General features: G+C 40.0%; 1 protein-coding gene across 3 annotated transcripts; it reads right to left on the reverse strand.

Moving 5' to 3' along the window:
• Positions 1-1,664: 1,664 nt before the first annotated feature.
• Positions 1,665-78,439, reverse strand: MYLK4 (myosin light chain kinase family member 4). 3 transcript variants are annotated; one of them, XM_088024379.1, is made up of 15 exons: positions 78,423-78,439; positions 76,546-76,816; positions 20,369-20,447; positions 19,574-20,024; positions 18,096-18,394; positions 16,848-16,953; positions 14,516-14,609; positions 14,330-14,439; positions 13,225-13,366; positions 10,341-10,411; positions 9,400-9,528; positions 8,640-8,792; positions 5,504-5,582; positions 1,863-1,865; positions 1,665-1,709 (listed from the first exon to the last, which is right to left on the reverse strand). In XM_088024379.1, the coding sequence occupies exons 1-15, from the start codon at positions 78,437-78,439 to the stop codon at positions 1,665-1,667; spliced, it is 2,049 nt and encodes a 682-aa protein (XP_087880505.1). The 3 variants fall into 3 exon arrangements, with proteins under 3 accessions (XP_087880505.1, XP_087880506.1, XP_087880507.1); XM_088024380.1 differs by lacking the exons at positions 1,863-1,865; positions 18,096-18,394; positions 19,574-20,024 and adding an exon at positions 72,703-72,990; XM_088024381.1 differs by lacking the exons at positions 1,863-1,865; positions 18,096-18,394; positions 19,574-20,024; positions 78,423-78,439 and having other exon boundaries at positions 76,546-76,704.
• Positions 78,440-108,365: the final 29,926 nt, after the last annotated feature.

Here is a 108,365-nt window from a genome sequence, read left to right on the forward strand (position 1 = left end):
GCTCAGAGAAAGGTCGCATTAAGTAATTCCAACCAAGACGGTATCCAACAGCGCCAGTGCGACCGGCTCGCATGTCTCTGTCCTCTGCGTAACTGTCACTGCTTGGGCTGCCGCCATCCTCCATCGTGTTCGGTTCAAAGCGCCAACATGACATGGAAGGACTCTACCCCCTCCCACTGTCATTCCCTCTTCATCCTTTCCCTGCCAGACCCTGGCCACAGGTTGCAATGCGACCTCCTGTCCCCCAGTGCCTTCATCCCTACCAGGCCTCAAAAGTGACTTCAGTGCTCATGTGGGAATGCAGTTTGTGGCGAACCCTTGAGGTCTGTGGTCACTGTGGATGAAACTGGCAGGGAGAGCCGCCTGCAGACTCTGGTGCCCACCACTCAGAGGGAAGGCTGGGCTGCACCTCAGCGAGCCCAACAATCCAGGCCTGGGAGCACGGAGAGCCCTTTCCTTCTCTGCATTGTCACAAGACGTAAAGCTATCTTCTACTTTCCCCAAAACTTTACTTTGACACATGAGAATGGTCATTGTAAGTAGGAAGCCAAAGGCTTTCTGTTGATGTTTCATAGATTTCCAGATAAATGATAGACTTCTAAGTAAGTGACCCATGCACCAAAGGCTGAATGTTTTCCTAACTCTGGTCTGTGACTTTGGTTCTGATTTACTGATTTATTTTTGCCTGATCTTATCCTATGAAAGATTCAAGGCAGCTTACAAGACAGACAAAGAAAAACTTCAGGACCAGAATAAATACCAGTCAGAATAAAAAAGACCAGTGGGCAGCAAGAATACAGATTCATAAGTCTTACACATTTGTTAAAATTGAGTTGCAACAGTGGCCATGGACTTATCACCCCAAATTAGAGAACTGACTTGCTGGAGGGTAAATGGGCCCCCAACAAGGACACAAATATTGGGATTTCTAAAAGTCCTCTGTAACAAGGGCACTGCTTTAGGCTTCTCCTTTAGAACATAAAGTAAGCTAGCTTATTGATATAATCAAAGGTATTCATGTGTAAAACTATATCTTAAGAATTCTGACAAAATTCTAAGCAGGGTAGAGGCTTTGTATGAAGTGGTGGTTTCTCCAGGTCCAAGAGTAGGCAGTTCAGGGAAGAGAACTAAGCATGAGCTTTAAATTCAGAGACACCTGAGATGTCACATTCTACCATTTACTAGCAACACAGCTTTGGGGGAGTTATTTAGTCTTGGAGTCTCTGAGATCAGTTTCCCCAACAATACAAAAAAACACAAATACTTCCTCTGATCCCACACAACTGTGAGGACTACTGGAGACTGTCCTGTTCAGTTATTGGTACCTCCTGAGCTAATTATCGAGCACCTTCTAAGTGCCAGGCCCTGGTCTCCAGGCTTTGCTTGGATTATCTCGTTGGAGCCACTCAACGAGCATAGGAAGTAAGACTATTCCCAACCCACAAATCAGGCAACAGGTCTTTCTGCTAGAAAATGGCAGATCCAGGCTGCACACACAGCAGTCTAAAATCAGGGCCCTCCCTCTCAGCAGAAACACCACCCTGCTTCCCACATAGTGCAACACATATTTGACTTATTTCTTGCTTTTCTCTCTGAAGGCTTGCAAAAACAACTCTTTAGGAAAAGACCCAAGACCAACCTTTCAAATGGGTGCCTTCCATGGACTATTTGGTCACAAGGTTCTTTGCGTTAGAGCAACAATTCTTCTTCTAGGGAAACCAGAAGACATTTGGAGAAGGATTAGAACTTTTTTTTTATCATTTCATTCCTAACTTCTGATATGAGAACACCTAAAGAGTCAATAACTTGCTACTGAGTAGAAAATGCTCTTAGATATTCTAGAAGCCTACATTGTTCAAGACCCTCTAACAGATACACTGACCCACCTTCAGGGTCCAATTCGAGCATGTTCCCACTTTCCCTTGTCATCACTACCTTTCCTCTCAGGTCAGAAACAGAGAGCTTGGCATCTGATGACACTTCATTTTTACACGTGTGTGTTTTGTCAAAACTCATTTCCACAAACATTCATGTTGACAAAGCATGAGAGTCAAGACTGAGACAAAGATGTCGCTTCTTCCAAAAGTTTCCAAGAGTACGTAAGTGCCACAAGGGAAGTCCAAGAAGATGGAGAAAGCACCTCCAGTTCGGGGATTGAGAAGGGCCATCTTAGAGGAGGTGACATTTAAAATAGGTCTCAGGCACTTGCTAGGATTTGGGCTGATCTAGAAGCAGTAGCAGAGACAGGACCAGACACCTGAGACCAGGGCATGTCAGAGCAGGCCTGGACTGCTGGGTGGGTTTGTTTGGTGTGCACAATGGGGAATGCTTGAAGAATTTTTGGTGAAGGAGTAAGATGATCAGAGTTAACATTAATGAAGTAATGATTTGGTGAATTAGAGAACAGACGGACAGAGGTGGAATATCATGTTCTAAGGTATTTTATTAGTTCAGTAAATTGGAAAAAGGGCATGATCTAAGGTCATAAAACTGGGAACGGGAAGGAAAGGTAGAGGCTTATTAGTTCTGGCAGAAAAGAAACAGTGTCATAGTTGTTCAGTTTTCCTTCGTCCAGGCCCAAAGCATTTATTAAGTCTGCAGTAAGTGCTTGATGAGTTCTAACAGATTTGTAATTTTGGAATGCTTTGTTCCACTCCAGCTGAGAGCTGTTTCTGATGGAAGATGGGTTATATATGGATGGTTAGAAATGTAAGAGCATAATACAGAAGGCAGAGAGCTACAGGCTTTAATTCCTGGGGGAAAAAAATCCTTAAATTTACTGACTGGTTATAGGCAGGCTTAGTGGTTAAGAAATGGTAAGTACTTTTAAGCATGAAACAATTAAAAGAGATAAATAAAAGTTCAGAAAAGACTTTTAAAATAGAAATTCGATTTAAATAGTAAATAGTTTTGGATAAGACTTAAATTCTCAACATAAAGTTAAATTCTGATTTTATAGAACATATTGGAACAAAGATCATACCAAAAATGAATCTTCTGGAAGAATCCAGTCTTAATATTTCATTGAAAAATAAAATACATTAAGCTTGAATACTGGCTTTCAGTAACACCAAAAAAGTTACAGTACATAAAGAGTTCTGGAAATATCATCAGGCCCCCTTTGTCCATTATCCAGCAGGATAGCAGAGTGATGAAACTCCACCCAGACTCCAGAGCCTGCCTGTCCACACTGAGATGCTACCTCCATAATTTTTGCCTGGCGGGATCCTGTACAAGTACTTAACCCCTATCCTCTGTTTCCTCATCTATATGAAGAGAATAACAGTATCTGTTTCAGAGAATTGGTATGTGGATTAAATGAATTAATTTTTATAAAGCAGTTGGAACAGTTCCTGGCACAGTGTCATATAATTATAACTTTAATGATAACTAACTAGATTTCTACAATGCAATTTGTTTTTTTTCATTCATAGATATTTGTGAAATATCTATTCACCTAGCTACCAACAGTTGGATAGAATAACAAAAAGGTGATTTTTGTTGTTGTTATGTGGTTTTAAAAATATTTTAAGCACTTTTTAAAGAGTATAATGTCATTATTTATCTGCCATGGTTTCCATATTGTCCTACCACATCAAAGTGTATTTGGACACCAATAAGTTTGGATAAAAATACACTGGCGGAAAATTGGCCCAAAATATGTTGGTAACCCTAATAAGCAGTTTATGTAGTCTGGGTGAGGTACCAACTAGGTAAAAAGTCTATTTTTACTTGACATCAGTACCAATTATCAAGGAAAGGTATATTCAGACACAAATAAAACTTAGTACTGATGCTGAATTTAGAAGTAAAGCTAATTTCAATAAAAACTGGATGTGGAAAAAATGAGTACCTGAAGCATAGTCATTCCAAGGTTTGTTGGTCAGTGAAAAAGCTCCATTCCAAAACCCTGGGGAGGAGGGAGGATGGAGAGCAGAGATGGAGGAAATGAAAGTGTATCAAACGCATACGACTCCTGGGCATGACAGCCGCCATCTTAATGGATGCTCATGTCAGACCTTCCCCAACGAGGCCTGAAGGCAGAGATTGCTTATTGCCTCTCTATATATCTTGGCCAGTTAAACATCCTAAATGTTTAGTTGAGTGACTTAAATGTTACACTTTTGATTCTGTGTTATCTGTATAATCCATAGGGATGTGGGTGGAGAAAGTCTGGAGGAGGCTGTTATAGTAATTCAGATGAGGGGTGTCATGCGTCAGGATAACCAAGGGGTTGGAGAAGGTTAGACAGATTCTAGAAATAATTAGGGAAAATAATGTACAGAACTTGGAGATAAATTAAATATGAGATGGGAGGATGGAGGGGAGGAAGGAAACAGCAAAGACCGGAGGTCTGTTTGAGGCCACTCAGTGGGGGCTGTTCTGGGAGGATGGTGGAGGACGAGGGTTGGTGGGGAAGATGAGTTCAGTTTAGGACTGAGAAGATCCAAATGGAAATGTCAAGTACACAGGGGGATATATGGATCTGAAGCTTAGGAAAGGAATCTGTGCCGAAGGGACAGACGGCTGTCAGAACATAAATGGCAAGTAAGGCAATAGAGTAGATTAGGGATTTTATTGTACGAAGTTAACGCAGAGTGTGGGCTCAATTATTGTCAACAAGTACTCAGGAAAAAAGGAAAAGAGAGAGAGAGGCAAGCCAGGAAACAGACTCTTGATGATAGAGAACAAACTGAGCATTGACGGAGGGAGGTGGGCAGGCGGATAGGCTAGATGGGGGATGGGGATTAAGGAGGGCACTCGTTGTGATGAGCACTGGGTATCGAATATAAGTGATGAATCACTAAATTCTGCACCTGAAATTAATATTACACCATATGTTAACTAACTTGAATTCAAATAGAAACTTGAAAAAAAAAGATTAAAAAAGCCACAAGTATTTAGGTCATCTTCATTCTGTCTTTGGTAAGAGTCTCCTTCACATATATTTATAATACTATCTGGATCAACCTTAGTATTACAGTTTTTTGGTGCCAGAGCAGACTGAACCAGGTAAGCATAAATGTTAAAATTCCAAGTTCTGTTTTCTTTAAATTTTTTTCTTATTGTTATGTTAATCACCATACATTACATCCCAAGTTCTGTTTTAAGGAGACATATTTATCCTGAATGTACACTAACCTATATTCTCCAAAATGTTGTATATTTATATATCCTAGACTATATATGTGTGTAAGTGTGTGCACAGAGTACAGTGATGTAATTTATTTTATAATGAGTACAATGATTGAATAATAAACATAATAAATAGTTATGCTGAAAATAATATCTCCTAAACAACATAAGAAGCATTTATTAAAAAAAAAAAACCTACAAACTGCTCAATAAAAGCATTTTAAGCAATTCAACACTAGCACAAGATTGCAAGGCTGTGAGAGATGGAATTAGAACCCCATATGAGGCTAAAATGCTTCTAGCCTCTGATCATCAAAAGACAAAGTTTGGCTAGAAAAGGAGAGGAAAAGCAACAAGCTTCAGTTACCTGTGTGGTGAGTCTGGAGTGGAGCTTGTGGTCTGACAGCCAAGGGTGCTTAAGAGCTTCACTTGCACTTATTCTCCAACTAAAGGGAAATTTGGAAGGCTGTTAGCAGAGACACACCAAGGAGGCCTGAATCTGTCATTCACCTGAGCTCTGGCCATTGCCTTTGGGAGACCAGATGGCCAAATGTCAAATTCACAGGCAATTCTATCTTCTCTGGAACTATCATTGATGATTATAGGTTACCAGCAAATCCAGTCAGCGTAACAACAGCAGTAAGACAAGTGAGGCAAATAATTCAAAATTCTTGTTCATAATTGAACATCTACTTTCCAATACAAGTAACCATTTTTCATGCAATGTTTGAGCTTCATGAATTGAACTTCTATTAGTCAGTGGAGAAATAAATGCACACTTAACTATTGCAAGAGCCAAATGCTAAATGATTCTTGATAATTGCAAAAGTGATTTATATATTAAAACTCTTGAATAATATGTATCACTAACTTTTGAATTAAGAAATTTTGGGGGCTCCTGGGTGGCACAGTCAGTTAAGCAACCAACTCTTGGTCATGATCTCAGGGTCGTGAGATTGAGCCCCACATCAGGCTCCACCACCCTCTGCGCAGAGTCTGCTTGGGATTCTCTTCCCCTCTCCCTTTCCCCCTCCCGCTTGTTCTCTTTCTCAAATTAAATAAATAAATCTAAAAAAAAAAAGGTTTTGAAGACTTAACTAGATGAAAAGTTAATATAAGTACTGAGAGAGAGTTCATTAGATACCTTTACAAAGAAACTATATCCTTTTGAGCTAGCAAACATTTATACAATTTTAAAAAATAACATGGGAAAGAATTATAAAGATTTTATTATATTCTAATTCCAAGTTTTATAAATTTGTCTTGTGTTCTAACATTTATCACATTAAACCAAATAACCTTTCAAAATAAAAACTATAAGTGAGTGCAACAATCTGGAGTCTACTTCTGAAACAGTATCAAGAAAGTAGTTTCCAACGGTTATGGAGCTTCAGTCTGTAGACGGAGTCAGTAAAATTGTTTCATCAGATATAAACATTTAAGTATAAGATTTGAAGAGATGATAACCCTTTACTTTAATCCATGTAGGAAAGTCTAGTAACTTGGTGACAACATCACCATTAGTAGGACCTTAAACAGGCAGATATAATTTTTTTAAAACTCTTGACCTCCACCAACTTCAGATGGAAGTGCTGTTTTGTTGAATATCATGAATTTTCAGTACTGGATTCCCAGAAGCATTCCAAAAGCTGACCGTGCCAAAAAATTATTTCTTCACTGTAATGCAAACTTCTGAAAGCTGACTATTAAAAAGTTAACAATAACATAGTACTAATAATTAATTTTTAATGGAATTTCGAGTTTATTTTTGTACCCAGAAATTTACTCCATGATCATATTAGTGAAGCCCTCAGACCAAAGGAGTGGGCAGGGCATGGCGCTGGAGGCTACCAAGCATGGCTAGGACTCTGCCCCATGCTAACCACATGACTGCTTGACTGCTCTCAGCCTCTGTTTCTTCATTTAATCCAGAGTATTAAATCAGATAACACATAAAAGTGTATCTGTCGAATAGATTCTCAGTAAATGTAGATCTCACCCACCAAAGATGTGATAGAGTTGACATTTTCCATCTGGTGTTCAGTGGTGTACAAATAATAATAATAATAATAATAATAATAATAATAATAGTAACATCAGCTGTTGTGCCTTTCCATTAAAGATAAAACCCATGTCTGGGCAGTGCCCTCTCCTCACACTGACACCCCCTGCCTGGCTAAGTCCTCCTTACCCTCTAGGATGCAGTCCTGACTGACCCTTTTCAATAAACTCTATCTTTGCATTAACTGCATTGTATTCTATCTTTTTAAAAAATACCTACCTCTTCTCTTAGATCATGGGTTACCTAAAGGCAGGGTCTGGACTTTACACATGTGTTCTCAATGCCCCAGACACATTTCCTGGCAGACTGTCGATAAAGCACCTCCTTGGTGTCAGGTACTGCTCCAGACCCATGTTGCTTCTTTAATCCCCTCCCCCTAAATACACCCTCCCATCTGTTCACGGTCACGTTTATTAATAACTTAAAAGCCATAAAGATAATACAACAATGAAGCAAGGCTCAGTATGGTTGGCCTTGAAAATCTTAAACACCATTTACCATTTTACATTTTAGGTATAAAACCATCTGAAACGGTTTTTGACTAAATCACAATGTCCTTCCCCGGCCTGTAATTCTAAAATGCAAGCCCTTATGTTTCAAGGTCACTCTTTTTCATCTGCTGAATTTTTTTAGAGATTTTATGTATTTATTTGAGAGAGAGACTGAGTATAAGCAGGGTGATCAGCAGAGGGAGAGGGGCAGAGGGAGCGGGCAGGGAGCCCAACGTGAGGCTCAATCCCAGAATCCTGGAATCACGACCTGAGCCGAAGGCAGACTTTTAACAGCCTGAGCCATGCAGGCGCCTCCATCTGCTGAATTTTGAACTAACGTGGTTTTAGCATGACAGAAAATAGAAGGCCGTGTAATATGTAACAGTTAAGTGGGCAGCCTTAGGGGGAGGTTGACGTGTTTGACGCTCAGTTCCACTGACTGGCCATATGATCTTGGGAAAACTATTTAGACTCTCATCCATAAAATAGTAATGATAATTCCCACCTCTTGGAGATGGATGGGGGCTAAAAGATAGGTCTATAAAGCACTTGGCACTGTCTGGTCCACAGTAGGCTCTCAAAAGAAATGATAGTTAAGTGTTCAGCTGCACAGAACCGGATATGTGCTTTGTAGATGTGAAAGGGGTTATGGAAATAACTTATCCCAAACCCTTCATTTTGAGGCCCAGCAAGAGCCCCTAATTTCTAGAGCCTTATTACAAAAGGCAGAAACAGGGAAGTTTTTGTAGCCCCTTTCAAGCCTCTTGACCAAACCAGTCCACGATCTTAGTAAACAAGGTCAAGAGCATCACACTCCTTCCATTTACAAATTTGCATGGGCATTGGAGATATCAAAAAGAGAATTCGGGAATTATTTCCATGAATTGTGGTTAGCCTATGCTTCCCTATTATCCCTCCTTCTTCCAGAGCCCGTAACCAACTTGGGTCACCTCTTCTCCTTAATCAGAAGCTTGGAGATAAACTCCCTGGCCTCCTCCGAGATGTCCTGAAATTCTTCATCCTCCAAGTCCCACCTACAGGTCAGGATGTTGTTCAGGGTCTCAGCGTCATTGTCACCCAGGAAGGGAGACAAACCACTCAGTCTGTAAGACACAGGAGCCAGAGTGAGTCTCATTTAAATAGCTTCAAACCCTTTACAGAGAGGTTGCTTTTTCTCGGTTCTGTCATTTAAAACTGAGAGAAGTCAAATAACCTGATAATTAAACGTAATTTTATAATATATTTTTGCAATCAGGAAAATTCTTTGCTCCCCCACCCCGGCCCCTAATGAAACACCTGCCGCCATGGAGTCAGCAGCCCCCCTAAAATATGAAATCTCTAAGGAGAGCACAACTTCCTTTTTAAAGCGTTTATAGCTGCTAAAGTCTGCCACACACTCAGATGGCCAACACCAAAGGGTCACCCTGAGGAGTAAGGCTAGCCTTCGTCTTTTAGGAGATCAGGACACAAGTTGCTTTTTAATTACTCTTAGGGCATTCGGTGGTGTCCTAACAGTTAAAGCGATTACAAGTAGTCATACATTTACTTTTTCAGGTGATGCACAGGAAAAGAATTTACTCCTTTCACCCACAGGATTCACAGAGCCTAGAAAGTGACTCAACATGGCACGGTGTTATTTATTTGTTAAAAGACCTAAATTGGGCTATTATGCCTGTGTGTAAGTGTCAGAGAGACTGGAGATCTGCTTACAGCATATAGGCAATGACGCCCACACTCCACATGTCAGTGGGAAAGGAAACAAAATCATAGTTCACAACTTCAGGGGCAAGAAATTCCGGAGTTCCAAAGTTCACCTTCAGCTTCTCTCTGGGTTTGTATCTGGAATTCAGGAGACAAAGTGGAGGGATGGAGAGGGTCAATCAAACATCAACAATCGTAGAAACTGAAAAGATGCAGTCTATAAGACAAAATAACTTCAGCCACACAGCAAATTTTGAATACACAGGCTTTAAAGGAAATTGTGTATTTAGGAAATAGTGTTAAAAACTTGTAAAAAAAAAAAAACTTCCAGGCATTTAAGAGCCATAATTCATACTATAAAACCTTAATAATCTGAAACAGTGGTGGGGAAAGCCGGTGAGAATAATTAGAACACGTGAATTCTAGAACACAACGAAAAGAAAACTGATACAATCCTTGACATGCCAATGGCTTGAGTAAGCCCATATTAATGAATAAATGAAATGCAATTATTTGTATCCCTTTTATATTCACCATTAATGTACTGAAGTCCACATATAAACTCTTTGTTCACTTAAGAAGCTTATATGTACCAGAGCCCTTTGCAATTTCATTTACACTACTCAATTTTTAAAGTAAACCTTCTCTTTACAGATAGAACACATATAAAAGACTAAGACAAACTTATAAATTCTAAATTAATGTCTTCAAATTTAATAACTTCACTGTATGAGATTTTTAAGTTTTCTTATTTTTTTCTTGGATACACTGTAGAAACCTCTAAACATTCCAATTCCAAAGTCAGCAAGGTAAGGCTGGGATATAATTTTTGTCAAGTTAATTCTAAAAGAGAGTCTAAAACCAAGAGGTATATCAGATTTATCTTTGCAAAGAAAAGCACCATCATGCTCACTACCTCCGTTCATATACCTATGCCCAAATACACATACCTTCTGGCCAATCCAAAATCAATAATTTTTATTTGTTTAGCATCCCGATTCACACACAGGATATTCTCAGGCTGCCAGGAGAAAGAGACACATTAGCAATGAAAACAACCATCATTCACTCAAATTGTCCTCGAACCACAACTAAAAATACAACGATGCTCAGGAAAAACATATCAGGCCTTTCACTTTGGGTCTGGCTTGTCTGTGTGGGTATTTTCTCCTTTAATTTTGTGGTGGATGAGGTTGTGGGTACCCTGCCAACCTTGCATTACCCTGCCTGTCCCTCTCCCTGGTTCTGCAGTTTACCATAATGTGTGAGTTCAGGCAGGGGCCTCTTTGAGGGAAGACAAGGAGCCTGCTTCAGTACCTTCCAAACGGACTGGTGGAGGCTGTCTCAGACTTGACATCTGCCCCTCTAAAATTATTAAGTATGAATTTCCCCTTCTTGGAGGAATATCTTTCCCAAAGATTTATGAGTTCCAGGAGAAATGGCCTGATTCCTTTAAACAGTCACACCAAGTATGCAATATAACATGAACGCTCCTGACCTCCAGATTTTCCCTTTGCACTTAACCTATGAGAAAGTCATGTGTAAAAGGAAGACTTCCCTCTCGTTCATTCTTCATTCTCAGTAATTCCAAAGTTTTACTGAGTTTGTTCTCAGTGCCCAAACCCTTGACTAAGTGTTCCCTTGGAGTTTGACTCTGGTTAAGACTTTGCTCTCTGTCAAGGTGACAGACTTGGGGGGAGTGTAGAGGGAGAAAACGTGGATAGTAGCATTGCAACTCAGTGTTTATGGAATGTCTTACAAGTGCCTGTATTTGTTAGTCAGAAAAACTGAGGTCTGAGAAAAATAGGAAATTTGATTTAAAGTCTAGGTCATCCATAAAAGAGAAATAAAGTTTTCAAAGAATTGCTTGGAACTCTCAAGCTCTTGTCCCAAATCATCCCTCAGAGCTGGGGTGCATTTAGCCGAGTTGCTGAATCCTCAGGATCTCATGTCCCATCATTTATGTGGGATCACAGCTGTCCCTCCCCTGCCTGCGGGTGGAGAGGAGGTTCAAATGAGATCAGAAACTAAGAAATAATGGATGAAATGATGTAGAGTCTCCTTACCAACATTCAATGGACCATTTGGTTGGCATAAGGTCTTTGGAAGCCCTTTTCTAAAATATCTCTAAAATTGGTGTCTATGAGTAAAAGCTATTGATAAAGTGGATGTTCTATAAGAATATGTGGTTTCATGCTTAAATAACTGATCGATATGAATAAAGCTGTCTGATTCTCAAAGACTACTATGACATAAAAATGTGTTTACAGCTTTGAGGGCACTTTAAAAAGTTAATTTTTTTCTAACTATGAAATGAAAGCATATTCTTCAATAAGATTTTCAAAACACAGAAAAATATAAAGAAGACCATTTTTCATTTTTAAGTCACCTATAATCTCCCCTCCATGGTGACAAGCACTCTTAATATTTTTGGCCCTTTTCCTTCCAAGGAGCTTTCTGCAAGGGATGAGTGGTCCTTAATGACCCATCCAGCTGCCACAATTACTATTATCTTTACCTACAAACCATAACTAAAATTGCCCATTGCAAGTCCTCAGTCAATGTTATGAGGCCACATACAGAGCTGTTTTACTTACGATAGGTCAGGTCCTAGTTTTAGTTGCCAGTCAAATCCCTTTAGGGATATCTGCAGAATATCTACGCTCAAGGAAAATGCTCCATGGAAATACACATTATCAAACTCAGTTCCGAAGCCAAGGGCTTTGCTAATGATTTTCAACTTCTGACTTTGTCTTTTATATACCACTTCCTCCTGCCCCATGAATGGGAGAGGTAGCACACATAAATCAAGGCAGTGAGGGAAGCTAAGTTACAAGAAGAGAGGACCATGGAAACCAATTTAAGGAAGTTAAATTTATTTAGCTCTATAATCCCTGATGACTTACAATAGATGGTATGTTATAGAGAATATATATTTTATCTCACGGTCATGCTGTGCAAACAGGGAAATGAGAAAATGATTGTGCCACACAAGAAGAGGCAATTTATGATACTTAGTCCTGATATTAGAGCTGAATCAGACTTATTGAGCTTGGGTCTGTCACTGGTTCTAACTAGGTATAGTCCAATTCTAGGCACTTCATAATGGGAGAGAGATCAAAAGGGAAGGGTCATTAAATAGGAGGAGAAAGGCAGGTGGCTTGGCTCCCCACTGCTCACATAGGTTCTCCACCAAGCCCAGAGTGGTGCCAGCCCCACCCCCACCACCCGTCTCAGCTCCTAAGCATTTTAGCACCGACCTTCTGGCTGCCCTGTATCCCATTCTGCCATAGGTTTCTACTCAGTGTTCTAACATGCCCACAGAAAAACAAATCCCTAAAGTCCAGCACCTCCTAAAAGAGTTTGAGACTGCTAGGGATGCCTGGAGAGCTGGAAAACTTGGCTACCACGAGCGAATTCTGAGTTAGCTAAAATCCTCCCTAAGGTGGGGGAGGATTTTATGAGAGGGACACAGCAAGGATACCATGGTGGTGGTAGTGGTGGTGGTGGTGGTGGTGGTGGTGGTGGTGGTGGTGGTGGTGGTTTTAATTCTAAACTTTTAGAGAAAGCATCTCCCATGTGGATCCCTTTCACACAGGCAAGTTACAAGAATCTGAATAGTAGTCTCTGAAGGTGGAGCTATGCAAATATTAGGGGGTGGCGGAAGCCAGGAATGGGGAGATGACGCTAAGAATCCAGGTTTTCATTAATTCCCGAATATGTACCTCATAACAGCATAAATTCCCCAAGCTGGCATATAGTATCTGATGGGGCCCACTGATCCACAGGAGGGGAGGGTGGAAGGGGTTTCATACCAAACAGAACACGCTGTACCTTCAGATCCAAATGGAGAATATACATCTGATGCATGTGTCTTATGCCCTCACATATCTGCTTGATGAACAGGATGGTGTCAAACTCGGTCAGATTGTAGTTGTCATCGATGATGCGATCAAACAGCTCCCCTCCGTCCACGCTGCAGAGAGAAGAGGCGTCAAGTCCTGAGTATGACTCCTTCGTGAACACGGCTACTTCCTGGAGTAGCAGCCACGTGTTTAAGCTCCTCTAACTCTTCCAGCAGGTGTGTGTGCCCAGTGACTTCTCCACCTCCGTCGCTATCTCAGCTATATGATGCTTAGGTTGAAGGCCCTTCTTTTAACTACCATCAGTTTCACAACCGGAACGCCTCAAGGTCCCAGTCATCTCATGGCTGCAGTTCTGGAATGAGTCCACATCTGCCATTTCCTAACATATATGGAAGATAAAGAGGATCCTACAAAGGCAGGGAGAGGAATCCCAAATACCAAGCGATGGTCAAACGGGGTCTTCTCAGACTACTTTCAGTGTGAAAGTGCTCCTATGTGCTTCTGATACTAGGCTTTTTATTATCCCAAATTCCTATTGCACGATGATAAACAAAACCCCAAGCAGGGGAAAGAATGAACCGAATCACAATACTGATTCAGCGTTATTGAGAACTACTCACTTTCTCACTACTTATTAATTTTTTATAAAAGTGAATTTAAATGGAAGTTTCTTAGCCCCAGTTATTAAGAGTTTGAAGCGAACTGTGTATTAATGATTAGGTTGAAAAAAAATGTGGTTCAAAAATCACTTTCCTTCAGGTTAACCGGAATAATCTTTAGGCTGGCTATTTGACACAATAGCTTAGATATAAAGCTATGCCTAGGGTGTCATTCTACTTCTTCTCAGTAAAATCACACATGAAGATGTGTATTCCTAGGTAATTTTCCTTCTGAAACTGATGCGATTGTCTGATACATGCCGGTCAGAATCAGAAGTGCACCAAGCACGGATCTACCAGCTTCTGAAGCAGGACAGAGCGTAATCATGCTTGCGTGCAGCTGTGCAGGGGAGGGGTGGAGTACGGGGTGGGGGAGGGGTGGAGTACGGGGTGGGGGAGGGGGAGAACACGTACTACTCCATGACCAGGACAATGTCATTCTTAGACTCAAAGGCGTCGTAGAGCTGAATGAGGTTCACGTGATCCAGCTGGTTCATGATGTTGATCTCGTTCTTCACTTCATCCTGAGAAGAAGGAAAGATGCTTTAGCGAAGTGAAGATGCTGATGGCAAGGACAGATCCACGTTGCACGGACTCTACCTTATCCTTGGTGCCTCTGGTCTTGATGATCTTGGCCGCCAGCTTCAGACCTGTTGCTTTCTCTTCGCACCTGTGAACCTGGCCAAAACGCCCCCTGCCGAAGAAGAGGACATGGTGCAGCGTGAGGTGGGGCCAAGTGGAAGACGCCCCTGTCACAGGCATTTCTCTTTTGGGGTTTGAATGAGTAAATCTGTTAGTGTATCTACTGTAGCCAATAAACTTCTAAAATAATGTTAGAGTGTGGTGCCTCCGTCACGGGCTGAGGGGTTTCCCGGCCCTACCCCAGACCTACTGAGGCAAGAATCTAAGGTGAAGCCCCAGAATCTCCATTTCCACAGAGTTCCTTGGATGATTCATATGCATCTTAAAATTTGAGAACTTCTGTTATAGAAAAAAATAGAATCTTTCTGAATCCATGTGAATGGAATAAGTTAGGTTTTGTAAGCGTATGAACAATACAGTCTGTTGATCAGGCATGTAAAATTATTTTTGGAAACTGCATATAAATAAAGTAATAACAATATCACATACAGATACATAAAATAAAAAATACATATTACATAATCACCTATGAGATTTTTGACGGTTTAGCTTGGATATAAATTTTTATACACTTTAAAGGACAGCTTCTTACACATGTAATCACATGTCAAAATGCACACTCGTGAACAATTTTAAAATGTGACTTCTTGCTTTGATTCCTGATTTAGTAAAGTAGAACACAGGTGCTTGCTTATGCGATGTGGCTATCATGGCAGGGGGCTAAGGGGAAGCTTCTTGAACAACACTGTGACCCTAAGGCCCCCCCACATTCCTGGAGGACTGCAGAGGTGAGGATGGTGGCCACAACTGACAGAGGCAGGGTGGTGACCGACTGAGTTGAGGTCCCACTCAACTCAGCCACATCTGTGCACAAACAGATTGGTCTCAGAGAATGACATTTCCATAAACATAAGCCAAGGGAGGACCTTAATTCCAACCACCATGTCCAGCCCGTGAACACAGCCCCAGGCACCTCACATGTGGCTACTGATGAAGAAAATGCCCTGGGGTTGCCTGGGTGGCTCAGTGGGTGAGCGTCCCACTCTCGATTTCGGCTCCGTTCACGATCTCAGGGTCCTGAGATGGAGCCCCGCATCAGGTTCCCTGCTCAGCAGGGAGTCTGCTTCTCCCTCTCCCTCTGCCCCTCCCCCTGCTTGTGCTCTCTTTCTCTAAAGTAAATAAATCTTTTAAAAAAATGAAAAGAAAAAAGAAAATGCCCTGGGAATTGTCTCAAAGTGTCTTCTGCAAATAACTATTCTCCTTCCGAGAAACAGTTGCTGGCTTGCCACTGAAGTCCCTGACGACCCAAATGAGCTACTACGTGCAGTAATACTAAAGACTCCCAGGGCACCTATTCATGTTTCACGGTTTTCATTTTTCAGGTTTTCATTTCATGCCCTTTCTCACAGTCTCAAAGGGAGCTCTCTATAATCAGCAGGCTGAGGAGGAAAGCATGCAGGGGGTTCCCCGAGGTGCAGGCAAAAGAAATATGGGGCAGGAAGAGGAAGAAGGGACTTCACAAATAGCGACCACACCCCCAATGACCAAATGCAGAAACATGCACTATAGTCGCTATGCATATTTTCCATGTGTTGGTAAGTAGCTTTTGTGTATAGCAGTATAAATGTTCTGCTTCCTTTTGCTATTTCACATAGATATGCTGACAGTAGTAAACTTTATAATTTAGACTTTAAATCACAAGATATCAAAGGGGGATTGTGTCTGTCATAGAAAAGGAAGGAATATCCCCCAGTAATAAACTCGGTCCCTGATGGGCTGTACTCTTCCTTCTTCAGGGAGAGAGTGTGCATTTAGACGTCCTTCAAAAAAATTCTTCAGGGATGGAAGCAATCACTCAAAATGGATAATAGTAATTAATACAGTAACAACATAAATGGAAAACCAACAACAATGATAAAAAAAGATTTAACACATGCCACAAGAAATAACTCGGTGTTGTTCACTCATTCCTACATTTTGTGTCTCCATTTTCAAGTTCTGGACAGCTTCTAAACCTTCTGATGACTCACTGGGGCTTCTCCCACTTTCAGACATTACAACATGGGAAGCAAAGCCGATAATAAACGTGGACTTCAGTCACTGTCACCACATCAACCTTTCTGACATCAGTAGCGATTTTCAGAAATGCTTAAAATCTCTTAAAATGTTTGTTTATGATGTTTCTGGTTCTCGGGTCAAGACTGGCAAACATTTATGCAATCCTCAGGATCTGCCTCTTTGAAAATGCTCTTCTTTTGTGGAAAGCGTGTTAAAATTGAGCATTACTTACCCTCCTAAAATTTCCGTTCTGCTCACGGTATAAAAGCTGTTGATGGCTGTTTGTTTGGCTGTCACGATACGGTGATTAAACGGGGCAGGAGGAGCCGAGACATCATCTAGATGGTGAGAGGAAGCAGTCAGACCTCTTTCTGGCACCAGACTGGGCCTCAGAATAAAACAAAATGGGCCATCTATTTTATTCCTAGTGATCCAGGGAATATATGTTTCTATTTCGTATTATGGTCTGTAATTCATGAAGATGACACCTGACATCTTTCAGAAAGAATGTCAGGACCATGTAACTGTGGTTTATACCATATTCAGGACAACTTTTAGAAATGTCACAATAGTTGAAAATCTCCAACCCCCAAACAGTCCATACAGATAATTCTCCCAAGCCCGAAACGATTTAAGTTCTAAGATAAGAAAGTGTTTGATCCATTAAAAAAAAAAAAGCACCACTGGTAAGGTCCATTATTTTAATTAAAGCAAAGAAAGATGAAGAGTTACTTCATGTCATTGAAATGTTTGCTATTATTCTATATTACTTTGCAAAATATTTTAGCCTTTATTTAAGACACTTTTAAGGCAGAAAGATGAATTTTTCCTGGCTGGAAATAAAACAACCAGTAAAACTGGCTAAGGACATATTCTACAGCTCTCAAATTTCTCCCACTTCCCACCCTCCGGTCTAAGTGTTTTAACTCTAGTCCACCTCATGATTGGTTCTAAAACCCAAACTCAGTAATATTCTTCCAGCATTCTTTTTATTTTTCCATGGTTTGCTTTCCATGAGCCTATTCATTTCCCCATTTATTCCATATTTAAGCATCTATTGCATGCAGCTTCTTACATGCATACAAGGATACAAGGGGAGGTGAGTAGATAATAACTTTGCTTTCAGAACTTTAAATGTATTCAACATGTAATTCTGGAGCACTTATCTTGTGCTAGGCACTCTGCCAAATGTTAATATTTTTAGATAATAGAAGTCTCCGGGAATCTGATTTGATATAGACATTCATCTCTCACACCATAAATATGTTGAAAACGAAAGAAGTCATGAAAGAATTCTCTTGGTGGCATTCATCTCTTCAGACCAAAAAAAAAAAAAAAAGTGATTGAATTACATACACAAATGGCATCAGTATGGCATTCTGTCTCCTTCAGGCTGTTAGGCTAAGTGAAATTTAGTCGGAAATGCTTGCTGGAAAAGGTTAAGAAGCTTTAAAAGGCTGAAACAAAAACCATTTCCTACCCAATGGGGCCACCAGATCTTGCTGTCTGGAGGTCTTAGTTCCAGCAGACGCCAAGGGTTTGCCTTGTAAGCCCCCCTGGGCTTGTCTGGTTTCCTGTGTTCTAAATGTGTGTTCTTCACCTGGACTCGCTACATCTATTCTGCTCTTTTTGCTGTCCTCTTTGGTGAAGCACTCCTCCGTCACCCTCCGCTTGCTGCTGCCAGTGTGTTCTGCTTGCTCAGCATTCTGGAAAGTGGGCACTAGCGCTGGGTTTTCCAGGATTCGGGTTGTGGAAATGGCCTTTACATTGCTGAGACACCTGGAAAAAAAAATCCACCTGCAGGTCTCAACATTTCAAGGAGATAACTTTGGGATGATCAAAAGTCTTAGCACTAACGCTTCCTGAACATGGTGCTTTGGTGAAGCTTCATGATGGAGTTGGCTGTTTCAGCATTTGGGATGAAATGGAGCAGTATGCTTCCCCATCAAATGAAGCAGCACAAGAACAGGTGTAGATAACAGGATCCCAGGGACTCTCCCTGATGACCTCATTGTGACCCCAAGTTATTCCACTGACCCTTTACAAAAGCAGTCATCTTATGATACCTAGCTAATTTGATCTTCAGTTTTTCACTTCCTTTTCTTATAGAAGAGAGAGATTACTAAATTAAAGTATACTAAAGGAAGCAACCATCTCTCTGAATATTAACAGCAGGGAGAGTAAACCTTTATCGGTCAAAGACTTGAACTAATTTCAGTTTTTTAACAGCTCCTTACCTTACTAAGCAGATCTTTGCAATGATGGACTTTCTTAATAAACATTAGCCTTTATGTTTAATTCTTTAAAAATTAGACTTCTCCATGATTGGGTTTCAAATACATTATTAATAAATGAAATAAAAATTATATCTTAATTCCGTAAAAAACACACAGATATTTGGATACTCTGTTCCAGATAGAGTCTGTGGCCCATCACAACACAGAGTAATTGATTGTGGTTGGCTACATCATTACCTGAATTTATATGTGAAACTTTGCGGTTGAGGAAGAGTCCTTCAATAATCTACTTCTTACTCAATCCTCATAATACCTTAGGAAAATAGCCAATTTATCATGCATAATTTAAGAATTTGTTTCTTAACTTACAGATAAATCTGATCTCATTATTCAGTTCTTGATCTTAGGAAGCATGTGCTTTATTTTGCTAAAAACAAGAACTTCATACTTAATCTTTTAAAATTACTGATTGATAATAATCATTATCTTTATCAGTTGACAGAAGAAAACAGTAAAAATGCCTGAAAATGTCACAGGCAAGAAGAAAAAGTAATGGCAAGAGAACAGGGCCAAGAAAAACCCACACCAGCTGGGAAACTGGTTTCTAAACCGTTGCTTTAAAAACTCACTTCACTTCTCCTTTTGGTATGGCCTTAAATCGCAATGGCTCATAGGTCTACCAAAAACATCAATTGTAGGCGTGCAAGGCTTTAAAGCCTACCTTTCACAGAATGGATCACCATTTGTCTTATCAACACACTGCTTTTTATTTGAACACTTGTCCAACACTGTTTCATTTGCAATTGCTGGTCCTCCTTTTGTCTCAAGTTCACTTTCACTAGTATCTTCTTTAGAACGAAGCCCATTTTTCTCTCCTTCGAACACTGGACATCCATTTTTATCCGCAGTGGCTTGCTTATCATCTCCAGAACTATTACTTTCTTGTCTGTTCAGTCTCTGTGTACTCAAAATGTCTCTTGTGTGTATATTTTCTCTTGGCTCTATGGAAGTTCTTAGAGCAAAATCTTCTACTTCGTCTTGTGGTCTTTCTGTATGAAATGTGGCAAAACTTCTCTGAACTAGAGAGGCATTGGTCTTCTCAGAATTTTTCTCATTGAGTTTATTAACCTTTTTTTTCTCAGAAGAGGGCGGGTTCTTCTGGGAAGATCTCTCTAAAAGCCACAAAATATTTTAATGGAGGACGCATGTGATCAGTATAATTTCGGCTTCACATAATGGCATTTCTATTCAGGTTTCTCTTTATCAGAAGATACAAGATTTTGAAAAGCAAAGTAGACGTGAACATGACCAACTGACTGACATTTGGGCTCCCAAAGAGTTTCTAGTTTGTAACTAGTAGGACCCAAAGCCAATCAAATAAAGATATTCAAACAGCACTTCTCCCAACACAGCGCTTTATGAACATGTAACTCCTTCTGAATAAGAACAATGGCAACAGGACTTTTACATCACAGCTTTCTTTATGCATAAATATCTAGTCTTCTAAAGATGCTACCTGTGAGGGCCGGTGTCCTTTTGCCTTTGACAGGCGCTGTTTCCTTCAGACCAGGGTGTGACCATGACTTCTCCTCAGCCTGTGGATACACAATTGAATAACTGAAGTTACTTATTAATTACATCAGGGTTTCTCAACCTCAGGACTACTGACGCATGGGGTGGATAATTCTTTGTTGTGGAAAATGTCATGAGCATTCTAGAATTTTTGCAACATCTTTGTCCTCTACCCACAAGAAGACGATGATAGCTTCCCTCCCAGTGGTAACATCCAAAATGTCTCCAGAAATTGTTAAGTGTCCCCCAGGGGGCAAAATCATCCCAGATTGAAAACTACTGTATTACATGATTCAAAAATGAAAAAAAAAAAAAACCACTAAAATTAATAGCAAGTGAGAGGGCAGGACAGTCTGAATTAATGAAACTGTATAGACTACAACATTTGAAAACAAATGAACTCACTACTCTAAAGGAAATTCTGTTAAACTCTGGCATTATTTGTAAAAGAAGGCCCATCTTCATGAATAGATTAAAAGATATTGATAATGTATATGTCACCTCTGACCTCTGTTCATATTGTCTTGATATGGTTCACATATTAATCAGATGAAAATGAGAGGATCTATATGAATAGGTTTTGTAAACCAGAAAGCAGGAGACTAAAGTAAGCTTTTCTGAATGAGTTTTCACATGGCTTAAAGCAGATGACCATTTTCCTAGGCAGATAAACATCCTTCTCACAATTTGGCTTCTCTGAATTTGCTTAGCCAACTTTTCTTAAATACCACATAAAAAGTAAACATTAGCCCAATCCACCCAAGTTATCACAAATTCTGAAGTTGTGCATTATAAATTAATGAAATTGTATGGATGTCCAAAGAGTCAGTTTCTTTCCTTTGGAAAGAGAGCGAAATTTGCCTTAGGGTGATTTGCAAGCATGAAACGCCACATAAGTGCAGCTCAGGGGCATCAAGACAGAATGCTAATGTACTTTTAAATAATCCAAGGGGCAGTCTCATAGGTTCAGAGCATTTCCATTTTTCAGATAGAGACATTGAAACACAAAGTTATGTTTAGTAAATCTGTGGAAAACCAAAATTAGACATCATAGCCTCAGAGTTTGTAAATTCCTCTTCTAGGTGAAAGAGCAATACAAATGTTCTTCAACTTCCTCAGGCAAATTCAGCTGCTCTCTCCTCTGCCCACAGCATGTGCACCCACCCCAGCATCACTGACAACACTCTTAAACGTTTTTTCCTGTTAATTTCCCACTAGCCTTGGGCAGAAAGACTGATTCATCTTTGAATCTCTGGCACTTAGCCCAGTGACTAGGATATAGTGATGATGGTGGTGATGAATGTGATGATGATGGTGGTGGTGGTGATGGTAATGGTGATGATGATGGTGGTGGTGATGATGATGATGATGATGAGGGTGATGGTGGTGGTGGTGGTGGTGATGATGATGAGGGTGATGGTGGTGGTGGTGGTGGTGATGATGATGAGGGTGATGGTGGTGGTGGGGATGATGTCAATGATGATGATGGCTAATATACACTAAGCACTGTCTACATACCAGGCACATTTCTAAGCATGTTATTAACTCAGTTGATCCTCATAGCAACCTTTGGGATAGATACTGTTAGCCACACTTTATAATGAAATCAGGTAATTTCCAAGCATTATACAGTTGAGAAATGGTTGAGCCAGGATTCTTAGTTAGCTGTCTCCTTCATTCTGTGCTCTTAACTACTACATCGTACTGTCACTTAGAGAAAAAATAGAAGATTACAGGCAAGGTATGTTGTTAGTATTTATTGAATATCTATGGCACAGTCAGTACCACGGGAGATAAGAAGGAAGATTAAGAGAGAAGGGTATAAAATGGAAACGCATTAGTAGAGTGAAGAAATAAATATTTACCAAACAACTAGAATTAACATGGAAGAAAGGCAAGAGAGAGAGAATTTAAGTCCAATTTTGAAAATAAGTCAAATTAGCCAGATAAGATAGTTTAACAAATTGTGTTTAAGATATTGTATAATTTTGTCTTTCAGTGTTTCTCTTTTGAAATGAAAACTCCTGGTGGACAGACAGTGTGCTTCTGGATTTATTCTGGATAACGTATACATTGGTGGACTTGATAATGAAAACTGTTATGTTTTAATCAATTTCAGTTCATCAAACTAGGTAAAATTGAGAATTTGGTGGTAAGACTCCATAGAGTGCCAAATTGATGAGCATTTGCCTCTAAGGTCATCCAGGTGTTGGTGGCAAAGGTCCAGGAGTTGTGCTAACATTCTTTGGGTAGAGCAGCTGGAGTTGACCAACAGGAGAAGCTGTTGATTCTGAGGAATATAAGAAACCAGCTTCCAAATGAGGCTGGTTTTTTTCTTTGTCAATTATATATCACATATGTTTTACCACTTAAATAATGTAAGGAGGTCTTTATTCATTGCCACAGGCTATTGTATTTTCATTTCTCTATGTAATACTGACATCTAGAGGAACTTTGAACTGAGTTTCCAAAAAACAGAAGCTGTATCTCTCCTTTCCTGTTTCTGGACAGCAACTTCAGTATGAAGAGCTTTTACTTTGTGTTTCCATGTTATCTGTACAAGTTCCTAAAATAATAAGCACAAGTCTGTAGATATATCTTGTCCAAAACTGAACATATTTTCTACCTATGAGAGAGGACATGACCGGACTGTTAAGCATGATGTTCCTATAAGGATTACTATCACCCTCTGTTAATAGATACAAATCATGTCAGAGACTATGTTCCTTTGCTAAATTCACACTGATGACCGAGTTGAACATGAGGGTTTCATTTCATTCAAATTCATTCATTATTCCTTCACTTAATAAATATTTCTGTATTTGCCTATGGATTCCTTCTGTGACCAATTACTCATTGCTTTTATAATAATCCATCGATGCATTTAGAATGACATACAGAAGAAAGGAGACCCAAATGCCCAAGTATTTAAAACAAGTTCTGTTCTCTCTACTCTGTACAGTTTTCTAGACTGGTGTCCCAAGTGGGGAGTATGTGCCCTGAGTGTATCTAAAGTAGTCTTCAGGTTGTGTAAAGGAAATGTTAGAACTCATTTCTATCTGTTTTCCATTCTTTTAAAATTTATATTTTATATATGTTTAAAACATGTATGAATAAAATTGGACAGATATATAATTTATAAGTATCTGTAATATACTAAATTTATTTATAAAAATAAATTTTTTATAAAAAATATTTATAAAAATATTTTTTATAAAAAATGTATTGTTTATCAATGTGCATAATTTCTGAATAAACATATTGGGATTTACTTAAATGCATTTTACTGATCGCAGTGCAAAATCAAAATAATTTGGAGACCGTTCCTCCAAATAACACCATTTCTTACATTCTGATTTTCTGAATTATGTGCTTTGGAGAAGAAACATTCTAATCAGCAGGTTCAAGGACAAGCACATAATTTGAACAATCAGCTCATGTCTTGCAAACTGCTTTTAAGAGGTCAAGATTCATTGCTTAATGACTATTTTGACAATTTAGACCATTTGTATGTACTTTATGCTCTGGTCTCCATGCAGTTTCACTGACTGCCATAGAAACAAGAGCTGAGCAGAAAGACAACATCCATCCAGAAGCGTGTGCCCACCTACCTGGTGCGGAGCTCACTCCCACCGCGAACCACAAGCCTGTCCCAGTACTACACTACAACTCTACTTCTCCTCAACATGGTAGAGCAACCAAAAGGCAAATTAGTTCCATTGAACGACTTTGCCTCATCCCTCTTCATTTCCATGCAATAAAAAATCAACTTTAAAAACCCATCCTAAAGTGCATTTAAACTTCTAAAGAACAGAAAGGCAAAATAGCTACTGCTTCCTCTGGGCGCCCACAACGCAGTGATCGTCTTCTGGGTATTGTATGGTCACCTGACATGCCTGTCCCCACACCGGGATAAGGACCCTTCTCTTCATCTATGGTTCCCCAGCACCACATGCTCAATATGCTCGGTGAACCCCTGTGCAGTAAAGAAAAGAAGTGCCTGCAGGACTGGTGCCCTCATTCTGACAATAGTCCTTTTCATTTTTTAGAATATATATATATATATATATAATTTATTTATTTTTACTTTTTTATGTTCAATTATCCAGCATATAGTAAGTACATCATTAGTTTTTGATGTGGTGTTCAACGATTCATTAGTTGCGTATAACACCCAGTGCACATCACCACAAGCACCCTCCTTAATACTCTTCACCCAGTTACCCCATCCCTCCACCCCCTCCCTGCTGTAGCCCTCAGTTTGGTTCCCAACATCCAGAGTTTCTCATGGTTTGTCTCCCTCTCTTATTTCTTCCCATTCATTTTTCCCTCCCTTCCCCCGTGGCCCTCTGCATTATTCCTCTTTGTTCCACATATGAGTGAAACCATACGATAATTGACAATATTCTTTAATCAGGCTGTGTCACTGAAAAGCCCGACTCCCCCAGCACCATCCGAAATGCATCCCTGTCGCTGATGCTCATATCCTTTGCATCACTTAACTGATGGTGAGTGATATCTACAGCCCTGCATTCGGGGATTATGGTTGCTACAGAAAACTGTTTTCTTACCATCACGATGGAACATGACTATACTAACTGCATCCCCTGAGCTGAGGGCTTGTCATATCACTGCTGCGGAGACACCAAGAGGAACACTGTTTGGCAAGTTTAACCTAATGCCTAGAAATACAAAAACAAAATGATAACAATTTATAATGATCTTGTTAAACTTTGATTGGGCTCATCAGGAGGGAGAGAGAAAAAAACAGAGCCTAAAAGAAATACAAAAAGAGAAATTTTCAGAATATCCCAACTACATTTCCTTGCTTGAGTGTAGAAGATAATTTGAGAAATCATTTGTAAAGTAAATCTATTTCTTTTCATCTTCAGGGCACACTCAAATTCTTGCTTTAAATAAGAAGACTCCCGAAAGTCCCCGGCTGATAAAAAGAATGTTCACAAAGCATAACCTGTTTCATGGTCCACGGGGACTGGCAAGGAATAAGGCAGGACAGGATCTGACTGACCGAATCCAGGAAGGGAGAGTGTTCACCGTGGCCTCAGGACTCAGTAAGCAGACCCTCCCGTGCCGCTGAGAAGAACGTCAAGGATAATCAAACAGTCACCTGAGAAAATAACCCTGCCAGGAGACTTAAAGCCTTTTGATGCATCCTTTGTTACATGGACAGTGCTTCATTCAGAAAGCAAGTGAGAATTCCTCAAGGATATATATATATATATATTAAAAAGGCCTGAAATTAAAGGCTGGTCCAAGAAAGTCTAATTGGACCATCTGTCAAGTAAAGATACATGATAATTTTACTTTTATTCGATTTTAAGATGTATTGAGCAGAACTATTTTAAAAAAAAAAAAGAGTGTGCTATCACATTTAACTGTCTCTTCTAGCAGGAAAAGACTAAATAAGGAACAGCACTGGTCAAATGCACTATATCAGGTTATTCCTTATTGACTACAGACTTTTCTTATTTTATCTTATTTTACTTTCTTACAGACTTTTCTTACTTTATTTTTTTTTATTTTAAGATTTTTATTTATTCATTTGCGGGAGAGACAGAGAGAGAAGAAGCAGGGGGACAGGCAGAGGGAGAGGGAGAAGCAGACTCCCTGCTTAACAAGGAGCCCGATGCGGGACTCGATCCCAGGACCCTGGGATCATGACCTGAGCCGAAGGCAGACGCTTAACCATCTGAGCCACCCAGGCGCCCAGACTTTTCTTACTTTAAATACACTTTCAGGTTTTCTTATTCTAATAACCTCCTTGCTATGGCCAGGCCCACGCAGGCCATGTGTTTAGTTCTGAGGTAGTGGATGAAGACCAACGGGTCAGGGGATGGCAGACCCCTAATACCTGCCCCGCCAGCCCAAGGGCCAGGCCAGGCTGTGGATGAGAGCTACAGGTCATTAAAAACATTGGCTCGCTTCCATTCTTCTATCCAGGCTGCCTTTGTTGATTTTAGAAGAAGCAGTTAGGACAAGTTAAGAATCTTCACCTAAATATTTAGTCACATCTGGCACTTTGATCATATAGATTGTGTTTTTTCCGCATCTTATGTCCAACGGATAAGCTTCCCCCAGATATCTTCTATGGATTCATATTTTTGTATTTCCTTCTCATCATCACCTCTCTGTCCTCCCCACACAGAAAACGCTGAGCCCTCTGACGAGTAACTACTCATTTTTCCCACTCAAACTACCCCTGTGACTTTGGTTGGCCACACATGCTATCCCCCACCTTCCAGGCCCACCCTCCTTTGTTCTAACAAGGTCAAAACCAGGGGTGGGGGGCAGGATGTTTGAAAATATTTGATGCATGGGTTCCACCCCTAAAGGGGGTGGTCTGCACACTATTGTTTTTTCTAATATCCTCCCCTCCCCCCACCCCACAACCATACACACACACACACACACACACACCAATAACTCCAAGGTACTGCAAGGGTTGGGAGCCACTGTCTGTCTGCTCAGCTCCCCTCACTCTGGGTTGTTTTGTTGTTGTGTGTTTTTTTTCCTTGAGTCCTTCTTACCACCCAGGCTGCTGTGCCACAGTTTTGAATGATAGTAATAACACTGAAGGTGTGGTGTTTCTCCTAATGCCCAGTTCCTCTCACCCACCAGCAAGGGTCTTTGATCCTCTCCAGGATGGATTATCCAGCACACCCCTGCCTCTTCCTTGCCGGCCACCCAGGGACACGTGTGTGCAAATGAGCCTCAGGTAGACTTCCCCGGAGACCACAAAACCTCCCCTCCAAAAATGATCTCAGGGGCATCAATAAAAAAGCCAGCATTTCCAATCACACCTGAAATCCTCTGCCTTGCTTCCTGGTCAAAGCTTAGTTAACTGAAAGTGATTCAGTTCCTCCACCAAAATGGAGGTGAGCAGAAGAGGGGAAGACTCAGGTTGAGTGAAGAAACACCACTTCATAGGGTGTAGAATTATTTATAGCCCTTTACACAAAAGCATATCTGAAAACCATAAATGGTGGCATGCTCTGCCTTCTTGGGATTCTGCCACCAGAAAAGCAAGCACCTGAGCACTTCAAAAACTGTGCAGCAAGATTACTAAGAAAGTACAACAGTGTGTATGTATGTGAGAGAGAGAGACAGAGACAGAGAGAGGAGAGAATAACCAATTTCAAATGCAGGTACAAATGGGATTATAGCTCCTTGATGTTCATTTGGTTAAACTGAGTCTTACTTAGTAAGATTCTTCTGTTATACTACACAAGACCCAAACTTGGAATGTTTTCACATGAAGTATACAGTGTTTTTTCATCACCTAATAAAACTCTTCTGTTTCTTCCTGCCGCAGACAGTTTTACAAGCATTCATTTCACAGAGTGTTCTCAGTGTGCTTTTTAATTTTTTATTTTCAGTTCACTTTTATCACTCCATCTCCCGTCTCCTGCTCTGAGAAGCAGTCCGCGTTGTGTCCCAGCCTCTTCCCACAGGCTGGCTCGTGGAAGTGGAGTCTGTTTTTCCTCAGTGTTTCCTCAGGTGAGGTGAGGTGTGGTCCCACGGAGCATCAGGGAGAGTCAGAGATCTGAACTTACAATCCCTGAGCAAAATATCTAACCTCCTCATGCTTGGCCTTTCCGTATCTTACCCTGCACAGCAAACTTTGCAAGCACACTACAAAGTAGCTTTAAAAAGCTATCTCTGAAAATCATTGAGAAGCTGCAAAGCTCTTAAAAAGTCTCTGAGTTTGGAATATGTAATCCAAACTCAGTAAGTAGAAATAATCAGTCATGACGATCCCCAAACCTTTCATCTTCTAGTCCCTTCTACTCAGAGTAGGTCCGTGGACAACAGCAACCCAAGAGCTTGTTGGAAGTGGAGACTGTCAGCCCCTCCCTCTGCTTATCCAATCGGAATCTGCGCTTTAACCATTCCCCAGGTGATTTCCATGCACATTACAATGTGGGAAGCATTGACCCAGATAATATCCATAATGACTTGGTGCGAAGAAATATTTCACAAAATATCTGTCATGGCTGCTTGTATTTATTTGAATCTGGCCTCCATCCACAAAGAGCCATTGTCACACTTGGTTAAGCTTAGAGGGAGGACTGTGGAGAAAGCTGGAAGGAGCCAACAAATGCTCCACTGGTCTGGATGTCGGCTGCCCTCGAGGGCAGTGGCCGGGGGAAGTCCAGAACTGTGTGGAAGATCAGTGAGCTTTGAAGAATGTCCAGAATTTTGACACTGACCCAAGGAGTCCTAGCAAGGACTCAGAAGGGTACGCAAGACCTGATGTCATGTACCTAGAATTTTCCACTAATCTCTGGGGTCTCTACCAAACAGGTCTCAGAGAAAAGCAACATTAAGGTGTAAAATTTCTGCTATGCGCTGAATGTTTGTGTGCCGCCAAAATTCATATACTGAAGCCCTAACCCCCAATATTAGAAGGTGGGGCCTTGAAGTGATAATTAGGTATAGATGATGTCATGAGGGTAGAGTCTCTATGGTGAAATTAGCGTCTTTAGGTATAAGACCTGAGACCAGGGCCTTCCTCTATCTCTCTGTCACGGGAGGATACAGAGATAATGCAACTGTCTGCAAGACAAGAAAAGCGTTCTCATCAGAACCAGACCAAGCTGGCACCCTGATCTCAGCCTTCCAGCCTCCAGAATTGTGAGAAAGGAATTGCTGTGTAAGCCACCCAGTCTATGGTATTTTGTTACAACAACCTGAAGTAAGACAGGTACAGGGAAACTGTGCCAATGGTAAACTCTAGAGAATCAGGAATATATTCTGATCAGTTCCAAAATGCAAATAAAGTTAGGATTATTAATTTAAGTGCTATAACTTGGTTGCTGTAAAGGTGATTATCAACCCCTTAAAAGGAACAAAAGTAATTTTATTTAGCCCAGTTCTTACGAAACAAAAATTTTGAAGTACACAGACAGTACATAAACTCTGATACCATTTAGTTGTCTGTGCTTTCACTCCTAAGATGTACTTAAAGTCTCAATTTATGGAGAACATTCGGAATACCTTACTGAACTCTTCGTGTTCTTATCTCATTTTTTTGTTTTATTAGGTAAATACAGGAAAATATGCAGTTGGTACCCTGGTATTGTACCAGTTATTAAAATAGGGAAGTGCTTCTATTCTGGTTGGTAAATAGCGGATGTCCTGAGACCTCCCACCCAGCTCCTGACCTAATCACCTTCCGAACCCTCATAAGACCCAATAACTTGAGGGTCAATATCTGGCATGGCTGGGACCTCTAGGTCCCCATCCAGTGCAGTCTGTTCTGAAAGGTAAGTGACTGTGGACTCCCGCCTATGATATTCAGTTCTGCATCAGCGAACATGAGTATTAGTGCACCTGGCCACAAGAGTAGGCTCATGGCCGTGCAATCTTTAATATTGGAATAAAAGCTTTTAATAGTATCTGTGCTGTTCCTGAAAGTTAATTATTAGTAGGAATTGGAAAGTGTGCTTTGACACTCAAGGAGAAAGCAGTGACTGATGAGTAAAGAGGAGGTAGGAGAGTTTCTATCAGCAATACCTTTGCCCACCTTAGACCTTGGAACAGTGGTCCAAAGTTTATAAATCTCCTGCCCCAGAGATTCTTAATCAGTAGGTCTGGGCTGGAGCTCAAGAACATTTTTCATAAGCTTTGGAAGTGGTTCTGTTTTAAGTGCTCCAGGGATCATACTTCCAGATAATGTATGAAATTCTTATTCATTATTTAAGACCCTACCTCAAGAAGTTTCCTTTTGTTAATTCTTCCTTGAAACACTCTAGTCCCACATCCTTCTACCAAAAGAGGAGTCAGTCTTTCTTCCACCTTTATTGACAATACATCCATCATGTACTTATCATACTATGTTGGCATTATTTGTTTGCATGCCTGGCTCTGCCTGGACATCTTGGTATCTCTAGCATCTCACTCGGTATATGGCAGATAACACTGATTGATTAGAAAGTAGCAGTGGGGGCTGATGCTGGGCAATATTTACTGAGATGAGCATCTCAACCAACTGTATAAAATTTCCAGAAGAGGTGCTATAGCATGCCCTTTATTATATCCTCCCCAGTATCAGGCTTTGCTGTCTCGCCCTTAGGCTCCCGTGGCACCTAGAAGTTCCCACTTTCATGTAGAGAAATTTGTTGGCCTGAACCTCTAGGAGAAAGCTCGTAGCCTTCTCAGACCTTTGCAAGAATTTAAAGGCTTGTGTCACCAATTCACATCTGAGACTCCATCTTCAGTGTGGGTTATTGACCTAATTTATCATTTGACCACCTTCTTAACAAATGTCTTATACTTAATAAAAATCAGAACATGTGCTACAAACATTCATTTGCTTAATGCATGTATTTAAGATATATTATTCATGTAACTACATCAACCATAACTTTTTTTAATGTGTTATAACACATTAGCACAGAGAGACACTTAATGGATATATTTTTTAAAGATTTTATTATTTTTAAGTCATCTCTACACCCAACTTGGGGCTCAAACTCACAACCCCGAGATCAAGAGTCGTATGCTCCACTGACTGAGCCAACCAGTGCCCCAAGAGATGCTTAATGGATACTTTCGATGATAGAAATGAAAAGAGAATAGATATTGTTATTGCCACATTTCACCTTGTTATCATTGTGGAACTTAATTTTGCCAGAAGACAAGAGCAAACAGTACCTATTTCCTCTGAAATGTTGGATTACACTTCTTTGGATAGCACCTAACTCACCATTAAAATAGGTGCTGAATAAATGGCTCTGCATTTTCCTGCCGGAGCCCTCTACCATATTTCTAATGGTGATTAAATCAGACATCATACCCATTACTCCAGCGTCCCTTTAGCGCTTGAGTTCTGTGATGCCACAGGATGAGAATAAAGCTTGGCACGTTTACAGAGCACACTCTGAAGCTTTCCACGCCAGCAAGAAATTGCTGCTCGGTGCTTTTCCAAGGATCTTGCCTGTTGACATCTCTTTGTGGGGATGATTTACCTAAGTGAGGCCTAAGTAAAAGTGTCTTTATGCCAGATCATAGAAAAAAGTCGTGCTTGTTTGGTTTGTGCTATTTATTTAGGTCTCCATTTCTCAGCAGGTGAGGACTTTGCTTCAACCACATTAGGCCCTGTCAACAGGGAAGGAGTTCTCTTGGAGATTTTATCAACAATGTTTCTGATTTGCCCCTTGCTGCAAGGAGAAGATGGGAGTAGTCCCTGAGTTCTTCAGAATTCTTATACTGTGTCTTCTAAAGCACTGCTCAGAGGTAGTAACCAGTGAGGTGGGGCTGGGTTTATAAAACATGCCACTCAGGTTCCTTTCCAAATTCATGGACTTAGGCAGCTGTGGCAGTGAACCTGCTTCTCATTTGCTGATTCAGAGAGGAACAACGTTCTTATTCTCAAAGGCTAGAGATTGTTATTTCAATAGACAAAGGCAAAACAAAGCAAAAGGTAGCCTTTTTTGTTGTTGTTGTGGAAACCAGCTATTTATTTTCCATGTTGGTTTATGGCAGAACAGGAAGGAATCTGAAAAATCCCCTTAGATTTAACATCACAAATTTAAATGAGGTTTTAGAAAGAAATTAAGAAAATAGGAGGAGTTTGCCTCACAATCCAGTGGGTTAGATGCTCAACTTTTGTGTTCTCAACCACACAATGTACTCCCAAAAGCCCACAATATTGTAAGGGTTCAAAACAAGACAAAGAATGAGAAAACTTACTAAATTATAAAACCCATTTTGAATCTGGAGAGATCTTAAAAAGCATTGTGAAATAGGTTAAGGAAAACTAACTCAAAATTGGAGGCTGGAAGCCAAGCCAGGAGGGCGGTCACACACATACCACTCATTGAAGCTTGCTTAGTCCAGCAGGAAGAAGGAAGATTTCCTCTCACCCTGGCAACTGCCCTCACCTGAAGCCAATAAGAGGGCCCTCTACTTCCATTACCTACAGCCAATGAGAAGCCACCACCACTATGAACTCTCATTTCCTGCCAATGAAATTCTGTTCAAAACAACCCCTTCCCACTTCCTCCTCTCCTCTGTAAAAAGACACTTTCCTCCTTTGTTCTCTGTACTTGGAATGCACTTGAAGAAACCACTGTCCAACTGGAAATGAATCTCTCTGTGTCCTGATTGACACTGGAGGAACACTCTAGTGCTCAACACCACTTCCAATAAACAGCCCCTGCCTCAGAGTCCTAAACAGTTGAAAGAGTGAAGGTCTCTAATTAAGCTCAACAGGTTCCTATGCCTAATGATACCCTTCTGCTTAGGCCCTCTAAGAGATACCCACACTTTTCTCCTTAGTTCCTCTACCCCTATTGATTTATTGGGCCAAGATTTCCTAGAAAAATATCATGCTGGAAGTTCTTTCTCCTGAAAAGGGGAAATAATTCTAGAATTTCACAACAGCAACCAAAATAGCCAAGTAGGTAAATCTCATGACCCTCAACATCTTTTATTTGCTATGTTTCTGATGGCCCCTAGAGCTAACTCCAAGGACACTAATCATTTGTCCCTGTTGGATCACCCTCTTGGGTAAATTCTAAACTGATATTGGCAGAATCCACAGTGCACCTCCTATTAAGATCCAAATAGATCCCCCAAAACCTCTGCCTATAATTAATCAATACCTGTAAATAAAGAGGCCCTTCAAGGCATTAAGCCAATAATAAAACAGTAAGGGCCAGGGCGCCCTCATCCCTTGTATCAGTCCTGCGACATTCCTATTTTACCTGTGAAGAAACCAAATGGCTTGTCCAGGACTTCCAAGCCATAAACAATATTGTCATCCCCCACCATTCTATTATTCCCAACCTCCACTTTATTTACCTCCAATACTACTGAGAGCAAATTTTTTTCATGATCGATTTATATAGTGTTTTCTTTAGTATCCCAGTAGATAGAGGTAGTCAATATCTTCTTGCTTTTACTTGGGAAGGACAGCAAAGCTACAGGAGAGTAATGCCAGGGTTTCACAGAAAGCTCACAAACATTAAAGGCTGGCCCAGATGATATCAACTTCTCTGGAGGCTCCACAATAATACAATATATGGATGACTTACTTCTTTGCTTCCCTTTCCAAGCCTCCTCACAAGAAGATAGCATCCATGTGCTAAAACTCCTAGCCAAAAAAAGGTATAACATCTCTAAGGAAATATTACAATTTGTTCAAACTCAAGTTCAATATTTAGGACTTCTAATCTCAGAACAAGGACTGCATTGGGATCGAGACAGTTTTCATGGCATCCTGAAATTCCCAAAGCCCCAAACCAAATGTCAACTGTGAGGTTTTCTTGAATTGGCAGACTATTATTACAACTGTATCCTAAAATTCTCCTTATGACCCCACCTTTATATATCTTGTTAAAAACTATTAAACCTGACCCTATCATCTAGGAAGATCCAGATGACATGACTTTTCAATGTCATGGTTTAATAAGGCCCCTTGCCTTTGAACATCCGAATTATCAGCTCCCTTTCTTCCTTTTTGCATACAAAAAGGAAGGGAATGCCCTTGGGATACTCAAACAAAATCTTGGGGATTACCACCCACCAATAGGATCCTGCAACAACTAGATCCCACAGCCTGGGGATACCCTCTACCCCCATGCCTCAGAGCTCTACCTCCTACTTACTGCTTTTTTTGTAAAGGCCACTGAGGAAATAGTCTTGGGATCCCCTTGAACCCCTTCTGTGCTGCCAAAGCTCCTCTTAGCTCTCATCACACTCAGCATCTTTCAATAATCCATCTCACTTCCTATGAAATTCTACTGTGAACTGCCCCTTACACTACTTTTGCTTGCTATAACAACCTTAACCCTGCTACTCGTCTCCCCTCCTCTACCAATGAAACCACTCACAACTTCTTAATACTAACAGATCCCCTTCTGATCCCTGTGATGACTTAAAGGAAACTCCTTTGGATAATAGTAAGTTTTCATTGTTCACTGAGGTTTGATATTGTGGTGGATATTCAATATTAACTCCTTTTGAAGCAAGCAAGGTAGCACCCTTGCCTTTGGCTTCTTCAGCCTAACAAGGAGCTATAAGCACACATGGGCCCATATTCTAGCCAAAGGTGAAACTGCCAACATTTACACCCAGGATATATGACTTTGGAGTGGCTTGCAATTTTGGAATGTTAGGGAAACAATGTGGTTTCCTTACTTCCAGTGGAGATAAAATTAAAAGCAGCCCTTACTTTCAGGAATTACTGGATGCCATACTCTTATCTGCTCTTATTAAAATCCTGGGACATTATAAGCTTGACTTTCTGGAAGCCAAAGGAAATCATCTTACTGACATTTCCATTTAAAAATGCTGCCCTCAAAGGGTCTAGAAGTCAAATCTCTGTCATGGTCCAAAGGAACTCGCTTCCAGATGATAATTTGGAGAAATTAACTACAGACACCAAACAATAAAACAATATTGGCAATCAAATGGTTGTTAGTATGATAAGAAGAGAAAACTCTGGTTTGGACCAAGCATAAACCTAGTCCTACCAGAAATTCTAAAGTTCCCACTATTGACCACTGTACATGCATTATACCATTGGTCTATAGATAAAATGATGTTTATAAATCAATACTGGAGGAGAAATATCAACAAGATTGCAAAAAGTACCTACCTTGCTTTCCCTACCTGCCTAAAATACAATCCAAGGAAACGTGTCCACACTGTTCCTGGGCACTTTAAATTGCCTAATGGGCCATTCAAATTTTGGCAAATGGACCTTATCAGCTACCCCCACGTCATGGAATCAAATATGTCCTGGTAATGATTTGTATGTTTTCCCACTGGGCCAAAGCCTTTCCATGTAGACAAGCTACTATCCTTCAGTAGGTAAAATCCTATTGGAATAAAACCATGCCTACCTGGAGAACTCCTCTTGAGCTCCATGACAACTGAAGAACCCATTCTATTGGTCAAATATTATGGCATGTCTGTGCCATTTGGTCAGCTGGGTAGCATTTCACTGTGTTTATCATCCTCAGTCTTCAAGGATAGTCAAAGGAACTGAACTCAATTGGAAAAATTTATGGAAACCTTCCAAATCCCTTGACCAGAAGTATTGCCATTGGCCCTTCTAAATCTCAGATCCATCCCCTTAGAACTCTTAAACCCTCATCCTTTGAGAAAATTACTGGGGTCTCACACATCTAACTTCTCCGTCTCCTGACCCACACATTATAAAGGAGATACACATTACTGTTACAAAGGTCTAATTACAGCCCTTGAAAATAATCATACTCTAGTAGAGCAACCTTTTCATAGCACACTTCTGGGAGACAAAGACATCAAAGACCACACTCTGTAACCTAGGAATTTTGCTAATTGGAAAGGATATCTCCAAAAAGATGCTTTTCAACCCTGCTGGAAAGGCCCTTATCAAGTGTTACTAACCAATCCTTGTGTCACCACACTGTAAGGAGTTCAATGTGTCTCATCTAAAGAAAGCCCCAAGCCCTGACTGGACCTGGACACCAACTGGTGACCTCAAATTAAAGATTTTTAGGAACTGAAGCAGACAGCTTTCCCAAGATGACAGGATCAGGCCTGTATATTCTCTCCTTTCTGCTTTTTCTCACTTTGTTTCTCCTTCTCTGTCCTGGAGAGAGAATACTCTTGCTTACATTTCCCAATCCATTGCAAAAGGAAGAAGCCTTTCTGATTGTTGGCCCTGTCATCAGAAACCTCGATCTAGCTGTGACGGACATGACCCTTTAGCCTTCCCAATAGCAAATTTTCCCTTCATCTCCAATGTGACCCCTAATTATACTTGCACCCCTCCAGATATTTCTCACTGAGTCAAACCTCAACAACCAGGTTTTCCTGTACCTTGCTTTGACTTCTCCCCATCATAAATCCCAATGCAACAAATTGTGTCTATTCACAAGGATAAATTCCTCCAGAGGAGTAAAAACCCAATTACATAGTATTTGGGGAACAAACACATTGGCCAGAAAAAGTTCCGCCTGATGATCTATGGTCCTTTGATCTCTAGCTGGTTTGGGCTCCTGGTTTAGCACTATAATACAAGCTGGGGTCATTATTCTGCTCCTCATCTTATTTTGTGTAAACATTTTTAAATCTTTGTGCCTGTTGCCTGTTGAACCTTTATAAAAACAACATACCCAATAGGGTGATGCTGACTCAATGCTTCAAGATGATCTTCAACACTTACAACCTTGATAAGATATAGACCAGGTGGGAAATGCCTGGAAGCTCTCCCTCCCCACCCTTGCTTGTTATCCAGATGTGGCCTCAGTGTTTTCCAATCTGTGTACTTTCCCTCCGGCATGGGACATGACACCCAGAAAAGGTCCTTCCTGGCACCCAAGGACAAAAACGATTCTAATAAGGAATAAATGATCCAATTCTCGATCAGCAATGTTTTTGAAGAAAGATCTCTATCAAAAGGGGGAAATGTGAAAATGTGTTAAGGAAACCTAACACAAAATTGGAGCCAGGAGACCATGAAGGGGGCAGTTCTCATGCTCATGGCACCTGTCACAGCTTGCAAAATCCAGCAAGAGAAAGGAAGAATTCCTCTCCCCTGCTGACGGGAAGCTGCATTACCTGCAGCCAATGAACGGCCACCACCACTTCCAATGCCTGCAACCAATGAGAATCTACCACCACTTCAAATTCCTTTTTCTCCAATGAACTTTTATCCAAAACAACCCCTCCGAATTCTTCCTTTTCTCTATAAACAGACACTTTCCTCCTTTGTTCTCTGGACTTGCCTATGGTTTGCCATAGTTTGCCTGTCCTGAATTGCAATTCCTCTGCTATTCCCAAATAAACTAGATTTTGCTGGCTGAATCACTTACCTTTCTCTTTGAAAAGATTCACAGCATGTAGCCCAATCAGCAACTGGAGATGAGAAATGAGATTCTACCCAATTTCACCTAATTATAGGAGATTTTAATAATGCTTAAAATGTTCCTGCTAAGAGGAAGGCTGTTGATATTACTGGTGATTTTTCCCACAGCACCTTTATCCTTAAAAACATAATAAGACATTGTGGCATACAGTCTCGATCTTTATTTCCTCTCATTAAAAATCCACCCACCACAATACAGTTTTTGATTGTACACATAGTTCTCGGCATTTTATTTGTTATTATATATCAGTTTTCTATGATGTTTAAAAGAAGTAGGGAGCTATAGATTATGTTAGGTATTGGCATAAGCCTAAGCCTTAAAATATGTTTTGGTTATGGGGTACTATTGTGGGAAGTACATAGTTAGGTCAAGTAAGCTTTAAAGTGCCTATTTTTGTTTGGAGGAAAAACAGATCCTTCTCAAATAAGACATAATGATGGATAGGATTAAGAAAACTCATTTAGCACATGCAGTAACTATCTGAAGAGAATCTTTAGTCTTAGGTTAGACATCCCCTGAGAATGGGGAGCGGCTGGCTTACTTTCCTTGGCTTGTGAAGAGCCCCACTTGGAACTCTGTGAGGTAAGAGAAGAGCACTACCATGCATGCCGTGTGTTTCCATTGGAAGCAAAAAACAATTGCAGACTTGGGCTTCTACCCTCCTGGAGACTATGCTAGACTACACCCAGATAGCAAGACATAAATACACGCCTATGATGAGGTGACATCTGGTCTCTGCAGCAGAAATGCACAATCACTGATGGAAAGTTCAATTGTGGGTATTCCAGGAACAGGATTAAAGTCTGTTTTCATTTAGGAACCTCAGTAAAAGTGTGCTCCATCTGTGTTTACTACATGCAGCTGCGCCTCTCAGAGTGCTTAATGAACTTTCTCTTCTTTGTGAACACTGACTTACACTCAAAGCTAACAGCCTTAAGTAACTATCATGAGCAAAATACTTGTAGAAGACAGCATAGGCCAATATATGTGTGTTCTTCCTCCATTTACTGAAAGGGACTACATACTTCATACTCGCATGCCAAGCTATCTCACCAAATTCCAGAAAATAAATCTAAACTGTGAAACGAGAAACTGCTAAAAGAAAAAATATATAAGTAACTTTTTCCAACTATTCTGGTCATATCTCATTATGTTCATGTATTAAAATTTAGGCCATAGTCTAAATATACTTGAATTTCACATTTAATGAGATCAGTTCAATTTGGCATTTAACAATCACTGTAAAATGTTTCATTTTGATTTAATTCAGTTATAAGCAATATATTTTTCAAACTGACCTCATTACTGGTGGAATACACTTACACAATTATATAACTTACTAGCAATATCGGTCAACTCAGAACATGAAAAGCTCTTCACATGCTATTACTTTGCTGTTGTTCATTTTCTCTTCACTCCCACAAAATTACTCATATTGGCACCAACTTTTCCTATCTAATAGAGTAGTGTTATTTAAAAATAAGTAAGTTCCAGGTAGATGTTATAATAGTGTTAAGTATATTTTATGGATTCTACTTATAATTAGAATCACTGCAACATTTTCTCTACTAAAAGTTGTTACAATAAATGTCAAAGTCAAATGCAGTTTTTCTTTAGAATTTTAAAGAAAATTAACCAGATGAGAATTACAACTCCTATGAAAATCCACATTCAATAAAATGGAGACTCCAGCTGCAAAAAATCCTCAAATCAAAATCCTAAAATCTGTATTTTTTTCAAGTGATTAAATAACTAAGGCTAGCTTATTTATACAATGTGGATATATATTTTAATGAAATAGCATACCATTCATATACATTTCATGATCATCCATATTTTTATTAAATATTGCCTCCATTGATACTGATTTAACCAAATTAATGTCTGCAGACTGTACATAACCTTTCCCCCAGGTGATCTAATATCATTATTAAAATTTAAAAATAAGAATTTTGATAGAATTAACCCCAACGTAATATCTAAATAATGTTTCATTTTAATAACTAATAATGTTAAAATAAGTTCCCTTTCTAAGTTCAAGTTCTAATCAAAGAACGCTAGCTCCAAACTAGAACCTGAAAAAGTTGACAGTGAGTATATAAATATACTTGCATAGTTGTGCTGAGAAATAATAGAAGTGTGTGCTTACGATTTATATTCTTTGATGAAAACTCCATTTTTAAAAAATTTGCCTTTAAGCATTATATTTTGGTACATTCTCCTTCAATGGTTTTGTGGATCATTTTTCAGAGGATATGAAAGAGTTGACCTCTACTTAACAAAGTTCTACTTCACAAACTTGCCATACAATGTAGATTTCATTGTCATAAATTTTGGCTGTGGGAAAAAAAATCATGGCTCACCTTTCCATGTCCTCTGCTAACAAAACAGAAGGAATTCTCCAATCTCAAAAAATATATTTGCTTTGATTTAAGCCATTAGTCTCATTAGCCTTAGGGAATCCACGAGTAAATTGGCTACTCCTAACACACTTAGGGATTCTGGCAGCTCTCAGCTTCTCACCAGGGTTGTTGTTTTGTTTATACCCAGGACTATATGTTCCAGTCCACTTAATCTTTTGGCTTGTGACTTTGTACTCCAACTCACACCTACAAGTTCTTGTTTCCTCCTTACATGGTTCCCTCAGTGCTGAAGTCTTTATATTATAGGAAGGCCTGGGTTCACCTTCTGGCTTCAACACCTCAGTATATTTTCCAACCTAGCACATAACCCTGAAAACACTATCTGGTTTCTTTCTAAATGAGCAACTCTCATATGGCACTTTTAAAAATATCTTAAAACTTTAACATCTCTTGGTAAGCCATGTACCTATCAGATTTCTGATGGTTACTGTTCTCTTAGAAGATCTCTTGGTTTCTTCCACTTAGAACTTATCCCATTAGTGGTACTCATTACTCATGCATAATCAGAAACTGATAACCGTGTGACATTTCTTCCTACTCTGGTCATCATAACACTCTATCGGTGTTTTCATCTACTCGTACATTTGACATCTTTGAACACCGAGCTAAGATTTATTCCTCTTGGAGAATCACCAATCCTTTCAACTCAACTCTATATGAATGATCTCAAAATTATCTTTATTCCCATAATCCCAATGATTACTAGATCTTAATATCTGAACATGCTATAAGAATTTTGAACTCTGAATATCTAAAACAAAACTCAACACTTTATACCCCACATTGGCTTGCCTTCCTGTTATTCCAATTTCTGTCAATAGTGCAATGATACTTGTGTCCTATTTGTTAATCTTCTAGTGAAGCATGGGGTCCCACTCAGTGCAAGACAGGGCCAGATCTGGGCCTTACACTAGAACCTTCCATCCTCCCATTGGGCATAGTTCACAAAATAAGCTCACCCACCTTAGAATCCAAGGCCATGGCAGGCTCCAGTGTTTGAGCACGTGAATGGCAACAGGAATCCAACAAGTGAACACAGCAGAACAAATGGGAATCCAGAGAAACATTGCCGTGAATTCCAATCAAGAAGACTAAATTTTGAAAGGTCTGCCCATGGTTATTAAGGTCTTGGGTACTGAGTTCAGGTCTAATGATACAGCTTCAGCCTCTAGGTTTGAGGTCTAGACTCAGCTCTTGCACACACCACCAAAGATTTAAACAGGGACCGGCAGAGCCTAATCCTAATATCTGACACATCCTCGGGAGATGGAGTATTTTGGTGGAGGGACTCAGGTGTAGGAGGCTCATTATGAAAATTCAGGGAACCCACAAGGGCGACCTACACATTTGTGAACTATGTTGAGGCCGGGATCAGCTTAAGCTTCATACAGTGGTTTGAGATACCAAAAGGAGCCCAGTATCTGCACAGAGACATTTCATTTCCCAAATATTTGAATAGAGAGAAATTCCTAAAATAAAAGCTCCCCTATCTAAGGAATGGCAGAGAGGTTAAGGCTGCCTAGCGGTTCTTACTTTACACCAAGCCTGTGGAGCCACAGCAAATAAGGCATAAGATACGTTGAAAAGGAGGTTAAACTTACACTTGGAAGTCATGGAACAAGGTTCAAAGTCAAAACATGCATTATAGGGCAGTGACCCTCCACCCATAGCTGCGTGATAGAATCATCTGAAAAGTCTTTGAACTACCAATCCTGGAGTCTTCATTCTAGACCGATTGTACTGAAACTCTGGAGTGGAGCCCACACTTTGGTATTTTTCTCAAGGTTGGTAGTTGTCATATTTAGCAAATGAAAGCATAGGATGCCCAGTTAAATTTAAATTTCAGATAGAAAACAAATACCTTTGGGGTGGCTCAATTGGTTAGGCATCTGCCTTCAGCTCAGGTCATGATCTCAGAGTACTGGGATGGAGCCCCACATCGAGCTCTCTGCTCAGCAGGGAGTCTGCTTCTCCATCTCTCACTCTTCCTCTGTGCTCTCTCTCATTCTCTCAAATAAATTAATAAAATCTTTAAAAAAATGCCAAAACAAAAAAATTAAAAAAAAACAAATACCTTTTTTAGCATAACTATAGTCCATATAATATTCTTAGACTAAAAAAAAATCACTCATTGTTTATCTGAAATTCTATTTTAACTGATGTCTTGTATATTTTCTCTGGCAACCTATGTGATTCTAATGTGCAGTCAAGGGTTGGGAACAATAACCCTAGGGTTAGCTTGCTAGGGTGCTATCCCTTGAATTTGCAAAGTTCATCTTAGTGGAAAGTGAATTCTGTTGCCACATTCAAGACTGCTCTTTCAGATTTGGTGAACTAGGGTTTCATTCACCAAACTTTATCAGTGTGTGTTGAGGACATGTTAAGATTTGACAGAGGTGAAATAAATTCTTCCATACTTGAACATATATTCCATTAAAATAAGAAATAATTTTTTTAAATATTTACCTAAATAATAAATGATCATGTTGACATTTCTGTCATTATTTAATAAAAGTCCATTTGGAGCAAGACTTATAGGAAAACAACTCTTTAAATATAGTTTTCAAAAGTACCTTCTTAAAAATAAACTTTTAAATATTGGTTTAAAGCTTCCTTCATCTATAGGTTTTCTGGCAATGAAAGCCAATTCCAGGGTTGAATGATGCCTCCCTCTTGCAGGCTACTTTCAGTTTTGGTGGTGGTAGAAGCTCGCAAGCCATGTGGTTCCTTAGGAGATTCAAAGCACACTTTTTAATATTTTTTAAAGTTAGTGTTTAAAATGTTGAACACGATAAGATCAAGGGACAAACGGCTGAGTATTTTATAGTACTGCAGTATCACAGCTGATATCATGCAGCATCACAAATAATTTGTTACTAATAATGTCCGAGGTGTGGAAACCTTTTATTTTCCAAATCAGAGTGGTAAGTTGACTTTCATAATACTGTATCTTACACTAACTCATCTCCAGGTGTGTTTTTTTAAAGATTTTATTTATTTATTTGATAGACACACAGAGAGAGAGAGAGCACAAGCAGGGGGAGGGGCAGAGGCAGAGGGAGATCAGGCTCCCTGCTGAGCAGGGAGCCCGATGCGGGACTTGATCCCATAACCCTGAGAGCATGACCTGAGCCGAAGGCAGACATTTAAACGACTGAGGCACCCAGGCGCCCCTCCAGGTGTGTTTTCTTGAATGGGATGGATAGGCTGGACCTGTGGCCAGTCCGCTGCACTATGCACAGCCCTGCACACAATTACATACACAAGTCTAGGATAGCAACCATCATCCTCCATGCATGCCACAGTAGGGCACATGCTGAAAACCACAGCTCTAGGTTCCTATTGATCCATTCAGGAACACATATTGAGTCTTGTGTTTTAATTACCCACAACTTCAGCTTTCTGTTATCCAGTTTACATGCCTCTGAATTTCCCACAAGACATGGTAAGAAACTCAATTGCAGAAATGAATCTTTAATGTGGTATATATACACAATGGAATATTATGCAGCCATCAAAAGGAATGAGATCTTGCCATTTGCAACGACGTGGATGGAACTGGAGGGTGTTATGCTGAGTGAAGTAAGTCAATCAGAGAAAGACATGTATCATATGATCTCACTGATATGAGGAATTCTTAATCTCAGGAAACAAACTGAGTGTTGCTGAGTGGTGGGGGGTGGGAGGGATGGGGTGGCTGGATGATAGACATTGGGGAGGGTATGTGCTATGGTGAGCGCTGTGAATTGTGCAAGACTGTTGAATCACAGATCTGTACTTCTGAAACAAATAATGCAATATATGTTAAGAAAAAAGAAAAAGAAGAAGATAGCAGGAGGGGAAGAATGAAGGGGAGTAAGTGGGAGGGGGAGATGAACCATGAGAGACTATGGACTCTGAAAAACAAGCTGAGGGTTCTAGAGGGGAGAGGGGTGGGAGGATGTGTTAGCCTGGTGATGGGTATTAAAGAGGGCACGTTCTGCGTGGAGCACTGGGTGTTATGCACAAACAATGAATCATGGAACACTACATCAAGAACTAATGATGTAATGTATGGTGATTAACATAACAATAAAAAATTAAAAAAAAAGAAATCAATCTTTAATCACAGTACTCCCACATCAGCTGGTTTAGTAACCCAGGAGAAAAAGGGATGAGTTTAGCATGACATTTTCTTGATGAATGCAAGCTACAAATTTTTGTTAGTGTTTTAATATGTTAGCAAACCCCTACCTTCATTCCCAGATGGTGCTATATACTAAATATTCTTAACTACCAGTTACTTCCAAATTTTTCATTAAATTCTCTTGCAAATGGCTCAGTACAGATGAGATAAAATGAGGGGAAGAGTCTCTTTTTATTTTCAAGCTGTGTTTTAGTATGACACAAGAAGAAAATTTTCTGGTTGTTTTCCATGAGCTCTTCCATGGGGTGTCAGCCCCGTGGGATGAACATGATCATGTATGAATAAGCTTTAACAGGGCGGCATTATCTGAGGCACTAGGAGGTGTAAGGATGGTTTGGAATGGCATCTGAGACAAGCATTCAGCATGTAATATTATCCACTAATTAAACAGTTTTTCAGTAATGCTTAAAGTTGGGTATCTTTGGTTATACAAAAAAATAAGACACATTTTAAGGTATATCATTTTAAAGTAGGCTCTGAGGATTTCATTCCAGAGAGCAAGATACAAGTGATACTTGTTTCTCACAGTCACTAATGCTCTTCCCTCCAATCATAGTATCCTTGACTAAAGGTGCTTCTATACCAATATAAACAATAAAAATAAAAGTTATACATTATGCAGGGGAATACGTAACAGAACACATATCAGAGTCTGCCATTTGAAGTAAGTTTTTCTCATCCTTTGTTTTAAAGCAGAAGAGGGACTGCTGTTAAGTGGTTTATTTAAAGAAACCATCACCATGTTCCCACTAATACTCACTGTAATCTAAAACCCTCAAGCACTGATACTACTCTCCCAGTAACAACAATTTCATCATGTTCTGGGGCTCATATTCATTAGGGGCCACCTGAGCTGATGGATGACCTCTGTGGAAAGAAGCCATAAGTCTCAGCTGGTTCCGTTTTGTCTATCAATGGTGTTCACCTGCTGTGTTCATAAGTACCCATGTGCTCTCCAGGACACGTAGGTCTCATAGGTCTCAAGTTAGCAAATTCCAGAGGATGGACCATTTATGCAGAGGCTTGCATATTTGCAAATAGCCTGATGACCTCTGCCCAGGCCTGTGTGTCTACTTCAGGCCATTTAAAATCCAGTAGGAAACCACCAATTATTCAAAGAATATCATCAGTGATACAAAATCTCAAGCGATCTCTGACTTGAGCTAAGCGGAGCAGCAACAACAAAAACCTAGAATAATCAGTCTATAATATTCATATTTTGAGAAGTTGACTTTAATGATCATGAAAGTCATAAGTAGTGGTTTCTAAACTTAATTAAAGCAGGATTAAGCAAACCAAATTTCTGAAGGGTTTCAAGGAGTATTGAGGTGAAGAAGGCCCCGCTGAGGTATGCTGTCTTCATGGAGTCAGACTCCTATGCCTTTCTCACCAAGACTTTATGGCAAAAGGGCCAGATACAAGCTGTTCTGCCCTGCTCAGCAGGGTACCATGCTTCGAGTCATAAAAAGTCCTGAAGAAAGCAGGCTATTCAAATCCATGAAACGTTAACTCCCTGATGGGATCATCTCCATCAAAATTGATTATTGGTCTATAGCCAGTGTGCTAGGTTCTAGTCCCATTTCTGCTTACCAGCTGTGTGCCCCTGAGGGAGGCATTTACAATCTCAAAGACTATGTTTTTCTCTGCCAAATGGGCTTACTTTCTACCAGATCCAAAGATTACTGGGAGGCTAAGATACAGGGACAAATATGGAAGTGTTTTTAGAAAAAGAAAAGCAACCAAAACACTAGTTCAATTTAGTCTTCCTCAAACAAGCATTTTCAAGTGTCTGCACAGTGTTCACTCTGAATCTTCTCTCTACTGCCAAGGAGAAGTTTCTGTGTGTCTCTACATCTAGACTGTCACCACTGCTGAAATAGAAGGAGTGTCCATGAGTGACCCTGATGCTTGGAAGAACACTCTCCCTTTTACGTAAGAGTTCGCACAAAGCTGCCACTGGTATTACGTGAGAGAGGGGGAGTTCCCCACCCCAAGAGTCAGGACATGCTTTAACTGTCAGGAATCCCCTGGGGAGGTCACTAAGGACCAGCACGGCCAGGTGGTGCAGTTTCCCAGCCAGCACCATTTAAAGGTCGTATTCCATATTTAGGCCCAGGGATAGGCTGGCCAATGTTCCCTCAGCTACTATTCAGTAGAGAACGTTGTGTTTTTCACTCCTCTTCAATCACAAATAAGTTGTGGCCACTCCCACCTGAACCCAGAATGAAGAATGATTTTTTTTGAGTGAAAAGTAACAAAAACTAAAACCACCATGAGATACCACCCATCAGGATGGCTACTATCAAAAACAAAAACAAAAACAAACAAAAAACAGTGTGGGTGAGGATGTGGAGAAATTGGAACCCTTGGGCACTGTTGGTGGGAATGTAAAATGGTGCAGCTACTGTGGAAAATAATGTAGCAGTTTCATAAATAGAGAGAGAGAGAGAGAGAGAGAGAGATGATAGATAGATAGATAGATAGATAGATAGATAGATAGATAGACAGACAGACAGACATGGAACTATCATATGATCCAGCAATTCCAATTCTGGGTTTATACCAAAATAATTAAAAGCAAAGACTCAAAGAGATATTTGTATATTCATGTTCACAGCATTATTCATAAGAGCCAAAAGGTGGAAGCAACTCAAGGATCTATTGACAGATGAATGGATAAACAAAGTGTAGTATATACATACAATGTTAAAAAGGAAGGAAGTTCTGACACAGACTACAATATGGATAGACCTTGAAAACATGCTCAGTGAAATAAGCCCATCAGAAAAGGACAATAGTTTATGATTCCACATATACAAGGTACCTAGGAGAGTCAAATTCACAGAAAGAGAAAACAGGAGGATGTTTACCAGGGCCTGGAGGAGGGGAGAATGGGGAGTTAGTCTTCAATGGGTACAAAGCTTCAGTTTTGCAAGATGAAAAAGTTCTGGAGATGGATGGAGGTGATGGTTGCATGGAAGTGTAAATGTCGTGAGAAGCCACAGAGCTGTACACTGAAAGATGGTTAAGATGGTATATTTTATGTTATGTTTCACCATAATTTTTTTAAGTCATAGAAGCTGATATATGTAATGCTGTTTGGGAACTTAGTAGAGAGAAAATAGGCTAACCAGACAATTGTGGACAGAGAAAAGTGCCATGTTAAGGTTTCCTGGCTACATTAAAGGCCTAAGCGCAGGAGATTTTATCGGCTGAGGCAGAAAGAAGTACATCCCTAAATGGCATCTGAGTCCAAGCTTTCTGCTGACTTTCAAGAACGAGCTGGTCCTGCTTCAAGTGTCCAGTCCGTAGGTGAGGATCAAAATCACAAACAAATATGTTGTTCTTCTCTGGTTCACCTTTGCAGAAATTCTTGTTCTCTTTCCATTTCTGAAAGAGGTACATATTTGCACCACATGGAAAATGAAGGTGTTTTCCCTGCCAGAGAAGGAGATGAAATGTTTGCACAGTAGAAGAACTCAGGGCATGTGTGAATCTAAAATTCTTTGGAAAAATCCAAGATTTATGGAACCTTTTCTGTGCTAGGCAGGAGCCCATGGTTTGTTACGCAAGCCGACCGCCCAGGCTCCCAAGACTGCTGCCACCATGAATTTTTGAGCCTTCATACCTCACTCAAAGCTCTCCGTTCCCCAGTTCCTTTTCTCAAAAAAACCACCAATACATACCTGTTTGTAAATGCAGAAGAATACCAAAATGAAAGATTCTGAGGATGGACTGTTGATAAGTGCATTGGTTAAGCTCAGTAATTATCTCTTTCCTTATTTCTTTTCCTCTTCCCCATTTGAGGTTACTACCATGTGGTTAGAACATTTTAAAAATTGGATTTGGTGCTATGATCAACAATTTTAAATGACAACAATTTTTATGGACCCTAAGTTGATGGAGTTTTCAAGGTATTATAATCAAAATATCATGAATCATCCCTTTGGCTTTTATTTTTGTTTGTTTTTTTTTAAGTTGAAAATAGACTTGTATATACTAGCAAGGAGCAGAATGTGTGTAAGTGTGATCCTATTGGGATAAATCCTTTAAAGCATTCGCATATATGTTGATACGCATATAAAAACTTCTAAAAGAAATCACAAGAAATTATTAACAATGTTTACTGTGAAGAGAGAAACTTGAATTGGGATCTCAGAGTAATTTCTATCCATTTTGAAGTTTTCTGTACAGTTTGAATTTGCTACCCCAGGCTAGTATGTGTATATATACATTCATTCATTCAAGATAAAATGTTGGGTACGCTCAGAGGAATAAGACAGAGCCCCTGACAGAGAGTTTCTTATAATCTAGTAAGAGAAACTGATGAGTACATTATTAAATAATTATGTATGTGCTGTAATTGTTTAAGAACATGGGTTCAAATTCTGAGTTGGCCATTTTCTAGCTGTGTGATTTGGGGCAAACTACTTACTCTTTCTGTGCCTCCATTTTCATCTGCGATAGGATAATCGTAGCTCCTACCTCATCACGTTTTTATGAGCATTGAATGTAAAGCACTTAGGATAGTGCCAGGCACATGGGAAGCTCTCACTAAACTCCTAATGTTATTATGGGAAAGATGTGAGATAGGTAATACACCAGCACAGGACAAAGAGGGATTTCTTCTGCCTGGGTCTTGGGTTATCAAAGGCTTTGAAGTGAAGATGCTGCTTGAGCCAGGACGTCAAAGATAAATCATTTTTTGGCCAGTGAATAGAAGGGAAAGGACATTTCAGGGAAAGAGAACAGTGTGAGAAAGGGCAGGGAGATGTGGTTGCCTGGACAGCAGCCCAAAAGAGGCAGTTTGAACTCCTGAACTTTCCTTCCAGGAGCGTCTCAAGGAAATGAAAAAGAAAGAGCAACTTTGTTCATTTTTAAAGTCCAGTACGTAATTTGTGTAAAGTCTGACCCTTCATATGGCATTTCAGACTCACTTGTTAAATTGCTTTTTTATAGTCTTCTTGGTAGAAGTTCACACCTGATCAAACATCTGTAAATGAACTAGTATGAAAAATGAAAATCCTGAAATATAAAGCAGATACCTACACAGACCTCCAGAGCACAGACATGCAGGATGGAGCAGGCCTCACACCTCTGCAATCCAATTGACACCTGCTTCTGGGGTCGAGTCATTTGCAACACACTGTTTCGTATTGGGAAATGGCCTCTTGATGGGCCTGCCTCAGCATCATTAAGTGGGATTCAAGGCAGAGTCCAGCACATCATCACATTCCCCTGGTTGTCCCCAAATCTGAGTTTAGACCATGACCTTGCACTCCTCAACTCAAAGTCACATTGAGTGGACACCTACGTGTTTGAGACCACGCTAAGTCTCCATCAATCCTCACAAGGACTCCATGGGAAAACATTCTGATTTCCTTCTTGTAGGGGAAGAATTGAGCTTCTGAGAAGTTAAGCAATTTGCCCAGGCTCCTGGCCAATAGTTAGAATTTGTATCCATGTCTTCTTATTCTGCATTCAGTGCTCTTTTCACTATCTGCTGCATCCTCTGAGAAATGCCTTAAACTCAGCATGCCAGTATCAGAGAGTGTTAGAGATGGAAGAAATCCTTGATGTCTACCTGTGGTCTCCAGCACATACACAGAGAACCCCGTTGTTGCCCATGATTCCAGACGCAGCCTTGGCATTGTCTGGAGCCTGACTGTGTCATAGATTGCCTATCCGACAGCCTTCTCCCATCTTCCCTTCTAACAGACACCTGTGCCATTACATAATGTGCTACATCCTTCAACCTCCTTTGCAAATGGGGTAGCCATGGAGATATAAACACAAAAGAATAAAAAGCTTTCAATAAAAGTGTTTTTGCCCTTCCATTGCCCCTCCTTCTTCAAGCTTTAAGAAAAGCAGATTTTGTGGCAGGAGCTCCAGCAACCACCTTGGGACGACGCAGAAAAGACCAGAGAATTTCAGAGAACTTGGCTATAAACCAACACCTCCGGGCTTCTTTATTGTGAGGGTCTAAATCTTTATGTGTTTAATCCACCATAGCTAGAGCTCTCTGTCTAGAAGTTACATAAAATTCCTAAGTGATATAGTGGTTAAATAATAGCACAGACTGAATGTGGGACTATTGTTCAAATGTTTGTTTATACTGGTGTGGTGAGTAAAATTCAGACTTACTTTAAAGAACTGCTGAATATAAATAGCCTTCAGTCATGTATTTTCCCAACAGGAAATAACAGAAGTATCACTGCTATTATAAGGGAGTCTGTGAACTTTTTTCTTTTACATTAATAAGGTTGGAAGTCACTAATCTCATTAGATCCTTAAGTGACTTTTTAAGTCCAGTTCTCTAAATTCATGATGGGGTTCTCTTTCCACCATTCCACTGGCATCACTTTGGACTTGCTATTACAGACAGATCATACTAGCAAGGAGTGAGCAAAAATGGGAAGCTAATTTTGAGCAAAATTCTTGGGGCTTCTTAGGGAAAGCCAGCACTCTTCACAAAGAAGACTCTTCAAAGGGCAGGAAGTGCAGCTAAATCTTGGGTTATATCCTTGAGTCACATCCATCCACATGGGAGAAAACACTCCAGTCAATTTTATGCACAAAGATTAGCACATTGAATGTCTATATCAGTGAGGAATGATGGAAGGAAGGAAGGAAGGAAGGAAGGAAGGAAGGAAGGAAGGAAAAAAAAAATGGAGGGTGGGAAGAAAAGACCAATGGGTAGTATTTAAAAGAAGCAGAACAGACAACATTCCTGTGAACTGGAAGGCTGAGGTGCAATTTCCCCATCTTTTATAAAAGTCCCTTAGAGTGTGAAAAGAGGGCCACCGTTTCACAGGTAAAATTGTGAATTTGAAAGCAATTAAATATAGTAATTTTTCCCACCCAGCTACAAAATTGAATGTGCCACATAATTTAGTATTAATTGACTGTGAAAATGCATGGTATTTTATAGCCCTGAATTTCTTGCCTGTGTTTAGTGATTTATTAATTATAAATGACATGTTATATTTCACAGTTTGTCTTTCTGTTATTTTCATTAGAGTAAGTTCTTAACAATTCCAAGTTGAGGTACCTGAGAAGTCTATAAAAAAAAGTATGAAATTTGTTTAAAAAGAAGTGCAAATTTAATCCAGTTCTTTTAATTCTGTAAAACAAATTAATAGCTAATAAAGTATGGTTCAAGTACATGCCGTATCAGATTCACATCGACAAGCAGCATTTGTAATCAGAAGAACTAGTTTGTCTTTCTACGTGTAAGTTGTAATAATATCCTTGAATATTTTCTTTCTTACCTAGGTTGCTAATCTACAATCTTGTTTACACTAATTTTTTTAATCAAATCCTCCCTCTGCCAAGTAGAACAAAGGTAATTTTTCTTAAGCAAATCCTCTCTTGCCAAGTTGAACAAAAGTAAACTTTAACCAAGTCCATTATCACTAATTATAGGTTAGCAGAATCTGACTACGTGAGGTTTTACTGTGTGACTGTGATGTCAGTGCTCTCATATTTAATGAAAATTGGGGTGGTTTTTTTTTTTAATAAATTAAGTGAAGTAAAATCACAGCTGATATATTTGTAAATGTATCAATAGGGCCTTTCCAGTTCAAAACTTACCTCCTCGATGTGCTCTTTCCTAACTCCACACTCTGCTCCTTCTTTAAACCCCATTAAAATAACAGTAAAGGGATTTGTGAAATGACAAAAACACAAACACATAGTTAAAAAAAAATGAAAGGAGATGACAGTAATAGACTTTTGGAAGCGGGAGGCAGATGGATAAGTGGTAATCAATTGGGCACTGCAGGAGAGCTGAATCCTAAGACAACAGAGGAAAATATTGAGAAGTAACTTAAATTGTCCCACAAAACCCCATAACATCACCTGGAAACCTTCAAATATACTGATCTCTAAGTCCTATTCCCAAAAATTGCAGTGTAATTGGTCTGGCATGTGGCCTAGAGTTTGGACTTTTTTTCAGATTTCCTAGGCGATTCTAACATGCAGACAAATTTTGGGATCCCTGCCCTAACATGAAAAACAGAGATTTAAAACTAATGAAACAAAGCAGTTAGAGGAAACAGAGATTATGTGGAGAAAAGAAAACTTTTTAAAAAACTCATCACTATCCTCAGAGAAATAAGAGAATGTATTAAATCTATGTAACAAGAACAGGATTCATAAAAAAAGAAACACTCAGAGAATTAAAAAGAGTTCTTGGAAATTAAGACTATGATAGTAGACAAGGAAATTTACAGAAAACTTCCACAATAAAGAAGCATCACTGAAAGCAGAGCAACCAGATATATAAAATAAAAATGAAGTGAAAAGATAAGAAATTTAGAAAACTAGACTAGGAGACCCAACATTCAAATAATAGGAACTCCAGAACAAGGAAATATGAGATTGTCCAAGAAAGTTTCCCAGCTTAAAAGATGTAAGAGCCCAGAAAACATCCTGCATGATGGATGAAACACCTGTACAAGGCCTATCATTATGAAATTTCCAAATTTCAGGGGCAAATAGAGGGTCTCTCACAGCTACTAGAGAGAAAAATAATATGCCACATACAAAGGATCTGAATTCTGAAGTTATTTGGACTTTCCATAGTAATATGAAAGCTAGAAGACAAGTTACAATGCCTTCTAAATCCTGAAAAGAAATTATTTCCAGTCTAGAATTATATACCAGATAAACCATTATCCAAGTGCATATGTAAAATAGTTATTTTCAGACATGAAAGATCTCAAAATATTACATCCCTCCATCACTTCTCAGGAAACTACCAGAAGATGTGGCCTATCTAAAGAAAGGAGTAAAACAAGAAAGAAAAACAAAGCATGTCTACCAGAGGATACCCAATATAGGAGACAGGAGACAGGGTCTTTCTACACTGATGGGGAGTAGGAATCCTAGGATATCAACCATGCTTCCGGCCTAGAGGGCAACCAGCATAGAATGAATTAAAGTTCAGACTGATCAGAAGTCTCTGGGAGAAATTCCTTCAAGAATATAAAGTTGATAGAATACTTAATATATCTGAAATTTTGTAGAAAAGATTTAGACAGTTAATAGTTTGGTTTTGAATTAATGACAAAATTTTTTTAAACAAACAAATTTTTTTAAAATCAAGGCAACCAGTAACTCTAGCGAAAAGAAAAGGCTGAGCAAGAAATGAAAATACACAATGAAGCTCTACATTGCTCTCAGTCATGAATAGAATTTTCAAAATCACAATAATTGAAGCACTGAAAATTTATTTAACCAAAAATTACAATTATGTTGGGAGAATGAGGGGAGTAGGCAGGACATAAAAGGGGTGTGTGTGTGTGTGTGTGTGTGTGTGTGTGGTAGAGGCAGGAGATGAAAGAGACTTAATCCTTATCTTTCTAGACAGCATTCAATTAAAGAAGCCTAAATATGAAATGGAAAAACAACATATACATGTTATTTAGACATATGGAGGTAAATGACAAAAAGAATCAGCTAAAACAAATAAAAATGCTTACCTCTGATGAGGGGGAAGTGGGGAATAAGGGTAGGGACCACTGTTTCCCACCAAAAATTTTATAGAACTTTATGACTCTTTAAATTATGTGAATGTAAAATGAATATAAAAATTTAGATGAAAAATACAAAGATTTTTATGTAAAAATATTTTATGTATCTTATATATAAATTATTTTAATTATGAGTGAGCTGTCCCAATTTTGGCAAGAAAATTTGAGACCCTGTTATATCACCTTAATAATTCACTTTTACATTTAATAATTCACATTTTTTAATGATACACCAACTTCTCATATTGTTACTTCTCTAATTAAAAAAATAAGTTGTGTGATGTCTGATAATTATTAAGATGACTAAGGTTTTAAAGGTAAGCTTTCTCATCCCTGTAGAGCATCAAAAAGAGTGTATTTTAAAGCTTGCAGTGAAGTAAATTTGCTCAAGCAATTCAGCATTCAAATATTTGAAAGTACAAAAGATGCAAAGATCTTTCAATAAAACTGGGTCACTGCCCTCACACAAGGCTACCTTAAGTTTTCTTTCTCACTGACACCCTAGGGTCTGCATTTGTTCTTTCATTTAGAATCACTTCTCCAAATTTCCTCTTCATTCATGGCTTAGTCAAAACACCTCATAAAGTTGGGGCTTTTCACATCCTCAATAAGGGCTCAGGTAGAAGTGGTTGGGCTGTGGGTAATTCTAGCTCCAGGCATATCTGGCTAAACAGATACCTTTCATTAGTTTTGCTAGCTCTCAGGGGAGCCTGTCTCTTTCTGGGCTCTTCTACACAAAGTTATATTGACTGTTTCTGATATTCCTTACACTGGCTCTTAAAGATTACTTTGTCTTCCTTTAGTCCCCCTGTAGCCAAGAATGATGTTTCTCCTTCTCACCTAGCACCTGTGCTAGTGAGCTAGACACGTCAAGGACATTCCGGTGGCTGCTTAGTCATCATCATCCAAATGTTCCTGCTCCCGAGGGTCCAGCGGGGGTTTACTCTGGGTTAGGGATTTGTTAAGGAAAAACAACAGGAATCCCAGAGGGTTCAGATTTATAGGAGCTGTGAAGGGGTGCTCTGACTTTGAACTGGCTGAGAAGAAACCAAGCAGAAAGGCATCTAAAGATCTTAGTCACCCTGTGCTGAGAAACCAAAGTGAGAAGGGTCACTGAGAACCATAAGGGAAATCGTGGAGGAAAGAAGAAAGCCTCTTTTTTCTTTTGCCAAGTAAACTCACACTACAGAAGTTCATCCATTACACCTTTATGGCCAAGACATTAGACCTAAATAATCCAAGACATTTGAATCTATTCAACAGTTCATTATTTACTGGAGATCTTCAGGGAATCCATTTCATCACCATGGGGTGAACATATAAAGCACAATGTGGTCTAATTTTCTAAACACTGTATGTAACACAGCAGCAGACAAATGAAAAATTAGTTCATGTCTTGATGATGATGATTAAGACTGGCAGGGAAACCCTCATGAAGAATCCTCATATTCTATTAAGAAACATAATTTTTTAAGTTCAAGCTCATGACACAAACAACTCAAGCTTACTAAAACTATATATAAAATTAAGAATATATTGTGTAGCTAAGCAGGATGCTAGACCTAGCATCTTTTGAATTAAATCTTGGCGTGCAGAGCACTTTTTAAAATAATCTTATGTATCTGGGGGGAATATAAATCAGAATTCAGCATATCTCAGGATTCAATATATTAAAACAATCAAAGAATCCTACATTCTGGAGGGGCACATGAATGTGTCTCATTCAAACCCCTTTTATAATATCCCCGACAAATAGTTATCCAGCTACAAGCTCATGACTTCATGATCATGTTCCAATATGGAATGACCTCAGTGTTTGGAAGGTTCATTCTTATATACCAAGGTCAGCATTCCCGGTCTCATTTTCAAGACATTGACATTGAATTTACCAAGGAGCAAGTTGGTGCTGGGCTGTTTTCTCTTGGCTGACTTCTCTCCTTATCGGTTGTACATACTATCAAATGCCTCACAGAGTTGAGAGGCGCTAAAGCATTTCTAAAAAGACTAAGAAATAATCAGCATCTCCAATGTATTTAGGAAATGTATAATGCTTGTTGAAGTCCAAAAATGGTACTGAGACTCTGCAACTATAGAATTGCAAAAAAGTACAATGTTTCAAGTTACAGACAGATGTAATAAAAAAGCAGAGAAGATGGAGGAGGTGAGAGAAAGGAAGGAGCTCTGGGCACACAAAGCCATAGCCATTTGCCAGGAAATAGTTGTAAGTGTTTGGAGACTGTAGGTGAGTGGTTTTCGTGAAACCAGATCTCAATGTTAGGTGTCCACTTAAGTAAATTCCATCCTTGGTGCACTCCCCTAGCCATTGAGAAAGTTACTCACTCCAACTTAGAGGACACAGAAGCCCTGCCCAGAGTTGTAGGGCCATTACAAGAGATGAGAAAGCTAGTGAAAAGTAGGAGCGGCTCAAAGGAACCCCAGACCAAAGCAGCCCTCACACCCTTGGCTTTTTTTACTATATAATTAACCAAATGGTAACTCAAGCTGAAACAAATATCTATGTAAATATCTTAAGACGGGATTATTACCTTACAGCAGGAAAGACCAATTTTGTGGTATATAATACTTTGGAATTATAAATATGTGTCAGATACCGTTACCTGAAATGTGGCCCTAGTAAAGTCCACTGTGTGGTTTCAGAGAGCGTAGGCACAGGCAGATGGGTGGAACCCCAAGGGTCTGGAGAATTGGCTGTTTCTGGTCTCTTTGGCAATCTTTATTAATCTTAGGGAACTGGCTCTGTTAACTAAATCTAAGTCAATTGCTACTACCCTTTAAAACAAATACAGTGGGTCCACCGTTCTGCCTCAAACACAAAAACTTGGGATTCTATATCTAAGAGTCTGAACAAAAGGCAGGAGCAAGACACAGGGAAGCCCCAGGAGGCTTTCAGGGTAAAAGGTAAATGGAAATTGAGAAGAGTGGGGAGCATGCCAGGGGAAGAGACTGCCCCAGAGCTGGTGACAGGGAGGCACTAGAAAGCTCCCCTTCTCCTCCGGAGTCTCAGGGACACAACCTCCCCCATAAGTGGGTGGGAAGCCCCCAACAGACAGGCATTTTTTCATAGGCAACAAAAGATAGTGTTTTCAAAAGTTTAGAATACCTACGAATTACTAGGGGTGGTTCCTAAACATAAGGATCAGAAATTCTGATTTTATGGGTCTGGGGTAGAGCTCAGAAATTTAAAAAAAAAAAAAAAAGAGAGAGAGAGAGAGAGTAACCTGGTTGGTTCATATCTTCTCCTTTTATTTCTTCTTGTAATTATTACTATTATTAGCTAGCATTTACTGAGGACTTCATAATGGCCTGGCCCTGCTCTTATTTAAGCCACCTCAACCTTGTAAATGCTCATTTTTCTTCCATTCCACACACAAGTAAGCCGAGGCACAGAAGAGTGAGGTAATGACTACAAGACCACGTGAGTAGTAATTAGCAGGGCTGCTATCTCGATTTTTAAAGGTAACCCAGGTGCCACAAAATCCTCACAAGTAGCATCAGACAGTGGGGGACAAGTCTCGGGGCAGCATGCATGCTTTGTTTCTTCCTGTTTTTCTTAAAGTATTTTTCGGACGTAAGACACATGGGGTACAATGACACCTGCCTGTTTGTTGCACAGTGGAAGGTTTGCCTTGACCTCCGGAGGGGCTGTTTCTGTCTTATCTAATCATGTAATGTTTGAAGAAAGAGCTTAAAAATAAAAGAATTTGGGGGTGCCTGGGTGGCTCAGTTTGTTAAGCGTCTGCCTTGGGCTCAGGTCATGATCCCAGGGTCCTAGGATCGAGCCCCACGTGGGGCTCCCTGCTCAGCGGGGAGTCTGCTTCTCCCTCTCCCTCTGGTGTTCCCCTTGCTTGTGCTCTCTCTCTCTCTCTGTGTGTGTCAGACAAATAAAAATCTTAAAACAAAAATAAAAAAATAAGAGTTTTATAATGCCCAGCCTTCGGGAGATTCAAGCTCCTCTATCAGGCTCTCCGAGGCTGAAGCCCACCTATTTTCCCATGTTAGCTGGGGCCACTTCCCGTTTTACCCATCTGCATGCTGGGCCTGCTCTACAACGCATTTTCTTCCAGCTGTGATGTTGCTCACTGCCCCAAGCCCCGCTGCCCCGCCCCGTTCCCATCATGCCCGGCTAGGTTGGGACTCCCGCTGGGGCTGAGGTTGGGAACGGATTGGGGCATCACAGGATGTATTTCTCTTCTGTTCTGGTTATCACTGTGAACCGAAAGTCCTCTGTGCTAGAGGGCTTCTCTTCACAGCTTGGAAAACCTGGAAATTCACACCTGCGTTTTCTTGATCTTCCAATCAATTTGTCAAGCCCCCACCTCCCAATCAGCGGACTCTCTGGCCTCCTCCACCCATCCCCACCCGAGTCCCATGAGGGAGAAGCTGGCAAACATTCCCGGCGCCCGTAGTTTCAAGTTTCTGCAGCTCTGCCTTCGGTCGCTGCGTCCCCACTGAGCCATCACAGTGCCCAGCACGACAATGAAGGTGTTGCTTGCTGGTCCCCGTGGGCGCCCTGGAGCCATGGGTCCTGGGTGCTCCCACTCCCTCCTGCGTTCCAGTCCACCAGCTGCAATCACACCGGAGGTTCCTGGGCTTTAGCTCCCAACCCCCGTCACAAAACACGTCCTGTGCAGCCTTACTTGTGAGCCACGCCCCATTGCTGTGCAAATAAAACTGCAGGAAGCCCAGAGAAATTTGAATTTCAGATAAGCAATGAGTAAATTTAGGGTTATTTATGTATGTCTCAAATGTTACATGAACAGACTTACACTAAAAATGATGCACTGTTTATCTGAAATTCAAATTTCACTGGGGGTCCTGAACTTTATTTGGCAACCCTACCCTAGCCCCTGACTACAGCAGTGGGCCAGACACCCGCCAAGGGGAGTTTCTCTTTAGGCCTCCTTGGATCCTTTCCAGACTGGAGACTTTAGTTCATCAGATGTGTTTTAATAACTTTGGGGACAAAAGCGAAGGTCTCATTTTGTTTCTTTCTAGGAGGCTCCTCCTCGGGGGCATTTTTCAGCATTTACCCACCAAGACCATTGGGAGAGGAGTTTTTGCCCAACTACAAAGGAACCCGTTGAAACCTATCCGGGAGGCAGTGGTTTCTATGATTTTCTTATTTACATAACCCAGAAGGGTTACTCAAGCAATTTCTCCCCGCAAGACCACTGGGCCCAAGACAACTTTTTACCTCCATCCGGATGGAGATGCATTTGGCAAATGCTAGCTTTTCTTCTCCCTAAAGCACTGCCTTCCCAGGAAACCCACTGAGATTTTGCAAATGCATTATTTACATTCTTAAGAATGAACTCTTAGCAGTTCAACAAGAACAAATGGGGAGCAGACCAAGAGCAAGTTCTCGGTACAGGCGAGTCATCCACACACTGAACAAGGAAGCTCTTCCAGGAGGCAAATGGCCTGAAAGCCAGTGTGTTCCCGCGGCTAAGCCTAAGGAACGGATGCCTTTTTCTTCTCCCATAAGTTATGTCAGCTGACCAAGACGTCAGCCCATGGGGCACGTAGAAGGATGTTCCCGCAAATCTATGCCTTAGAGGGAACGCTTTTCAAAATGTTGCACAAAGGTACTTTTCCGGCTCAGAGTGACCCTCTGTTCCAGGAGAGTTGCCCAGCACAGGGGGAGAAAGGATGAGGAAACATCGAGAGGAGGTAAGTGTCACAAACAGAGTTTTCCTTAATTACAACATCAAACCAAGGACACCAAAGAGCCACAGGAACAGGTCCTTATGTGGTTAAAGGCTCTGGCGTTTGCTGAAGAGGCTAATTTTCAGCCCACATTCTCTTACTCAGCACTTTTAATCAAAATAATCAGTCCAGTGTCTGAGGAGGGATAGGGAATGAATAGGGCAGTGTAAGAATCCCTTGTTGCTAATGAAATATTTAAAAATCCAGGACAGGGATGGCCTGTACTATTTAATACAGAAGAGACTCTTACCATGCCCCTCCGTACCCTGGTGGGGTTTTTTTTTTTTTTTTTATTTGCAAGAGGAAAAAAATAGAATTTATTCACCTTAAAAAAAAATATGAAGTGAAAAATTATCCATTAGCACAGCAAAGACCAATTTCCAGGAAACAGGTTTTAAAAGAAAATTCCTGACGTCCTTAGGTTAAAACCAGGAGGTGTAATGACTTTGAAAGTGAACGATGAAAGAGCCACTGTGTCCAGGTGCATACAGGCTTGCCTCATTTCATCTGTTAAGCGAGGCTGGTTAAATCCTTGGTTGTGGTCCAAAAATATCCTGGCAGTTAGCATCTTGCATTAAAATTTATAAACCACGAAAGACCTTTTCTTAAAGAAAAGTTAATTCAGGCTGAATGGCCTGGAAAAAAAAAAAAGTACTTAAAAGGGGCAGTCATCAGAAGTGGTTATATGGAAAACTAGAGGTAAGTAATGCTTTTTAGTCCCCTAAAACATACTAAAAATATAGCAATAGTAATTTCAGAAGGAAGGGAAATGGCACCAAGTATAATTTCATTTCTAAGAAGTCCCAGGAATGAGCCCTGGAATTGCCAGAATTGGCTTTTCAGGGCGACAAAATAATCGTAGGAATACTAGCAGGAAATTGTAGTTGTCACATGCATGGAAACAGGCTGCCCTTTGCTCTCTCCACTCCGGAGCCAGCTACGCTACGAGGTTCCTCTCTCTCCAGACTCTGCTTAGGCAGGTCTGGAGGGGCACTCAGCCCCTCCCCTCCATGTCTCTCTGCTGCGCCTCCTTCTTTAGTTCACCTATTTGATCCACCTTTATTGAGCACCTCCTATATGCTGCCTGGCTCTATCTATTCTTGCTCATCCCGCGGAGGCAAACTGAAGCACCATGTGCTCAAAGAGGCCTTCATGAGCTACCTGCAGATTAGGTCAAGTCCCCCCCAGCCTCTGTGCTTCTTTTCGCACTCAGCTCTCTTTTCAATGGCCTGACTTCTCTGGGAGGTGGTGCGGGCGGAGGGGAGATGGTTTCTTTCATTCACAGCTTCATCCACACCCCCTCACCAACCCACCGGGCACCCACCCATTGGGGTGCCCAGTGAAGACTGGCAAAATGAATTAACTCCAAACACCACGATTCCAGTTTCACAGGCCCGTTTTATCTGGTTCATCTTTTATTCCAAAAGAACTTGGAGATTCGGCTCCGAAATTGGAGTTTTAAGGGGATTGGTAAAGAAGAGAAAGTGGCAGCAAGGAGAGGTTACTCATAACAGTAGATGGCCATGACGTACTCTCTTCTACATGGTAGTGAGGTTGTCAGCAGGCAATCTGAGTAGGTGACTCCATTTCTGCATAAACCTAAGCGGGAGGAGAGAAAGCCCCAAACAATAGTGGTCTGCAGGCCCGTCCCGCAGGAGGTCGGCCTGGACTGGCCTGCCGGCTTCACTTGGAGAATTACAGTCCCCAAGAACCACGCTTGAATTGGCCCAGCCTGGTTTTCTTCCCGATTCATATAGTCAGACCTTTCAACCTTGACTAAATGATAAGCGTCTTGAGCAACAGTAACAATAATATTAATGTGAGCTACCATTTACTGAGTTCTCAGTATGTATCAGGCAGAGTGCTAAGGGCTTTATACACAGTGTCTATGTATTCTGCATAGCAGCCAGCATGAAAGCAGTATTATTAACGCCATATTTCAAATACCTACTCAGCAAGCTACAGAAATTGACATAGGTCCAACAGCCAATCACGACGGGCACTGTAAATCCCATTTCTTTGGCCTCCTCTATAGATCCTAGCAGGTATCTGGGCACTTGGGAAGCATTTCATAAATCTTTTCCAGTTGGCCTGAGCAGGACAGTACAATTCCTTACATTTCTGGAGACAGTAGTCCCACCTGGGCCCACCCACACAGCCAGAGTCCATCTGAGCTGGACCCTGGTCTTGACGGAGTTCATTGGCCAGCTCCGCAGTGACCCTAGGGAATGCCATTCTGTGCCAGGCCATGTGGAGTGAACCCTGAAGCTGCTGGAGTCTTGGGAGGAGGTGAACTCAACATTCTGGGAGGCTAGTGGAATCTTTTGCCAATGCCGTAAAACTGAAAATCTAGAGGGCTTTGCAGTAATGGCCAAAGGGACTGCACCGTGCTTCATTTCTGCTGAGAGTGACCTCACACTGAAGAAGGTACGGGCTTCACTCCACCTGACCTTGGCTGTTCCTCCCAAACATTCTTTCATTGACAACCTTCCTTGACCCTCTGTCCCCAACTGCTCTCTCGATCTATTTGTGGATATGTTCAGAGCTAAGAACACTGGGGTTGGATTTTATTCAGTGTCTCAAATACATTCAAGGAAGGCTTACTTTATTATAATTATTCAAACAGGGACAGGTCCTCCTACCTACTTGCATGTCGCGCAAAATGATTCTCAATTCTTCTTTAAATCTTTGTATTATATCTTTCTTCTTTTCAGATTATTTTTAATCTGTTGGTGTTATCCTGGGTGAATCCTCTCTTGCAAGTGTATCTTCTACCCAACTGTAAAGAAGCCAACATTCTCTCTTCTCTCACTGGGTATGAGAGAACCAAATTTTTAATCTTACGAAATATTTCTCCTTTTAGTCTTGATGCAGCTGACATGAAGAAAGAAGAGTTATGGTGGAAATGGAAATATATATGTAAAAACTATAGTTTCCCACAATTTTCATAATCCGCAGAGACCAAAAAGCAACAGCAGGGTCAAGAAGTTCTATAATATCAACTGACAGTTATGCAGCATGGACTCAGAACAAAAATCATCTCATCTGTGTGTATTATTACCAGCTCATTCTATAGATAAGGAAACTCAAGTGGTCACAGGACTAATTTCACTATAAGAGGTAGGGACGATGAGTACTCAGGCCAGATAGTTCAAAGTTTCATATATTTTTATAGTCTAACCAACCTGCAGCAATGACACAACATCACCTTCTTAGTTGCCAATTGGCATCTGCCGATATGAATAAGTTTAGGGATAGAAGAAGGGACGTGAGCTGGCTATCAGTCAAATGGTTTCCCTTGAACATTGCTAACCACACTTCTCGTAAGAATCCCCTGAAAGGTGATTAGAAACACAGATTCCCAAGCTCCACTCATGGAGATTCTGCTTCACTGTCTTTCGAGTGGCTGGGGATCTGTACACTCCCCAAGCCCCCTAGGTGATCCTCAAGAGAGTTTGAGACATGCTGCCTTCAAACAGTGTTTCTCATCCCAGATAAACAAATTCTCAGAGAGTTACATAAAGTAGTCAAGGTCACTTATCTAATGTGAGTGGCAAAGGCCAGATGGACCCACAGACTCCGGATACCAATGATCTTTCCACTTGACCCTTGAGAGCTTCTGAACCAAAAGCCATCCTAGAACCGGCGCCAGGGGAAGGCGATGGGTCCAGCTCCTTCACACCACAAGTGCTGATGCTTACGTGCTAGGAAGCACCTGTAGAAGAAGTAACTCCGGGACCAGGTAGAATCTCAGGGATTAGTCCTTTACTCAGCACATACGTGGCTTTCAATTAAACCGCCTGTTGCTTTGCCAGCAAAAGCCGACCAAGGGATTTCCATGACGCAGAGCCTCATCAGAGGGCTACAAAATCTCAAATGGGCCAGGAACTTGATATCCACACCCATCTCTGAGAGGATCAGTGTGACCTTCGAAGGGAAAGCAGGCCATTCCTGGCACTTCACAAGTTCTCTCACCCAGTTAATCTCACTGGCCGGAATGCAAGCTTCGTATTTTGTCTGCCTGGGAAATCTAATGGAAAGAACTATTATTAGACATATTTATTTTATCAAGGAAAATATTCTCATAAAATGTTCAAGAAAGGATGTTGCCTGGTTCCCAAGAAACAGGCAGAGAGACCCTTTGGAGGATACACACGTATACATTTATGTCTTGAATATATAGGTGTGTGTATACATGTAATATACATATGTATTACTTAGGTAAGCATATATTCTTAAGTGCAGTAGGAAATATTTATTTTCCTTTCAGCAATTTTTTGCAGTAAACTTTAACCCTTCGTTTTTGAGTTGCGGGAGTAACGAATATTCTAGTGCTTCTCAGACTTACATATGCATGTGAATCATCCAGAGACCTTATTAAAATGCATTCCTATTTAGTAGATCTGGGTGGGACCTAAGAGTTTGTATCTCTAACAAGTTCCCAGGAGATGCTGACAAGTCACAGGCCACACTCTGAACAATAAGATTCTGGTTTGTGGCGAATGACCATCTTCATCACACATAAATAGCAACTGTTAAGGATCAGACTATATAAAAGGAACAAAAAAATAATAACTACATTCAAATTAACCTACTCTTTATTGAATAATTAATTCAAAAAGGGGCTTCAGAATCTATGCAATGTCCCTCGGATATCATTGTAAACAATTTTCACTCAATTTTATTAGAGCCATTTCAGAGTACAAGTTGATGGATTTCAACTTGAGAGAAAGAGGAAGCAGATTGCCTTCTTCAGAAGGAGCCAGAAAGCACCCAGAATTATAGGTATTCTCTTATTGCAGACACTCTGATCTGTGGGTAAATGAAGAATGCTGGAGTGTATCAGGTCATACTGATCTCTCAAAATTGATTCTGCCAGTCTAGAAATGATTAAAATTTCATTGAAGCACATCCTCTTGGAACTTTTTGGGGAAATGTCCAACACCAATATCATTCCAAATATTCTGCTATTTGGAATTCTACTCATTGCTTTGTTTAAATATTTGACATAGTATATTAATAATTATCTTCACTTCAAAGACTTAAAATATGAATTTTTTTCCTAAAATGTGTTGGTAATAACTAGAGCACAAATGAAAATGGACATGCCTAACACAGTTGCTAAGAGGGATATGAAGAAATCTGGGGAATGATCCCCACAGGGAAGGAGTCCCAGCTTTTTAGGAGCAGAGACCCAACCTGTGAAATAATTATTACCAGAAAGGATACCAAAACTACCCACACATATGGCATACGTTATTTAAATGGTGTACTCAAAGGATGATGTAGTTAAGGCAAACTTGGTGTGGGGGGAGGAGGCGGGATGTCAGATTAGAATCAACAGTGGTGGGATTTGAATCTGACCTTGAAGGACAGGAAGGATTTCAAAAGGCATAGAAGAGGAGAAAGAATGCAGTAAGGTGTGGTGAAAATAAAGAAGTGGGAACAGATATTAAATTTGGGGGGTCACATCTCTGTGCCAGGCACCAAGCCACTTGCTAACAGGTAGATTAGCTAATTTAACCCTCCCAATTATTCTGCAAGGTGGGCATTCTGACCCGTTATGATGAACCAGGGACAGAGATTCAGGCTAAATGACTAAGGTCACACAGCTGGTAAGGGGCCCCACGGAGATTTGAATCTGGGGCTACTTGATACCAGAGTCAATAATAGAGCCTCTCTAAACCAGCATTCCACAAGGTACATCTTATGGCATCGTGAGACGTGAATATGATTCGGGAAACAGAAGAGTTCAGTGGTCAGATAAATTTTGAAGTCTCTTAGGATAAATTAGAATGCTAATAGTGTTTCAGATATGAGCTAACGTTTATTGAATGCTTCCCATGTGCCTGGTTAAAATGGTTCTGTTGCTGTTTTAACAGGGGACCTCTCAGAGCCTTTAATATTGTAATATGCATTGAGAATTCCCAATGTTATGTGTTGGGGAATAATATTAATAATCCCACATAAGATGATATGATCATGAAAACACACAGTATTAAAATAGAATGATTGGAAATAGGCTTCAATTAGAGGTCATTATCTTCTGGTAGACAAGCTTAAGAGTTAGCTATTATGCCTGGTGACTTTCCATTCTTCCCTGTATCCCCCAGTAACTTCACTGTAATATACAGCTCTGTTAGTAAACTGGGTGTGGCCTCCTGAGCTTGGGACCAGGGATGGTTCTCAGAGAACAGGGTTGGAGAGTCGAGAGGTAGATGATGCAGCGTCTCTTGTGGTACCCAACAGCTAGGTAAGTCGGGTCTAGTCATTCGCCATTTGAAATATCAAGAGATGAATGTCCTGGACAGGACACCAGTGGAGTCTCCTGCCCCTTTTGTCATATCGGCGATAGTAATTGTTATAATTTGAGAGTTCATAAATCTTTAAGTATCTGTGTCAGGCTTGAACGACCCACACATTGCCTGACTCCTGTGGCATATTCAGTAACATGTGTCCAATAAAATAAATAGGCTCTGCCTTCTCTCATGTTCTATCAAGCCCAAGTTACTAAATCCTTCTCTGTTTAAATACAGTTGACCCTTGAACAACGTGGGGTTGGGGCTGCTGACACCCTACACAGTTGAAAATCCACATATAACTTTTGACTCCCCCAAAACTTAACTACCAACAGCTTACTGTTGACCAGAAGCCTTACCGATCATGTAAACAGCCAATTAACACATATTTTGTATGTGATGTACTGTATTATTACAATAAAGTAAGCCAATTTAGCCTATCATTTTCCAGCCTTATTATATGTTTGAGAGAATCATTAGTTCCAATGTATTCTCGCCTAGCTTCTGCTGTGTTCATGAACCAACGCCTGCTGATGGCTGACTTCAGCCACAGGACACAGGTCCTACAATCAGAAGGCTTAGCCTAAAGTGGTGTGACTTCACTGCCCAGCCACGGTAACTTTTGCAACTTCTCCCCACTAGAGGTCACTGTTACATCGCTGTTCCAGAAAAGAGCCTCTCCGTCAAGCCAAAGAAACTGGACCGCTTTCAATCTGGCCACTCTGGCTGTGTTTGCACAGAGAAATAGAACAAACAAGCAGAGCAGTCATCAAATGGAAACTATATTTCAGATAATGTGCAGATAATACAAACTGTCCTTAGAAAATCCATCAGAGACGATTTGTTTTTCCAAATACTTCAAGCTTAATTTAAAAAAAATAAATAAATTCCAGTTAAATTTTCTTCAAATAAATGTAGTTTTCCTTTTCATGTTATGGGGCAAGCTAACCCATTCAAGAGATATCACGGTATATAGCTGTATAACTCTGGGCAAGTACCGGATGTCATTAAGCCTCACTTATCTATAAAATGGAGGTAATAGTTATATAAATTTATTGGACATTGAGAATTAACAGAGATGCTGTATGAAAAGTTCTTAACCCAGTGCCTTGGACACAATAAACAACATAAATGTTAGCAATCATTAGTATTAGCCATAGAGCCAATCAGGGAAGTGCCTACAAGGTTTAAATGAGTTCTTATTTGTAAATTGTTTAGAACAGGGTCTGGCACACAATGAGGGCCACTTACATGCTTGTTAAATAAAATAAGTAAATAAATAAATAGACCCAAGTTAAAGCGTAAATCCTAAATAGGCAGATGCAAACACAGCCTTAAGAATGTAGAAACTTACTTGTATCATCCTATTAATTCAACATGCTTATTCTGGAAGGTTGGGAAGAAAGTAGAACCTAACACCGGTCATTGTTCATTTTTAAATTTCTGTAGTTATTTATATCTACAATCTGTAGTTATTTATAATATAATCAATATTTATATTGATTATTTATAATTATTAATTGATTATTTATAGTCAATATTTATAATATAATCAATCTGTAGTTATTTATAACTACAGATTGCCAAGTGGTTTTAAGGGAGACCCTAACATAAAACATCTCTAATACGTGGAGCTCACTAAACAGAAAAAAGCCATCTGCAACCTAAATGCATATCCTATGTTTACCCTTTAAATACATGATCTTGTGTCATCAGAGTCTTCCTCTTTTTGACACCATCAGTGAGCATCAATACGTGAGACGGCTTGTGTCTTTGGGTTTCAAGTATCTACCCTCCAAACCAGAGTCGGATCCTGCGACGACTATGGGACAGTCCCAGCAGAATCAACAGTGTGTCTTCGTGCAGTGGAAGCTCAGTAATTCCTTACTGAGTAGATTAATATAGAGCATGGGCACAAAGACCTAAATGACTTTGATACAGGCTGATTAACTACATTTACATTCCTGTTTCATCAAGTACATTTTTAAGGAAGATGGTCTCTTTCAAAAACAAAACAACAAAAACATCGAGGGTCTGGTGGTGAAATATGCTATAATTACTAGGACACTTTGGTGCCACTGCCTTATTTTGTGCTGAGGAGTTAGCAGTTTCCCACCATTGCCTGTTCATCAGTGCAAATGTCAATGCAGTGGAAAAGGCCAATAATTTGAATTATTATGAAAATAGTTTTGAACTTGCAGACCTCTGAAAGTGTCCTAGGGTGCCCCAGGGGGGTCCAGGGATTTCACTTTGAGAACTGCTGGCCTAGTGAATGATGTTACAGTGAAAGACCATGCTGAACAAGGTAGATTCATCATGCATTCCCCTTGCTTGTTCCATCCCCCTGTTTCTCTTTCTTGGACAATTTGGGAAAACACCAAAGGCTGCTGGGACCTTCCTTAGGGTTTAGGCTGGAACGGGTGATGAGCACTTTCTGAGGCCACACTATGATACTATCTAAAGCCCTCTCCAGAGAACTGAAGGGGCATGAGTGACTCAGGGGCGTGCAAAGGCCTCTAGCAGATTCTAGGAGACTTAGAAGCTCCAAATAAAATATTCAGCTCCTGTTAGTTCCTCCTCTCTTATCCTCCAGTGTCCAAGGGAGCTCAAAACCCCTTTCAGAATCTGAAACCATCCTATAGACCAAATATATGCTACAGGCAAAGATATCCAAGCTAGAAGTGGGCCCCTGGAATGACGGATGCTCTGGAATAGAGTGATAGCGCAATGCTTGTCAGAGGTTGATTATTATGCCCCATCAGAACTCTGCAGTTAACAACTCCATGGGTATACCTGCATGCTGGCACTCCAGAAACAGCAGAGAAAACTCCATGTAGAATTGTACAGCTGGGGGCTCCTGGGGAGCTCAGTCAGTTAGGCATCTGACTCTTGATTGCATCTCAGGTCATGATCTCAGGGTCATGAGATCAAGCCTTGCATGGGGCTACCTGCTCAGCAGAGTATCTCTCTCTCCTTCAGAATCTCAAGCAGAGATTCTCTCTCTCTCTCCTTCTCCCCTTTGCCCCTCCCCCTGCTCTCTCTCTCTCTCAAATAAATGAATATTTTTTTAAAAAAAGAATTGTACAGCTGGATGTGGGGAAATGCTATTATAAAACATTTCTATTGCACAGAAGGTAGAGTCATTTCTCAAGGACACAAGAAAAAAATACATTTATTAATTAAAATCTTGTCTCTATAATTCATTTTTATACTTACCCCTCATCCCAGTTAGTTCAGATAAGCCCCAAACCATACACAAAGTTTACAACCTTGTTCACTGCTTACATTTGGAATGACAACGCTAGAAGCTAAAGGTCTAGTAGACAAACAAGATGTTGGGCTCACACACCCCTCATTCTAGCCCGGTCACTGCCTTGCTTTAAAATTTCCTGACACCCGGCCACTGACAGCAGTATTACACCTGCTCTGTCACCACCTGAGCCTTCTAACTGGGCTCCTTGCTGCTCAGATTCTCAGCTCCCAAGTTGAAGCCTTGGGGGAATTGTTCATAGAGGGAGAGCCTGAGGCGCAGGAAAGTTAAGAAGCAAGATGCTCCTGCCTAGAAAGAGGTGGCGCCAAGGCAAGATGCCAGTGGGCCTGGCTGATGGCCAGCCAGCCATCCTTCGAGGCAGGCCTGCAGGACTCGAAAAGCTGCCCTGCTCCCGGCCAGCTGAGCCAGCGCCTGCCCGGGATACCTGCTGTGCTGTGTTCCCACGGGCCATGGCCAACACAGAACCTTCATAGCCACCACGCAAAGTGCCCCCCACCCCTTCCGTGAAAAAGCTTGGCTCTAATAAAACAAAACACGTAAAGAGCAACCTGGAAAACACGGTTGGGAGGGTAATTCTGATTTTAGGTAGGAATAGTCCTTCCATGTAATGAATCTTGGGCAAGTCCAGTTTACCTCTCTTGGACTTTGAGTCCCCTTCAAAGAAGGATTTGGATGAGCTAAGCACCAAGGCTCCTATGTGCCTTGCTCCCTAATCTCTGAGTCACAGCTTCCTTGTTAGAGCCTGTATAGGTCTTTAGTGTCCCATTCGTTATGGAAATGCCACACTAACCTGGCCTTTTCAGAACCCCTGAGTGGACGAAGCCATGAGCCATGGATTATACTGCAGGTTTGTGCCAGTATCCAAATGAGCACATACCATTCCTACCTAATCAATGGACTAGCAAATCAGACACTCCTCCTGAAGTCAAAGTTGTAAATGAGGTTGAAGTGCGTGGAACACCCCTGGGAACCGACGATCAGCTACAGGCAACTGCAAGTGCCAGAGGTTAGTCACCCGATGGGACGGCTCTTGACCAGTGGGGATGACCCAGTGCATCACCGCTGCCCCCTCCCCAGTCCTCTGGGTGGACAGTTCTGAGGTCATCCTACCCAGCAGTGGTCAACCTGGCAATGTGAGCTTACTGGGGCTTCTTTCCTTCTCTACTTCACACTCCCCAGGCCCTCACTCCTATTTGCTGAAGTTAATTCCAAAACCATCTACACACATGCTTTTGTCTCAGCTCTGCCTTCTAATGGGACCTCAAGAGCGACAATAGGGAGAACACGGGTCCAGGAACATAAGAAGCTCTACATAGACATTACCTATTATCAGTTTTCTGTGTACCCGCTATCTCGAGGGAAGTCTTTGGATTTCTCTTCTCTCCACGGCTGTCTGCTCATCACCAGTTTCCCTGGTCCTTGTTATTGTCACTATACGGTGAGCAGAAAATGAGAAATAGAGTTGAAAATACCAAGTGGCACAGGGCAAAGACCCGGAAATAGCCTCCTTAGTCTAGGGGTCCAGAGACTGACGTGGGATCACCTCATCGTTAGGGATTCGGGGTGATTTTATGTTGTACACTAATAAACCATTTTTAAAATGTGTGTGTGTTACTGTGTCTTTGAAAATCTAGAATAAGCATATCAAAACCATGATTTCACTCTATCATTGCTTTTGCTAAAATTTTTTAAATAACTTGATATGTGAAAATGTTAATTGGCAGGGGTTAAAGTAGTATGCAGATACAGCAAAATCCATGAAGGTGGCCTGAAAACCTAAAGTCTGAGAAACACTAACAGCTCAATATGCTTTTCACAACTATAATGTTTTAGGTGAATTTCCTTATCAAGTATGTTAAGCAGTTTCTTATCTGGACAGACCTGATTTGCAATATTTATATTTTTACTATATTGCTTTAACTTTCAGAGAAAATAAGATTTTTTTTCTCATATTACACCGAATAACATACAACTCTCATAATTTTAATTATTCTGAGAACCTGAAATGACACAAACAATATGATTCCTCTGTGTGTTTGGTCTAGGACACCCAGAACTTTACATGGGCAAGTATTTGTACCCAATGTATTGGAAAAAATCTTTCGATTGTTTTATGTTCTATGGATATCCCTATACCTGTATGCCAGCATTATGTTTTATGTTCTACAGATACTGAGTACATTAATATCCCAAGTAGGATTCTCTGATGCCCTTAGAAAAAAACAGTTCCTAAAACTTCTGTGTTTGCAGAAATTTCTAAGACAATAGGTTGTCCATGTTTCTAAATAACCATTAACAATGGGGGAAAAAAGCAATAGGCTATGTTATAAAAATCTGACTTATGAGACATTTTCTTTACAGTTAAAAAGTTACAAAAACTTTTTGAAATACATTCCCACAACATTCCCAATTAGCGCATGTATCTTGTTGACTTTGTCACTGGGAGATACTATGAGGGTTACATTCTGGGAGCTTGGATGGATAACTCATTCTTTTCCATATAGGAAAAGGGTATTTCCCTCATGGTATTTCCCATAGGAGATGTGTTAAGCAGCCAAAAATGAGTAATGCTTGGACAACACTGACCAAGTCTGAAAACACAGACCTAACGGTGACATTAGGTCAGACCTAAAGAGACTTAGAATGTTTTATGACCTTACTTAAAAAAAAAAAAAGTCTGTTCCTGTCTATCCATCTTTCCCCCATCTCTTTTACCTTGTCCTCAACTAAGATAGATCAGATAATAAACCATTCCAAGGTTTGGCAGTTCCTCTGAAAGTGAACATAATGGTCCCCGAAATACTGATTGTGTCGGGGTCCCGTGGAAAGGCTCAGGGCCATTATGAAAGCCTGACGCCTGGAGCTTTCAGTCCACCAACACCACCAGGATGCTGAGGGGCTGGTTGCTTGTTGGATAAATATAAAGAAGGCATCTGCATACCGGTATAGGGACAAATTTTTTTTAACTATAAATCATGCATTCTCCATGAGGGTAGTATCACCCTCCCCAAGGGGGTAAAATTGTTTCTTCAGGAGGGGTTAAAAAAAAAAAAAAAGCATTCCTTTTATGTATAAAGCACAAATACGCCTATAATATGTAAGCAGGTATACAGTATATCTGTGGTGTTAAGATTTCACAGGAGGGGTTCCACCAGGGGGAGAAAAGCCTAAAAGCTCTGAGACGGAAGTGGATGGCAACAAAACGAAGTGGAGGGACACTGCTGTACATCCCCTTCCTGGGATTCGGGCTGGTTTCTGTCCTCTTTTCCAAACGGCTTTTATACTGTCTTGAAAATAATGTATCTTATGCTAAGTGATAAAAGAATTAAATCTGTAGAAAAAGCTGTTTTCCCAGACACGAGTACCCTCTCTTGGGAAGTGCTAAAATCCTTAGAATCTGAATTATTTCTCTTCTTTCAGAACTGGACTATTCTCCGGACTGAATTCCATTCCTGGAATAGCTGCCATGTCACATGAAAGGCATGAACCGGCAACGGTTCCAAACAAAGAGCATATAGGCGGGGCGAGCTGGCTCCCCCAGGGAAGGTGGCCACTCTTTGTATGCTGCCTTCGCCGTAGACATGGTAAGGGGCAGAGAAGTTTTGCTCTTGTGTCATTCTACTTTCATAATTAAGTCATGTATGTAGTAGGGGAATGGAGAGATGTTGACATTATTTTGCTCTCAAAACAAAAATAGCTCGCTGACTTTAACATGCAGCAAAAACGGTTGCTTTGAGGTTCCCCGAAAGTTGGTGCAAGTGCTTGGAATGTTGAAATGAGCCACATGCCACTATTATTATCCCAAACCCTCCTAAGGGGGTAGTCTCTGGCAAGGATTAAGACGGGGCATGCATTGCGTCTCCTTTGGCAAGCACCACTCCCTAGTTGGAAATAGAACAGTAAATAGAACAGTAAAATGAATCTGTCTTAGTTAAAAGTGATGTTACTACCTGCGTGTCCTCCGGGGCAGGAGCCTGTCTGTGACCTCCCCGTGTCATCACCGACCGGAACACACGCCAGAGTAAGGAAGACGAGATAAGGCACACGCTACCTACAATCCAGATGTCTTTTCTTCTAAGTGCTAAGTCCATTCTCCGGGAGCGGCTACAGAAGTCACTTGGCGTATATGCTCCTTCCCTCCCCCGATCTAGCACAAGCATGTTTCCCAGCACATGCTTGTTACATGCCCGCTTCTGAGGAGTAGGCGTTGCCCCATGGCAGAGGGTTCTCGCAGGGTCCTGCAATTTGTGTTTCCAGCTACACGATGCACAGATAATCTGCCTCTTTAAAAGGAAAAATAGGATGGCCTGCGTGACAGATCTGAAACAGGTGTAGGGGCAGAGACAGACCCGCTGGCGACAAGCGACACCAACTTGAATGCGCTTGTCCCCAGTTCAAGGACGATTTAGCACCACAGAAACTGGCATCTGCCTTGCTGGCTGGGCCACCGCCAGGGAGCTTCCTCCTGCCCTTAGGAGCAAAGGAGCAAAGAGATGGGGGTAGGGAAATGCAACTTTAAAAATCGCAAAGCCTCCACCCTCAGCCATGGTATTTCGATATCTAAGTAAGTCACTGTGAGCACCACTGGCGGTACAATTTCACAGTGGTTAGTCAGGAAATGCCATCTCTGATTAAGCGCACCGACTGCAATCAAAACAGGGAGATCCACGCTTTGCTCCCACCCACTCTATGCTATTCACGTCCTGTCGATATTCACGTCACAACCTTGGGCATAAAAAGTAGGTATCTGTATCATCAGTGGGAGTAGGCAAAGGGAGGCAGACAGAACCAAATGGTAGAGTAGAACTCTGCTTATCTGGCCCTTTTGTCTTTTATTAAACAAATAAAGTGTGTGTGCATGTGTGTGTGTGTGCGTGTGTGTTAAACAGTAAATTATATCTAAGAGAAGTATAGCAGGGGGCTATTTATATAGGTAACAAAGAACTAACTGAAGAAGAAAACCTGGATTTGATTCTATAAAAATGATACTAATTATAGTGATGAGAGTCATTTACCATTTATGAGTTAACGGTATATACACAATCACTAGTGAGCTCATCTCTTGTATGTAGCAGATTAATTTTTCTGTGTTTTACTTTACTTCAACACCACATTATATAGGCTTAGACCTGGTTTATTATGGCATATCTGCTAAAAGTTTTTAAAATTCTACATTATTCAGGTGATTTTGGACACCCTCTAGAATATAAGACAATGAGAAAAGTCATTAAAAAAAAACAGAATAAAAAGGGAAGTAGAAAAATAAAGTGAACAAACCACAGGAGAAAAGTAGAATATGTGGCATTTAACAAATTCAGCAAAAAATAAAGTGGAGGGAAAGAAAGAAGATAGTTAAAATTAATCTAGTGGGGAGACAATAAGTGAAATAAAAAAAGCTGGTTAAGAGCAAGAAAAGGAAAAGAACCTGAGTTTTACCAGCCTGGACTAGGGAGTAAAGACTCTTCTAGAAAGAAATTGCACTTCACGCCCTCCAAACAAAGCTTCCATATCACTAGAGTATCGGAAATTCAGAGTAAATTATTTCCAATGCACCACAGTGACATTTTCTACTGTGATGAGCAATGCTAATCTTCTCAGAATGAGAAGGACTAAAAAGAGAAAGGAGAATAAGTTTTCTCCACTTATGACAAATTACAGCAAGCATTTTTTAGACTGTCCCTGGAGAGTAACGCCTGATATTGTAAAGATTTACTGTGGCCCCAGCAGAAGATGGAGACATGTGTCTAGCTCTGTCTGCATCTGACATCTGAGCTACTGGAATGCCCTTCTCCACCCACCTGCGGCCAAGGCCTGCTGCCTACCCTGGCACCCGCTGACTGGGCCGGCCAGGGCCTCCAGTACCATGGCCTTGGCAGCCACACAAAGAAGAAGAGCTCTGTGTCTCCCCTTCATGTTCCATCCATCCTCCAGAGGGCCAGAGAGAGAGAAGCAGGGAAATTTATTGCTGACATCTCTGGGGCCCTCGCCATTTACAAAGAAGCTGAATGGGACATATGGAACCACCAGTCACTCCTTTCCATCTTCCGCCCAGCATCGACTGCAGGATCAAGGCCAGAAGGCCCAGGTTATATGCGGGACATCAGACCAAGTGCAAAGGGTGCTCTCTTAGGATTTCTGAGGTGCAACATTCTCAGTCTTGCCCTCAAAAATATCCAAAAATATTTAATGTCCAAATCAGTTGATTTCTGATATTCTGGTGCAGTTTATCATGAAAACAATTCTTCCTAAAAATGTTCCTGTTCCAGTTTAGCACCATCTCCCTCTTCAAAGATAATTCCTACTTCTAAAAATTATATCACAGAACCCAGAGAAAAACAGTCCTGGAAAAATAATCAAATTCATATAAACTATTACCAGTAGCTGGTTATTTCAAAGTTATCCAAGAAGACTGTTTTGTCTTGTCTGTCCTAGAGAAGTTAATGAACAGAAAAAGGAATCCTTCTGTTTATTCATTTGCATCCTAATAGCCCTAAGGAGGAAGTCCTTCATATGTGACATCAATTTCACCTGTAGAAGTTTCTTTTTGGTGTATACTGAACAAGATATTAACTCATTGGAAAAGTGGAGGTCTCAAGAAACCTAAGTTTCAACCCAATTCATTTCTTTTCTCCAGCACATTTTATCATTCCATACTCACTGACGGTCACTTAGCCCTGCCTCATTGTCTGGGGCACCGTTAGAAATGTCCTTCCTGTCCGTATAGTGCTCTTTAGAACAGCAGTTGGACAAAGAAGGATGTTTCCAATCCTGCCTAGTAAGAATCACCTGCTCTGATCTTTAAAAATACTCATTCCTAGCCTTCAACCAGAATGCAGAATTCACTTCTACAGATCCGTTCATTCCACAGACATTTTGGGGACCTCTTCTGTGCTGGTTACCAGGGGAGTCCAAGTACAAGTGATTCAAGGTCTTGACCTTGAAGAGCACTATCGAGAGTTAGGTGACAGACGTTCGAAACAATTGTGTATGCTAGAAGAAGGGCACGGGCAACATGCTGGGAGGCCAACCCTGGGCCAGGAGCTGCACTTCCATGGATCCGTGAGTGGGACTGACTAAGTCAAGAGAGAAGTGAAGATTGCTATTGGATGACAGTTTACCATGGTGAACAGATACTGTGTTAAGTGCTTTATACACATTATCACACTTAAATTCCTCAACAGCCATCGTCCCATTATTCTGATGAGGCAGCATCTTGGCTGAGGTTAAGTAGCCAAAGATCAAGTAGCCAGAATCAGGCTCAGGGTTTCATTATGCACAACTAAGGACCCAGGCATAACCTTCAGGGAAGGCTTGCTGGTCCCTGTCTCTGACCAGTCAATGCCAACAGCTATGTCACCTACACTGTGAGGAACTCAAAGTCCTGAAGAAATTAGAAACTCTTCTGCAGAACGATTATGCCCCTCTTTAGCGCTTCTCTGAATTTCACACCCAGATCCATCCTTGCAAATGATCCTTCTCAAGAAATGTGTGTTTCCAGAAGTTCCCTTTCATAACATCTAAGCCACTAACCACAATGAGGAGGAGCCCGCTGGTAGAGACGCACATTTAAAGCCCCTCAATTACTTACCAAACTCGGTTGTATAATCTACAACGCGTAATCCTCAGTGAAACACAATGAAAAATGTCTCATCTATAAACGTTCCTTAATTCTTCACACAAGCGACAAAAATAGAATTTGACGAGTCTGATAAATGGTTACATTTACTGATTCATGTAAGAACAGATAAAGTAGAACTGATAGTTTTTACAAGACTAAATTAGCACATAATTACCTCATTCTTTCCAGATCTTGATTCCTGTTCACTGGAACTTTCTTCCAGAAAACATTTCACTTTCTCAACCTTTTCCATGCACTGGAAGAAGGCCATTTCCTCCAGTTTGTTACTGTTATAACATGTGTTGATTTCTTCCAGCCTCTTCACTGTTAACATCTTGGTGGTGAGTCCGATTAAGTTACTGTCTGGAGTGTGGTTTTCATCTCCCTCTGTCCCTGATTTGTAAATTAAGACGCAATCATGAGCTTTGAGCGTGCCTTCCTCTTGACTGTAAAAAAAAGGGGGGGGGGGGGACAAAGATCTCATCACTTACTCACGTATTTGACTTCTGGAGAAAATGACCAGTGAGAATTTTGAAGTCCCTTCTATTTAAACTGGAAAGAAGATCCAAAATTAGGAAAAGAAATGCTAATGTTAATATCAAGTTTCAAATGCTGGAACTTTGAAAGAAAAAAAGGATTTTTCCCCCACCTTGTCCTACAAAAGTGAACATTAAAAGGCAACGTTCAGTTTCCCTGGGTGACTGTATCTCTCAATGCATAAAATAAGATGTATATCAAGTGGCCAATTTAAATATAGAATATAAAATTCTGTTGGGGTTAATTGGAATTGCAGGTTTTGCTCCTCCCATCCCCAGTGGGAAGGGCTCCTTCCTGTGTGAGGGGGGTCTCTCATGCTTCCCCCAGGGGAATTTTGTCCCCATATGGGGAGTAATCTCCACCAGATGGCCCATTTCCAGAGCCCTTCTCTGCCTACACCAGAAATGTTTGGTGTTTATTTTTAAAAAGAAATTTCTTTACAGCGCTCTCACGCAGATAAGATACCCAGATAGCTTTCTTCGATTTGTCATGAACGGCTAGGTATCAAGGAGTGCAAATCCTTGTGCTTTCTTTGAAATACTTTCATTCCAAATTAAGTAATACACATAATACCGCTCTGATACTAGAGATCTACACATAGTTTATGTCCACACACTTGATGGGATAGGGGCTTGGGGAGAGAGAGATTGATTGGAATTTGCGGCGGGTTCCCACCGCTGACTGCTGAGGCCCCCTGCTGGAGATTTTCTGAAAATTGCTTCCAGCTTTTTTTTTTATTTTTTTAAGTTATTCAAAGTTGTAAGAGTTTGAGCGTAGAAATAAAGCTTACGCACACACACCAAAAAAAAAAAAAAAAAATTATTTGAGAGAGAGAGAGAGCATGAGAGGCCGAAGGGTCAGAGGGAGAGGCAGACTCCCCCCTGAGCAGGGAACCCAATGCAGTGTTCGATCCTGGGACTCCAGGATCATAACCTGAGCGGAAGGCAGTCGCTTAACCAGCTGAGCCACCCAGGTGCCCCGGCTTCCAGCTTTTTCTCAAATTTAAAATCATCTGCAGTTATCTCCACAAAACTTCATTTTTCATTCTCTCAACTCAGATAGTAAAATTCATATAAACCTTAAGTTCCAAATTATTAAAAATCCAATGCTCTGCAAAATTCTTCTTAGCCACACAAAGACCTTACTTCAAACACACTGAAATGTAAGTAATAGAAACCAGAGTTCTAGAACTATGGTACGTTATAGATCAATACTAGCATTCTTTCAAATTGCCCTGAAAAAAAATTATTAAAAAAAGGAGGCAGATGCATGGCTATTTCTAAGGCAAACTATGACTTATACACAATATGTAGTTGCAGATGGTACTCACATTGGATCAGGAAGCCACATAAAAATTAACAAATTAAAAAGAAAACAGGTCCAAGATATAATAATTTTGTAAAGAAATAATAAATGTTAAGCTCTGCCTGGAGTTTGGCACAACTAGTTATTTAAGGCAACATAGAAAGAAGAGATGTGAGAGGTTATAACATTTATTTAAAATAGAGTAATTACCATGTATAGGAGGACATCCTAGGGTTTGGACCACTTCAAGTGCAGAGCGTAATTTCCAGCAGATAAAAGGAAGTTTTACAGAGTTCAAAATGACTACACAATTCTCTGGTAAAGGTCTTTTCTCTCAGTCAGAATAAGTCTTCTGAAAAGACAAGTGTCCACTCTGAAAGGAAGTATCCTCTCTCTCAAATGCCACTTTGAGCCCCTGTTTAAACTAATATGGTCCTTGATCTCATGTTGCTCAGCTGTTGCCTTCTTAGTCAGATGGGGAAGACTATTAATTTTAGACACCAGGCTTTTCAAGGCCAATGGCTCCATTTCAGAGGTCAGGTAAGGAGAGGATGTACTGGGAACAGTGGATGAAATATCACCTTCACCTTTTCTTCTCATCAGTGTGGTAATACTCTCAGAATTACCAAGCAGCATTTGCCTTTGGTGATCAGATGCCCCTATTAGCCACATAACTATTGAATTTTCTTCCTTTCAAAAACCATTGAGAATGAGCTATAAAAGCAAAAAATGATAAATTGCACTTCACTGAAATTCAAAATTTGCTCTTCAAAAGACAGCATAAGAAAATGAAACGACAAACTACAGACCTGGAGAAAATACTATGAAATCACACATCTGATAAAGGATTTGTATCCTGAATATACAACCAACTCTTACAAATCACCAGTGTAATAACAACCTAACTTTTAAAAATGAACAACAGATTTGAAAGACATCTCATCAAAGAAGATATATAAATGAGTGGCTACAAAGCACAAGAAAAAATGCTCAAAGTCAGTCATTAGGGAGATGCAAAATAAAATCACAATGAAATAACATTTTATACCCACTAGAAGAGCTATAATTAAAAGAACAGACAAGAGTAAATGTTGGTGAGGATGTGGAATGACTGACTGGAACACTCATCATACATGTTGGTAGAAATGTAAAATGGTACAGGTTTTGGAAAACAGTTTGGCAGTTTCTTAAAAAGTGATTTCCCAAGTGACCTAACAATTTTTCTCTAGATATCTACCCAAGAGAAATGAAAACATGAACACTCAAAGCTTTGTACATGGATGTTCATAGCAGCATTATTCACAATAGCTAAAAATTGGCAACAACACAAATTTCCATCAATTGACTTGGTAAAAAGAGATATGTGATACATCCATTCAAATGGAATACTACCCAGTAACAAAAAGGAATGTAGTACTGATTCCTGCTACAACTTGGATAAACAAAAACATTGTGCTAAGTGAAAAAAGCCAGAAATAAAGACCACATACATAATTCCATTTGTTTGAAATGTCCAGAAAAGGCAAATCTGCAGACACAAAAAGTAGATTAGTGTTTGCTTGGGGCTGAGAGCAGGAACAGAGATTAACTATAAATAAAATATTTTTGGGGTGATAGAAATGTTAAAAAAACTGTTCTGTCGTGATAAGTGTGCAACTCATTAAGTTTCCTAAAACATTACTGGATTGTATACTTAGAATGGGTGAATTTCATATGTAAATTATACTTCAATAAAGTAATTAAGAAAAAAGAAAATCTAGTAATGTGATTAACAAAAAGTAAACTTGTTAAAAGAAAACAAAAGAACAAAGCCCTACTAAACATTTATGGCCAACTTTTCCAGGTGACCAAGGCTGGGATCCAAGGGGACATAAATTATACCCATACTTGTTGGGTCACCTGGGGCCAAAGAAAAGGGGAAGGGAACAGTGAGTCAGGGAAAAGTCAAAAATCTCACTCTTCTCTTCTCGTGGTATGAATACTATGTAATGCATGATTTGTAATTAATAGAAAAATTAATGGCAATTTAAAACTAAATTCTATCTCATTTTCTACTCAAGCCAGGATTCTTAGAGCAAGGAGGATAATGACATTACAGAAAGTCCAGATGCATTTACATTAAACCCTTAATATTTCCAAGCGACTTTGAGTAAGTAGCTGAAATCTGTGTAATAAAAAATGAACATAAAAAACAGGAGAGTTTAAAAACCTAGATAAAAATATATATGGGACCATTTAAAAATTAATCTTCTTCAGAAAAATTAAATAATGTTTTAGTTCATTACTTCTGTAATGGTTTCACAATTTGTTCATCTAGTTATACCCTTTTTTACTTTCTTATAAAATGTAAGTGCATGTCACTGAGTAAATATGCTGTGTATTAAACAATACATGTGATATTCAATTGGAACAAAGAACATTGTGTAAATGCTATTCATAAATAAATTTCCAAAGCTCATATGACTTTCATATAATTTTTGTTAAATATTTTTCCTTTCCTCTGAATTCTTTCTTGTTTTAAAGATTTTTTATTTATTTTATATGTAGAGAGAGTGCATGCAAGCAGGAGCAGGGTAGGGGGGTAGAGGGAGAGAGAGAGAGAGAATCCCAAGCAGACTCCCCACTGAGAGAGGAGGTCACACGGGGCTTGATCTCAAGACCTCGAGATCTTGACCTGAGCCAAAACCAAGAGTCCCACTCTCGACCACCTGAGCCACCCAGGCGCCCCTCTTCTGACTTATTTCTTAAAACTTAAAACCTACAGAGAATTTACATGAATAGAACAATGAGTACCCATATACCCTTTAAGTAGATTCACCAAATGTTAACATTTCCTATATTTGTTGTCTCTCTTTTCTGAGAGTAAGTTACAAACTTCATGAAACTTTATCCCTAAATACATGTGTCTCCTGAGCATAAAGACACTTTCTCACCTAACAAGATCCAATCACAAATCACATAGCACATTTAGTTGGCAAGTCTTTTTAGTCTACTTCTATATATTTGGGGAATAATAACCCAGTCTTTTTTTTTTTTTTGACCCTTCATGACATTGATGTCGTTGGAGACTTCAAACCTATTTTTTCACAAACTATCTCTCATTTTGAATCGCGTCCTTGTTTCTTCATATTTGGAACTGGGCAAACCACTGGGTATGAAAACCATGGAAGTGATGTTGTGTCTTTGAGAACATTACAAGAGGCGGTACATGGTGTAGCTTGTAGCATGATCAGTCATGTGAAATTTGGTGATCTGATTAAGTTTTCTCCAATGCAAAGTTAACCTTCTTCTTTTTGGAATTAATAAGCAGCTCTGTGAATTTATGGATATCCCATTCCCCAACAATCTATCACCCTATGATTTTAGTATCTATTCTTGCCTGAATCAATTATTACCACAGCAATTCTTAAGCAGTGATTTTCTAATTCTATCATTTCTTCTACATTTATTAATTGGTATTCATCTTTAAGAGAAGAGCTCTCCATCCCCATCTTGGTCCCCTTTGCTTTTTAGTATCACCACGAACTGGTGGATTTTTTTAAATGAATGTACATTCCCTATATTATTCATTCTGATGCTCAAGTTGTTCCAGATTTGGTCCATGGGAGCAGTTTTGAGCACACTCCTGTGTACTTCTGACATGCCACCATTATTTTTTGAGTACTTCCTTACTTTACGGCATAACAAGATGTTCAAAGTTCATGTTGTACCTTCCCAGCTCTATTTCTAGAATCTACCATTTCTCAAAGGAGCCCTGGTTCCTTTTAGAGAAGAATGTATTTAGAAATTAAGACAAGGGCAAAAGGAGTGTTCTTTGCTACTGGGGGATCATTGCTTCTAGCTCCTTCCTGGACAAAGCTAGGAAATATAATTTTTTTAAAATCATGAGTTCATACTTGTACATTTTTAATTCCAACCCAACACCATAGGATACTTTCTTCCCCTTCCCCCATTCCATATACATATCTCCCTCCCATTAATTATTTAACCATAAAAATTTTTAAAACACAATAAAATGCTTGCTACAAGGTGAAATCCATGCTACTATGTGACTACCTATTCCAAACAATGAAGCAAAGTCTAAGAGTGTTTATGTCCAATTTTTAAAAATTCCATTCTACAGCATGAATCATCATTTTCTTGGTTTTTGGAATTGGAGGAAGGGTATATTTATGTTTACATTCTGGGTATGCTTTTCTGCCTTCTAAATTAGAAGTGAATTTCAGGAGTTAGAAGAAGCTTATGATAGCAACAAGGCATGAAATTACAGAAGTGCAAAGCCCAAGTCACGCTCTTCTGACCAAATGTTGGCCTGCTCTTCCCAAGAGGGTAAGGTTCAGAGGAGAAATTTTCCGTAGGGAAAAATACTGCAGTAGAGAGGGTATTAGTGGCTGATGAGGTGATGGATGAAAACTTCACCTACTTTTAGGGATGTGTTATTCCCTACTAAAGGTGAAAGTTGTATTTTTAGGTAGAAAATAAATCTGGCTATTATGTAATGGTTCCTAATAAGTTCTTAGGCTTTATGCTGTATGCTCAAAAGCATTGAATTATTATTATTATATTTTTTTGGTGCAAAAGGACTATAAGAACTGGCAAAATGGCATTATACAGAAAGGACCACGGGAGTTGGTAGAGTTGCCTTATACAGAAACATCCTCAGTGTAAATGAAGTCTGGCTGGGCATAGAGCGATGGACACTGTCATACACTTCTGGTTGGAATGTAAATTTTTCTAATCTTTATGAAAGGCAATTCAGCCATACCCTTTGACCCTCAAGTGCATTCCTAAGAATTTTGCCTCCCCCAAAATAGAGTTGTACACAAAATATTATCTTTGAATTCATATATAATGACATTATTTATTGTATTTAAAACACTGAAAGAGAACCTAAGTATAAGCTGGTTGAATACATATGGTACTTTTATAAAAAGAATATTATGTTTCCATTAAGTCCCATGTAGAAAAATGTTTAACAACATGAGAAAAGATGAATGTGGTAGTTAGGAGGAAAGGGACAGATTATAGAATAGTATATGCAATAAGACTCCAATTTTGACTAAAAAACGATGCTCTATAGATATATAGATGAATGGTAATACAGATAGACACACAGTTAGGAAAATGGATAAGGTTGCTACACCAAATATTAACAATGCTTAACTCTAGAGTGGGGATGGGAATTAATGTTTGTGCTTTTCAAGAATTACCAGTTTTTCTAAAATAAACATGTATTTTCTTCTTAACCTGAAAAAAATGCCATTAAAATAACAAGTGCCTTAATAAAGAGAACAGACTAGTGGGTAAAGCATGGGCTTTGTAAACAGTTTAGGCTTACATTTGAGATTTACTTGTTGTGTGAACTCAGCAAAGTTGCTCCATTTTCCTGAGCCTAAGCTTTTTTCATCTGTTAAATGAAGATAACATTTACCTTATGGGATCATTCAGATATAGGAAATGAGATAAAAATGGCTGATGCATCAAAGGGACTTGATAAATGTCAGCCTTTATGGTTATCATTGGTAATATTATTGCTAATATTACCAAATCTCATAAAAATAAAAGATTCCAGTTGAAAAACTTAAAAGTTAAATTCTAAGGAGGAAAAATACTTCCAAGTATCTCAATTTTCTTAACCACAGTGCAAGATCACTTATTGTTACTGTACATCAGGGCCTCACCAGCCTATGGCTGCAAAATGAAGTCATGCTAACTTGAAATATATTTTTCTTTCATTGGAATACACACATTTAGAAAGGACATACAACTGTATGTACAGCTAAGAAATAATTGTAAACTCCCATAAAACCACTATCAAAACTAGAATATTGCTAGTGTCCCAAAATCCCATTCCCTTGTCCTCCCCCTTAAATTAACCACTATTTTGAATTTTTTATAAAAATTTCTTTGATTTTCTTTGTAGTTTTACCACTTATAATGTGCACACTAAATATACAGTTTTATTTTGCTAGTTTTGGATTTGTTTGTAAATGTATTCATACTATTTGCATTATTTTGTATCTTTTTTTCAGTTAAAACTGTCTTTGATTCATCATATTATTGGAGATAGCTGTCTTTGTCATTTTGCATTGTTGTGCAATATTTCATTCTATAAATATTATGAAAGTTATGCATGCACCCTACTATTGATGAACATTTTGGCTATTTTCAGCTTGGGACTTGTATGAATATTATTGTGCATGCATGATGTATATTTTCAATGTATATACCAATATAGACTCTCACCAGCACTGTGAGAATGCTCCTGCTGTTCCATATCTTTAACAATACTTTACTTTTTCCTGATCTAGTGGCTATACAATAATTTATCATTTTTAACTTATATTGCATTTCTCTGTCTCCTGAAGAATTGAGAACATTTTCATGTATCATTTGGCCTTTGTCTTTTATCAAGAACATATATCTTTGTTAATTTTTTATTAAATTTGCTATCATTTTTTCTTACTGCCATGTCGTTTTTCATGTCTTTTATTACTATTAATTAATTAAATTTAATTATTTTTTAATAATTTTTAAAATAATCTAAATACTGTGCTTGACAGTAGTGTGTAAAGTCAGAGAAAGAAATAAAGGGCGTTAAGGATTGGAAACAGGGAGAAGGCCAATCTCACTCAATAACCATGTAACATTAGAAATGTACATGAACCATGAACATAGATGTAACATTGATAGAAATGATGCTCACAGACATCCTGCTTCTCTTCCTGATTTTAAAAGGAAAGGTTTTACCATTTACCAGTGAGATTAATATTTGCTCTAAAATTTTCATGGATTCTCATTTTCATATTAAGAAACTTCCCTTTTACTCCTAGTTTTCTAAGAGTTTTTAAATCATGAATGGATGTTAAATTTTATTAAGTGCTTTTATTTTTGTGTTTCTTTTGAGATGATTGCATGGTTTTCTCCTTTAATCCATTAATGTGGTTATTTACATTATTGAATCTTCTAATTTTTGAATCTAATTATTGAATCTAAAATCAACTTGTGTTTCTAGAATAACTCAACCTGGTTATTCCTTATTATCTTTCATATATTACTTACTGAGATGTATTAATATTTTGTTTTTAAGATTTCTCCATCTATGGTTCTTGAGTAAGATTAGCCCACAGTTTTTCTTTAAAAAAAAAAGAAGTCCTTATGGGGTTTTCAGCCTTCTTTCTGTTATAATACGTGCATTTAAGATTACAAATTTATTTCTAACTATTGTTTTAGGTATGTCTCTCAGGTTTTGAAATGTAATATGTTTGTATCATTGAGCTCAAAATATGTTCTTATTTCTATTCTGACTTCTTCTTTGACTCATGCGTTATTCGAAATGTGTTTCTTTCTCTAGAGAAAGGTCTAGAGAGGGTCTCCCTGTCCCTCTGCCAAACCCTGGGCGCACTTCTCAGAAATCCAGGACCTAACAAGTTTTCGGCTTGAGGCTCAACTCAGGAAACCGCAAGGCTGCAAAATCACACAGAGCTGAGACTGCAGCCACACTGCTCAAAGACAGACACTTTTTTTTTTTAATGTTATGTTAATCACCATACATTACATCATTCGTTTTTGATGTAGTGTTCCATGATTCATTGTTTGCATATAACACCCAGTGCTCCATGCAGAACGTGCCCTCCTTAATACCCATCACCAGGCTAACCCATCCTCCCACCCGCCTCCCCTCTAGAACCCTCAGTCTGTTTTTCAGAGTCCATCATCTCTCATGGTTCAAAGACAGACACTTTTAACATTATTGCTCAGTGCCAAGGCAACCTTCCCCATGGTCCTACGGGAGTAGTTATGGCTTTGGATTTACTTCTAGTTCACTCTCACCATCAGGGTATTGCCCTTTGGGGGGCACGAGCTTAATGGAGGAAGGTGTAGTAGACCCCTCCACTAGGGTAGACCCCAAGCTGGACTACTGTCATCCTTATCCTGTGAGGTCACCAAAATCCAAGCCCACATTTGGCAGAATTGCCAAAAGCCCTCAGGGCAAGAGGAAATACTGTGTGCGGGTCCCTCTTGTCTCTGGATTTGGATTTCCCTTGAAGTTTTGCCTATTTTATCAGACCTTTGATACTTTAAAGATTTTTTAAAATATTTTACTCAGCATCTTTAGTTGTTTTCAGCAGGGGTGTTGACCTGAATTTCCCAGCTGCCATTGTTGAAAATGGAAGCCTCTCCCATTCATTTTTTTTAGCCAAGATAAGATTTGCTTATGGTGAAATGCACAGATCTAAAATACTATACAGTTATGTGGGTTTTGAGAAATGTGCATACCCAATTAACTAACATCCTAATCAAGATATAGAATATTTCCATTATAACCCTTTTCAGGGAATTACCCCAGAGACAACCATCCTTCTAATTCCTTTTTTTAAAGATTTATTTACTGATTTTAGAGGGGATGCAGAGGGAGAGAGAAAGAGGATCCCAAGCAGACTCCCTGCTGAGCATGGAGCTGGATGAGGGGATCAATCTCACAATCCTGAGATCATGATCTGAGCTCACATGAAGTCAGACACTTAACGAACTAAGCCATCCAGGCGCCCCCATTCTTCTAATTTCAAACACTATAGTTTTCCTGCTCTTACCTTTTCTTGAGCTTCCAATTAATGAAATCATAGTCTGTGCTGTTTTGTGTCTGGCTTCTTACACTCAACATAATATTTGTGAAAATCTTGTATGTTGTTGCATACATCAGCAGTTCATCCTGTTCTATTACAAGGTAGTATTTCACTGTGTGAATAGACCATAGTTTATTCCTTCAGCTACTCATTTACATTGTTTCCACGTGTTTTTTGTTTTGGTTTGGTTTGGGTTTTTGTTGTTTTTTTTTTTTTTTTGCTGTTAAGAATAAAGATTGGGGGGGCAGAGCAAGATGGCGGAGGAGTAGGAGACCTGGATTTCATCTGGTCTCAGGAATTCAGCTGAATAGGGATCAAACCATTCTGAACACCTACGAACTCAACAGGAGACCAAAGAAGAGAGCAGCAACAACTCTCTGAACAGAGAAGCGACCACTTACTGGAAGGTAGGACGTGCGGAGAAGTGAATCCGAGGCGATATTCGGGAGAATAGACGGCGGGAGAGGGGGCCTCCGTCGCCGCTTCTGGCAAGTGATAGAGCCGCGGAGCACAAAATCGGAACTTTTAGAAGTCGGCTCCGCTGAGGGATGTCGCTCCAGTGGCTAAGCAGGGGGTGGAACCCTCACGGGACAGTGTAGTTTCAGGACCCTCGGGGTCACAGAAAGACCGGGGGTGCCTGAGTGCGCCAGAGCTCCCAGGTATCGGAGCGGGGAAGCCGGCTGCAGAGACGGAGCCGAGGCATGGGCTCTCAGCTCGGGGTTGCCATAAACCCTAATCTGTGGCACAGTCGGGCCACTGTGCCTCCGGCAGGAACCCAACAAGCGGCAGATCCGGAGAGACTCCCCTTCCTCCCCCAGGAGGAGCGGCGCGGGAGCGCACAGCAGGGATCCGCTGGGTTTGGAGACTCCACACGGGGTCAGGTGCCAGAGATAGAAACGCTCGGTCACAGGTCGGGAGAGCACGGAGTGCGGCCGGAAACCAGGGAGATGGGAGTGATTGACTGCTTTTCTCTGGGGGCGCACTGAGGAGCGGGGCCCCGAGTTCTCAGCTCCTCCCGGCAGAGAGTGGGAAGCCATTTTCACCCTGATCCTCCAAAGCTGTACCGAGAGCTTCAGGGAACAAAAGCTCCTGAGAGCAAACCCAAGCAGCTTGCTTAGCCTGGACGGACAAAGGCGGGGCAATTCCGCCTCCGGCAAAGACATTTGGGAAACACGGCAACAGGCCCCTCCCCCAGAAGATCAGCACGAACAGCCAGCAAGCCAAGACCAAGTTTACCGATCAAGGAGAACGGGAGAACTCCAGCGCTACGGGAATACTGCACATAGAATTCATGGCTTTTTTACCATAATTCATTAGTTTTTCAAAGTTAATTTTTTTTAACTGTTTTTTGGGGGGGTTTTTTTGAATTTTTCTTTTTCCCTTTTTCAACCAACATCCTATCAATCCCTTTTATAAAAAAAATTTGTTATTTTTCATTTTTAGAGTCATATTTTATCCCTTCATAGTAGTTACCCTTATTTTTGGCATACATATATAGGTTGTTCTCTCTTTAAAATTTTGATATACAGTTTCTTCTAATAGATCAAAATATACCCTAAATCACTAGTGTATGGCTTTGTTCTAGTCTCCTTCCTGATCACAGTCTCTCCCATTTTTTTTCTTTTCTTTTTTCTTTTTTTTAAATCTTCTTCTTTCTTCTTTCAAACAACTTCTTATCAATTCCGTTTATAAAAACTTTTTAAAGTTTCATCTTTACAGTCATCTTCCATCCCTTCATTGTATCAACCCTTATTTTGTACATATATAAGTCTTTCTTCCTTTAAAATTTTAGGAGGCACTTTCTTCTAACAGACCAAAATACACCCAAAATCTAATGTGTGGCACTGATCTATGCACTAGCTTGATCATATTTGATCATATTCTGTTTTTTTTGTTTTCTTCTGTTTTTGTTTGTTTTTATCTTTTTCTTTTTCTTTTTTTTTCTCTTTCTTTTTTCTTTCTTTCCCTTTCTTTTCCCCTGGTTTCAGGTCTTTTCTGATTTGTATAGAGTGTATTTGCTGGGGACGTTGTTAACCTGTTAGCATTTTCTTCTCTCATTTATCTGTTCTCCTCTGGACAAAATGACAAGACGAAAAAAATCACCTCAGCAAAAAGAACAAGAGGTAGTACCGTCTGCCAGGGACCTACTCAATACAGACATTAGTATGATGTCGGACCTAGAGTTCAGAATCATGACTTTAAAGATACTAGCTGGGCTTGAAAAAAGCGTGGAAGTTATTAGAGAAACCCCTTCTGGAGAAATAAAAGAACTAAAATCTAACCAAGATGAAATCAAAAAGGCTATTAATGAGGTGCAATCAACAATGGGGGCACTAACTGTTAGGAGAAATGAGGCAGAAGAGAGAATCAGTGATATAGAAGACCAAATGATGGAAAATAAAGAGGCTGAGAAAAAGAGAGAGAAACAACTACAGGATCACGAGGGCAGAATTTGAGAGATAAGTGATACCATAAAACGAAACAACATTAGAATAATTGGGATCCCAGAAGAAGAAGAAAGAGAGAGAGGGGCAGAAGGTATATTGGAGCAAATTATAGCAGAGAACTTCCCTAATGTGGGGAAGGAAACAGGCATCAAAATCCAGGAGGCACAGAGAAACCCTCTCAAAATCAATAAAAATAGGTCAACACCCCGACATCTAATAGTAAAACTTACGAGTCTCAGAGACAAAGAGAAAATCCTGAAAGCAGCTCGGGAGAAGAGATATGTAACCTACAATGGTAGAAACATTAGATTGGCAACAGACCTATCCACAGAGACCTGGCAGGCCAGAAAGGACTGGCATGATATCTTTAGAGCACCAAACGAGAAAAATATGCAGCCAAGAATACTATATCCAGCAAGGCTATCATTGAAAATAGAAGGAGAGGTAAAAAGCTTCCAGGACAAACAAAAACTAAAGGAATTTGCAAACACAAAACGAGCCCTAAAAGAAATATTGAAAGGGGTCCTCTAAGCAAAGAGAGAGCCTAAAAGCAGCAAAGATCAGAAAGGAACACAGACAATATACAGTCACAGTCACCTTACAGGCAATACAATGGCACTAAATTCCTATCTTTCAATAGTTACCCTGAATGTAAATGGGCTAAATGCCCCAATCAAAAGACACAGGCTATCAGATTGGATTAAAAAACAAGACCCATCCATATGCTGTCTGCAAGAGACTCATTTTAGACCCAAAGGCACCCCCAGATTGAAAGTGAGGGGGTGGAAAACCATTTACCATGCTAATGGACACCAAAAGAAAGCTGAAGTGGCAATCCTTATATCAGACAAACTAGATTTTAAAGCAAAGACTGTAATAAGAGATGAAGAAGGACACTATATCTTACTTAAAGGGTCTATCCAACAAGAAGATCTAACAATTGTAAATATCTATGCCCCGAACATGGGAGCAGCCACTTTTATAAGGCAATTAATAACCAAAGCAAAGAAACACATTGACAACAATACAATAATAGTGGGGGACTTTAACACCCCCCTGACTGAAATGGACAGATCATCTAAGCAAAAGATCAACAAGGAAATAAAGACTTTAAATGAAACACTGGACCAAATGGACTTCACAGACATATTCAGAACACTCCATCTCAAAGCAACAGAATACACATTCTTCTCTAGTGCCCATGGAACATTCTCCAGAATTGATCACATCCTAGGTCACAAATCAGGTCTCAACCGGTACCAAAAGATTGGGATCATTCCCTGCATATTTTCAGACCACAGTGCTTTGAAACTAGAACTCAATCACAAGAGGAAAGTCAGAAAAAACTCAAATACATGGAAGCTAAAGAGCATCCAACTAAGGAATGAATGGGTCAACCAGGAAATTAAAGAAGAATTAAAAAAATTCATGGAAACCAATGAAAATGAAAACACAACTGTCCAAAATCTTTGGGATACAGCAAAGGCAGTCCTAAGAGGAAAGTATATAGCAATACAATCCTTTCTCAAGAACAAGGTCTCAAATACACAACCTAACCCTACACCTAAAGGAGCTAGAGAAAAAACAGCAAAGAAAGCCTAAACCCAGCAGGAGAAGAGAAATAATAAAGATCAGAGCAGAAATCAATGAAATAGAAACCAAAAGAACAGTAGAACAGATCAACAAAACTAGGAGCTGGTTCTTTGAAAGAATTAACAAGATTGATAAACCCCTGCCAGACTTATCAAAAAGAAATGAGAAATGACCCAAATCAACAAAATCATGAATGAAAGAGGAGAGATCAAAACCAACACCAAAGAAATACAAACAATTATAAGAACATATTATGAGCAACTCTATGCCAGCAAATTAGATAACCTGGAGGAAATGGGTGCATTCCTAGAGATGTATCAACTACCAAAACTGAACCAGGAAGAAATAGAAAACCTGAACAGACCTATAACCACTAAGGAAATTGAAGCAGTCATCAAAAATCTCCCAAGAAACAAAAGCCCAGGGCCACATGGCTTCCCAGGGGAATTCTATCAGACATTTAAAGAAGAATTAATACCTATTCTCCTGAAACTGTTCCAAAAAAATAGAAATGGAAGGAAAACTTCCAAACTCATTTTAGGAGGCCACCATTACCTTGATCCCAAAACCAGACAAAGACCCCATCAAAAAGGAGAATTACAGACCAATATCCTTGATGAACATGGATGCAAAAATTCTCACCAAAATACTAGCCAATAGGATGCAACAGTACATTAAAAGGATTATTCACCATGATCACGTGGGATTTATCCCTGGGTTGCAAGTTTGGTTCAACATCCGCAAATCAATCAATGTGATACAATACATGAATAAAAGAAAGAACAAGAACCATATGATCCTCTCAATAGATGCAGAAAAAGCATTTGACAAAGTACAGCATCCTTTCTTGATCAAAACTCCAGAGTATAGGGATAGAGGATACATACGTCAATATCCTAAAAGCCATCTATGAAAAACCTACAGTGAATATCATTCTCAATGGGGAAAAGCTCTCAGCTTTTCCTAAGGTCAGGAACACGGCAGGGATGTCCACTATCACCACTGCTATTCAACATAGTATTAGAAGTCCTAGCCACAGCAATCAGACAACAAAAAGAAATCAAAGGCATCCAAATTGGCAAAGAAGAAGTCAAACTCTCACTCTTTGCAGATGATATGATACTGTATGTGGAAAACCCAAAGGACTCCACCTCAAAACTGCTAGAACTCGGGCGGAGCAAGATGGTGGAGGAGTAGGAGACCTGGATTTTGTCTGGTCTCAGGAATTCAGCTGAATAGGGATCAAACCATTCTGAACACCTACGAACTCAACAGGAGATCAAAGAGGAGAGTAGCAACAACTCTCTGAACAGAGAAGCGACCACTTACTGGAAGGTAGGACGTGCGGAGAAGTGAATCCGAGGCGATATTCGGGAGGATAGACGGCGGGGGAGGGGCCTCCACCGGCCGCTTCTGGCAAGTGCTAGAGCCGCGGAGCACAAAATCGGAACTTTTAGAAGTCAGCTCCACTGAGGGACGTCGCTCCAGTGGCTAAGCGGAGGTGGAACCCTCGCAGGACAGTGGGGTCTCAGGACCCTTGGGGTCACAGAAAGACCGGGACAGCCTGAGTGCGCCAGAGCTCCCAGGGATCAGAGCGGGGAAGCCGGCTGCAGAGACGGAGCTGAGGCGCGGGCTCTCAGCTTGGGGTTGCCATAGACTGTGATCCACGGCCCAGTCGGGCCACTGCTCCTCCAGCAGGGACCCAACAGGCGGCAGATCCGGGGAGACTCCCCTTCCTTCCCGGGGAGGAGCGGCGCGGGAACGCACCGCAGGGATCTGCTGGGTTTGGAGACTCCACACGGGGTCGGGTGCCAGAGATACAAACGCTCGGTCACAGGTCGGGTGAGCACGGAGTGCGGCCGGAAACCAGGGAGATGGGAGTGATTGACTGCTTTTCTCTGGGGGCGCACTGAGGAGCGGGGCCCCGAGTTCTCCGCTCCTCTGGGTGGAGATTGGGAGGCCACCATTTTTGCCCGGGTCCTCCAAGGCTGTATGGAGAGCTTGCAGGGAACAAAAGCTCCTGAGAGCAAACCCGAGCAGCTTGCTTAGCCCGGACCAACAAGGGCGGGGCAATTCCGCCTCCGGCAAAGACATTTGGAAACCACAGCAACAGGCCCCTCCCCCAGAAGATCAGCACGAACAGCCAGCAAGCCAAGACCAAGTTTACCGATCAAGGAGAACGGGAGAACTCCAGCTCTAGGGGAATACTGCACATAGAATTCATGGCTTTTTTTTACCATGATTCATTAGTTCATCAAAGTTAATTTTTGTTAACTGTTTTTTTTTTCTTTTTCTTTTTCCCTTTTTCAACCAACATCTTATCAATTTTTTTTAAAAAAAAAACATTTTTTATTTTTCATTTTTAGAGTCATATTTTATCCCTTCATAGTAGTTACCCTTATTTTTGGCATATATATATAAGTTGTTCTCTCTTTAAAATTTTGAGATACAGTTTCTTCTAACAGATAAAAATACACCCTAAATCACTAGTGTATGGTTCTGTTCTAGTCTCCTGCCTGATCACATTCTCTCCCTTTTTTCTTTTTTTTTTAAATCTTCTTTCTTTTTTCAAACAACTTCTTATCTTATCAAGTCCTTTTATAAAATCTTTTATAATTTTCATCTTTACAGTCATCTTCCATCCCTTCATTGTATCAACCCTTATTTTGTACATATATGTCTTTCTTCCTTTAAAATTTTAGGAGGCACTTTTTTCTAACAGACCAAAATACGCCCAAAATCTAGTGTGTGGCACTGATCTATGCACTAGCCTGATCATATTTGATCACATTCTGCTTTTTTTGTATTGTTCTGTTTTTGTTTTTCTTTGTTTTTCTTTATTTTTTCTCTTTATTTTTTCTTTCTTTCCCTTTCTTTTCCCCTGGTTTCAGGACTTTTCTGATTTGTATACAGTATATTTGCTGGGGACGTTGTAAACCTGTTAGCATTTTGTTCTCTCATTCATCTATTCTCCTCTGGACAAAATGACGAGACGAAAAAATCACCTCAGCAAAAAGAACAAGAGGTAGTACCGTCAGCCAGGGACCTACTCAATACGGACTTTAGTACGATGTCGGACCTAGAGTTCAGAATCATGACTTTAAAGATACTAGCTGGGCTTGAAAAAAGCGTGGAAGTTATTAGAGAAACCCTTTCTGGAGAAATAAAAGAACTAAAATCTAACCAAGTCGAAATCAAAAAGGCTATTGATGAGGTAGCCTCAAAAATGGGGGCACTAACTGCTAGGATAAATGAGGCAGAAGAGAGAATCAGTGATATAGAAGACCAAATGATGGAAAGTAAAGAGGCTGAGAAAAAGAGGGAGAAACAACTACAGGATCACGAGGGCAGAATTCGAGAGATAAGTGATTCGATAAGATGAAACAACATTAGAATAATTGGGATCCCAGAAGAAGAAGAAAGAGAGAGAGGGGCAGAAGGTATATTGGAGCAAATAATAGCAGAGAACTTCCCTAATGTGAGGAAGGAAACAGGCATCAAAATCCAGGAGGCACAGAGAAACCCTCTCAAAATCAATAATAATAGGTCAACACCCCGACATCTAATAGTAAAACTTACGAGTCTCAGAGACAAAAAGAAAATCCTGAAAGCAGCTTGGGAGAAGAGATATGTAACCTACAATGGTAAAAATATTAGATTGGCAACAGACCTATCCACAGAGACCTGGCAGGCCAGAAAGGACCGGCAAGATATCTTCAGAGCAGTAAACGAGAAAAATATGCAGCCAAGAATACTATATCCAGCTAGGCTGTCATTGAAAATAGAAGGAGAGATAAAAAGCTTCCAGAACAAACAAAAACTAAAGGAATTTGCAAACATGAAACCAGTCCTCCAAGAAATATTGAAAGGGGTTCTCTAAGCAAAGAGAGAGCCTAAAAGCAGCAAAGATCAGAAAGGAACACAGACAACATACAGTAACAGTCACCTTACAGGCAATACAATGGCACTAAATTCATACCTTTCAATAGTTACCCTGAATGTAAATGGGCTCAATGCCCCAATCAAAAGACACAGGCTATCAGATTGGATTAAAAAACAAGACCCATCCATATGCTGTCTGCAAGAGACTCATTTTAGACCCAAAGGCACCCCCAGATTGAAAGTGAGGGGGTGGAAAACCATTTACCATGCTAATGGACACCAAAAGAAAGCTGAGGTGGCAATCCTTATATCAGACAAACTAGATTTTAAAACAAAGACTGTAATAAGAGATGAAGAAGGACACTATATCTTACTTAAAGGGTCTATCCAACAAGAAGATCTAACAATTGTAAATATCTATGCCCCGAACATGGGAGCAGCCAATTATATAAGGCAATTAATAACAAAAGCAAAGGAAAACATTGACAACAATACAATAATAGTGGGGGACTTTAACACCCCCCTGACTGAATTGGACAGATCATCTAAGCAAAAGATAACAAGGAAATAAAGACTTTAAATGACACACTGGACCAAATGGACTTCACAGACATATTCAAAACATTCCATCCCAAAGCAACGGAACACACATTCTTCTCTAGTGCCCATGGAACATTCTCCAGAATTGATCACATCCTAGGTCACAAATCAGGTCTCAACCGGTACCAAAAGATTGGGATCATTCCCTGCATATTTTCAGACCACAGTTCTTTGAAACTAGAACTCAATCACAAGAGGAAAGTCGGAAAGAACTCAAATACATGGAGGCTAAAAAGCATCCTACTAAAGAATGAATGGGTCAACCAGGAAATTAAAGAAGAATTAAAAAAATTCATGGAAACCAATGAAAATGAAAACACAACTGTCCAAAATCTTTGGGATACAGCAAAGGCAGTCCTGAGAAGAAAGTATATAGCAATACAAGCCTTTCTCAAGAAACAAGAAAAGTCTCAAATACACAATCTAACCCTACACCTAAAGGAGCTGGAGAAAGAACAGCAAATAAAGCCTAAACCCAGCAGGAGAAGAGAAATAATAAAGATCAGAGCAGAAATCAATGAAATAGAAACCAAAAGAACAGTAGAACAGATCAACAAAACTAGGAGCTGGTTCTTTGAAAGAATTAACAAGATTGATAAACCCCTGGCCAGACTGATCAAAAAGAAAAGAGAAATGACCCAAATCAATAAAATCATGAATGAAAGAGGAGAGATCACAACCAACACCAAAGAAATACACACAATTCTAAGAACATATTATGAGCAACTCTATGCCAGCAAATTAGATAACCTGGAAGAAATGGGTGCATTCCTAGAGATGTATCAACTACCAAAATTGAACCAGGAAGAAATAGAAAACCTGAACAGACCTATAACCACTAAGGAAATTGAAGCAGTCATCAAAAATCTCCCAAGAAACAAAAGCCCAGGGCCACATGGCTTCCCAGGGGAATTCTATCAGACATTTAAAGAAGAATTAATACCTATTCTCCTGAAACTGTTCCAAAAAATAGAAATGGAAGGAAAACTTCCAAATTCATTTTAGGAGGCCACCATTACCTTGATCCCAAAACCAGAAAAAGACCCCATCAAAAAGGAGAATTACAGACCAATATCCTTGATGAACATGGATGCAAAAATTCTCACCAAAATACTAGCCAATAGGATCCAACAGTACATTAAAAGGATTATTCACCACGACCAAGTGGGATTTATCCCTGGGCTGCAAGGCTGGTTCAACATCTGCAAATCAATCAACGTGATACAATACATTAACAAAAGAAAGAACAAGAATCATATGATCCTCTCAATAGATGCAGAAAAAGCATTTGACAAAGTACAGCATCCTTTCTTGATCAAACTCTTCAGAGTATAGGGATAGAGGATACATACCTCAATATCATAAAAGCCATCTACGAAAAACCTACAGCGAATATCATTCTCAATGGGGAAAAGCTGAGGGCTTTTCCCCTAAGGTCAGGAACGCGGCAGGGATGTCCACTCTCACCACTGCTATTCAACATAGTATTAGAAGTCCTAGCCACAGCAATCAGACAACAAAAGAAATCAAAGGCATCCAAATCGGCAAAGAGGAAGTCCAACTCTCACTCTTTGCAGATGATATGATACTGTATGTGGAAAACCCAAAAGACTCCACCCCAAAACTGCTAGAACTCATACAAGAATTCAGTCAAGTAGCAGGATATAAAATCAGTGCACAGAAATCAGTGGCATTCCTATACACCAACAACAAGACAGAAGAGAGACAAATCAAGGAGTCGATCCCATTCACAATTGCACCCAAAACCATAAGATACCTAGGAATAAATTTAACCAAAGAGGCAAAGGATCTGTATTCAGAAAACTATAAAATACTCAGGAAAGAAATTGAGGAAGACACAAAGAAATGGAAAAACGTTCCATGCTCATGGATTGGGAGAACCAACATTGTGAAGATGTCAATGCTACCTAGAGCAATCTACACATTCAATGCAATCCCCATCAAAATACCATCCACTTTTTTCAAAGAAATGGAACAAATCATCCTAAAATTTGTATGGAACCAGAAGAGACCCCGAATAGCCAGAGGAATATTGAAAAAGAAAAGCAAAGCTGGCGGCATCACAATTCCGGACTTCCAGCTCTATTACAAAGCTGTCATCATCAAGACAGTATGGTACTGGCACAAAAACAGACACATAGATCAATGGAACAGAATAGAGAGCCCAGAAATGGACCCTCAACTCTATGGTCAACTCATCTTTGACAAAGCAGGAAAGAATGTCCAGTGGAAAAAAGAGAGTCTCTTCAACAAATGGTGTTGGGAAAATTGGACAGCCACATGCAGAAGAATGAAACTGGACCATTTCCTTACACCACACACAAAAATAGACTCCAAATGGTTGAAAGACCTAAACATGAGACAGGAGTCCATCGAAATCCTAAAGGAGAACACAGGTAGCAACCTCTTCGACCTCAGCCGCAGCAACTTCTTCCTAGAAACATCACCAAAGGCACAGGAAGCCAGGGCAAAAATGAACTATTGGGATTTCATCAAGATAAAAAGCTTTTGCACAGCAGAAGAAACAGTCCACAAAACCAAAAGACAACTGACAGAATGGGAGAAAATATTTGCAAATGACATATCAGATAAAGGGCTAGTATCCAAAATCTATAAAGAACTTATCAAACTCAACACCCAAAGAACAAATAATCCAATCAAGAAATGGGCAGAAGACATGAAGAGAGATTTTTCCAAAGAAGACATCCAAATGGCCAACAGGCACATGAAAAAGTGCTCAACATTGCTCGGCATCAGGGAAATCCAAATCAAAACCTCAATGAGATACCACCTCACACCCGTCAGAATGGCTAGAATTAACAAGTCAGGGAACGACAGATGTTGGCGGGGATGTGGAGAAAGGGGAACCCTCCTACACTGTTGGTGGGAATGCAAGCTGGGGCAACCACTCTGGAAAACAGTATGGAGGTTCCTCAAACAGTTGAAATTAGAGCTACCATTCGATCCAGCAATTGCACTACTGGGTATTTACCCCAAAGATACAAATGTAGGGACCCGAAGGGGTACGTGCACCCCAATGTTTATAGCAGCAATGTCCACAATAGCCAAACTGGGGAAAGAGCCAAGATGTCCATCGACAGATGAATGGATAAAGAAGCAGTGGTATATCTACACAATGGAATATTATGCAGCCATCAAAAGGAATGAGATCTTGCCATTTGCAACGACGTGGATGGAACTGGAGGGTGTTATGCTGAGTGAAATAAGTCAATCAGAGAAAGACATGTATCATATGACCTCACTGATATGAGGAATTCTTAATCTCAGGAACAAACTGAGGGTTGCTGGAGTGGTCGGGGGTGGGAGGGATGGGGTGGCTGGGTGATAGACATTGGGGAAGATATGTGCTACGGTGAGCGCTGTGAATTGTGTAAGACTGTTGAATCACAGATCTGTACTTCTGAAACAAATAACGCAACATATTCTAAGAAAAAAGAAAGAAGATAGCAGGAGAGGAAGAATGAAGGGGAGTAAGTCGGAGGGGGAGACGAACCAGGAGAGATGGTGGACTCTGAAAAACAAACTGAGGTTTCTGGAGGGGAGGAGGGTGGGTGGATGGGTTAGCCTGGTGATGGGTATTGAGGAGGGCACATTCTGCATGGAGCACTGGGTGTTATGAACAAACAATGAATCATGGAACACTACACCAAAACAAATTATGTAATATATGGTGATTAACATAACAATAAAAAAATTTAAAAAAACTGCTAGAACTCATACAGGAATTCAGTCAAGTAGCAGGCTATAAAATCAATGCACAGAAATCAGTGGCATTCCTATACACCAACAACAAGACAGAAGAGAGAGAAATCAAGAGTCAATCCCATTTACAATTCCACCCAAAACCATAAGATACCTAGGAATAAATTTAACCATAGAGGCAAAGGATCTGGACTCAGAAAACTATAAAATACTCATGAAAGAAATTGAGGAAGACACAAAGAAATGGAAAAACGTTCCATGCTCATGGATTGGAAGAACCAACACTGTGAAGATGTCAATGCTACCTAGAGCAATCTACACATTCAATGCAATCCCCATCAAAATACCATCCACTTTTTTCAAAGAAATGGAACAAATCATCCTAAAATTTGTATGGAACCAGAAGAGAGCCCAAATAGCCAGAGGAATATTGAAAAAGAAAAGCAAAGCTGGTGGCATCACAATTCCAGACTTCCAGCTCTATTACAAAGCTGTCATCATCAAGACAGTATGGTACTGGCACAAAAACAGACACATAGATCAATGGAACAGAATAGAGAGCCCAGAAATGGACCCTCAACTCTATGGTCAACTAATCTTCAACAAAGCAGGAAAGAATGTCCAATGGAATAAAGACAGTCTCTTCAACAAATGGTGTTGGGAAAATTGGACAGCCACATGCAGAAGAATGAAACTGGACCATGTCCTTACACCACACACAGAAATAAACTCCAAATGGTTGAAAGACCTAAATGTGAGACAGGAGTCCATCAAAATCCTAAAGGAGAACACAGGCAGCAACCTCTTCAACCTCCGCCGCAGCCACTTCTTCCTAGAAACATCGCCAAAGGCAAGGGAAGCAAGGGCAAAAATGAACTATTGGGATTTCATCAAGATAAAAAGCTTTTGCACAGCAAAAGAAACAGTCCACAAAACCAAAAGACAACCGACAGAATGGGAGAAAATATTTGCAAATGACATATCAGATAAAGGGCTAGTATCCAAAATCTATAAAGAACTTATCAAACTCAACACCCAAAGAACAAATAATCCAATCAAGAAATGGGCAGAAGATATGAACAGACATTTTTCCAGAGAGGACATCCAAATGGCCAACAGACACATGAAAAAGTGTTCAACATCACTGGGCATCAGGGAAATCCAAATCAAAACCTCAATGAGATACCACCTCACACCAGTCAGAATGGCTAGAATTAACAAGTCAGGAAATGACAGATGTTGGCAGGGATGTGGAGAAAGGGGAACCCTCCTACACTGTTGGTGGGAATGCAAGCTGGTGCAAATACTCTGGAAAACAGTATGGAGGTTCCTCAAACAGTTGAAAATAGAGCTACCATTCGATCCAGCAATTGCACTACTGGGTATTTACCCCAAAGATACAAATGTAGGGATCCGAAGGGGTACGTGCACCCCAATGTTTATAGCAGCAATGTCCACAATAGCCAAACTGTGGAAAGAGCCAAGATGTCCATCGACAGATGAATGGATAAAGAAGATTTGGTATATATACACAATGGAATATTATGCAGCCATAAAAAGGAATGAGATCTTGCCATTTGCAACGACATGGATGGAACTGGAGGGTGTTATGCTGAGTGAAATAAGTCAATCAGAGAAAGAGATGTATCATATGACCTCGCTGATATGAGGAATTTTTAACCTCAGGAAACAAACTGAGGGTTACTGGAGTGGTGGGGGGTGGAAGGAATGGGGTGGCTGGGTGACAGACATTGGGGTGGGTATGTGCTATGGTGAGCGATGTGAATTGTGCAAGACTGTTGAATCACAGATCAGTACTTCTGAAACAAATAATGCAATATATGTTAAGAAAAAAAAAAAGAAGAAGAAGATAGCAGGAGGGGAAGAATGAAGGGGAGTAAGTCGGAGGGGGAGACGAACCATGAGAGACGATGGACTCTGAAAAACAAACTGAGGTTTCTAGAGGGGAGGGGGTTGGGGGGATGGGTTAGCCTGGTGATGGGTATTAAATAGGGCACGTTCTGCATGGAGCACTGGGCGTTATGCACAAACAATGAATCATGGAACACTACATCAAAAACTAATGATGTATGGTGATTAACATGACATTAAAAAATTTTTAAAAAAGAATAAAGATTCTATAAACCTTCTACAAATTTTTTTGTAGACTTGTTTCATCTCTCTTGAGTAAATACTTAGGAGTACAAGTTCTAGGTCATAGGGTAGGTGCATGTTTAATTTTATAAAAATCCAAGAAATTTTTCAGTGTTTGTACCATTTATACTTCCACCAGCAACATACTAGCAACGTATGAGAGTTCCCATTGCTCTACATCCTCACTGACATTTGGTATTGTCAGTTATTTGAATTTTATTCATTTGCATGGGTATGAAATAGGATCTTACCATATTTTTTAAAATCAACATTGTTCAGATAAAATCTGCATTAATAAACTGCACTCATTTTAAGGGTACAGTTTGATGTGGTTTTTTTTCGGTTTGATGTTTTTATAAATATATACAATGTGTAACCATCTCTTCAATCAATATACACCATATTGCTATCACTATCCCCCAAAATCCCTAATACTCTGTCACCATCAATAACGCCCACCTTCTGCCCCAGATAGCCACTGATATGGGTGCTATCACTAGAGATTAGTTTTGCCTGGTCTAGAATGTCACATAATTAGAATCATACAATATAGACTCTTGTGTTTGGTTTCTTTTTTTTTTTTTAAGATTTTATTTATTTATTTGAGAGAGAGAGAATGAGAGACAGAGAGCACAAGAGGGAAGAGGGTCAGAGGGAGAAGCAGACTCCCTGCCGAGCAGGGAGCCCGATGTGGGACTCGATCCAGGGACTCCAGGATCATGACCTGAGCCGAAGGCAGTCGTTTAACCAACTGAGCCACCCAGGCGCCCTTGTGTTTGGTTTCTTTTATTCAACATAATGTTTCTGAGATTTATCTTGCTGTATATATTGGCAGTTTATTTTTTACTGAGTAGAATTGCATTGTATGACAAAACCAAAATTTGTTTTTCCATTCATCTGTTGATTGGCTTTTGGGGTGTTTTCAGTTTGGGGCTATTATGAATAAATCTGTTATAACCATTTGCATACAAGTCATTTCGTGGACATGTTGTAGACATGTTTTCATTTCCCTTGGGTAAATTTCTTAGGAGTGGAATCACTGGGTTATGCAGCAAGGGTATGTTTCACTTTTTAAGAAAATTACCAAATGATTTTCCAAAATGGTTATACCATTTCATACTCTCATGATCAACACATTAGGGCAATGCGTTAGAGCTTCCAATGCTTAATATTTCCAGTCTTTTTTCTTTTCAGTCATTCTAGCAGGAATGTAGTAGCATTTCATTGGGCTTTTTGTGTTTTTTAAGATTTTATTTGTTTATCTGAGAGAGAGAGAACAAGTTAGGGGTGCCGAGGAAGAAGGAGAAGCAGACTCCCCACTGAGCAGGGAGCCGGACACAGGGCTCGATCCCAGGACCCTGAGATCATGACCTGAGCTGAAGGCAGATGCTTAACCAACTGAGCTCAGGCACTCCTCACTGCAGTTTTAATCTGCATCTCCCTGTGCATGTTTCATGTGTTTTTCGCTATTCATGTATCTCCTTCATGAACTATTCTTTTATACCTTCTCCCCATTCTGTTTTGTCTTATTATTGAGTTGCAATAATTCTTTATATATTCTGGATATAAGTCCGGTATAGATGTATGTACTGAAATATTTTCTCTCAGTCTATGGCTTGTGTTTTTATTTTCCTAAAGCTATCCTTTGAAGAGCGGATGTTTTTAAATTTTGATGAAGTCTAATTTATATATACATATATTTTTTAATAACTAGTGCTGTTTGTGTTCTCCCAAAAAATCATTGCTCCAAAGTCATGACAACATTCTTCTATGTTTTCTTGTAGAACCTTTATACTTTTAGCTTTTACATCAAGGCCTGTGATCCATCCTGAATTAATTTTTGCCTGTGGTGTAAGGTAGAAACCAATGTTCATTTTTTTCTCTTTTGTTTATTCAGTTTTTGACAAGAACATTTGTGACCTCCATATTAATTTTTAATGCCTTTTTTAAAAGGTCTCTGAGATTTGCAATGCCTTTGCAATGCCTCACAGTACCAACCAGTCACCTAGCAGCTCCCAAAGTATCCCCAACTTATTTCTGGAAATTCTTCAAAGAGTTGCTTAGTTTGTGTTACAAACTATTCTGTTGACGGCATCATCCTTTGTCTGCAGGGCTCTACACGTACTGAAGGCCAATGCTCAAGAGCCTCCCTGAAGAAGCCTGACTACTTCCAGTGTTCATGGTGTCCACGGTGCAACACCAAAGTCTGTGCTGTGGGTGCTGTCCACAGGTGCTCCTTAAGCTGCCCATCCTCGGGGGCCAGAGCAGAGCTGGGGAATATGGCCTCCTCTCCAACTCAGTGCTACTGGGTCTTCTAGCTCCCAAAGCAGCACCATTTATGCCCAGAACATCCAATTTCTCACAGTTTGTTCATCTTCTGGGCTTCAGCCCTCTCAGCATGAGGTTTCAAACGCAGTTTGATTGGCAAGAAGGAAACAGATGTCATGGTAAACCCTCTGCCATCTTCAATTAAAATCCATGCCTCCCCAAAGCAACTCAGTCTGACTTCCCAGTGGCCATTCTCCATTGTTGGAGATGACCATCTTATTCTCACCTGAGGAAAAAAAAAAGTATCTTTTTTCTTTATGGAATGTTGTCTAAATACCTCCGTGTCAGTGGGAAGTCTTCACCAAACCTTTCCATACCTGAAAACCCAGTCAGGTGACTTTTACAGAAGAAACAGAATGCTCCAAAGGTGAACCTTAAGAAAAAGGCATTAAGTCTATACTCGAAGACTGCCTGATTGCTTTTATTCATGGATTCCATTCAAGTACATTCCTAGTGTCCACTACATGGCAGGCCTAGGGTCTGGCCCTGAGCATGCAAGGTGAAAAACTCTGTCCTATAATGGAAGTAGAGGCAGGAATGCAATGGGAAGTCCTGTAATTGGGAAGTATAATCCTATGAAATGTCCACTATGAGGAATAGACAGGTGTCAATAGTCACCAGAGCATATGGCAAAGGGCACCAAAGCAGCCTGGAGGGTCGGGGCAGGTAAACAGGACTTATCTAAACTGGAGAGTAAATAGTAACCCAGACATAGCAAAGGGCTAGAAGGGAACTCTAGGGCGAGGAAGTAAGATATATATGTGTGAAAATATGAATATCTTTAGTGTTTTTACCATGAAACATAACAATGGCTGCTAGTTTGTGGCAAAAAGAAAAAAAATTACCTTAAGGAGGTATCCTTCTCCTATTTTACTAGAAGTTTTTTTTTTTTTTAATCAGGGATTGAATTAGAATTTTGTCTATGCCACTTCAAATTTCACTTTAGAAGATTAAGAGAACTGCTTTCTCCAATAATTTAATAATACCTAGTACTGGCTAATGCAATTCAAAAAGAAAACAAAATAATAGATATATGCATTGAAAAGGAAAAGGCAAGAGTATTGTTCTGACACCAATTCTCTGACACCAGCGTGGCGTCTTGTAATTCAATTCGATTCTGACACCAACTAACCAGGGTTAGTATCAGGCTAAGGGCAAAGGCCTCCACAAGACTGCCCCCACACCATTCTCAAGTCTGAGGGGCCAGCTGCACTCCTGACCAACTGGATACAAATCGGGGGGTTCTCATGACTCCCTCAGTTTTGATAATTCACTAGAACAAATCATAGAATTCACTGAAAGCACTCTACATATAATTACAATTTTTTGGTAAGGGATACACAGAATGCAAGGTCTGGAAGGGTACCAGAAGCAGAGCTTCTACGCCCACTCCCATGGAGACAGGGCTCATTACTCTCTCTGCCAATAAGAGAGATATTCACCAGCCAAGAAGCTCAACTGGGCTTTGGTGTCCAAAGTTTTTATTGGAGTTTCATTATGTAGGCATGATTCATTAGATCACTAGCCCTGTGACTGAACTCAATCTCCAGTATCCCTCTCACCCCCAGGTTGGTCTGAAGTTCTAATCATGTGGGTGGTCTTTCTGGTGACCAGCCACCTTTCTGAAGCTATGTAAAAACCCATCAGAGGCAAACTGATTGGCATAATAATGACTCTCCTGTCACTCAGGAGAGTCCAAGGGTTTTCGAAGCTCCGTGTCAGGAGGTAGGGACAAAGTTCAGATATACTATTTTTATATCAATAGAAAAGCACTTAAAATCAATAAAAGAGTTCGAAAAAGGCCAAACATCAAGTAGATTAATAAAAAGTCAGTGCATTTCTTTTATACCAGTAAGACCAGTAAGAAAATAGAACAATCAGAAGATGTTATTACAATATCAAGAAAATGCATACAACCTATAAGAATAAACTTAATAAAAAATGTGGCATAGATTCCAGAAGATACAGGGGAAAGTCAGGAAAGAAAGGAACATGAGGTTAGTTTAAGGGAGAGGAATCACAAAGCAGAAAGGAGAACAGATAATCATAGGGCTCACTTCTAGGATGGTGACTAAAGATGTCAGGGATTAACTGGACTCAAAATGTCCAACATACCCTTGGGTATGAATATGAGGAGGCAAGATGATGCCTGGAGGTTCAATAATACTTGTGGTTACTTATTTGAGTCACCCACTGAATACATCATTCCCAAACTGACTCTGGGGAAGGAGGACAGAGAAGATCCTTACACTGCTCAAAGTAAACTGCCAAGGGCGGTTGAAAATAACTAATCAGTGGGTTATTTAAAGAGAAAATTTAAGCCTAGATTTTATTGCTTTACAATGGTCTCATTTCCTGCAACCTTATCGTATGGTTTAAATTTATTTGCATTTAGCTGAGTAAAAAAAAAAAAGTTTAAATTTGGTTAGAATAAAGTTGCTATGGTAGATTCACTTTATTTTTCTACCATCACCATCTAGTGGAAAAAACTTTGAACTTCAGGCAGGAATGAGCTAGGGTTCAGGAATAAAATAGAGGCATTGTGAGTCAGGCACTATACCACACACTTTACATTTATAAGGTCATTTGCTTCTCACAGCAGATCATTTAGTGCTTCATCGAGATAAGCATTGTTGTTCCTCTTTTAGATTTGGAAAGTGAGTCTGAGAAGTTGAGTATCTTGCCCAAGGTCATGCTGTGGCCAACTCAAACCCAGATTCCTAAAGTCCATGTCAAATGCCAATTTCACCTCACAGTACATCCAAATACCTCAACTTTATTCATGGATATGACCATGGATGCAAAATATACATACATATATGGAGAATTTTGTCTTTTCTTTATATTTTTTCCTTTTTCTTATTTTTTCTTATATATAATATATATATGGGCAAAGCATATGTATTAAAAAGAAAATACCGTATAGTTTGCATTCTAATTTTTACTCCATATTATATAAATACTTTTCAATTATAATAAATACTTTTGATTTTACCCATATATACATATACATATTAGGTAACAATAAAGACAGATATAGAATCACATTTATATGTACATATACAGTGTAATCTTGAAATGCATTTTAAAAAATTGGAAGAAGCTGCTAAAATATTAACGATGCTGATCTCTGTCTGAGTAGATTTTCCATAATAACATGTATTATTTCTAAAAATATATATATTTTAAGCCTTACATTTACCAAAAGAAAAGACATTCAAGAAACTTCACAGTTGTCTAATTTGTTGTAATTAAAATAATTTGCTTGTGTTAGGGGTGACCATAAGTCCCTATTTTTCTATAATCATTTAAAATTAATGTAATATATTACATTTCCATATTTAGTAATACCTTCTTTCACAACCTGTTTTGAGGACAGCCCTAGAACCTGAAGGGTGGCAGAATTTGGCACACCAAAATATACCACTTTGGCATAATGATTAAAACTGACCCTTGAACAACACAGATTTGAACTGGGCGAGTCCATTTACACATGGATTTTTATCATAAAAACAGTACTGATATGTGGAATTTAAGAAACAAAACAAACGAACAAAGGGGGAAAAAAAAGAGAGAAGCAAACCAAGAAACACTCTTAACTATAGAGAACAAACTGGTGGTTGCCAGAGGGGATGTGGGTTGGAGGATGGTTGAAATAGGTGATGGGGATTAAGGAGTGCACTTGTCCTGAGGAGCACTGGGTGATGTATAGAAGTGTTGAATCACTATATTGTACACCTGAAACTAATATTATACTGTATGTTAACGAACTGGAATTTAAATAAAAACTTAAAAATAAAATAAAATATTTGAGACTGCCAAAAAATAAAAATAAAAACAGTACTGTACTGTAAATGGATTTTCTCTTCCTTACGATTTTCTCCATAACATTTTTTCTCTAGCTTACTTTAAATACAGTATATAATATATACAACATATAAAATATGTGCTAATCAACTGTTTATGTTATGGGTAAGGCTTCCCATCAACAGTAGGCTATTAGTAGCTAAGTGTTGGGGGAGTCAAATGTTATATATGGATTTTCAACTGAGTGGGGGTGGGGGATCACTGCCCCTAACACCACAATTGTATGAGGGTCAACTAACTGTATTTTGACCTGAAAGCAATTAAGAAGCAGCAGATACAAGAAAAGCTCTCTGCTCTCCCCCCATTTGCCTAAAAGCAGAACGTAAATTTGTAAAGACGCCCCTCCTCCCCTCTCTACCAGAAAGGACATGGCTTAGTGGGCTAAGCCTCTGACTCTTGATTTCAGTTCAGGTCATGATCTCGGGGCCCTGGGATCAAGCCCCACATCAGGCTCCGAGTTCAGCATGGAGTCTGCTTGAGATTCTCTCTCTCCCTCTCCTTCTGTCCTCTCCCCTGCTCGTACTAGCTCTCTAATAAATAAATAAAATTAAATCTTAAGGAAAAAAAAGAAGTTAGTTACCCTCAGAGACAACTCCAGACCCTTATCAGCCCACAGATGGCACCAGAGGAATCCCAAACTTAAATGGCCTTTATCTTCCATTAGTTTCCCATATATTTACCTTTCCACTATTTGCCATTCTTGAAACTCAGTTCTTTTCCTTTGTCTTGTCACTCCTCTACAAATTATTCTTTGGTTAAGATGTAGTAAGCCCAAGTTCATCACTAAGTACTTCCATGTATATCAGTGCCTAACGTGTTAATGTTTTTCTTTTTTTAATTTGTTTTCTCTTTTTAGTCTCTTTTGAAGATATAATTCACGGGGGCCAATAAACTTAAGATGGGTAGGGGAA

This window comes from Eumetopias jubatus, unplaced genomic scaffold (genome assembly GCF_037043125.1).
Source record: "Eumetopias jubatus isolate StellerSeaLion01/CBP00866 unplaced genomic scaffold, mEumJub1_p1.0 scaffold_6, whole genome shotgun sequence".
Classification (NCBI taxonomy): domain Eukaryota; kingdom Metazoa; phylum Chordata; class Mammalia; order Carnivora; family Otariidae; genus Eumetopias; species Eumetopias jubatus.

Coding starts and splice junctions, on each gene's coding strand:
- MYLK4 (XM_088024379.1), bottom strand. Junction 9,529..10,340: donor GATTTTGGATTGGCCAGAAG/GTATGTGTATTT, acceptor CCTGAATTCCAG/ATACAAACCCAGAGAGAAGC. Junction 5,583..8,639: donor CTTCTGATTAAGGAGAAGAG/GTGACCCAAGTT, acceptor ATTTCCCTTTAG/TTGGAGAATAAGTGCAAGTG.